This window comes from Sylvia atricapilla, chromosome Z, assembly GCF_009819655.1.
Source record: "Sylvia atricapilla isolate bSylAtr1 chromosome Z, bSylAtr1.pri, whole genome shotgun sequence".
Classification (NCBI taxonomy): Eukaryota; Metazoa; Chordata; class Aves; order Passeriformes; family Sylviidae; genus Sylvia; species Sylvia atricapilla.
The window spans coordinates 49,658,582-49,802,760 of record NC_089174.1 but is presented as its reverse complement, the minus strand read 5'-3'; the positions used below and the strand labels follow the sequence as shown (position 1 = coordinate 49,802,760).

The window sequence follows — 144,179 nt, the reverse complement described above, 5'->3', positions numbered from 1 at the left end:
AACAATTTTCAGGTTGCTAACACCAGGCATGAGAAGTAGCTGGTATTTCAATGTTTGCATATTGATGACAACCAAGCATAAGCCCCACAAGATCTCTGAGCCTGTGAATCCCTCTTCTTCTTGTCCCTAATTGCGCAAAGAGTTATACTAGACACTTAATTTTGAAAAAGCCTGCTTGTGTGTGAAAACTGTATTCTAAAGAGGATCACTGTTTTAAAAATGTGTTTTCTTTGGACATATGTACTTGGCTTGATTGCAACAGTTTTAGGCATGACTGGAGTGAAAATAGAGAATGATATAATGGCTTGAAAAGCATTTAAGAAAACAGAGCATTCAAAACAAATCAGTCTAAACTAACAAAAGGTGGGAAGGCTCTTGAGCCATTCAGGCACAGATTTTATCCTGATCTGAAAGATGGCTAAAGGGTTCCTCAGGTTCTGAATTTTTTCCATTTGTTTTATGGTGGACCTAATTAAAAGAAATCAGTGGCCTGTAGCTTAAACAACAGAAGATCAAACATATTTGAATAATTTTTGTTTAGCTCAGTCCTGCCTTGGTTTTCAATATAAATATCGAAATCCACATTCATGCGGATTGCCAACAGGAGCAAATGATATTCAGAACTTATCAGAAAAGCTTAGTTATTCTCAAACAAACAATACAAAACAACCCAACAAACACCCAACAGAGAGACATGTAAAATAAATAAAGTGCAAGGATCCTGATTTGCCAGTGTCACTGGCATCAGTTCCCAGGCTCAAGCAATACTCTTCTGCCTTTCCCCTTTCATCTGCTTTCCAAAGTAGACTGAAAATGCAATTGCCTAAGTCTTATTTTCTTTGGAAGCAAAGATAAAAAAGATTTCTCTCTGTGCAAAGTGGCTGGTAGATACATAACCACAATGGGAAATAAGCAAGCCAGCATCTGGGACAAGCTTTGTAGCATTTGACAGGGATGAAACTAGTGGAATTCTATAGATATTAGCCATTTGCAATTTTTTTCAGGTCATATGGTAACGTGGTGTAAATATCCATTAATTTTAACATAGCTGTTAATTTATGTTAATTTTAACAAATCTGTTTTATTTACAGTAATAGCTGGTCCAAGTATCAGAGTTTAGCAATGACCCTTTTCACTTATTTTTAAAAATTTCTGTGAGAAGATATTGAATAGAGCAAGTTTTCCAGTAAATTTTTAAAGGTCTTAAAAAAGGGTTAAATTTTCCAGTCAAATTCTAAAGCTTTTCCATATGGAGGCTAGCTGTTAAAGATCAAATCATAAAACAGTGTCAGCTTGGTTTTCAGAGATTTTTCCTCTCTAAATGAAAGTATGAAGCCAAGTCACAGACCAACAGATTTTTCTTTGTCTAGATTGTTTTCTATACCAAATGAACTAATTAGTAAAATATGGCCAAGGAAATTATTTGTACTCTCTTAATTTCTCATTGCAGAAGAACTGCACCAAATGATCTTATTAGAAATTCTGAGGCAAACCATCATTTCGATGCTTTCTCAATTTTCCTATTTGTTATGTTTTATTACTTAAAACGTACAAAGTATCTTCTATATACACAGTATTTCATTGGACAAGATTTAGTTAAGGACAAATATATTTTCATTGAAAATGGGTGGCTTGCTTAGTTAACATTTAAAAAAAAATTAGGTACATTTTGTAAAAGAATTGTCAAAAACTAGTGTCTCTTAACTTTTGCTTTTGAAAACCATAATTTTAAAGTCTCATAGATTTCAAAATAGTCTTATGAAGTAAAGAAAAAAATGGTTCTTGAAATCTGACTAGATGGGCTTGTTTGACATTTCTTGGAATGAACAGCTATTTGGCTGGCATATAGTTTTCTACTGTGTCCTTAAGACATACAGTATTTTAAATAGTTTCCACAGCTGAGGATTTAGGCAGGAGAAAAAAAGCTAAAATCTTGGAAAACAACAGGAAAACTAAGTTTATATGTTACTAATCTCTGAATCACTATTCATTTTCTCCAGTGAGAAAGCAGCTGCAAGTATATATTTCTATAAAAGAACACTAAATCCTATAGAATTATATAATACCACACATAAACAAGGGTATCAGTGATAAATTACTCTAGTACCTTTTCTTGTCACAGAAAAACGTGTGTGTAAAACCCAATCTTCAGTTGGATTTATTATTAAAGCTTAGTATGTTCCCACAAAACTTGAAAAGGTGGACAGTCTTCCCTTTCATGCACGAAAGCAAAGTGTGCATGTAACTGTGTCTTCTATTTCACAAACTTAAGCTGGAAAACACAACCTGTCTGCAATTTGGTTGTTCAGAATGTAAATAAACCCACTCAGGATGAACTCTTATTGTTGTAAGCTTTGAGGTTTTAAGCCACTTTTAGATTTGTGCAGGGCCTGAAACCTGCTTGGGCTGGCCAAACTACAAAAAATGTAACTGATAAATGAGGCAACCAAGATTTGCCAACTCCTAATTTAAGAAAAAGAACTTGGTTTACTGCATCACTCCTACTTTAGAGGCTCATTAAATGGATTTCTCTTCATTTATTATGTAAATATACTTCCCCACATTTTGGTTTTTTTTTAAATTTCACACAACACTGAATTATGGTTTATAAAAATTCTAATACTTCAAATGTTTTTTTCTCACTTGACCATCCACATAAATACAGCTTTTACACAGTAGTGTAAAATTGATACATTTCCCAGCTCATCTATACATACTGGCTAATAGGAACAGAATCCACTATTCAATGTAAAAACCACTGGTCACAAAGCAAACCTTTCTCTTTACTAATTAATGTGTTTTTTTTCTGGCTAGCACCAGTTAGCCTAATCATACACTAATATAAATTCCCACAACAAAATCCCTTTCTGCTCACCATCCCTGGAGTTTACTCCATCCAGAAAACCCCATGAAAGGTTCAGGAATATCTGAACTCTCAGAGTGACAGGTGAAGCTACTCTTGGGCACTACCTGGCTAACCCCAGCCAACAGGCTTTGTTAGCCACCCCCATGCCCACTGCACAGGTATATAATTTGGGCAAACAGAATCTCAGATACAACTGTAAGCAGCTCATGCCTGTCTTTTCAGAAATCTCCAGTCCCTAAAACTCCATCAGCACTATCAGGCCCAAGTGTGCTCTAGCAATTCCACACAGAAATTTCTCCTTGAGCAGCTTGTGGTCAGTAGGTCACATTTGTTTAGATTTTCATTCTCTTCTATTTTTTCTGAAAAGAGAAACCTCTTGTCCTCTTTCCCAGGTTCTAAAGCTCTCCACTAAATACTGAATGCTCCTGTATCTCTGCAGCCTTGAAGATAAGTGTAATATATCACTGGGATGTATTTTTTGTTCACCTCCCTCTACAACAACCAGCTTTTTGAAGTTGATGCAGCTCCTCATTTCCCCCTAGATGCTGTAAACATTTGATTAAATTTATTAACCAAATAACAAATTGACATGGGATTGTGCTTTTGGGGCATTGTTCTGGGTTGACCTGCCTCCTATCCCATATATCCCATATCCTGGATTACATTGTTGTGTCTGGCAGCTACCCCTCCCTCTCTGGCGGGGCCTGCTGTTTTTATGCTTTTGCTTTTGCTGCTGCTGTCGGCTTTTTCCGCTTCGGCTTTCTAGCTTGGCTGCCTTGCTTCGCTGCTGTTGTTTTTTCTGCTGCTTTCTTTCTCTTTTTCTCTTTTCCTCTCTCTCCCTCTCTCTCTCTCTCCTGCTGCCCCTGCCGCTGGCTTTTCGCTGCTTCTGTTTGGTTTTTTTCCCTTCCTTCCCCCCCCCGCCCCGCCGAAGGTTTGATCCTGCTCCGGACCTGACCTGACCTGAGAAGTTGGAGAAGTCCTGGGTCTGCAAGAGACGCGTCAGCACCCTCCTCATTCACAGTAACCCTTTTCCCACTTTCAGTGTTGGGGGGTGTTTTTTTTTAATTGTCAATAAACCAGTTCTTCCCCTTTTCCTCCAAGGTATTTTCCTTCCTGAACCCAGGGCTGGGGGGGGAAGGGGTGGTGGAGGTTTTGGTTTAGGGGACTCCTTTTGGAGGTTCTTCCCTAGTTTATTCCAAACCAGGACAGGCATCTACAGGATTAACTGTAAAAATGGGGTGGTGGAGATGGTGCTGGTGGGAACAGTGAAAGAAGGTGGCAATTTCCATCACATTTCATTTCAGTGATGAAACACGCATGATTAAGAGGACTCCTCAGAGTGACAGCACTCAAGCCCAGTGACAATGTTTTATTGAATAGACAGGCTACATTTCCTGTTACCTCCTGAAAGATGCCCAGAGCTGCCAATTGTCAAAAGAAATAAACTTCCCTCACCCCCAACCTTAAAGCAAACAAAAATCCTTTAATAATCTACCATCAAGGGGTGTCTTTCTCTCACATGCTTACTGTTTAATGAAGATTTGTGTGACAGTTGCTTTCCCTTCTCGATTGGGCAGCCATGAGTATGATTAGATATAATTTTCTAAGACCTGCCGTTCTCCCCCATGCTCTGATATGAAACAAGTAATGCCCTTCTGCTTTACATCTGACCTTGACAAGGGTGTTTCTCATTTCCTCTCCACTCTTCCCCTCCTAATCCTTCCTGAAAACATGTGCCTGCTGAATAAATCAGATCCAGTGCTTTTAATTGGCATCTTCCTGGTGTTTTTGCCTGTGGTTGATTTTATGGGAATAAGGCCCTTTTAAAGGGATAAGGGAGAAGATTTCCTCTTTGACAACATACCAGCCCTGATCTTTGCTCCTGTTACCCATTGCCATCTCCATGTATGCCTGGAGTGTGGGTGCTCTGCCTACTAGGACGGTGTGGTTTGATGAATGCCATGCTTCAAAGACATGTCAGCAAATCATGTCACCTTCTGCAGGGAGGTGCCTAAAAGGAGACGCAATCAGCCTGTTTAAGCGCTAATAACAAAGCCTTTTTTCTCACTTTTGAGGTAGGTCATCTTGGCCTGAAAGTGAGATATGAATGATCATTTATTCCTGGATGTCTTTCATTTATAAACTAGAATAGGTAAATGAGAAAAGAAAATGAGCACAGCCACAAGGAGAATTTAAGTAATTTCAACAATCAACAAACCACATTTGAGTCTGAAATAATGAACTTGCAGTCTAAGTATGCTACATCAGATTCCATTCTGAAAACAGAAATATGTTCCAAGACTTGTAGGCTACTGTTTAAAAGTTAAGCTCCCTGACCACATTCTCTTTTATTAATCAAATTTATTTTACACAATGACTGAAAACAGAAGATAAATCTTTCCCTTATCAAATGAAACTAATTTCAAATTTCAGAATTGCACTGGTTTTCAATAAAAGATGAAGAATTTTTAGATTTCTTTTTCTTTATTTGCATCACTGCCACAAACTAATACTGAAATCTACAGGAATAACTAAAAAAAATCACAAAATAGAAGTGTACTAGTTTTATAAATTACAGCTGCATGTTCACTTCTTGATTCTTGTTAAACTGCTCTCTTTATGAGACCTCCTCCAATAAAATGTCACTTGCAAGAAATGTGCACTGTTAAATGTCACATTAGCACCCCTTGACCTTCTTGTACTTTCAGGATGTGGCTGAATGCCTGCTATTAGAGGCAGCCTGCAGTGGGACACATTCAGGGCACAAGTAAAAGATCACTTTTGAGGACAATGAAGACATTAAATGGTTCACAGAATTTCACTTATGGTTTGAGAAGGAAAAGGAGCAGGATGGTCGTAATCCAGATAGCGTAGACAGCTCCTTTCCACAAAGGCACACTCCAGCACCAAGACTCTCTGTGCCAACAAGGAAAGCCAAGTCCTGCAGGACCAACAGAAAGGAAGAAAACATCATCAGTCAAAAGACCAGCGAAGCATTCAAATTACCACTCTCACTTAAAATATTTCCTTCAAAATGCTTTGATCGGACTTGTTTGTAAAAGATTTGTTCCAGAAAGTTTTGAACCACGGACTCCTTTGTAAAAGATTTGTTCCAGAAAGTTTTGAACCACGACAGAGGGCAGGAGGGTGTTAATGATCAGGCTTCTTCTATCAATGGAGACATTTACCTGAAAAATGCAACAGGGAAAGCAAGCATCACAATGCTTCGGCTTTTATTTACTTCAGCTGTATTGAGAGTGGAAAAAAGAAAAACAGATCCATCCCTTAATCAGAAAATCCTATGGCATTACAAAAGGATAAAAAACCTGACAGAATTCAACAGGCTAGTTTAACAAAAGGTTATTAGAGGGAATTCTGCACACTGGCTTAAGAGCTGGTTTCCTAACACTGTTGAAATTCCATTCTGCTGCAGTAATATCCACACACAGAAGAATATTCTTATGCTCTCTTATCAATTTCCACTGTTCTTTATTGGAAGAACACTAAATGAAAATAACACAGCAAAACTGCTTAGGGAAAACAGCCGGTTTTAATCACTCTTTCTCCTCATACCTCACCATATCACACAGAGAGAAAAGTAGCTTTCAGACAAATATGACATATTAAAGGGCCAGTATGCAGTTTTAAGACTCAGAGGCTAGGTTTTCAGGGATTTGGAGCTTATGGGGTGTGGGCCAAGGAGGAAAGAGAGAGATTGTCTTCCCTTAAATTTGGCATAATCACATGGAAAAGGTGGCACTGGACCAAAATTTCAGAGAATCCAAAAATTTCCTGCTGACTCCCCAGATCCTGCACCAAATAATAATGCACAGAACTTCGTGTTGGTTAGGTCATACAGACCAACAAAAGTTTGGGGATGCAGTCTCTCTGTCTTTGCCTCTTAAATATCAAATATTTACATTCAGTGTGGGCTGCTTAGGGCAGGGGCAAACTGCCACAGAGCTCCCACCTCAGGAACACACTCTGTGCCATTAGCAACCTGGCCTCCAGAAAAGGTGAACATCCTACGTACACTCACTTCATACACCAAATGAAATCAGGCCAGCATGTCAGCACGGCTTCCAGAAGATCTGCAGTCAGGACAAATCTGAACGGTGTCACCTGGCTGTACAAAGCACCCATACAAAGCCGCAAGGGCTTGTCCACTGTCCAATTGACAGAGACACCCCACATTTGCACATGGAGAAACATTTGATCAGAGTCATCCACCTACTAAAAAGAAAAAGTAAAATAAGAATGTGAATCAGAAAAGTTAGTCTGTGAATAGAGATTTTCATCATGCCTGCTTTTTGTTCACAAATAATTTTTCTTCTACTGCCATGAGCCAACAACAACAAAAAATGTGAACACCATCACAATTAGATTTAGGTATCTCTCTGTCCATTCTCAAGTTCTTAGAGTAAAGCCAGAATGAAAGAGCTGCAGCACTTCTCAGACTAGAAAGCTCTGGCTATAAGAATGTAATCTCTTTTATTTAGCAATACATTATCTCAACTACATCCTAGAAACAAATATGTAGATTTAATTCAGTAAAGAGCCTGTACTAAACTTTCATGATGCAAAAGTTTGAGTCCAGAAGTAATCACCATGCATCTTGTGAAAACAGGCCATAGACTCTTATTTTAGCATAGGGAGGAATGGCCCTTAAAATTCAATAATCAAAAACAAGCAGTGGAAGATTCCTCCCTAGGAAGACAATCAGCTTAGATCGATTTGCCACTTCTAAAAGTACCATCCATAATGATAACTCTAACACTGACTCTAGATAACTTAGTGCTTCCGAGTTTGGATGTTAAATTTGAAATATCAGAAGAGCAAACCCATTTTCTGGCTACCAGGAAAAAAAACCCAACAAATCCTGCCTCTCCCCTTCCCGCCCTCCCCCCCCCCCCCCCCCCCCCCCCCCCCCCACTATAGTACTTTGATATTTGGCCATTTACCTTTAGTTCTGAGGAAGCTACAGGTCTGCCACTAATGAGAAGAAGGAGGAACTGTGGTATCCTCTCCATGAATCTGTGAAATAAATTAACAGACTTCTACACTTTGTATTTGGAAATAAAAGGAAAAAATAATTTCACAAAAGTAAGACAAGCCACTTTCTGCATGCATAGTATCATACATACATCAATAAAGAAAGAACTTGAGGGAGGAAACAGTGTGAATATCAGATATGGGATCACATGCCCACCATGGGGCTGACTCCCTGTACAGATATGGCTAAGTTCTTTAATATTACATCATATGTAGTCAGGTTCTATTTTAATTGCGTGCACTTGTTCTTCATGATAAAAGTGCCTACTGGCAGGGACTTACCTGACACAGTAAGCCTTTAATAAGGAAAAAAAAAAAAAAAAAAAAAAAAAAAAAAAGAGAACAGAGAAAAAGCCAAAAAATGTTGGATTTGTAGGTCCTGCAGCTGCATAAACTTTAGTCAGTGAAGCCCTGTGAGTACTGCCTGTGCAGCACACTGACTGGTGTGCTCCAAATAAGATCACCATTCTCCTCCTGGAAGGGAGGATGCGGGTGAGCTGAGCCAGAGGGTGGACAGATGTGAGTCTGCAGTGGGGAGGGAGAAGAGGAGGGAGAGATGATATAGGCAAATGTGGACCATGCACAGAGCACTTGAAAACTGCACGTTAAGCTCTTCAACACCTTTTCTTTATCCCAGTACTTTCAGATTGGGAGGGCAATCCTCATTATAATGCTGGCAAATGAAGTTCTTTTTAAAGAAAAGCTGACCAGCTGGAAGTCTTAAAACATTGAGAGAGGAAAAAAAAAAAAAAAAAAAGAAAAAAAGAGCAAATCTAAAGTCTCTGGATTTCAACACAGACATGAATCTCATTTTCATGAGGAACAAATGCTATGCTGTCACAATCAGTGGGTCAAACCTCTCATGATTGACTTAAGTGGTGAACACTGTCAGAGTCTAAAACTTCAGGACAGAATAAAGGCCTGAATGTGGGTGAGATTCTGCTCCCTGAAAATAGAGATGTGGCTGCAGGAATTTGTCCCTCAGATCCTCGGGGGGCTCAGGAAGTAGAGTTGACCACAGACCAAATCACTTCTCCAGCTCACACACACACTATCATCAGCCTGTAAGACTGGGCAAGAATTAAAATCAGGCACTTTGAGGAATGAGAAAACCGTAGGATTATTGGATTCTTTCTCAAAACAGTATCTCTTTGGTCTGGGACCTTGCACAGACTCTACCAGACATATCCAAGCCACACAGCTTATGCAATGCTTTGAGACACCTTGCTTCCACTGGCAGTTTTCCTAACCTTAACCTCTCTTCATTCCTTAACCTAATGAATTTGCACTCTCAAGCATGAAGAATGCTGTAATGGAAATTTTATCCCATTTTGCAATGATGATGGATGCTTCCTTTTTTCATGGTAATCTCAGACTCTTTTCAAATCTGCAAAGCTTGTTTTCACAGCAATGCTTGCAGCAACACGATTCAAAGGCCAACTTCATGGTACTATTTCATACTTTCAGTTTATGTAATTTCATGCTTTTTCCACCCTTCAATTTGACTGACCCCAACATTATGAGATTATTTTAAGAGGACATTAGAATGATCTACTTTGCCCTGTACATTTTCATTCATCCTCTATAACACCCCCTTTTCCTCCCCTCTGACCTAAGAAGTTCATTCTTTTTTATCTTTTCATAAGGAACAGCTTGTTATCTTCAAAAATAAGCCATTGACTGTCAATACGAGGAGATGGAGAGGCATGGTAAGAACATATCATGAGGCTGAATGATATAATTACAATTACTTTCACTTCAATTTTCTGCCTCGTTCTCTATGTTTTTATCCCTAATGTTTCAATAAGATGCACTGTGCAGACCTTTTAGTCCCAGCTCTTCCTTTCTGATAATATGGAAAATGTTATAGTTTTGTTTGCTCAAATGCAATATAAATATTGCTTGGCTTCTGAGTGTGAAAATCTTGTCTTGAAGCACCAGAAGGTAGAAAAAGTTGTACTGTAGGGCAGAAATGTTTGCTGGTGTGTTAGAGTGGCCATGCATGCAAATCCTTTATTTCATCCACACACCAAGAGCTGTGCCTCACAGAGATGAAGCAGAACACTCATTATCTTCCAGGAAACTTCTGGAGAAGTCTCCTCAGCAATATAATCACTCTCTGGCATAATGCCATTTCAAGGCAACCTTTAAGACTGCAAATCCAGAGGCTAGCAGATTAGGCCACCTAAGGTGAAAAGACTTCCTAGAGTAGGTGGCTGAGGTGCAGCCTAGCATGCTGGTAAAAGCCTTCAGACTAAATGTCAGTGGCAACCTCTGACTTGAGGAACCTTCTCACACTGTCACCCAGAGTCTTTCCTCCTTTTCCATATTTTCTCTCTCAAAGTAATCTCTGCATACCTGTGTTACTCTTAGTAAAGGACTTGGGGCTTGGGGAAGTGCTCCCAGAAAAGCAGGGTGATTTTTTTTTGAAAAAAATCAAATTAACCATGATGTAACCCTGGAGTTCCTGGAGACTTTGCCTCTCACACAGCTGGTGGAGCACACAGCCACGAGATGCAGTTGTGGCTGAACCAGCAGTGGTCTGGTGTTCACACACTGCCTGCCACTGCTCTGTATGACCCCAGTGACTGATGGCATGAGGGAATGAAAAAATCCCAAGCCTTGGACACCACAAACAAAGAAAGACACAAACTTCACCACAATCCACTTGTGATCCCAGTAGAACTTCATGAATTGTTGGAAATTTAAAGGGCCTGCTTAGCATGTTGGTCACTACAAATCATTTACTTCAATGCAAATGTCACAGCAGCTTCATTGACAATAAATGATCATTCTGAATTTGCACTACAGAGACCAAGGACAGAATTTGTGAATTTTTCAAGTTTTCACTTAAAACTCTAGTTGCGACTTACAGAATGATCCATGCTAAGATGTAAAATATCAGAGCAAAATGTTTTTTTTTTCCTTTTTGCACTGTGCCAGCACTTACCGTTTTTATTTGTAGCTTCTTTTTTCTTTTTTTCTTTTTTTAAGGCTTTCTTTCCCCTGCAAACACCTGACGTAACTCAGCCCACAACACAGGGAATAAATGTAGCCATTATGGACATAGCATGCTGAACAGTGCTCACTTGCTCTAGTGCCATAAAGAAAACACAGTTACATTCATTCACAGAGAATGACCATATTCAAGTCACTCTCTATGCTACTATTTTTACTTCAACCCTATAGTTAGATTCTGTATTTTCAACAGTAGAAAAGAGACAAACTTTCTCACTGGAATCTGTTTCCTAGTCCTTGGGATCACATAAAATGAAGGTCATTGTCTAGCAATGGTTCAAGAGTAATAAAAAAACCCACAGGGTTAGAAATACTGCTTCGGTTTTACAGAAGGCTATTTGGTGCATTAGAGATGGACTATTTATGCAGCTAATTATTTTATAAAATTTTTTTGGTTTCCTACAAAATAGACAACTCCATTTATGAGAAAAATGCATTCCCACATGTTAGTTAATACAGGATGAGAGAACTACTAGTCTGCTACATTGGGCTCTTTGCATTTTGAAATCAGATGGGTCATGAGGTACCAGGGCAGCCCTGTCCTGCTTCACAGATTTCATGTTCACACAGACAGACCTGAATTAAAAGTGCAGGTCTGATAAAGCTAAAGAAAAGAAACTGCACAATCCTGCTTCAATGTTTTGTTTCTACCGCAGCTTTAGAAAGAATCAGGCTCATAACTCACGGTGCTGGTGTGATTTCATTGGGTTATATATTCATTAACTTATAACAAGCAATGATTGTGCAATGAATGAATGACAAAATATCAAGTGCCCCAAACTTGCTCTCAGGTGACACTAGTTAAATTTCTTTGTAGAACATTTTTTTTTCTATCTCAAGGCAATGTTAGCAAAACCTCAATTTATTCTTTTACTTGATTGCTAAATGTCATGCCTTCAATTTTTGGATGAGACCAGAAAGCTGTGGCACAGTTCAAGATGTTTGCAGTACAGTAGCCAGCTTTGGCACAAGGCCTCCCAAGGAAACACATTGGACTTCTAAAAAATACCTATTTATATTTCAACATGAAATGCAGAAATTAAGGAATCTCAGATCTCTGTCAGAAAACAATCCATTAAATTGACTTCCAAAAAACAGTGACTATTTCTACTTTGATGAACTCGAAGCTGTTGTCAGCCATTTGACAAGAACAAAACAATTTAAAAAGCAGAGCACTGTTTTGATGGTATATTAGGCAACATAGCATACTTCAGTAATGCATTTCTTAAACATATTTCAACATTTTACAGAAAGAAAACTGCTCTTTAGAAAAGCTAATCAGGAATGGCAAAAGTAAATTTTGAAAAATTGTGAAAAAATATATTATTTGTTCAAATATATAGTTTCAAATTGTACAATATTTATTTTTCACACTTTCCTTCCCTAATATTTATTCTAAATATGCTGTATCTTTATATGCATGATGAGAAATCAGATAGAACATGTGTTTGTAAAGATAGTATTTTTTGACTTTATAAAGGACCAGGAGAAGTAGCAAGAGTGGTGTAGAAATTGAAATAGACCTTTAGAAAGAACATGAAAATACCTCAGGTGCATGCTGTTTGTTAGCTAAGGGTTTAGATCTCTGAAGTCTGCCGCGTACTATCTCGCCTAGGAGTCAAAGAAAAACTCCTGTTGTTATATTCTTGCAGATTTAGGAAGTCTACTAAGTCAAACAATGAATGCTCTTTTAATAGTCACAAAACCACAACTGTTTCCTTGGTTTTATTCACCCCTTACAAATTAAAACTCTGATTTCATTGAAATTACAGAGCAGCTAAGATTTCATCCAGTATCCACACTGATCAGCAAGTTTAAAGGAAGTCCAGGATCCCCGGGGTTTTCAGTCTTACAGAAACATAAAAAAGTGAGTACCAAACTTGCTGCTTGCTTCCCAGACAGTCTGTGACCCCAGCAGTCTTCTGGCACCTTCTCACCCTGGCCCCCCAGCTGCTTTCACACCTGCCATACGGGCAAAATGGACACTTCTCCCACATGGAAAATCTGGCATGGCAGCACCGGCTTGTTCAGCAAATGCTAATATGTCCAAAGAACCGTAGAGTTGATTAACTCTGCGTAGATTTAAACAGGGTAGAATGCCACTGAATATGAACCTATTCAAAAGCTTTCACTTAAATGTATTTCACTTTATTAGAAGAAAATAAAGGGATGACCTATTTCCATTAAGTTTTCGAGGAATTATTTTTCCATTTATTTTTTTGTAAGAATTCAGAGAGGAAGAAAATTCCATGGAAGCTTTCCCAGATGAAAAAAACCATGGCAGATGAGGAAATGATAGTACTGGTTTGACATAATGGACTTCCTAGGAGGTTTTACATTACAGAGGAGAAAATATTTTCTAAACTTTTGGTGAACTTTGGGAGTATATTTGAAAATTTCTAGATACTAAGTAAAGAAAACTTGAAGAGCACACATACTAAGTCCTCAGTAAAAGAATGTAACATTTGGAAGAATGAAATTCTGGTACTTAAGTTTATTAATTAATAATGTGACTGTGTCACACAGCAAAAATAATCCTTGCTTTTCTTCTGTAACTATACTGCATAGTTTTCTTAAACTTCCTCTAAAGCAGCTACAAGTGCCAAGGACAGGATATGAGATGGGATGGCCCATTGGTCTGAATAATTTCTTTGAACCAATGCCAATCTCACAGTTTAGTCCCAGACAGCAAATACCACAGCCACTCAATCACTAGCCTTCTGTTGGAATGGAGGAGAGAATCAAAAGGGTAAAAGTAAGAAAACTTGTAGTTTGAGGTAAGTACAGCTTAAACAACAGCAGTAATAAAAAAAATTAAAAAAAAAAACCCAAAAACATAAAATCCAATAAAAACAAGCTATGCAAATAAAGGGGGAAAAAGCTTTACGTATACATTTAACAAAATCCACCTTGTCTGTTCGCACTAGGGGCTCTACTAGTCAGGCTGTCCCTGTCCAATCAAAACTTTAATATACTGTATTAGGGGATAATGTTCCTGCACTGGACATAAAAAAAAGCTGGAGGAATCAGTCTGCATTATTCTTGCCTCAGGCAAAGTCAGTTCCTTCTGTGATATTGCTTTTGTTCAAGGACTTAAATGACTGGGGTTTCCTATCTGGGCTTGCTGTGTGATCAGCGGGACTTACCCAACATAGCATCAGCTGAATGATGTATAGAGGAGACCCTTCCTTTGCTTGTGCAGCCCAGAACTGGCAATTGGGCTGCCAGGAGAAGCTTTGCTTCAGTGCCCATCACTTCCAGAGCAGCTTGAAGCCCTTTATAAGCTTCCAGTATCTCCTTTTCAGCTGAACTATAATGGGCCTCAGATCCTCTGTTTGCCCAGCTCCCAAGCCGTAAGGGTTGACCTTGAGTTTCCCCTGCTACTTTCTGTCAGAGGCTCCAGGAAAGACCATCCTCCCCAGCTGCAGTGTAAAACACATTACAGCTTATGATTAATGAACTATCACTCACTGAGTTTATTCAAATTCTTGATGTTCCTCAGAGCCCCATGTGAAAACTGATTTTCTCCCAGTTCCTTGATAGAGGGGGCCAAAACTCAGACTGTAATTTGGGGTGTGCACTCTTCAAAACCCCACAACACCTAAGAAAGCTTGTTTCCTTTTAGCTATTGGTCAAAACACTGCTATTATCTACTTTATCCCATCCATTGGGACATGACTTCCATGTTGCATCTTACTTCTAAAAACTGGATCTACTGCGTAGGTCCCTGGCTGTCACTTTTGTTTAGAGCAAAATCAGACCACTTTCTTCCCATTTTTCTTTTCCAAAACCTCACTTTTTGTGTTTCTCCATACAATGCTGTTAACAATATATTCCAGGTGTTCTGGAGCTTCACCCTGCTCCAGTACAATCTGGATCAGTCCACAGCAGATGGTGGGGCTGCCTTTCCACCCCTGGCACAGTCAGTTCCAGATCTACTGGACATTCTCCAAGTGAAAACAAACTATGGGCCTGCCCCCTGCTGCCAGAGGGATTGAGAAAAACACATCAGAAATGTCAGTGGTGGGACCACTTGGCTGCCTTTGACTTGTGCTCATATTGAAGCTCCAGAATGTTTGGTATGGCAGCACTCAGAGGTGGCATTAATTCAGGTTGTGATAATTTACTCAGTCTCCATCCCCATTAGACTTTTACACTTGCCATATGGGGCTGTTAAGGGGTAAGCAGATCCTGCTGATCACACCTTGGCTCTCCAGCCGGCAAATAACCTCATTACCCACCATGGCAGGCTCATTACCTACCATGCACCATTGTGGTAGTGATTGGCACCTGCTGTTCTTCAGCCTTCAGCAACCCCACAACAGAACATTCCACTGGGACACCAAGCAAGGTAGACAGATGCCTAATTTCCTCTGCGTCCAAGGCACCTACAACAAAGGCCAATTTATTATTTTTGGTCCTTGAAATTCCCTCTCCTGGGATGGTCTATGCAAAGGATGCCTCTAGGTCAGTGATAATGGGTTGCTTTTGCCACTGATTCCCGATCGAGCTGACTCCAGACTCCCATGAATCAGCTATTTGGATCCTCTTATCATTCCAGAAATACAAGTGGGCTCTGTCCCTGGATAACCTGATGGCAATTAGGGTACACTGTTCACTGCCCCAGTGTCTACCAAAGCTTTGTATTCCTGTGGGCTGCTGTGCCAGGCCATCAAATCCATACAGTCCAGTATACTTGGCTGTCCCTTTGCTCCACCTGGCTGAAGGCAAGGCACATCTAAATCCTGGCCATAGTATTCATTATTCGCATCTTGTAAATACAAATCAGAAGTCTTTCTTTATAAAGATCAGAAATAAGACCAGCCCTTCCTGTCTGTTTGGGAACTGCACACTAGAAACTAGAGCAGCAATTTTCCTTAAAGAACACTGTTTTGTGATTGCTTTTTTTCCCTGCAACTCATGTACCCACGCCTCTAGGGTCAGTAGATTTTTCGCTCTCTCTCATCATGACCATGCAAGCAAAACCATAGAGTGGCCCATGGTGTGTACCCACTGTACCTGTGGCAGTGCATTTTTATCTTTATCAGTTTTATGTTTGTGTTTATGACTTGTTTTTATAATGTTATATGTGAAATGCTTTGTTCCATGTACCTCCCATGTCCCTCCTCACTTAGTTCCACCCCTGTTGCAGTTATCTGTCTATCATGTGTCACATAAGCCCTGGTCCTGCTCATCACTCGAAGACCTCTCCCTGAGTCTGGAAGATTCCAGGGAGAGCGTTGAGTGATTGGGCAGGATCCAGTCCTCCCTCTCCTATTCTCTCCCTATGGTTGCTACACCTGTCCATTGCATTACGAGCCACACCCTTGTTGTACCCCATCGGTCCCTAGCTGAACCCTGCCCTGTGTTCCACCCCCCTTTAAAGTTACTGTATTGGAGCACTTGGGGTCTCTTCTGAGGCGGGTGCCCCAAGGTGAGGACTACACACCTGGAGAGCCAATAAACTTGTTGTGGTTTTGCCTCTCGAGAGTCCCTCCTTTCTTCTTCCTGCCATCATCACGCTTCGCTCCTGACCAGCCAAGACCCACTGGGAATACAGGCACCATCAGATGTACTCTCCCTTTTGAGCAGAGGAATGCTTACTCCTAATTCATAAGATACTGATCCCTACACATGGGGAGTACAACCTCATTAAACTGTGGGAATCCCTGGGACAGTTTCTCCACAGGCAGATGCAGGCCTGGAGGGAGGAACAGCGACTTTCTTTGTACTGACAGAGTTATCCAGCCAACTCAACCCACCTTTTGTCCCTCTATGTCTTTCCAAATCATTACTGCCAATGAGTCTGCATAGCACAGTGCTCCACTCCTTTAAAAATGTACACCACACAGGTACTGTACAGATCTTCATATGGATCTGTATGGATAATTGTTCATTGTCCAGGTCATCATAAATCACCTCCAGCACAGCTAATTCCCTCAGGTACTAAATACTGCTCTCAATGGTGGACCACTTCCTGGGCAACATATAATATCTTCCCTGATGGAAGACACCATGGCTTATTTAGAAGGACATGATATTAGAAGAAGAATCACTAGATATCCAGTGTTCCTCTTCAGGATAATCTTTGCATGCTCAGCTGAATTACATAGGCTTTGTAGGTATGCACTGCAGGAGACATAGAGGAAAGGAGCAATTTAGAGTTTTGTGGTTAAATATTTGGCAATCCATGTAGATCATGGTTAATATTTAAAGCCTAACCCAAACCACTATAGCAATTCTCTACTCATCAGACTGCAGAATTCCAGGTCAAATTACCTGAATGTGCTTAACTTTGAAGATATGAAGATAAGAGGGATAGCAACTGCAAGCTAGCTGAGAATAATGTGGTTCAGAAATATAGTGCTGGTAAAGTCCAACAACATTTTCAACCCCAAATTTTATTGCCTGAAGACATCCCTATTCCTTAACCAAAAACAACAACAACAACAACAACAACAACAACAACCCCCAAACCAAAACCAACAACAAAACAAACAAACAAAAACAAAACCAAAAACGATAGAGACATACACCAGTGGAGACTTCCATTTTATCAAAGCCTTGACTTTTTGTGAAGACACAGAAGTTTCAAGCATCAAAATCCCTGATAAGCAAATACCTAAGGACTTTTCTGGTCCAGAGACTAAATGAGATTTGAGACTTCCATTCAGTTCTTTTCTTATGGAGCATCACACATCAACAGTAATGGTACACATTACTCTGATATGAATCAAGAGATAACTTGGTTTGGAAGAATCTTCTGTCCAAAAACAAAACCCCATCACAAACTTTTTATACTACTTAATATTTAAGTAATGAGGAAGACTGTCTGGTTTCATTAATACTAGAATTGGCTCCAAATGGAAAATATACTTACAAGAACAAAGCAGATTCTTTTCTCTTACTTGGGTTGATTGTAAATTTTTATAAAGTATCCAAAAAGTGGACACAGACCAAAGTGGAGGAGTGCACATTTTTTGAGGGAAGACTCTGAGCTGGTATCCTGAGACCAGGAGCAGTCAGATGCCATGCAATCCTCTGTGAATCTGGGCAAGCTTATCAGAGCTTGCTCAGAGTAAACCTCTTGAGGGAGAAATAGGCCTAATACCAGAGAACCTCTGCCTGTTCCCGCATTTCCTTATGAGATAAAAAGAATACAAAATCAAAGAAAATGTTTACTAATGGGCCTGTAACTGTAATGAGCAATTCCCCATCCCTCATCTATGCTTATAAAAATAATAATAGTGAGCTACATTTTGCTTTGCATTTCTTTTCTAGAATAAAGCATCATTTTACATACCACAAAATTAGTCCTCTGACTACTTAGTGAGAAATCTGACTTTAAATTACATCTTCTTAACTATATTTCATTACCTTTGGCATTGAAACTGGCCATCTATGAGTAACACACCTTTCTGAGCAGATAATTTGGGATACAATGACTAAGTGGTTCCTGATGACTTCTTGGAAGCTGAGTTAGTGGAAAGCATGTTTATTTATAGGTTATTAGCAAATGAATTCTCAGAGAAGAGGAAGTACAGTGCTGAAGTGGTCTACCTTGTAAGGATGGTGTTGCTCTCTCTGATGTTCAAAGGCTCTGTATCTCATTCAAACTTTGCAGAGACTAACTTTTAATGAAAGAAAGAAAAACAACAACAACAAAAAAGACAAGCCATCCAGTAGTGATACTTCACTTGTTATGAAGAGCCAGATGCAACTCATTCTACCAGTAGTGACAGTATGCACTGTCCCTATGGTACAGGTAAACAGAGCAGGCAGCTCTTAAAACACTTTCTTCCTTCTCTGTGCCTTCTAGACTTCCTAAAACACACAGCAGTGCCAAGTTCATGGCCATGCAGTGCTGCAAGTGTTTGCATGGAGCCACCAAGAGAGATGTAGGCTAACAGCAGGGCTTTGAGATCTAGTTTCCAGCATTCCTGGAAATATACACTGGGTGCACTGTGTGTTGCCAAGTGGAGCCCAGTCAGCCTTGTCCAGACTCCTCTGTTTTCCAAGGAGTTGCATTTAGATGTTAAATTGTTTATACACCTTCTTGACAGATTCCACTCAGCATGTAGAGACTGAAATGTCTCTCCCGACTGTTTTGAAGGCAAATAGATAGGACTTCATGCTATTATTTAACATAGTAACTTCACTACACTGTTTTGCCAATTTATCCTTTACTTGTAAGGTTGCAGGTTCAGGAGCTGTCACCAAACACATACACAATGCATCCAAGATTAGATAATTGGCATGACATCTTCGAAATAGTGGGGAATAGAAAATTAGAAATATCTTTCTATTAAGTTGAGAAACAACTGAGTGCAACTCTGAAGTTGTTAAATTAACCTTTTAAAATACCATTTAATTATAGTTAAAAAAAACAACCGGCTGACTTGAAATAAGTAACTAGAACTTCTTCCTTCCTATTATTTAGGTGATTTCAAAAATATTTGTGCCTGCAGACTAAGGGTGTGGATGGTACTTCTCAAGTATTTCCGTAGGGAAGAAGTTTTGGAATTCTTATCTTGCCATTTAGGACCCCTCTCCCCTTTAGCTGAAAAGCAGATTTAAACAGGTGTTATTAAAAAAAATTGTAATTGAGACCTGAATTTTCTTGTAAGCCTTGATATCTAGTAGCCTACCTGTAAGGGACTTGATAAAAGACAATTCTAAATTCTATGTTAAAGATCTGGTGCAACTTTCTCCTTCCCTGACTTTTTAATTAGTTGTTGTAGGAATATATTATATCAGATATGGTGTTGTAGAGATGGTGCCACTGACATAGCAATGCAGCCAGTGTAAAGGCAGATGGGGCAGAGCCAGAACACAGATTGCAGTCACATCACCTCAGCAGTAGCTTTCACTTCAGGAATGAAGTTCTGGTTTTGGCTGTGATAGAGTTATTTTTTTCACAGTAGCTGGTATGGGACTATGTTTTGGATTTGTGCTGAAAACAGTGTTGATGATACAGAGATGTTTTTGTTATTGCTGAGCAGGACTCACAAAAATCCAAGGCCTTTGATGCCTCTTTTATCACCCTCCCAGCAAGTAGGCTGGAGGCACACAAGAAGTTGGGAGGCAACTATCTGGGACTGCTGACCCAAACAGACCCAAGGCATATCCTATACTCTCTGGCATCAGGGGCAGAAGAAGGACTGTGAAGATGTTTGGATGTTTGTCTGTCCAAGTAGTTTGTCTGTGTGATGAGGTTCTGCTCTCCTGGAGATGGCTAAACACCCATCTACTCATGGAAATCAATGAATTAACTCTTTGTTTTGCTTTGTTTGTGTGCACACCTTCTGCTTTCCCTATTAAACTCTGTTTTATTTAATCCCAAAAGTTTTCTCACTTTTTTTGATACCATTATCCTGCTGGTGCTGGAGTGAGCAAGTGGCTGTGTGGTACTTAGTTGCTGGCTGGGGTTAAATCATGACATCCCCCAAATCAGCTCTATTTAAAAAAAAAAAAAAAGGATGGTTGCCAACTTGTACACGTGGATGGGGCTTGCAATTGAACAGCTCATCCCTACCCAAGGGACTGCGATTGCATGTGGGCATTTGCATACATGTTGTTTGTGGCCATTCTGCAGGGATATCCTTGTCCATGGCCATTCTGCAGGAATATCCAGTACACCACCCTTTGTTAAGTGGGTGTCAGCACTTACTTGCCTCAGTAGATGAAGCTCTTGGAGGAAGATGTTTCACATGCAAATGTTTCAGGACCTGCATCTGTGTGTCTTTGATGGAGTACAAATCACTTGTTTTGCCCTTGACCATATTTGCACCTCTGTACTGCAGCCCTGAAAGCCCTACAAGGAGCTGTTTCTTGCAGTCTGAAGGGTTGCTCATGCATTAATCTCCTCGTGGGTGGTCTAGCACACACACAGGGAGTCTGCTGGGTATTTCATGGCTCCACCCATGCAGCGACCACAGCATTATTCAGCCTTAGGCTGGAGGGCAGATCACGGTGTCTGGTGTCAAAGGCCTTAAAATTTGGAACAAATCTTAAAAGAGTTTAGAGAACATTTCATATGCAATGTAAAACAGAGGCTAGGAAATAGAGAAAATTGTCTCAATTCAGGTATCTGGAACTTCTTAGTATGAAAGAAAAATAACTGAGTTACAGAAAAAAAAAGTGCTTCTCATTATGTGTCTACAAACCAGAGTTTTGCTGAAGAGTAGCCCCTCTTGCCTTTAAGAAATTTGTTTTTTCCTCAGAAGGCCTCTGACACCAAGCCCTAGTGCTTAAAGGGAGGGTTTATGTATGCACAGAAAGCTTTATAGCAATGCTCTGTGTTAAAATCCTTGCTTGCCTATGCAGCTAAGAGCTAGAATTTTTAATTCTTTTTTTATGGTTCCTAAGCTGATAACTTTTGCTTGAATTCATATGACATCTGCCATGATCTCTAACAAGTTTAATAGCTTGGTCACATTACGGAAACAAGTCACATTTAAAAGAGTGATGACATTTTGCTCTGACAGGTTAGAAGGGAATTTCTATGCTCATCTACTAAAGTCTTCTCCCAAATATTGCAATTTTCTTTCCTGTCCCCCAAAAGCAGATCATGTAAAGCCTATAATTTTTTTTCAAGTGCAAGTTCATTTATTTATTTATTTTCAGTAATACAAGTCAAAGATCTTCTAATTTCATATGTCATCAAAGCCAAAATGAGTGATTGAAGGGAAATCATCTGTTCTGATACAAGAAGGTAAGGAAGTAATGAGAACAAAGAAAAGCAGCATGGACAGGGCTTCAGCTCACACTCTGACTGACCTGCCTTTTGGACAGATACTGTAACCACAAAGAAAATTATAAGAGAGCAGCCTGAAGTTGTTTTATATGCTAGACAGTAGTAGTCAGTACCATGTAGATGGATGGATGGATGAAGGGAACTAGAGGGTAAGAGAAAATCTCCGAAGGGACAGCTTACATTTCTCACTGATCAAAACTGCAAACGTAGAATCATAGAATCACAGAATATGCTGAGTTGTGAGGGAACCATCAGGATGATTGAATCCAACTCATGGCTCTTTGCAGGACACCCCAAGAGTCAAACACTTTTTTGAATTCTATCAGGCTGGTGCTGTGACCACTTGCCTTGGGAGCCTGTTCCGGTGCCCAACCACCCTCTAGGTGAAGAACTTTTATCTGATACCCAACTTAAACCTCCCCTGACAAACTTCAGGCCATTCCCTCGGGTCCTGTCACTAGTTACCACAGAGGTCAGCATCTGACCCTCCTCTTCCCCTTCCCAAGGAAGGTGTAACTGCAGTGAAGTCTCCCCTCAGTCTCCTCTTCTCCAGGCTGAACAGACCAAGCAACCTCAGCCACTCCTCCTACAGCTTCACTTCCACACTCTTCACCATCCTTGAAGTCTGAATGTACACAATTGTTTGCTTATTGCTTCAGTTAGCTTTCCCATAAAAAGTATTGGATATTTTTTATCAGCTGTTTAAGAGCCACTAATCACTGCAAATTAAACAAAATGAGATGTTAATTATTAAAGTTGAAAGATGGAAGAGATCCATTAGGCTGTCTCAAATGGCCAGAGTTCATCCTTGCCAGTACACTTCCAGAACTGTCTCCAATACAGTTATAAATGACCAGACAATGAGAATATGTCTGTTCAGTAAGTCACTAACAAAATGCACAGACATAACACCAACAGCCACATAGATGCTGTGACAGCACAATATCAAGTAAGCTGACAAGTTGGAAGAAAACTATAATCGAAAAAGTGTCATCATTAGAGAGAGGGTGGGGCCCTTCTCAGGGCATGGGTGAGATGTAGGAAAGAGCCATTGCTTTGGCCTCTGTACAGTATGGCAAGAAACATTCTCACCTAATTTCTACTTCATTGATGCAGATAGCAATAAGAGTGATTAGAGATCATCAGAGTATTTCCCTTTCTGATTTTTCATCACTAGAATTTTTGTATTATCTGCATAGTGCACAGCTTGGCACCACAAGAGCTGTGGCTGATCATAGGAACACAAGCCTTAAGTTTAAAAAAGAATTGAAAGTGAAGCTTACTTGGAGGTTACCTTGTGTGGTGTGTAACAGTGCTGGATAGGTCAATGTATAGCTAATCCTTTTGTTTCTGGGAGATTAACAACCCATTGGTCAAAAGTTTCAGGGAAGGCAATTGTCCAGATTTTTTTCATAATGTTTGGACACAGAAAAATTTCTCTTTCAGTCTTCCTTTCAGTCTGTCTAAGGGGTGAACAATGGCAACATCGGTTTTGTCAGTAGAAACAACTGCAGCTTCAACAAGACCACATTCTCACATGAACTAGAAATTATTCAACAGCTTCAAGATGCTTCAGGATGCAATTATGTGCATTTTAGGTTTTTTTCCTGAGAATTTATGCTGCAAATCCTCACCTGCCAAAGGTAAATTGCATTCCTATTCCTTCCCAGGAGCAGTATGGCTGTCATCTTACCAGTAACAGGAAATTGTGGCAAGGCAGTAGGGAAGTCAGAATTTAGATGATTTTCTGTATCTAGATGGGCAAGTTACCAGCAGAGACAGTTAAACCCCCAAGAAGGTGGCTAACCCAGTCTTAAGGTACCAGCTAGAGAAAATGTAGCTCTCCATATGGTTGGCATTAGTCTCAAAAGAGAGTATTCAAAACTAAAACTTGCACTATCATTAAAAATGAAGACAAAGTAAAAGGATTGCTTCCTTCCTTTGCAGTTCTCTCATGGGAAACTCACTGAGTGGTGTATGCTGTAAAATAACCCAATGTACAGAGTTTATCTATCCAGCTGAAGATCCATTAATTTTACACTTAGCAACATTTCCTTTTGTGAACTTCTAGTGCACTCTCCCCACTTTTTTTCTATTTTTTTTTCTTCACAGTGGAGTTCATAGCTGATTGACCTGCATCATGGGATTGATTCAAGCTACAGGGCTCTTTATCCAGACACTCCGGAGCATGCAAAGCTCCTTGTCTTTATTTAATTTTGTTTTATTTCATTCCAACTCTTTATTCCTAATATAACTTTGAACTTGGGGGAGTTGGCGAGGAAGAGAAGAAAGTGTAGAGTTTTTGTCAATTCAATTAAGGTGATTCTTACAACCAAGACCCAGAACAGTGCTGCTCTGCATTACAGCCACACAGATTTCATTTGAAATTAAACACAGGACTAAAACTTGTCATGTAATTTTCAAATGAAAACCAGGTGTTTCCAAGTCAGAAGTGCCATGCAAACACTGTATCCTATTTTTTTTTAGAAAGGTTAAAAAGCTACAAACATCAGAAGAAAATTATCTTGCTCATCAGTCCTTGAAACAAAGAAAATAGAGAAATAAGGACCCTGGTTTTTATTCTTTGTAAATCAGGGTTTGCGAGTAATCTCTGTCTGCTTAAAAAATGGACATCCTTGCTACTTAGTATCATCCCATTCTGGGAAGTTTGTCTCAAATCTGATTTCAAGAAATAAATGGTTATAAAGCTCTTCAGGCCTAACAGTTTTTCAAGATGTTGCTCTGTTCAAGTACCATACATAGTGGATGCCTATGCAACTGAGAGTGTCACAAGCAAAATCCCCATATTCACTAGGAAGAAGACCGTCACTCTCTGAATAATATGAAAAAGTGATTTTCACTTACATCACTAGGTATCAGGCCTCTTTAACAAGGTCTAGGAAAATAGTTAAATAGCCACAGATCTTAGATGAAACTAAGAATATGTGTGTGGAATATAAAGACTGAATTCTGAAAATGAAATTGGGCTCTTAAGAGTAAACAGTGTCTCCCAAATATTGCAACATGACAATAAAATTGCTGTCTCCTCGATATTAAAGGGATATTTCTAGGAGCAAATATACTCCTGAATGGCAATAAACACTGGGTAATAAAGAGCACATTATGAAAGCAGTAAGATTAAATAACAAAGCAAAACAAGTTTAATGTCTTTAATAGACATTCTTTTGTGATCAAATTACTTGGAGGATCAGACTTCCATGACATTCTATACAGTGCTGATGTTTCAGTGTCCCAGATGACATACTCTGTCTGATACACTAGAAAGTATAATCTTTGATCCTCACAATTCATCTAGAAAATTCAACAGCAACAGAATATTCAACTAAAGCTGCATGGACATAAGTCCTTTAACATGAAACAGAAGAACAGGAAATGCTGAACAAAAGTTTAACCTGAGTACTTCTAGTCCCACAGGTTAGTGGTTACATTGTCCTCTGAATATAATTTTGTGGTGGTGTTTTTATTTTGGTTTTGTATTTTGAAGTCAACATTCAGTAAGTCAAAGGGCTTTCATTCATGGCAGTCTTAAACAAAACTGAACAATTATAAAAGCCAGGCTGGACCTGATCTAATGGGCAGCATCCCTGCCTATGGCCAGAGGGTTGAAACTAGATGATCTTTAAGGTCCTTGCCAACTCAGAGCATTCTATGTTTCTGTGATTAAAGGAAGTGGAATTATTCTGATTAGCAAGGGAACATTATCTTCAGCACTCAATGAGGTATCCTTACTTTTCACTGATGCTGATTTATTCAAATTACTCTCTTCTGAAGGACTGCAGCCACAGTTGGAAATACTGAAGATTGTTCTCCACAGCCCAGTCAGCTTTATTCAAAGGTGGATGAGAAACTGGCTAAATGGCTAAGGGATAATCACTGTGACATCATTCATAAAATAGTCATTTTTAAATAAGACAAAAGGGGCTGCTTGAAAGGAGAAAAATAATGGAACTTCCAACCAAGCAGAATGGGGGCTTCAATGCATTAAGAATTGCTAATTAGTACATTCCTATGCAATGCCACCAGAAATTGATTTCTCTTTGAACCTTCAAAGTAACTGATTCACTTAGGAAGTTGCTACATGACTTTTTAGAAACATTTTATTGTACAGAGACCTGGAAGATAAGGTAACAAGCCTATTTTTCTGAATAAGTAGGACACATTTTCAGAGAAAAAGTCATTATTCCTCCCAATTTGAAGTAATATTTTAATAGCAGGGAACAAAGACATACAAGTATTGCCCCATTTTATCAAATTATTTGTCCTTGTCTACACTAAATCTGGTATTTTTAAGGTCAGATGAGTATTTTCTGCACAGAAGGCAAACAAGCACTCTTCATAATGAATAATGCTTGCTATCACTGAAGGGCATTAAAAATATCTGTATTGATAAAGCACTCTTAAAGGAGAAAAAATACCTGCATTTTCCCTTTTTTCTTGGAAGAGGTTGCTATTGAATGTTATTCAGCCCCTAGCTTTACACGGTCATTAATATAAACATACAGAACTCCAGAATTTTCTAGTATTAATTTTGTTCTGTAATTATGGCCTTCTCCTCTGTAGCGTGGTGAAAAGACAAGGGGAAAGCAAATAAATGTTGGGATTGATCCTGCCTCATACAAAAAGTTAAAGACAGTGCACATTTGTCCCTGCATTGTTCCCCATTCTTCTCTAGTTTCAGATCCCTGTTCTCTCTTCTTTGACTAGATCCAGATTCCCCTCAAATAAATTTAGTTTCAGTCCTTTCTAAAAAATCTGCTTTTGTTCGCAAACAACTAATTTCTGAGCAAACATGTTGGATATTCCCCTAGAGCTGTATATGAATATTCCCAAGCTATATCCATGAAGAGAAGCATATGAAGAATGTGATTCCTGCAAAATGAAATGCATAACAAAATAAATTATTTTTATAACACTATCTTGGGCTGATTTCTGGATGAGTTAGCAGAAAATTGATTATAAGGTGAAGTGAAAGTGTTTCTAATCAGCATCAGTACTAACAACAGGTTGAATAAATTACGTACCTTGAGTAAATGTAGGTGATGTGACTCCCAATCTAGATCATAAGTGCATTATCACTTAAGCCATGTGGCACTTTTTGAGCCACACTTGAAATATTTTACTTAGGTGGTTTGAAGAATCTGCTTAAATCATCTTGGTTCTTTGCTGTGGTGGGTTGTTCAGACACATTTCCAGAAGAGCCCAGACATGTCTGTTTCCTTTAACAATTGTGGAGGCTTTACGGTTATTATGTGTTTTATTGCAGAAAAGTCTCTTTGTTTCTGTGCATCTCTGTGAGTGTCTAACTAACAACACCTAACTGCTTTAATAGGAAAACACCTCTGCCCTTATCAGTAGGGATTAGATTATATCAGCCACTAATGTTTCCCTTTTGCCACCTTAAGCCTATTTCTGTTGTTGACAAAAGCTATTTTTCTTTGTGCATCATGGATAAGCATCAGTCTATAACCATGTACTGCAGGTACCAGCAAACAATTATTCTTCATGCCACAAGATAAATGCCTAGCTTTTACAAGCAGTCTAATGACTAGAAACTCTGCAACAAAACCAAATAATAGATTTTTTAAATCTTAACTTTAATGCAGCCAGTTCTACTGGAGTGGAGACAGAGCTGTCATCTATATGGGTAATCGTAAATTTCAAGGATAACTTTATATATAATGTAAAAACATAATACATATTGGGACCAAACACATACACAGAAAGTCATCTAGTGTAAACCATGGTAGAAATACCAACTTCAATAGAGTGTTTTACTTTCATAATCTTCTGAACTGGTCCAACAGTGATGGTTTTAAACATAGGTACTGCAAAGTTCAGGTTAGGACTGATGGAAAATTCAAAGGGACCATGGCTCTACCCTATGATATGTAGATTTATCAGAGACCTGAGATAGAGGATGAATTTTGCAATCTGGCATCTCTTGCAGCCCCTAAGAGCTGAAAAAAGTGGTAAGCATTACTCTTCAGACATCTACCCTGTTTCCTGTTTATGTCCTGACTTTTCTTATCCTTTTATTTTCTCCCTGAGGCAAAAAGTAATCTTGTTTCTCATCAACAGCTAGCAAAGGTTTGTTCCTCTTGCTGAAAAGCTGTCAGCTGTTTCTGATTAAGAATGACTCTATCAGGTAATAAGACAAGCTTTCTGACTTGTATAAACTCTCAGAATAACCTTGCCAAGTAAAAAACCTGTATCACTCTAAGCCTATGAGAGTTTTCTCAGTTTTATTAGGGCCAAGACACAGTTGTAAATATCTGTTCTCCATATTTATCCCATAATTGAAAACTAATTTTTCTGTAAGCAGCTAAATTGATGTTTCTTTCCACAGGAGAGAAACAATCCATCCTATTTAAAATTGCATAACATCTTGTTGTTTGGACAACAAGGACAGCAGTGTTTGATGGTATTTTCAAGCATGTGTACTAAAAGAGGATCTTTGTCTGACTGGTAAGGAAAAAGTTCAATACAAAAGTCATGATATTCCATTAGCCAGAGCAGATTTGGAAAACTCACTTCGTAATTGAGTTATACTTCTTTAACAGTCAAAACAACATTTAACTAGCAGTCTCTGAGAACTCTTAAAGGATATATTCAAAGCTTTGTATGCCAAAATTTTAAAAATCTACTAAAATATTTACACCAGGGAGGATATTCTAAATTAGAACAGTAGATATGTAAAGATGAAGTAAAATGCAGAGAACTTTACAGCTGCTCAGTTTCTGGAAATAGGGAAAACCATAGCTAAAACAGTCTGGAAGAATTTACTGAAGAGGTGAAAACAAAAACAAAAACAACAAAAAAAATTTGATTTTTCTTTTCATACTAAGCAGTTTTGAAAATTATTTACTACATTACATTAACCACAGTATGTCTATTACTATTCTACTGTGAATGAGTAGAAATTTGCTCATTGGCCTCAAGGGATGAGAAACACTGTCATTCAGAGCCATATCAAAAAACAAGTCAGAGATATTTAAAAAAGCAATTAAATTACTTTTAGAAAAATAATAGAATGGAATGAAATTGAACACAATATAGTAGAACAGAATAATTACATCTCAAATAGAAGTAACGAAAATCATCCAGTCCAACTGCCTGACCCTTTCTGGGGTGACAAAAAGCTTAAGAGGGAGTTGTCTCAATATCTCAAACAGTGGCATTGAGCACTTCTCCAGGAAGCCCATTCCAGTATTTCACCCCCACTCTCTGTGAAGAAATGTTTTCTAATATCATATCTAAACCTCATCTGGTAAAGCTTTGAACCATTTCTATGCATTCTGTCACTAACTATCAGGTAAAAGAGCTCAGCACCTCCCTCTCTCCTTCGTCTCTTCAGGAAGCTGAAGAGACCAATGAGGTCACCCATTAGACCATTTTTTTCCAAACTTAGCAAAGCCAGAGCCTTTAGCTGCTCGTTATAGGTCACAAAATTTCAGTTCACATTTAGAGTAAGTTAGCTTACAATAAAATTCTTTTCCTAGGAAATCATATCACATTTTATAGAGTAAAATATATTATTAGTTCAGATTAGTTACTTGATACAAACTCCTCACTTCTGTAAGTAGCGAGTTTCCATTGAAGTCTTTCATGATGTAGAATTTTTTCAAGTAACTTGACTTCAGCCTTATGAGTCAGAAAGTCACCAATGAGACACCTTTCAAATTTCATGAGAAATACCTTGCTATGGAATCAAATGATAAATGAACTTTTAATTTTAGAATCATGCTGACGCAAATTATAAAGACTTGTCTTTTCCATAAACTTCCTCAGGACTGTTAATGAGGCTCAAGCATACTAATAACTACAGCATGGAAAATAAATCACATCTTTAAGGTGAAGAGTCCTCTGCTGGCCAGACAGCATGCAAGCATTCACATGCTGTGCTTTTGGCTCCAGCAGCCCCATTCACTGGCACTCAGTCGACATCAGTATCAGCAAAGACATGTTTAAAACCAGACAGGAGAAAAGCTGGACCACTTTGTTCTGCACGTTCAACAGGAAGTGCTCTATTTTCTCCTATGCGCTTGAAATAGCATTTCTCTGCTTCACCCTTTTCAAGAACACTAACACAAGAGAGATGACAACAGCATTTTCTGCAGCCTAACAGGACCCTACTGCCTAACAGCTGTGCCTGCTGGAAACCAAGATCCTGCAGGTTGAAGTTTTACTGCATAATTTTCTGACAGCACAGGATCATTCTAACCAGCCTATCTACAGAAACATCTGCAGGTTTTTTAGGTCACTTGTGACTGGAGGCCACAACAGGGTGCTTGTGAGCCATCAGTACATTTGATAAAGAGTTTGGAGAGCCAGTGATCTCATCCCTTCTCTGATAGCATCCACAGCCCACGGTGTGAAGTCTCTTTCTCAGAGTTATCTTTAAAGGCAGGATGGCACAGATCTGTCTGCCTCCAGCAGAGAAACAGCTGCACAGGTACTGGGTACATGGACTACTTACACGAGTTACTCTTCATGTGCAACTCTTCATTGCAGTTCCACGCATGGAACAATGAGGGGAGGAAAGGCAAGGCTGTTCTTCATTTGTCAGCCAAAAATGTGGACTTTTAGGAAAATTAAAAATATAACTTAGCTTTTCTAATGATACTTCCAGCATATGATGCTCTAAGGGAGAAAAAAAAAATAATGTTAAGCAAAAGAATCTGAGAAGATCTCCAGAAAATGAAAATCATGCAATGGTTTGGTGGAATCATGGCCTCAAGGATTGCTGAACAGACAGGCTCAGCCCAAGTTACCTCAGATCCTTAAACTCAAAACTGCATGCTGTTGTATGTCCATTTACAAGTCTGCCTACTTTTTCCTCACTTGGAATATTCTTTGTGTCACAAAGAGTACTTTTCCACAGCCTCAGTGCACATCAGTGCAAGAAAGAAAAACTATACAGACAACAGAAGAGTGGAAAAATGTGTTTGTCACCTCGTACTCTGTCATTACCCAGCTGAGACAGGAGAAACCCAGCACTGTCATATGGATGTGAGTTAAATGACATGGCTTTGCCTCTAATGTTTAGAAAGCAGGAGGGGCAGAAGCAGGTGAGAAAATCACAAAGGTCAAGAAATGGGATCCAAAAATAACTTTCTATGGGGAACGTCATCCACAGGGAACTCTATCATACATTTAGTATGATATTTATTATGGATATAAAGCATAGGATAAAGGAAAATCAATTGACAGCCCATGTGGCAAGCCTAATAAGTATTCAGACAGTTAAGTTTTAATAAAATCAAACAGGGTAATTCTCTAGATCTCACTTCACAGGCTTTAACTATATATTCTTTCAATGTTATCTTGCATAGTGTTGGAAGTATTTCTTTGAGTAGATATAAGCACCACCACATGATATTTGGCTCTCAATCAACATAAAACCTATTATGCAGAATGATTTGTCCTTAATAAGTCTATGATATAATGTTTGAATTTATGGTTTATGGAACACATGCCACTCTAGGCCATCGGAAGCATGAAAATTCTTTATGCCTTGTTCTCAATACTTTATTTTTTCTAAAATCTTATGATTGCCTGAGACACGAAGTGCTAGCAATTATACAAAATAGGATGCATATGTTCCATACCGTAAGATGAGGGAAAATCTTTGTGGCTCCAAGATAAACTGATGACAAGTCTGTGGGTTCCAAATGTAATGTACTATTTCATCCATCCAAGACTTTTTCCACCTGTTTATGAGTATCTTAAGGAAATGGGATCTCAAACAAGTAATTTCTCATCTAGTGAAGATACCCTAGAGATGTCATCTACCCAAACCCAGGTAATCACAAGGAACCTTGTGAGAAGAAGAAAGGCAGGAGGGAGAGAGCAGGAATGGAACTCTTATATATTTCTATTTGTCACAAGATCCTGACCTCCAATAGTCTCAGAAATGAAGTGCTGGATGTCTTATCATGTATATCCCTCTTAAATGCAATTTCCACAACATGTTGTACTGTCTCTCCTTGAGTCTTCAATTTCACTTTCACCTATTAAGACTTATCTTTTCTCCTTCAATCAGTTTCAATTTCTTCTCCTGACAAGTCAAAGTCATCCATCCTTCAAATCTCTTTATTCCTCATCAAATTGCAAAGATATTTTTTCTGTGAAGCTGGCCCATTCCACTCCAAAAAATCATAACATTAATTTTGCCTCTCTCCTGATATTTTCCAATAGTCTCTCTCACTCTTGACATATACAGAGATGTTTAGCTGCTATAGCCTTCGCATTCAAAGCATCCTCCTTCTCTTAACAACCTGGTCTCAATAGCAGGGTTAGAGCCAGAAGAAACTTCCTCATCATATCTTCCACAGGTCTAGCTGCAGTTGCAGTTGTTGGAGTCTGTTGAGGACAAAAGGATTAGTTTTGGCTAAAAGAATAGGATTAGAGCATGGACAAGCCCATTGGATTTCCTGTGACAAGGTTTCTCTTAGTTCTAAAGCCTTCTCTTCATAATGGGTAACTTCCTTCTCAAGGTCACAGCAGTGTTATATCAAGGCATATTTCTGGTTTTTAACACAGGATAATGTTAAGACAGGACTTGAAATTTCTCCTTTTCCAATTTCTCCTTTCATCCTTTTTTCAGGCTATGGCCTGTGCTAAGGCTGAGGCCAAAGAAACTTCCCTTTGGGAACAGGTCCAGTTCTCTCTTCTCCAGTACCCTGGACCAGGCTTCCTAACACATCCTTGTTCCCAAGCAAAATTTAAACTTGAAGTTTATCTCAGAGCATTGGACCAAGCTGTCAAACAAAGCTGGCTTCCAAATCCATGGTCCACCAGGAAAGAACACAAAGGAAATTTCACTAATGCAGGAGTCATATGAATTATGCCATGGGTACAAGGACTGAACAATCTTCTTTCTGAATATATTGGCCCCCAATATACTGTAGGCTATGAATACTTCTCAGTGTCTTGATTCTCTGCAAATGCAGAGATTACTGAGAAGGAGGCAAGATTAATGAGGCAAGCCAAGAGCTTTCCCAGATAATCACCCAACAAAGTCCTGCTGCTCTTTGGCCTTTAGGTGCCAGAAAACAAAATAACTGCAAGTTTCTCTCTAAGTCTGAATTTCTTGCTTTTTATCATTTGTAAAAAAGACCTTCAAGGTATATTTCTGAAATACTAGGAAAACAGGAAATTGTACAGTATAAATTGAAGAGATGAAAAGAAATGAAAATTATTATAACTATGAGACACTTCCAGAGCCCATGGATTACCAACAGAATAACCCATATTGGCTATTTTGGCTGAGACAATGGGAGTAGGCATTTTCAAAAAACGACACAGACTAAAGCATAAATATGTTTTAGCTAGGACAACTTTGATTTTACAATTACAATAGCTTGTGAGTTTTAAAAGACAAAAGGAAAATCCTTTAAAAACATTCCTTTCACATTTGAAAGAGCAAGCAGATTAGTTTTGAGAAATTTTGGGTTAATAAATTATACAGACAGCTCCATGCAAAACACTTGTGCTACTTAATAATCAAGGACTCAAAAGGATCAGAGTTGCTGTTTAACACATATTTGCAACAAATATCAGGGATAGAGGTTGAAGAAGTGGAAGAGAGACTGTCCATTAGGAACCTAATCCAACAGAAAAATCTAACATAAAAGTAGAACACAGTTGCCATATATTATATTAAAATGAACAGCCTATTCTTTCTTTCAGTTGACACACTTCCTTTACTTTTGTAAAGCAGATTAAAAAATAAAATGCTACTAAAAACTGAATCATCTGGTCTTTGCACTAACCAGAATGAATGTGTCTTCCAGAAAAAAGAACAGTTTGGGTCATCAATAACAATATTTAAAGGGTCAACATTTGCTTACTTTTCACCAAATCAGAATAATTACCTAATTTTTTTTTCCACTGTTATTTTTTCCCACTGTGTTTACTAGCATGGAAACAGAACACTGAATTTCTGTAAGAACTGGAATAGGTTCTGTTTGCCATTTATGTTGCTGCTATCTTCTTGCCTAATGGTCACAGGTTTGCTATTTCAAATGCTGGGTTGTTCTTTGGTCATAGTGCGAAGACTAACATTTGCATAATCTCCAGAAGACTTTCAGTATGACTTGTGCAAATGTACTTTTGGGCTGCTATTCCTCCACTTGTGCAGAAGGGAAAAAAAAGTTTTCATCTTCATTTCCTGTCTCACTGACTCAGTTTTGAAACCATGATTTTGTATTTGGACAACAATTTCTGCAGCTAGATTAAAGAATTCTTTTAGTTTCTGTAGACAGGAGATTAGGCTCTTAAAGCTGGTCTTTGGGTCCTTGCTGAGCCAGTTTATTCTCTGGTTCTCAATGTCACCCATAAGTTCAATTTTAAATGTCTTCTGGATACATTCCAGCATGAGGCCATGACTGGGGAATTAGGAATCACTATCCTGTAATAACTTGACCCTGCTGCTCCTTGCCTGGCAGTCCTGTGAGAGAAGCTGAAAATGAACCTAGATACTCCCTTCCTTATCCCACACAGCATGGGGCAGCAGCTGCTGGGTGAGTTATCTGTCATGCCTCTGACATAACATCCCAGCCCATGCCATGACAGTGGCATGCCAGAGCAGGAAGCAGGTGGTACATTTCTGCAGGATGCACTGGTGCCTTGGCAAGTGCACTGCAGACAGCAAGTCTGATCATCCCAAGCATGTGGCCACACTTTCAGGCCCCCCAACCATCACTTAAAGAGGCTGTGCTATTTCTGCAGGTGCTCCAGGGCAACAGCTTGGAGAACAAGTGTTCTGCCATATGGGGCCCTGGGCAGGGAGCCATTGCTGAAGATACGTTTGGCACGTAGGCCTACTCTTGGGGAAGAGATTAAAGAATTCTGCTATGAGAGGTGAGGAAGATGAGACACCTGCATGGGGTCTCATCCTGGAGATATCTCCTGGACACACTCAAGAACTGTCTGGATGCAATTTTGTGCAGTGTGCTGTAGGAAGACCTTGCTTGAGCAGGGAGGTTGGATGAGATGATCCATTGTGGCCCCTTTCCAACATGACCCATTCTGTGAGTTGGTAATTCTGTGATAGGCCAGTAGCAGCAGATTGCAAGTAAGTCTTGTTAATCGAATCTGATTTGCAGGATGAGGGGAGCAAAAGATGGGTACAGCACCAGAAACTGAATTATCATGAATGTGAGTCCGACAGCACATTATGCTTAAGAGGTGGCTGAAGGAGAGTAAAATGATTCAGTTCACACACTCAAAAGTCTGTGTTTTACCATCCCTGGGGGAGTCCACATGACCATGGTTTCTGTCCTCTCAGCTGTGTGCAAGAGGGCAGCAGAGGGGACTAGCAGGAAAATGTTTGTGACACAGCCATGATAGCAGACACATTTGAAAAATGGAGCTTAGGGGGGGCATGGAAATCATAAAATATAGTAAATAATAACCAGTTTGACCGTAAATTAAAAAAGAAAATGCAATTATTTCTTCATGAACACCTTTACAGTAACAGTAAAGGAGTAGTATCCTTAGATGTGTTTGAGTTACACTGTGCATTTGTCTCTCTGTCCTGCTGTACTGTGCACTGATTTCCTTCTACATATATAGGAACTTTCTTCCATAATGGCACAACTTAGTCCACAATGGGAACTGACTTCTTAAATTTTATCCAGAAATAAGACTGGAACTACATTCTAAATAGCAAACAATCACAGTGGAATTAGCTAAAATTTCTACATAGGAATGAGACTGCAAATACTTTTGAAAAAGAAGAATTAAGCAGAAGAGAAGAATAAATTAATGATTTGCACTTAGAATCAGAGAAGCCGTAGTTCTAAACCAAAATTCTCTTGAAAATTTAAGCTCCATACTGTTTAATTGTACTGCACGATACCCCAAAAGGAAACCAATCTTTATTATAAGCGCCATGTTTTATGGTGTTCTAGATATATTTACAGCATACATACTAAACTACTCTGCAGAAAAGACTGGCAATATTGGGGTTTGGCAAGAACAAGAAATTAGAAGTTATGTCTTTATTATTTTGAGCTTTTGAATGTTAATAAATAAGCTTCTCACATTCCTGGAGTCACTGAGTACATTAGTTACAGCTTGCTGTCTATAAGCTAAAAACCCTGCCACTGACCCCTTAAATTTGCTGGCACTAATTAAATTAATTCCTAACTGCCAATGCAGGTATACAGTTTCTGTAGGACTTCCTTGATTACCCAGCTTAACTGTTTTCATGAAAACTTCAGTGTGCTCAGCCTCAAGAACATGGTTAGGCAAGAATTCAGTGAAATAGTACCCAGAAGAACGACATTTAGACTATCTGTAAGACACAGAGCTATCTCATTGAATTCAGTCCCCTGGTTAATAAAGTAGTAGATCTCTTTCCCAGAAAGACTAATAGCATTTGGAAAAAAAACCCCAAAACCCCCCAAAAAACCCACTGAATACAGACATTGCAACCTTTCAATATTATTCTCAAGCCAAAGAGATTCTACCCATTTCATGTCACAGGAACTTTGTGGTACCATTTTACAGTCACTCTGTCAAGTGCTTTTAAAAACTCCAAGACTTTTTAACATTATGTAGTACAAGCATTGAATCAGTACAAGCTGTGGTAGATGAAGAAGAAACAAACAGTAGGCAAACAATGTAAGTCTGTCTCTCAAGTATCTCACAGCAGCCTGGATGCAGCCAGGAAAACTTTGGAAACTGACTGCTGAGGTGGCAGGAGATCAGCATGGCCATCCTGCTCTACCAGGCTGCAGGAATCCCCACTGCTGGGAGCATCATTATGGAGGGTGTACAGCAAGGCAAAGCAGTTCCTGAGGCATTAGCAGTCCTTTGGGATGCTAGTTAATAAGAATACACCTTAGAAAGAGTGTGATTGAAAAGGGGACCTCCTGATGACTCCAGATGTGCAAGTAAACATAATGAGTTTCCCTGCCCAGCATTACACAACCTTTTCAGATGCAAGGGACAAACCACTATTTAGACGAACTTGTGTCATTGCTAAGGGCAACTAGCAACAATTCAAATATAAGAGAAATGCAGTGAAATCATATTGACATATTAGAACAATACTGGCATCCAGTGGATTTTAAAAGATGCCATGCTTGGGGGGGGGTTATGATATTTTAGTTTATTTGTTTGATTGGTTTGGCACCTTCTGGTGTTGGTTGTTTTGGTTTTGGGGTGTTTTTTTTGTTTTTTTTTTTTTTTTTTTTCCTGCAAAGAAGCATTTCCTTTTGAGGCAGATGTTTGGCGCATTTCTCATATTTTGTCAACTATGACCTCAGTAAAAACTGTGATTTATTCCTAAAGAAAAATGGAGAATGTTTTGTTTCCACTCTTCCTAATTCAGTTTTTGCACTCCATAAAGTAATTTGTTGCAGCAAGAAATAAGAAGATACAGGAGCATTTCAGTCCTGTATCTTCCAGTCCTGTATCTACCAAGAGCAGAAGAGGCCTTCAAATCCTGCTGGTTCTGTCCAGGTTCCCATATTAGGATATCAGGGTTTCTGCAGTACACTCATTCATGTTACAGGAAGCAGTACAAAGCCTACCTCCCCTCAAATAAAGGAACAGCCAAAAGAATAATTAAATCAATAAGTTAATAAATTAATGAAATTAAATCTTATAAGGGGAACTATGAGGAGTGTGGGAGAAAGAGAAAGGAACAGGCATAGCCTAGTCTATGAAGGACTTAAAAGCAAAGAGTTGCAGTGTTAGGCAAGGAACACAGCTGGGCAAACTGTGGCTTTTCAGAGGAATCCAGGAGTCAGTAGAACAGTTCACGGATTAGAGACAAGAAAACACTCTTGGATAAATTTGCTAGCAACAGTAACTCTGAAAAAGAGCTTTCCTTTGGTCCATATCAAATGCAGGTTGAGCAGTCTTGGGCATACACACACACACTCACAGAAGACTGAACTCCCTCTGCTGTCTCTGCTGACACTCTGACCCAGGACTGTAGGAAAGCAGCTCATTCAAGAGGAAGCTTTTCTCTTTCTGGTATTGTGGGCAGCTGAAGCGAATGATCATTGGGTTTTGTGATAGGGACTTTTCCATCCAACCACAGCATCATCTTTTCGTTGCTACAGACCTGAGAAAGGCTTCACCAAGTAACATTGTAATTGCACAAGCTTCTGCAGACCCTTACTAGCACAACAAGTTTCTGCTGTAAATTTATTTTGGTTTATTTTTAACAATTTTGCCCCCAAATTCTGGCTTTTTAGGTATCTATCTCAAAGTAAACCTCCCAACAATGCACTGGTTTGAAATTCCAATCCCTCAATATATTCACAAATGTAAACACATATTCATTCAACTGGAATCCTTACTGAGGCAGAAATGCAATAAATTTCCATATCTCACTAAAAAGAAACACTGTACATTTCACTGATTTTCCTGTCTTTAACAACAGTTGTCAAATTCTGAAATACCTGTGTCTTACAGCAAACCAAAGTCAAATCAGAAGCAATTATCACTTTATTCTGCTTGGCAAAACAGTGTAAAACTGTATAATTCTGTTGGGTTAGAGAATGATAGAAGAGTACAGTTTACAAGATAAGGCTTATTAGAGCTTGAAAGATCCCCTTCTATCTACTCAGATGTTTTAAAAGCATTTGCACACTGGCTCACATTTGAGTCAGCTCAGTCATATATAGTGTTCCAATTTATTTCCATGAGAAAAAAATAAAAGAACCCCAGGTACATTGCAGGAAAAAAACTTACACTCAAACCTCTGTTTTGAGTGGTTTGAGTAGATTATGGACAGATCATAACACCCACTTCATCAATGAGTGTTTTATCTCTTCCTTTTCTATAGCTACAGGAGTCACACCTTCTGCAGACAGAGGTGAGTATTTATCTGGATAAACAACATAATTAAGTATTTTTTCCACATTTCACCAATTTTACCTGGATAAATAATATAATTAAGTATTTTTTCCACATTTCACCTATTTTCCAGATTATAAATTCTACTATAGTAAATACCATTCAAACATGAGACCAGATGTCTTCATGTTTACAACACCTTCTTTTGGCACAGCTTGCCAATACACAGTCATGGAAAATCTGATAAGGAATGCTTTAATGTAAGTGTACTCCGGTGTCTTTGTCAGCTCAGGCCATTGGAAACCTCATAGTTTTAAATTAGATACCCAAAGGTCCATTCTGCTCACTATATCCTAATAGACTGTCTAACTCACATGCTAATTTATATTCTGTCTCTCACTCCTTTTATACGATCACAGAATCAATCAAAAAAAGATCTCAGAGATCACTGAGTTCAGCTCTTAATCTAACCTTGCCATCTATGCCACTAAATCCCCAAGTGCCAAATCTACATGTCTGTTACATACTCCCAGGGATGGTCACTCAACCAATTCTCTATTCCAAGCCTGTTCCAATATTTGACCACACGTTCAGTGAAGAAACTTTCTCTAATATCCAACCTAAATCTCCCCTGATAAAGCCTGAGGCCATATCCTGTTGCCATGTCACTTGTTACCTGGGAGAAGAGGCTGATCCCCCACCTCATTACAATCTCCATTCAGGCAGTTGTAGACAGCTGTAAGGTTTCCCCGTGAGCCTCCTTTTCTCAGGCTCTCCATGACCAGCTCCCTCAGCTGATCCTTATCAAACTGTGCTCCAGACCTTTCACCAGCTCCACTGCCCTTATCTGGACTTGCTCAGTGATGTTCTTGTAGTGAAGGGCCGAGAACAGGACACAGAACTCAAGGCACGGGCCTCAACAGTGCTGAGTGTAGGACAATCAGTGAGCTGGTCCTGCTGGCTAAACTATCGCTGGTACAGGCCAGGATGCCACTGGCCTTCTTGGTCACCTGGGGCACATGGCTGGCTCTTGTTCAGCCACTGTTGACATTCCCAGGTGCTTTATCTCTGGGCTGATTTCCAGCCACATTCCTCCAATCTGCAGCTCTGCACGGGGTTGTTGTGATCCAAGTGCAGGACCTGGCACTTGGTCTTGTTGAACCTCATACAATTAGCCTTAGCCTATGGATCCCTTTGCAGAGCCTTCCTGTCTTCCAGCAGATGAGCCTGGTGTTATCTGCAAACTGACTGACAGCGCACTCGATGCCCTCATCCTGATCATTAATAAAGATATGCAACAGAACTGGACACAGTACTGACCCCTGGGGAACACAACCAGTGATTGCTCTACAACAGGATTTAACTCCATTCACCCCAACGGAGTTGTGGTGGGCTGGTTTTTTAACCAGTGCAGAGTGCACCTGTCCTAACCATGATCAGCCAGTTTCTCCAGAAGAATGCTGTGGTAGACAGTGTCAAAGGCTTTAATAAACAAAAAATGTACACAGCCTTTCTCTTATCCACTAAACAGGTCACTTTGTTACAGAAGGACATCAGATTTGTTGAGCAAGACCTGCCTTTCCTAAACCCATGCTGGTCCTGATGCCTCATTAGTCCTGCATGTGCCGTATGACAGCACTCATGTTGATCTCCTTCACAACCTTCCCCAGCACTGAGGTCAGGTTGACAGGCCTGTAGTTTTCCAGATCCTCCTTCCAAACCTTCTTCTGCAGATGAGCATCCCACTGGAAAACCTCTGGTTGTCCGGGATCTCCCTTGTTAGCCAGGACTGTTGGCAAATGATTGCAAGAGTCTTGGTGAACTCTTGTGCCAACTCCAACAGGAGAACCTAATTGTGTTAGTTTAAGCAGGTCTTTAACAAAATGGTTTAACTGCTACATTGCTTTCACTTTTGCAGGGAGACTGGGCTGACAGCAGCACAGGAAGAACAATAATATCTTCACTTGGGTAAAGGAAGAGCACTGCTAGAAACTTCTCAGAATCAGGCTGAGTGCAATTCTGGGTGACAAAGTGATATGACACTACAGCACGACCCTCACTAAATTCTACATTTCAGTCCTTCAGAGGTGAGAAGGAGCCTCAGCTCATGCTCAGCATGGGCTTTAATAAGGCTTCTAGTGTCCTGGAATCCTGGAGAGAAACCTTGAGGACCACTACTTCATTGCCTGATTAAGCAGGCATCTGCAGTTTTCACACCTTCCTATACAGTTATGCTTGGCTTCATTATCCTTCCTCACTTCCTCCAAATGAGTTTTGCAATGCATTTAAAATTACATAACACTGATAGGCAAAGAAAAATCCCTTATCTTAGAGGGAAAAGAAATATGAATGCATCTGGGAAAACTAAATTTTAAAGTGATGGGCTTGGTGCCTTAAGTGGATCTGATAATTATGAATGTAGAAGTTTGTTTCTTAGATCCAAACATTTAAATACAGTTTTGTCTTATACCCTTGTATATTTATTACAAAAGCTCAGAAAAGATATTTTGTTAGAAAGACCTGGGTTAGAAAAAGGGTTTTCAAGAAACCAGCTTTTTCAAGGGAACACATCTTACTTTAAGATTGGTTCAAGTGGTTAAACATGTTGCTAATAAAGCTGTAGTCGTGGGTTTGATCCCCGTATAGGCCATCCACTTAAGAGTTGAAGACTCTTTTGGGTCCCTCCCAACTCAGAATATTCCATGATTCCACTTTTGCCTCAGGAAATGGCCATTTCCCACTCAGATCTATCATTGGAAGAAATCCCTTTTATCCTTGCCTTCCTGGTAAAGGGTACAAAAAGGAAGGGCAAGCAATGGACCTACTGCAGAAGGATGGACATATAAAATTGTATGCACACATATGAAATACATATCATGTATAACAACACTTTGATGTGCATAAAAGTTCTACTTGCTGAGGCTCATACTACCAAACCTAACCCACCACTTAGTGTTACAGTTGTCAAGCTGCTCACACACTCACTGTATTTATCAGGTTTAGTTATGGGGATTTTTTAAAGCAGACTGGCATGTATGAATCAAACAACTGTTGAAATATAAGTCTCCATGAACACATGCGTACCTAATGCATGCAGTCTGAAAAAGCTTTTTGAACAGATTCAAAGCAGCATCTTAATTAGAGGTACTTTTGCCCTGTGACTCCAAGGGCAACACGCTGTGTCCTGCCTAGCACAGCAGGAACTGAAATCTGACATTATCTAACAGCTATTTACCAGCCCACATAAAATGAACTGACACGGTTAATTTGACCTACACAGACCTACAGTCAAGAAAATTGGAATATCTTTTACCCTTAAATACAGCACAAGTGACCAGCAAATGCTGTAATTCTGTTCTGGTGTGCAGTCATGGGTCAACATCTACCTAAAAAACGTATTTTAGTATTCTTCCGAACAATTTCTCCAATATGCTGTCCACTATCAATTTTCATATTTTTGAAAGTGAAGAATCAGTTCAGCTAAAGGAAATTTAGCTGAAATTCACATGTTCATGAATTACATTCTCAGAAGCTATAATCACATAGACACACTTAGAACTGCTGCACTTTATTCCACCATCATCTATTAAGATATAGAAATTATATTCTCTTTTCTCTAGTCAGACAGACTGCACATTCTCTGTATTTTAGGCATAGTAGCTGACTTCTAAGGAGAAGCCTGGTAATGTATGCAGTTCTTTATATTTTACATTCTTCTTCCATCTATAGTGACCAGGGTTAAGCAAAAGAGAATGAACATTATAAGACAAACAGTGAAATCTTTGCTTCCACCTGGCGTAGAAAATTTCTTAACTTTGTTTTCCTGGGATTCATACGGTTTATTTTAAAAGTGCAATAGAAGGAGCACTACGTGCTTCTGTACCTAAAATTACTCTTATTAGTCACATCTCTTCAGTTCTGTAACAACTAAGATTGTGTTGCAATAAAATTCAAGCAATGGTGAAGGTCTATAAAGTCAGAAACCATTTGTTGTGTGGATGGCTAATAGAAAAATGGCAGCTGCATTTCCATAGTTGCTGAGGTCTCTCTCCTTCTTTGATAATCATATGCTTCTCCAGGATTTACAGGGACTCTATACCAGTTACCAGCAAATAAAGAAAATACTGTTTTCTTGGTACTTCTCTGACCATAATTCTGTATTTCTCAGTGCGCAGATAATTAGCCTGTAACTTAAAAATTCCTATGAGTTTAAGCATATCTGTATAGTACTGAAAACAAAATATATGAATACGAAGATCGCGCACAACCACTAAAGTTAGGTTTGGTTAAATATTGTCCAGTTTTTTCCTCTGGAAAAACTCTGCAGTTCCATGTTGACTCCATTAATTACTTTCCATAGGTTTTACTTGTATCACACAACATCAGGAGATATCCAGCCATGATTTACAGGCTTCCAGGAGCTCTCCTGGCTGTCAAGACCTTTCAAAGATGATTGTGAGCAGTCACTGCTAGGTGTCCACCAGCTCTCTCAGTACTCATGGATGTATCCCATCAGGAGCCATGGACTTATATATGTCAAATTTACCTAGATATTCTCTAACCGAATTCTCCTTGACCAAGAGAAAATCTTCCTTCCAATACTTCTGTGCCCTCATCTCTTGGGTTGGAGATTCAGAAGGGCTGCTCTTGTCAGTGTAGACTGATGCAAAGATGGTGTTCAGTAACTCTGCCCTCTCTGCGTCATCTTGTTTAGTAACATGTCTGCCATTATCCTTTGTTTTCTTCTTGTTATTGATGTACTTGTACCATTCATTAAATTCCTTTTAAAACGTTATTCTGAGCTTCATTAACAGAACATTATATCTACCACACTTAGGGATGGTAAGGATTTTACATCCCCTGCATAGCAATTTGTCCTCACAAGAGCAACAGAGGAAAAAACCACCATCCCCTGTCTAGGCAAACCATATTCCCAAAGTGGTTTGGCTCACCAACAGGACAGCAATGGAACACCAAACCATGGCACATCCAGGGAAGTTTATGAATTGTCTTTGAGATACTTGCTTTACTGAGCAACTCTTCCTCTACTTTGGCACGTTTCTCTGGGAAAAGGCTGGGAAAAAAGACAGCTAAAGGAGTTTCTAATGGATGTTTTAGTAAAAGAATATGTATTCATAAAGGATAGAAGAAACTGATATTAATGTCATGTTGTGTTACTCCGTTCAGCAACACAATCTGGAACAAGTTACTGTATGTTTGGTGGTGGACCTATATTTGTCTCCAATGACATGTATGTTCCTTATTTAGTACTTTTTTTTTAAATTTAGTTTAGTCTACAGAAACTGCTGCAGTTTAGCTCTACAAAAATTCCATCAAAGAAGAGAACATCTCAACCACAGCCTCTGTTTTGAGTTTGTGAGTTTCTTGTTGTTGGGGTTGGGTTTTTTGTTTGGTTTCGTTGCTTTTTTGTCTGAGGAGCTTTTACTGGACAATAACCAGTTTGCATTTGGGTCACGCAAGTTCCCTCAGCTTGTCTTTCAACATAGTGAGCAAACAAGAAAAACTAAGGTGAGTTTTTCACTCTTTCATCAGACATGGCCTACAGGAGCTATCTGATTTGAGTACAAAGTTCTCATGGTGTGAATTATGCTGCAAATCACAAAGAAACTGAGGAAATCAGAGGTTTTGCAGTTAGTCCTGATCCCCTCCTCAGACCGCAAACAACGGGGATGGTCTGGTGGTTTCCCCGCGGACTGTGGAACTGGCCACTTTGGGCATGTTCCTGAGCACAGCTACCAGCCAAACCAGCTGCAAACTGAGCTCTGTGATTCCTTTAACTTCTTTGTAGCTCGCCCAGCCCTTTACAAACTGAGGCAATCAGCACTTCTCTGCTCTACATAGTGGGTAGAGAAGACGCCTCAGCAGCTGTTAGGACACGCTGATAAAAGTGGGAGAGCTAGACAAGGGACAGCTGCAGGCAAGGCAGCCTGACAGCTGGAGCTTCCCAGAAGGGCAAATGCTGCCCTGGCCAGGAGACCATCAGGAGGACGAGAGCGGAGTGCCTATTGTAGCGAACCCGCACCACCACCTCCCTCCAGCCCTGCCCCGCCCGCCGCCATTTTCCCGCGCCCCCTCGGGCCGCCATCTTGCCCCGGGGCGCGGCAGACGGTGCGCGGGCGAGGGGCGCCACCTGGCGGCGCGCGGAGGACAGCGAGCGCGGGGGGCGGCGCCGGCCGTGCGGCCGCGGACCGGCTGAGGGGCGGCGGCCCCGCTTCGGGCAGGGCGGGGCTGGGCGCCCCTGGGCCCGCGCCCCGCGGGATCGGCCCGCGCCCCGCGGGATCGGCCCGCGCCCCGCGGGATCGGCCCGCGCCCCGCGGTCCTCGAGCTCCAGGCGTGCAAACTGTTGGCGAGGCCGACAGTTCTGTGCTAAAAGCAAATCTGACTTCAGTAATAAATACAGCCGTATTGTTAATTGAAGTAGCTGCATATTAGTTTTTACTGAACTAAATTCAGTATCTGAAGGAAGAAAAAAGAAACATCGCCCATCATTTTAAGTGGTTTTTAGATGAAGTATTTTGTCACAAGTAGTGGGCTTTAGTTTGTACTTAGCAGACGGCTCTTGCAAACTTTTTTAAGAGCAATAACTCCCGAGGTCTGGGTCTCCTGTGAGACGTAGCTTCGGTCCTTTGGAGTATGTTAGCTGTCATTCTGTCAGAAAACAAATCCTGCTGAGGAAACCAAGAAACTAGTCCTGGAAATCAGGTGATTATTGCATGATTGGTAAATTCTTGTCAGACATTTCTAGATTTTTCGAATGTGGTCCTTATTCATTCCCTGGAAAGCCTGAAGTATACCAACTAGCAATTTCAACATTTTGCATATTTTTGAATATTTTTCCTTGTTACTTGTTTTCTGAAAAGTAAGAAAATCGGTCTGTTTTGTTTTACTTTGTCCGGAAACATAATTTGCCTTCTTAATTCTTTATTGTCAGTTTTTTAGTGGTGACACATCCTCTAATTTTGTTGGCTTGTGATGTGTTCTCTCTGGAAGAAAAAAGGCTGTGTGACATGCATTTCTTTCCCAGTTATTTAATCCCACATGCTACTGCATTTCTAAGCAGCCCAGTGCTCTTAAGAATCTGTGGGCTGTCAATAGTTATGAATAGCTAACATTTACATCATGGGTACTTTAAGGTACTCCTAATGCCAATCTCATGGGCATCACATTGAATAACGAAACAATGAATTATGAGAATTTTTTATACACTACAGAGGTGATGTATGTTTTTTATTAGATTTCTGTCATAAAAGTTCACAAGAGCTGCATTTACGGGAAGGAGCTGCATTTGTATTTCTGTTGGGTGATGTTTTTTGCTGTTTTAATCCTGAGATGTTTGCTGTCACCAAAATATGTTGGTTATGCTTACTGTTCCTTCTCCAGTATTTTGTATTTCTCAGTCCCTACAGAAGATGAGGGTTATTTCTAAGTTGGCTTGGTGTGGTTATGTGCAAATACCCCCCAATAGATGATTCTGTGTCCACTTTTACATATGCCCAATAGAACAATATAAAATTTATGTTATGACTCCTTGTTTACATTTTTAAATGGAACATTTTTTATCTCACTGTCTGCAATGGCATTATTGGCTGTTACTATTACAAACCTCCATGGGGAAATTTTAGTTCCTTGTGTTCTTCCCAATGAGTAAATACAAGCAATAAGGGACTACAATAAGGTGCTCAAATTCTAAGCATATAAGTGAGAGCTGGAAGTGCTGTTGATTCAGAATACCAGGAAAGTTAGTGGACTTCTGTTAATGAGAACAAAAGAGAAAATTTCCTGGTAATTTTCAAGTGCTCAGGCTATGCAAAATTCCAGTTTCAGCGCGAATGTCTTGCTGCCCAAGGACCGAATTAATGCTCTCACCAGGTCTCCTTGTGATCTGGTAAAGCAGGGAAGAGTGTTTGCTCTTAATTCAGCACTGCTCACGGTATGTAGTTTCTTCTTAAAAAGCAAGACCCAGAGTTGATATGAAATTACTAAGTAATACGACATCTGGAGCAAAAAAGGATTTGTGGAAAATATCTAGGGCTGCAGCTTAAGTTCTTCTAGGGAAAAAAAAAGTGTATTTTGCAGGTGCTAAAAACTGGCTTCTATAAAGGAGTAAAAATAGATAAGAACAGGTACTAACTGTTCTTATCTGATTAATAACTAACTGTTCTTAACTGATTAATACTCTAATTGGAAAAAGGAACATCTGATTTAAAATCAATATTGAGATCCCAGAAGTTGAAAGTTTTGCTAGAGAGTCTCGGTGATTTGAATTAATTTTTTAGAAAAGGAACAGAGGTGTTATACTCCATGCATTTAATGCCAACTTGCAGCATCTCTCTATAAACATGCATGCATTCACCTATAAGGAGTCCTATTTTTTAATGTTATTGTTTCTCTATAGCATGACCAATTCTTAATGTGTTGTTGCACATTTTTTCTAGAGAGTAAAATGCTAAGTCAAATACATAGTCATTTTTTACAATTCATGAGGATTTCTAACCTGAACATTTTCTTGCAAGACTTAGGTTGAATATTAAAGTTCTCATATGAGTTTTAAAAAAATTAGTATTCAAATACATTTTATAGTTATATCTCACCTTAGAACTGAGCAGCTAATACAGCTCAGTAGCAATCAAACTTTTGTAACCTATATTTTTCTTAATATCTAGTTTGTGATTTAATCATTACCCTGCAGTCTTTCTTCAAAAATAGGAAAGTTGAAGAGCAAAGTTCAGCAAATTGCACTAATACAAAGAGCAGGTCTAGGACAGAGTTGGACCTTTTTCTCTGGTGATCTGGCCTATAATATTTTATTAGTACTATGTTATCTGCATTTTCAAGTTGCAGAATGTCCTGGATGTAGCCCACCAGACCATTCAAAATCTGTACTTATAAAGGATACCAGTTTCCTTTACATTTTCACTGGCATCCGTGGAGCATTTTAGTTTCAGTCCCCTGAGTCAGTGGTAACAGCCATTGGATTTGTTATTTCCCACATCTTTGCCTCTTTTCCCCTGTGAGTTTTGGTTTGTTTACGTTTAAAGACTTCCCTTAGTTATAAACTGTGGCAGACTCCTCAACTGAGACTAGGATATGAAATTGTTAAACTTCAGTTTTTGAAATGGCAGGCCTAGGGATTGAAATACCAGGACCATTTAGTTACCAAAAAAAGGCAAGCCTACATGTATATGCAGATAAAACCTAGCTTCTTTCATAAGAGCTTTGAGGTTTACTTGTGGTAAATCAGCGGCAGACATTTAAAAGTCCTTATTTAAGGAACTATCATAAGTAAGTTTATGTTAAATGTCTGCATGAGTGCAATAAACTGCCTCCTTGGCATTGTTTCAGGAGGGATTTAGTAGAACTGTGCTACTATCACTGAACTGTGCTTATGGAGAGGTGTAACATGCCATAGCACTGTTTCAATAGCAGCCAAATTACTATCCTTTCCAAGTACTGTTGTTTTCTGTAATTAAATGTGATGAGTCTGAGCTGTTTGTTCTGGGTTTTTTTTTTTCCCTCTGGGACAAAGGGTTTAATCTGTTTGTTTTCACTCTGATGCTCTGGGATCTATCTTCAAAGCAAATAATAAAGGGTTACCACCTTCCTGCCTCATTTAGTTACTGAAATTGCCCTCATATTTTGATATATCCCAGCACTTCCTAGATCTCCCTTAAATTCACTTTCCATTAAAGAGAGAGTCAGACATATATCCTGTCCACTAGTCCCCATCTCCTAGAACTAATTTTTTTAATTTCTGCAGATAATAGCACTTTAGGTGCTGCTGACAATTTATTAAGAAGGTTAAATCTGTCTTTTTCTTCCTCTTTTTTTTTTCCCAACTAAATGAAACAGTTTAAGAAGATGTGAGTTAAATTCATGAGACCTGAGGCAAAAATTGAGGTGTTCTAAAAAATATTTTTTTAAAGAAAAGGCTTTTGAGTTAGAAAAATACTGGCAAGTAAATTTTAGGAGTACTTTTAATCACATTTTGAAAGAGAGTGAAAAAATTCTGACAAGAAAATTTAGTTAATCCTGGCAGTTCTGATAGGCTATATTTCTCCCATAATTTAGCAGAGTTATATAGTCCAAATACTAATAAAAACACAATTTAGAAAGTCATTAAGTATTTATAGTGCAATAGTGATGCATCTGGGACAACACTGAAAAAACCTTTTAGCTCATGGATTAGGAAACAATTCTGAAGCTAGATGCTTGAAATATTTTTTGTGCTTATAAAGTCTAGGGAAGGAGAAATTCAGATGATAGTTCTGAAGCCAGCACTAGCTCTAAAGGCTTGTGGGCCCACATGGGCCAAACAGAGGGGTATGCAAACTGAAATGTTTCATCATTCTGATTTGTCTGAATCCTATAATTCTATAATAATGCAAATTATTTTCTTATAATTTGTTCTTGATATAAATTTTCTTTCATTCAATACTGTGATGAAACCAGAATTGCAAAAATTGTTACTAAAGAATTCACCTTCTTGGTGATGTTTCTTTTGTATGCCTCTAACCATGAGTATTGTTACCTTTAACAAGTGAGATGGGATTTGCCACTAAGGCAGAACAGAGATTCTATAGCAACAGTAAATGAATGTCACATACACAGAATTATGTTTGTGATTCCTGCCATGCCACCGTTAAAGAAATTAAGGAAATGTATTCTTGAATTACCTAAAAGTACAAATAGAAGAGCAACATCTTTGCCAATAAATACACAAAACAGACTGCATTAAGAATGGTAACACTCTGGCTAAATAAGTTTTTGGAATCTCCAAAAATCCTTACAGAAAATGATAAAATTATGTCTGTAAAAATGTTGCTTTACCAGAATTTCCCACTATGATTAGTAATGGATGATCACTGTAATATTTATTCACAGTTTTGATTTTTTTCTAGTGTATCAGGTAGAAACTTGCATTGCTCTTTTGCATTGCATAAAACACAAATAATACAGCTTGCTTTATTTGTTTTGGCAGTTTGTGAGACTTCTGTTGTATCAACATGTGTCTTTTTTGCTTTTTCTTGAAGTTCTCAGACAAGACAATTCTTTCAGCAAAACTTTCATACTTTCTTTCTGTGAGTTCCCACTGGCAGCTCCTTGTGATGCTGAATCCTCTCTTCCTTCTGCCCAACTACTTAACTCTTTTCTATCACTCACACAACCACCTAACACTTCCTCCTCACAGCACAGCCAGCAAACTCCAAACAATCCTCCATCAGCTAACCCACTATTTTATAACCGCCATCCTTATCGGACATAGCTGTTAGGGCAAGGCTGTTTCCAGTTTTTGGCAATTACTGCAGCTGCAACTGGGGGGCAGGACTGCAAAAGGGGCAGGACTGCCTGCAGCACTATCTTTATCCATTCTCCCACAGTCACCATTTAAAATGGCATCCTTTTCTCACCAGCACAGAAGTCCTGGAGTACCCCTGGAGTGCCTGGTGCTCAGGCACCTTTCTCCTCTTAAATGCAGAATACATTAGTAGTATCAGTTGCATTTCAGGGTCCACCGAAATCAGTCCTTACAGCGCAGGTGTTTATTCGAAAAAAAAGAAAAATGAGAAAATCTTATGATCCCTGGGAAGCAAAACTTCAGGTGTTCAGAGAAGAGCAGTTTCATTCCTGATTTTCCCTGTATGGCATATCTAGTTCACCTGCCCTGTCTGTAGGTAGCTTGGTTCTTAATCCCCTGTTTGACAGTGGTAGGAGATTTATCCTGCTTCACATGTAGAAGGCTAAGATTTTGTGTATTGTTTTCCAAGTGTGTTACTTGCGTCTCTAAACTTCTCCATAAAGTATGGAGCAGTTTATGCAGCTTGCATGAGATATAAAGACTAATAAGATAGATTTTTCCTTCCAGCTGAAATACGGAGAACAAAATACATATAAGTTAAAGGTCATCTCCTCTTAATGGAGTAAGTACCTGGGGCATGAGGAGAAGATATGCCTCATCATTTTAATGACTAGCGGAAGAGTGATATTATGATCCAATACAACATTTGGTCATGGTCAAGCATTAACCAAAACTTATCAGAGGTAAAAAATTAAAGTGCCTATATCTATTTTACAAAAATACGTAAAACCACAGCCAGTCTGAAGCAGATACTTTGAAGCAGGGCTGTGATATGAAACTGGATATGAAACTAAATCAGTTACGATACTGTCCATTTAAAAATACTACTGAAACCACATATAATCCAAAGATAGTGATAGTGTCTGTGTTTCAAGTTAATGATGCATAGAATTCTGTCCTGTCTTGATAATTTCTACTGAAACAGAAAGGAATGAAAATATTTTCTTGTTTGTAAGAGTAGGTCCTTTAAAAAAATCCATATTTGCAATTAGAAATAGTTTGGCAAAAGATACTGTAAGAGAGTTATCCCTGTGAGGTTTTAAGCAAAGCATTTGCATTTTCCTTTCTGGCTAGAATTTTATTTTATTGTGTATTTAGTCCTGAACATTATTTTTATTTCTTTGATACTTCTAAATTTTTTCACTCCATCGTTATAGCTGAGGTATACTTGTTGAGCAAGGACAGAGTGCTTCATGAGGGAGGGAGATCCGGGCAGCAAGGCAGGCAGAGTACTGTCACCTCAAAGACAGCCAGGTCTACAATGCCGGGGAAGGGCAGTGATGACAGGCCTGTAGATAGTCCGGCCAAAAGCAGAGGTTAACAGATGAATATATAGTCATGAGATAAATCCAAGGTCAAGCCAGGAAGTCAAATCCATGTGGTCAAAGTCAGGATTTCGGTCAACAATTCCTGGCCAGGTGTGGGCATAGGTGCAATATAGCTCTGGCAGAAAACAAGTGTGAGAGCCCAGATCTAAAAGCAGATCTTGGAGAAAGATGAGGAGTCTCTGCAGGAGCTTCTTAAGCAGCCCTCCTGCATGTGGCTTCATGGCTGCAGATGTGCACTGTCCATGTTGTCCCTGACACCAGGCAGGTAGCTTCCAGGAGAGAAGGGCATGCTCAGGGAGCATAGCCGCTTATAACCCACGTCAGGATTGTGTTTCCTTCTTATTGCTTGCTTAACACATTATACATAAAAATGAGATTTTTTTTTTTCAGAACTAAGTATTAGATAGCCATGTGGAGATTCAGTGGGCATCTAGGCCTCTAGTTGCTATTTATGTCTTTGAGAATCTCCTTTTGGAATTTTAAAAACCAGGGAATTATTTTGTAAGAACTAAAATATAAAAGAAATGAGGGGTCTGAAAGAAATGTATAAGATGAGAAGATACAGTTCAACTCCTAACTAGTATTTGACAGAGCAGAGCACTGAAGTACTTTATGGTAGAATCATCTGACATATCATGCTTCTTGCCTACCAGACTGCCCTAGAAATCATTAAGAATTCCACTTTGGAGTGTACACTTTGAAGGGAGAGGGATATCAAAAACAGGAGAACAAGCAATTAGAAGTAGACCTAGAAAATATAAAATGGAAATAGTGGAAAATAAAAATCTTCTTCATAAATATGACTTCATATGCCCACATTTCTCCTTGCAGTAGATTGTCGAATTTTCCATTCTGGAATTAGTACATCATTGGGAAAAGCAAAGACGTGTGCCAGGGATTTCAGTTAAAGTGAGGCTGAGCCCTAAATCAGATGGTAGTGGACTGTGGCTATGAAGGATACCTTATTTTTTTCCCAACAGGTATGTTACATCAGGTATTTGAGTTTTAAATCAAACTAGTTTTCTTTCTGTCTCTTCCTTTCAGTCACCATTTGAACTACTATTTCTTGTGTCAAAGCTACAGTGCAAGTAGTAAATTGATCTCAGGGTGAGGAAGTTCCTGGCTGCCCAGTGTTTTCTGACAGAATAAAGACATGTCTGACTTCAGCAGCAAAAGTAGTGTATCCAAAGAACCAGAGAATCCTGAGTAGCAGAGAAATCTTTTCAGGTTCTGTAGCATACAAAAATCATCTTCTCCCAGCAGACTACTTCTGACAGCTAGTCAGTCACTGAACGTTCTACAAAATGGCATTATGCCAAACTGATTGATGTTAAAGACTGATGTTAAAGATTGATTTTTACTTTTCTCTGTAAGTGACATTTATTTTAATTACAGATTGAGAGTGCTTGCCTAGTAATGATCCCAGGCTGCATTTGCAATGACTTGTTTGCATACAAAGATCTGAGGACAGAGTGTTAATTCTACAGTTGAAATATCTGTTCTGATTTTATTTCTTTTTTTAAGTCTGCATTCATTTCTGTATTGTGTTACTGAAACTAGGGTGATCGTTTTTCCCTGTGAAGAAATGCAAGAATACATGTGTGTAAGGAATTTTGATACATAGTAACTGGCAGAAATCAGAGCGGTGGAGACTTTGAGTATATAAAAAGGACACAGAACAATCTGACTGTTCTTTGTGTTGCTGGAATAAGTATTGAACTGAAATTATAGCAAGATAGAAGCTGGTGGGGCTATAGAGAAACCCATCTATCAAGGAAGGGTAATCAAGCCTTGGATTATGCCGCAGAGGAAGGGACAGAGGCTCCATTTCCAAAGGTTATTAAAAACAGATTAGGCAAACATCTTTATAGCCTGGTATATGCAGAAATTAAATGACTTGAGGAGAGAGAATCTCTCTTTCTTTTGTAGATTGGTCCAAAGAGATGATAAATAAGGCTAAATGTTCCTTCAGTTAGGAGACACCCTGTCTCAGTGATCTCTCAGTGTCTCAGGAATTCCTGATCGTATGACACCCTGGAAACATGGAAGCAATTGTGACTTATGAGGGTGTCTTTCTGTGGGAGGAAAGGGCTATGTGCAATGTCCACAGATGTGCAGTGCTAATTGTAAATAAAAATGTGGGCTTTGGAAAATCATGGAAGTGTTCTAGAAACAAGAATGACTAATACAGTGAGAAGTGGGGAGGACAGGAAAAACTCATTAAGAGAAAAGGCAGATTTCATTTGAATGCCGCTGCTACCAGTGGAATGACCAATGTATCTTAGGACCATAATGCAGGCTAAGCAGAATTGTCCCTCAGCTGCCTGTAACTATTACCAGGGTCCTCCAGTAGTACTTACGAGCAGCCAGGGTTTCTGTTCTTAGGCACTGCAGACATCTGTAATGTTTCTGCCTGTGTGGGAGGACTGAAAGATGGGAGGAATTTGAGAACATCAGTAATATTCTGCATCAGTAATATTCTGAAAAACTCGAAATTATTCACGCTGAACTGGGACCCACTCTCCTTAAGCCTCCCAGGCAGTCACCTGACAAATTGAAATTCATTCTCACATTCTCAGACTTGCTGAATGTCCCTTGAATGACTAGAGCATTGACATGATATGTTACTATTAACACAAACACAAAGATTTGTTCAGGAAAATACCTTGTGCAGAAATCTTATTAAGTTTTGTACTTAGGCTAGGATTTTCTAGTTTAACCTGGATTACTTTAAAAATAAAATTCTTGGTGGCTTTTCTAGGAACTGAGTTAAATTTTTTCTTATCCTGTCTCTTTAGAGGCTTTCAGTTACATATGACATAAAATAACTAACATCACCAATATTTTGTCTTAATGAGATAATCACTGTTACCTGTTAATTTTCTACCTGTGGGTGTTTTCCTTGCAGAATTCTAGATTACTATTGTTCTACCTTCTCTTTAGAAGAAGAAAAATTATGTGTTGTTTTACGTGATGAAAATTCTAGAATGTTGCTTTTTTTTCCACAATAGCTCCTATACTGGTCATTCCTCTAAACAGAAAATAGTCTTATTCTTAAGGAAAAATGTTTCTTCTTCAAGTCTGTGATGTATCCTAGGTGACAGCCTTCATACAACCTGGAGGAACTATACAAGATACTTTTCATTTCAAGTTTTGATGGATTTTCTAACATTTTTGAAATAAGTATTTAGACATGTTTAGTGCCACAGATCAAACCCCAAAGTGCAGGAACAGCACAAGCCTTCCTATGATGCCTCATGAACTAGAGTGAACCTAAGGAATGCATCTATAAAAGCATAAATTTGTTCAGTGTTCCCAGTAACCGTAGAGCGCAGGGAAGACTACCTGGCACCTTCACTAATTAATACCGCTTGCTTTTTTGAGGTTTCTCTGAGTTTCTGAGGTATGTCCAACATTGTAGGTGGTCATCAGAATAAGCAGTTTGTTTGCTATAATTTTCAGTGGCTGTATTTACCTTTTTTACCTGTTTTGCTTTCATACCGCGTCCCTGTTCTGTTCCTTTGTGTATGTATGCAACATTTACTTTGGCTGTAAGTAAACTGTCATCAAAGTTTAATCACCTGACATAAACCTTTCAGATCCTTGAAAACCAATATATACTTCTTTTTTAATGTGTGATTATTATTTTTTTTAGCTTGAGACCTCTGTCATTGAAATTCTCTCAAACTTTTGGTATTTGGAAAAATTTATTAGAGCAATGAAGAGATACTGCAAAGTTAAATGATGGTGTGTGGAAGGCTCAGGATCTTGCTTACTGCTCTCCAGCATTTCTTCAGACTCACACTTCTGTTCAGATTTCCCAGCAGATTGTGGGCACTCAATACCTCTGAAGCTACTAATCTACTAGGAGACTTATTACAATGTTTAGTCTTTTAATTTAATTACCAGTAATTCTAGAGAAAATCAAGTGTTATTTTTTAAACCTGTTAATCCAGGCTCAGATGAGGTGTAAATCTCCCTGAACCATATGAGTTCACATGTCCGTTACTTGATAAAGTGTTTGAAACAAGAATGATGAGAAAAAAGAAAAAAAGGGTGGGAGGAAAAACCCCACAGAATCTTTTTCAGGTAATGCATAGTAATAACAATCATCATCATCATCATCATCATCATCATCATCATCATCATAGCAGTTGTAACCAGATCAGGCTTTTCATCCAGTTGTGCAGTTCATTTCATAAGCAACAGAAAGCTTGGAAGACCAGCACCATGGGGAGAGAACAAGGAGCCCATGCTGAAAGGCCTCTTTTGGCGTCTGTACTTTTTTGCTTCAATGTGGATTTACAAGACAAAAGTCAACACCCTTTGTCTGAAGGGCTGCATTACATTCGTCAGCAAAACCCTTTCTCTGCAGGCTGAAAATGCATGAACAAATGATTAGGGCAACCCAGTGAAGGTGTGATCACTTCCTGGGCTGTGGTACTCTCACCACATGCCAGAGCCCTGGGTATTTATTGTGGCTGCACAGTGCATCTCTGCTTTTGGGAAGGGGTAGAAGGGCACCACTGCTGCCTCTGAACTCCCTGGTGAGAACCTGAAATGGGACAGGTTCTCTGCTATGCTACCGCTCTGTGCTCCATTTGCGACAGTTTGTGCATCAAGAGAGGATGTTCCTTGCACCAGAGGAGGCTTTGCTTAAACCAGGCTGGGCATAGTGGGTGCATCCAGAGTAAGCTGTCTCCGTGAGCCAGGCCGAGCGCGGTGGGAGGCTGCCTGCCGTCGTGCTGCACGGGAGCCACCAGAGAGCAGTGTCAGAGTGCGGGCAGGGGTAGCTCTGCCGGTCCGACAAAGAAAGGCAACTCGGGCTCCGTGTCGTTTAAAATTATTTTGGAGCTGTCGCTGTAAAATGAGAATATGGATAATCTCATATCTCTGCAGTTGCTAGGAACCTGGAGCACTGAGCAGGATGCCAGCCCATGCACAGGATGAACATACTCTGCGTAAGTGGAGTTTTATATACTAAAACCTAAAGTTTTAGCTACTGATTTCACAAATCACATCCCAGTCCTCATGAATCTGATAAATGGTGTCTTTGGAATGCCATAATTCACAAATGTCAAGTAAGCCCTGGTAGCGGCTTTCAAGTTTTTGTTTGGGTTTTTTTGATTATTTTTGGATTTTGGGTTTGTTGTTTGTTTGTGATTTTAGAGGGGTTATTTATTTGGTTGGTTACTTGGCTGCTTGCTTGCTTTTAACTCAGTATCCTCATCTTGGTTCCAAGACAAGAGCCATATGGAAAATTTGAATGTCAGAAAAAATGAATATTTTCAAGGATATCTGAAGCTTTCATCTCACTAAGTTTTTGTTTTGACTTACTGCTGGAAATTGCTACCCTAAAATACTTGGAAGAACATAGGTGGCAACATTTGTTCAGCAATATTGTATCCATTTTTATTATTTGCTGCAAATATTACACATTTGTATTTAAGTTTTATGATTATTGAAACATTAGTAAGAATGCAATAAGAATAAGAATATCTAAATAAGAATAAATAAGAATAAATAAGAATAATAGTATCTAAAGTTTTCTTGCTTGAACTTTTGAAATATCTTTATTTTTCCTGTTTCTTTTATAGTAGAAATTATTATTGTGTTAATTACTGAAATGGAAATAATGTAGCTTAAGTAACCATATGAGTACAGACAACATAACAGAAATATATCTGTAAACATAAAGTGATTAGATAATTTAATTTCAGTCAGTAGAAATGACCTGGATTTTTTTTTTTTTTTTTTTTTTTTTGGGCATTAGGAGATTCTTTGACGAGAAGGAGCCAAAGAGCTCAGTGTTGCTGCACTAAGCAAGTCAAGCAGCAGTGCTAGACTGGGTCTGGCTGTGGTAATAAACTCATCCATGGTATGATAGAATGTTAAGATATTTATGCAAATTATGTAACTGCGTATAATTTAGGAACAGTAAAAGGAGTAGATGTAAAGCAAATATTATTAAGATGAGTACTTCACTATATTAAAATGTATTTCTCATTTCTTTTATATAGAGAGAGTTGTGGATACAGCTGAGCTGTCAATCCTTTCTTTTTATCAAGGTTTATATATTTATATTGCACTGGTTTTCTTTTTAAAATTTCCAGTGCTTCTCTGCTTAAATGCAGAGATGGTAATGTGCGTCTCAAGTGGCTGAAATACATGTCAAATCAGATAAAGTAACTGGGATTGATTGTTATATCAGACAATTGTCAGCCATTCCTGTCTGTTCATCTTCAGTCCAAGATTCCCAAGTACATGTGGCCATTCTCCAGGAATTCTGAATGAGGTAATAGACAAGTAGCTGTAAAGGTAATGTAAGATTTTTACAGTCCTTGAATCATGGTATCAGTGTCATCTGAATATTTGTCAGTCTAATTAAAGAATAGGATCAGTCTGGTAATCTTTTGGCTTCTGTAGTATCTAACAAGTTATAATCCTTAGCTTCCCTGCTAGCAAATTTCTTATCAAGCAAAGATATCCTAAAATGCAGGGCCAATAAAACCTCTCTGAGATGTTAATATGAGTGGGCTGTTGTAAATAGATAATTGTACCAAAAAAAAGGGGGGAAGGGGGGAAAAAGTGGCATGCTGAAATTATCTAAAAGACTTCCATGCAGTGAAACCTATCATTTGGGTGAAATCATCATAGTGAAGTACAAGAAGAAAAAACACCCATGAGGTTTAACATCTCACAACAAACATGAAATTTCAACCTAAAGTGTATTAGTTTATACACATAGCTCTTTGATGAGTGAAGCCAAACAGATTTTTTAATTAATCTGTGGCTCTTTCAAGATTATTTGGGCACATGTTGCAGTTTTTTCATGCTATTTTGATGCAAGAAATAGAGAAGTTCAAGCAGTTTTGATTAAGTTTCTTACTACCAGATTGGGTTGAGAGACAGAATTCAAGAGGCAGCATAGAGAAATATTCAGGAGAGCTGAATCACAACTGAAGATTAGTATTAGCAGGGCTTCAGCAAGCATCGATATTCATGGGCACATGTATGTCTTTATTGTACCAGCATGGCTACACAGAAGTCCGTTTTACCCCTGTATGTATCAGGACACTTGGGTAGAAGTTGTTCTACGCTTTCAGGGACTGAGAAATTGAAGTTGCAGAGCCTCATACAATTCAGTTCGGAAGGGAGCTCAGGAAGCTGGTCAGCTGCTCAGCCTTGCTGTTCATCTGATATTGGTAGCCTTTGCTTGCCTTGGTGTTTATACACTTCTTCTTTGGGCTCAGCTATGCCTCTGTGTTTATGTCCACAGCATCAATTCATCTGCCTAAGGGTCGGATGTTGCTCACATTTGACAAGGCACTGCAAGAAAATCCCCCCAGCTGATTTTCAAGTTTTAAGCAGTAAAGGGCACAAATTTCAAGAGGGTGGGGCTGCCCCTACAATAAGTGGGGACTTTTCGAAGGGTTTCCACAGAGTTGCAGACGGGTATTTCCACCTTGCACCATGAAGTGGAAGAGGAGGGAAGGAGGAGGCAGAACAGCTGCAGCAGCTGGAGTTGCCAGGATCAGCTTGCCTAGCAACCCCCTTCTTAGGCAAGGGCATCTAATTCAGAAGCAACAGCAACATCAGAAGCAGCCCTGAGACTTGGTGAGCTGGGTGCACATTAGGGAGCATGGGAGCTGTGAAATCACCAGCTGTAGAGCTACGAAGCCTCCTCAGTTTGTTGGTAGGTCTACCTAGATCTGCTTACTGTAGTTTATTCCTCTGATCTGTGCATACAGAAAGAACTGTATACAGCTTATTACAGTGAAACAACTATACTAGGCAGTTGTGGATTTTTATTTTAGTAGCGTAGGAACCAAGAGTAATGGAGGATATCTTGGAAAAATCAGTTGTATCATTCTATCTTATTCCATTCACATTGTGTTGTGATAAGCAATTGCATAATACAGTAGATTGTTATGCTTTAATAATATATAAGAAAACAATAGCAGATTGTATGAGTAGAAAATATTATCTTTTACTAGACATAGAATAAACCCAGAATGCATTATCATAGAGTATTCTGATTTGTTCATATACACCCTAAAGTGTATTTTTTAATAAATGACTAATACAATCTGTTATAATGTATTATATATACATATATGATGTATATTTTATTACTGTTGCAATACTGTGTGCTATTATGATGCTGTATTCTACCTATAATAGGCTAATGCTATCCTTATTTTATGTGGCATTATGTATATTAACATTTATATGGTTTAAGTTTCTCTTGTGTTAAAAGTATGACAAAAATTACTCATTCAAAGATTTTAAGTATAAAAGATTAAAAGAATCTGAGCAGTATGGAGTGGGGAGAGTGCCATTCTAAAAGCAGATAGATCTCTTTAAATAACCTGTCTCTTGGCATATGATCCTGGCCTTCATAAAGAACCATTTTGGAGGACAAAGGTTAGTTAAGTCCTCTAACTGTTTCAACTGTTTCATGCCAGTTTGTGGAGAGATCAAAATAACATACTAGTTGTGTTTGTATGGAACTATATATATATATTTTTTTTTTCCCTTTTCTCTCCAGAAATTGGAGAGGTCAAAATATGCCAGCCTATCTTACTGCATTTTGTTTGATTTTCATAGAGGGATTATAAACTTGGGACATAAACCCATCCTTTCCCTCTTCTCATACTCATTGTTTTTTGGGTTTTGTTCTGGCAGGTGTTACTAGTGGAGGGGTGGCATGACTTAGATAACAAAGACTATGACTGTTGGCCCCTGGAAAACCCAGATGAATATAACATGCTGGACTGTGGAGGTGAGTGAGTCATAAAGAAAGATGGTGTCTTACTTGGAAGATGGCTGAAACCCCAAACTGAAGTATTCATAATAATAGTTTACTTATGAGGGATATAACCTGTGGTGAAATGCACCTAAATCTCTCTTCCTAGAGAAGTAAGTGAAAGAAAAAAACTAAAAGATACTTCAGAGTAATTATTTGTCCAGTATATTTTTATTTCAACAGAAAAAGTAAGAACAGCTGTATCCATAAGCCCAGAGAGAAACTGAAAACATTTTCTTTTTCATTAGAAAACAAATTTGAACTTAATCCAGACAAAATATGAAGGCAGTGCTGTGTTGTAGCAAATATACTTGCTGAAACTTTACAATGTGATTTCGAAAGTGTACTGTACTTAATCAGTAAAACAGTAAGAAAAATCACTGATTCTATGTCATGCTTTTCCACATTGCTCAAAACTGTTCCATGAGTAGTTAGAAAACACCCTCAGACCTTTAACCACTTACTCCTGCCAGTTTCAAAAATTAATTTACATGATGAGATAAACAACAACAATAAAAGGATAATTTTGTATGTTGGTAATTAATTGGGATGAAAAAGTAATTAAGGAGCAACTGATACGTGGAAAAATCAATTTAAGTATAAGAAAAATTATCTTATACTCTAGGGTTTATAAAGCAGTAGAAGAGGTTTCTCAGAACGGTTGTGGTTTCTCCATTCCTGGGGATTTTCAAAACCTAACTAGACAAAGGCTAGAGAAACATCCTTGAGATGACCCTGCCTTGAGCAACACAAGCTTGTACCGAATATTTCTGTAGATGCTTTCCAAATTCAACTCCTCTGTGATCTTATGACTCTGTAACAAATAAATAACTGATAAAGGAACCCTTTGTTTATGTTTTAAAAAGGTAGGACCCAAGACAAGTCAATAGGGTTTTTAGAAAAAAACCAAGAACACCTCAGAAGGTGATTCTAATAAAGCACTTCAGGAAATATACTGCTGTGTCACACTCTTAACTCAGTGTTACGCTTAAACATTCTCCAATTAATTTTGTTGGAACAATGAAGTTCAAAGACTTTCGAGATAATTTAAACTAAGACTTTTATCCCTGTATGAATTTACTATTGGTTTAACATTGAAACAGCTATTTATCACTACAGATGCCTTGTTTAAAGCTGTTTTTACTAAGTACAAGGGAAACTAACATGATTAGGTTGCTTAATTAATGTATACCCTTTACAGTCAGTTTTAGAATGGACTTCAAGCTCTATCCTGCTTTTCTTTGTAGGTTTTCTTTGCCGTTTTTTGGGTATTGCTAGAAGCAAAGCAAAACACATACTGATGCCTCATTGCTGTGGAATTAACATAAGATCTTCAAAGATTTTATATGTGGGAGTAACTGTCACTGAAAGAAGAGTTGGGTTTACCTTTGTGAGACCTTGATAAGGAAGTAGAAAATAATTTAACTGAAATTTGTGCTGACCTTTTGTCTTCATTGTCACATATTCTTTGAAGCTCAACTCTCTTACCTTTTAGTAGAAGTCACACTATCAGTTTTTTGAAATCTTTGTATTATAGTTTTTCACTTAATGTTAGCAATTAGCAATTAAAAAGAGTTTTTACTTTTCAAGGGAGATAGAAAATAAAAAGTTCATTTTATAATTTGCCTAGTTAAATATGATAGTGAATTAGGGGGAAAATAGAGGTTTCAGTACAGTGCATGTGAAGAACATACTTGTTAAAGCAAGTATTAGTAGTAGAAGAGGTCATAACCAAACAAGAATAAAAAAAATGAGATCTCTTGTGAGGCAGATTTACCAGTCCTCTGCAGAAGGAATTTAATACTTCCTGAACAAACTGAGTTACACTGCTCCAGTATGTAAGTAATTTGATATGGTGCAAATTAAAACCTTCATCCAGCAATAGACAAAAAGTAGATGAGTGCAGTGGGAAGATTTTGATGGTGTTAAGTTTATGCATTTAAAGCTTTTCCCAACTTTTGTCTTACTTCATTCTCAGGCCCAGAGGAGGTAATATGGAGTCCCAGGGACAAGAGACATTATGAGGATAAATCATCTTTTCCAGTTAAAATTGTGAAAATGGAAAATGACAGATATCTGATAGCCCTCTTTCCACTGTCCTCTATTCTAGACGCCATATGGTTCTATCACATGAGAATGCGTTCTTAAATATGTAATTATTAGTATATATAATTTATGTTTCATGAGTTTAAGGGTTTTGACTGAATTTTGTGTGTGGTAGACTTGTCTGTTCCTCTTCCATAATAAGGTGTGTCTCAGTGAAAGCAGCTGAGAATTAAGGGCAATATTGTCTGAACAAAAGAAAAATCAAATATACCAGAACAAGCAGTAATGCCATATACTGGAAACAAAGTTGATTTACATAGAATGAGCAGATTTTTTGTTGCATTTCTCTAACTGCTTGATCTTTTCCGAGTGTCAGAATTCTTCAATTAATGTGCATTTGTGTTTACCAGTACAGCCACTAAAATACACAACTCTTTTTGGCTCATAAAAGTAACTGTAGAATACTCAGGAAATTACTCTCAGGGTTGTGGAGCACTGGAACAGGTTGCCCAGAGAAGCTGAAGATGGCCTGTCCCTGAAAATGTTCAAGGCCAGGTTTGATGGGGCATTAAACAACGTGGTCTACTGGAAGGCGTCCCAACCTATGGCAGAGGAGAAGAAACTAGATGATCTTTAAGGTGCCTTCCAACCCAAACCACTCTGTGATCCTGTGAATATATGAAAATCACTACACAAAAAGGTTTATGTTTGTATGTATCTTATGTAAATAAGTATAGCAAATATTCTGACCCATGATTGCACTGTTTCTAGGACTGGAGATGACATGGGTGCAAAGTCCTCCAGAAAAGGCTGTGAGTGGGAAATCTTTCAACGTGACCTATGCAGTCTTTGTTTCAGACACTTTTTATCAATATGCTGTGCAAAATGGAATCCTTTCCCACAGGTATTACTTCTTATAAAAATGCTGTCATAATCATGAGTATATGAGGATTACATGAGTATATGAGGTGTACATATTCAGTGGTATAATTGAAACAGAGGCTCTGGGGCTCTTCATTAATTTCTTCTGTCTTTTGTCATGTTTTATAGCTCTATTTTCCCTGCTATTTTTCCGTTTGCTCTCAGACCAGCCATTATGGCATGTTTGCCTGCTGGGTCAGAGACAGGGCACATCACTACTGTCACACTGCAGCTCTGAACATCACTTCTTGCCTTCTCTACACATTGAATTTATAGCTGAAGTTTAAACATGAGTCAGGGGCTTTTGTATCTTACATAATTTCAATAATAAATATAATTTAAGTGCACAACATGGATATGAAAAAGAGCTAGTCCAGCCCTGAATCATTTTAATTCAGTGGTCAACCTTGCTTGATTTATGTGGGATTAAAATCACTCCAAAAGCTTATATATCAGCTCACACACTCTTGGTGACTATGGACATCAGCAGTTAGAGAGTATGTCGGAGTGCAACTCCAAATTTATAGAACTGGATCTGTAAATCCATGGATAATCCACTCTGATTTCACATGTTTGTCTGTAAGTAGCAATTCTCCATCCCTGTATAGGAACACCTGGGACAGAGGGTGGAGCCCCACTTTCTGTGCTGTTGTAGAAGAGATATCTACAGAACATTTTCACATTGCACTGAATGTTCACATTGCAAAGTTCAATTTATAAAAGCTGTTATCCATAGTTATCTTATTTAGTATTGAAGGATGATCCATAATCTATCTGCAACCATAAGAAGTTATTTTTTTTTGTCATCTATGTATTATGTTTTAAAACTAATCAACATTTATCATGTTTTCTGAAATGTGTGGCTACTAATAGTTCTGAGAACCATTAAGCAGATTTTTTCACTGCTTGGCATGAATCTGATTTTTCTAGTGTTCCCTGGGATACCCACTCTCTCAAGTCAGTCAAGTCACTCTTTCCAAGTCAGAATTTGGAAAAATCATTTTCTTTACTTATATGTACCATAAACATAGAGACAGATAGCAAATGTTTTCAAAGAGAGATAAATCTATGCTGCAGTTTTTCAAAGGGATCAAATTTGCATCGCATCTTGACTAGATGGCTATCTGGTTGACACTAAAGGCTACAGTGGCTGACCCAAATATACCCAAGGGTGGTAAGTCAGTGTATGGGCAACAGTGTAATTGGGTGAAGTCATGATGAAGATATTGAATGAAAAGTACAGAAAAATGGATAAATTTTGAAACGGAGCCTTAAAGAAAAGTATGTGGTGGAATTAGACACCAACTTAAGTATTTTTCTTAACTTCCAGTATGAACTCAAAGGCTAATAAATTTTAATATTTTATCTGTTTAGATGTTTTGGAGATTGACATATTTGCTTATCTCATGTTTCAAATATGTTTATGCCCTTGTAAATCTGGTCATGACTACAATCTATGTTAATCTTATCCTCTGTGGTTTTGTTTATTTGTCATAATAAACACAGCCTTCTCATAATAAACAAATCCTACTGTTTTAGATCTACTCATTATTGGCTAATTCTTCCTTCATTAAGAACAAGCTAAAAATAACTCTTGTGTTCTGGAATTGTTTTATAAAGATCCAACACAAGTGCATAACATTTCAGCTTAACTGCAGTTGATTCTGGCTGTATCTGAGTAAATCATGTTTACAGAAAGCAATTTTATCTTACAACCAAATTTATTAGAGTGGTAACCACTGAAAGTGTAACTGAGGAAACAGTATTGCATCACATATTTTGAGGTGAATACATTCATCTTTCAGGAATAAGTTTTCAAAAGTTGTTTTGCAGAACAGTCTGTTCATAAAGTCTATTCTAAATTTGTGGTTTGAGGAATTGTATCTGGTATTATCACCCATTATACTTATTTTCGTCCATTGCACTTATTTTTCTTGACAGTTTAGACTGTGGAGCAAAACCTGGGGCTACATGGTCTGTATGAATTGCATGCATAGATTAAAGTTTGTGATTGAAACCATTGAGACTGGAAGTGGCTAGGGACACATATATCTGAGAGCGGCAGTAGAATAATAGTGACTTTGTCTGTGCCAGATGGGTAGTAACACCTGGTCAAGAAGTCAGGCTGGAAAGAGAAGTGGAGTACAGCACAGTGTCTGCTGGAAGTCCCTAGTGCATGGCAGTAGGCAGAGGTCCTACTGTTGACAACAATCTCCAGTGCTCTGAGAGCACTTAAACCAGAGGACAAATGAAAGAAGCAATTAAGCACTGTTTATTTGACTGCATATGTTTTTACTCCTAATTTCTCTGTGCAGGATAAAGAACAAGCTCTCATGTGTTTGTTGCAATTTTTGTAAATGAGGAATGGGGTGTAAAAGTTTTTCTCTCCTGCTTGGTTAGCAGTGCTGCTGCAGCAAAGGCATTCTGCGAGGAGCATGAATGTCCTGCCAGATGGAAAGATGCGAATGAGGACAACTGCTGTGTCTACCATGCCAACATTCATTCTTGTCCTTTGGCTTTCATGGTTAGTGTGATGGTGCAGTGTTATGTGCTCTGTTCATGCTACTGGACGAGGCATCACTGTTATAAGAAGGTTCAAGTTTGTGAAGTATTTCTGTGATTACAATTGGACCAAATTTATATAATTCACTATATATTCACAAATTATGGCTCACTAAAACCACTGTGGCAATATCTGTCAGTTTTTTAATTTATTTGCATTGGATGCTGAGGCTGCAAGGCAGTATTCAGAATCTCTCATTAGTAGGAGCAGTTTCATCTGTCTGAGTTTATCTGCCTTGGGCCAATGTACAGCCAACATAGAAAGAAAGATAGATCCCTGCATTCTAAAACGAGCAGGGTAAATGGTCAGTTGGAGGTATTCCAGTCTCTCTGTTTTACAGAGAGATAAATGCTTGGATTACTGGAGTTGAGGGGGGTGAGTATCACTGGCTGTGACTTGTAGAACTGAAGCCTATATACCTGTGTCCTGAGATGGAATGATTTTTCTTCATTGTATCACAGCAAAAAAAAAAAGGAATCCAAATACAGAATTACAAAATTTGTTCATGCAGTGAAGAAGGCAAGTTCCATTTTTAGCCTGTCTGCTTGGCATATCCCTCTTTGAATGACTACTGTAAGTTCTGATTCTAAAAATACAGGTTGGAACACCTTTATTTTTTTTATCTGTGTGGTAAGCCTTACCCTGCATAAGAACTTTCATGCAGCTCCCAGTTTTTCTAATTAATCTCCCTTCTGGAAATGTGACACATTCTTCGTGATCAAAGGTGGTGTAATAGGAAGCCTAGCCTACATATCTTGCAGCTGTTTCATATACCCTTCTGTGTGAAGGTCTAATGACTCCACAACAGCTCTAGTTTGCTTCTTAGCAGTCTGTTCTTAAGGACTTGATTTATTAATGGTTCCCTGAAAGCCTTAGCTGGCACCAGGACTTTGGGTTAAAAGATGAGTCCCTGCTGGAACCATCACATCAAATTTTTTATCTAGAACCAGTAAAAAACTTCAACATCCCACTGCTGTGGTGACTTCTCTATTATTTCTATTTTCACAATTAGTTCTGCTTGAAATTATGGTATGGAAATGGCACAAACATGCATCATTTGGTTTCTTCATAATTCTCTAAATGTTAGAATTTCTGCTTAAAGGAACTCTGATCCATTTGACTGTCATACAGTTGAATTTCGCTGCACAAGATTGAACATATACTTCAAAGTAAGTTTTTTTCATTGTTTGAGAGGAGTTTGGGGTTTCATTTTTAATTTTTTTCAATGTCATGTGTTCTAAAGCATTTTATTTAATGTGCTCCATTTCTTTTGACTTGGTCTGCTACTTACAGTCCTTTGAAAGAAGTGTCTGAAGAATTATCTGGAGTTGGGAGACCAGCTTAATTCTATGAAGTAACCAAAAAACTACAAGATCTTTGGACAGCCAAAATTAATCCACTTTGTTTGCAGTTGTAAGAGGTTTACATCTTAATAGCTTTATTGAGAAATAAACAGGCCTCTGTAAACAGGCCCTGAAGCAGTGCCTTCCTTCCTCATTAAAGAAAAAAAGAAAAAAGAAAAAAAAAGGAAAAAAAATAAAAAAAGCTGCTGCATCACATGTGACACTTCAGTAAAACCCCTTGATAAAAATATTAAAAGTGGAATATGTTTCTGGTTCTAGTGCAGCAAATAAAAAAAGTAAACCAGCTTCATAAAATCACTCATTCTGAGTACACAACTGAGACTCATGTTTTAAGAAATTACAATATATGTGAGATCTTAACTGGTTATAGGAACAATTGCTTCTCTGTTATTTTGTCACAGAACCACGTTGCCTGTGTTTTGGCATTTTGATAACTTTGGTTATGAAATAGAACTTTATTTGCTGTTAGAGAACATAAATAATTTTGAGAAAATAAAAGAGGAGGAGCTAAGACTTTCATTGTGTTCTGGTATACTGACATAACCAATATGTCTGCTAAAGGCTAAAGGAAGGATATGTGGTCCGTGGATCCCAGATGATGGTCAGATATTTACTCACACTTTGTCTACTGCTGGCAAAATGAGCCAAAGAAACTGGACTGCCAAGGTAAGGTATATTTATTACATAAAGGATTTTACCTGATTTGCTCTTTTTGGAGCTTACTTGCTAATAATTTAATGCAGTTCATTAATACATTCTCCATTTCATTTATATACATGTGTTATTACCTAAGTTATGCAAATAGCCGAGTACTATCACTTCCCACCTGACCTGACTTGGAAGTGTCACCTTTATACCTTAGGTAGATGATGGAAGGAATGGGGATAGGAGGAAAATGAATAGCATCATCTGTCCCTTTGAGGTCCACACTAACAATACATTTCACTTCTAACTGGACTGTGCTTCTGCCTGAAAGAAATAGCAGGAAAGCATACATGGCAGAACACACAAGGCTGATAGCCCTACCTGGTGAGAGGAAGACACACCAGGAAGGGAATCAGATCATTCTTTCTCACAAGACCTGACTCTCCTGATTTTGAAAAAAAATGTGCAAAATCTTCTGAAGGATACCACAATAAGTCAGTTTATGTTATGAAAGCCTACTACATGCAGGTGAAGTTTTGATGCTTGCTGGTTTGTTCACTTGTTTCTCAGGTTGTTTTAGTTCACTTGGGTGTGACTTCTCTCATCGCACACATCAGAGTTGGGAGAATCCAAGCTGCTCTGGAGGCAAAAACCACAGTCCTTCCTGCAGTAGGTATGATATAAAATAAAAATGTGAGGTGATTGCTTATTGACTGCAAATCTCAATTCTTTAATCATTCATGCATAGTTACCAAAAGCAAAAGCAATTCCTACCCCAGCCTACCTTTGAAAATACACAAATGTCTTCCTGCAAATCTTCTTCACATAACACTGAAGTCTGAAAAAGTGTTTGAGCTTCTGAGAGTTGTATTAATCTAGAGCAGTAGAAAGCCACTCTTGTCAAATAAGTGAAGTCAAATACCATGACCAATGGCTTCAGGTACTACAAAGCCTTTCAGCAGTTTATGGGAATGTAAGACTATTCCTCCAGCTTGTGTTCTGAGGATCCAGACACTTTTCCTCTGAAGGGGAGCAGACTAATCTTAAACATATTGGAAAGACAGAAACACATATTGATTCCCTTGTTCACATTAAAAATGGCTCCCAAGGGCATCGGTCTTTATTTTCTTTAGTATGCCTGTATGGAGGGAAGTAGAAATAACTGTAGCAATTCCCTTAGTGATGTAAAATTTTAAAAGTGGACTTGTTTAATGAGTTAAACACACAACCTCAAGAAAGTTGTTGGCTAAAACAAAAGTGTCGTCCCAATACTCTTGTTAGCTACTCTTCTGGAAGTGTGAGAATATATTTCCCAATGTTACAGAAAAAAGAAAAGAAAAAAACCACAAAGCAACTCCAGTGTGAATAGAAGTATTTATCTATAGAATTTTCTACTCATTTCAAAACAATTGCAGCTGAATTTTCCAGGAAACTTACAATATGTCAGAGAAGAAATTTAAAAAAATGTAGCTCTACTCGTGAGGCAGAAAGTGACTTCTGTTATTATCTTGGTATTTTATATAGGAATTAATGAGGCTGAAACAGAAATATTACTGAGCAGTGGATTTTTTAAAGATTTTTTATTTTAAAAAATTACATAATGATAGAATAATACCTTCAGCTCACCTCTCAAGTCTGAAGTACAGTATGATATTAGTTTAGTCACAGAGGTAAAATTGAAAGACCACTCAAGACATGGGAGAAAGACTTTTGTTATTTAAGACTATTGTTTTAAATTACATCTAATATTGCTGATAATTTATATAAGACCTTGGAGTAAAAGAAATTCTTCAAGTGTAGGTTGCAAGATTTCTGTCTGTCGTCTCCAGTGTCTCCTGCGGCTTCTGAAGAAGATCCCTGGTTTCTGGAGATCAAAAGCCCTGGATTAAATATAAAGAATGCAAAAGAAAATGCAGGCCGTGAAAACTTTGAGTTTCAGGAAAAAAAGTATGGGTAATGAGAAATAAAATAGTAATGAAATGATTTATACACAAAACATGTCAAAGGCTCAGATGTAATTAACATTTAACCTGATCAAAGAGAATCTGTATTACTTCAGAAATTTTTGTATTTTGATCGTATTTTAGGTTGCTGGGATGGTATCTGTGAATTCTTCAAAATTTATTCTTTCTGGGACTTTGAGGTTTCCCAGGTCAAGAATCAGATGTTTAAATCTGAATACAATCTTGTGGATGGACGAAACTGCCTTAAATTTTTCTGATGTGTGTTTTGTTTTCTAATCAGTCTGTGGAGATGGCTTTTGTGAGGAAGAAGAAGGCTGCTCTATCTGCCCAGCAGACTGTGGGGAATGCCCTCTTTCTGTTGTTGTTAGGATAGCAATTGCCTTACCAATATGTTTAGTTTGCACTGGCTTCATTTTGACAGTCGTGGTAAGTACCTGTTCTCTGCTGATTTATTTCCTTTCTCTTCCATGAATTTATTATGCAGAGTAGAGCTCTCTCTTAGTAGAGGGAGAGATTTTCTTCTGCCTGCAGCATCTATGTGCTATGGAAAAACAACTTTTAAAGCTTCTTTATGAGGGAAGTTAAATTATACTAGGAATTTTCATCCTTTAAGAGAGAACACTGACGCGGAATGTAACTGGGGAATGGGTTGATTACAGTAGAGGAAAAAAAGATTTTCCACAGCATTGGGGATTAGGGGATGCCAACAAAGTAAGAGGACTTCTCACTCACAATAAAACTCTGTTATGAAATTAATGGCTTCAAAACCATATGAAGGCCAGAATTATAAAAGATTTAAAAAAAAAATTAGGTAAATTCATTAAGGGACTAGTTCCACAAGAGGCTGTTAAATTTTAGAGTCTACATAGAACTTTAAAAGCAAAACATTCAAGTTGGGATATTCTCAAAAGAATCATGGGGAGAGAATGTTTTTTTTTGTTCTGTTTTTTTTGGTTGATTTTTTTTAATAAGTCTGTTTTCTTAGTGTAACAACCAGCTTGATTCAGTTCAAAGTGATTAATTTTGCATAATAGTTATAAATTATTATAGCAGACTCATGAAGGGAAAATAAAAAGGGAATAAGGAGAGAGGAGTGTATCGATATTGGAGAAGTAGTTTTGGGTGTCTTTGAATGAAAATGTCTGTATAAAGAGAGAATGATATTATGGCTTATTGCTTTAAAGTGCATTTGGGAAAGAGAATGTACATTCCTTATGTGTCTGCATCTTGAAAAAAATGCATTTGTGAGTTTCATGACAGAGGTTTAACAGGTGAATATGATAGTTGTAGAGTCATTGTATTGACTATGTTCAAAACAGGTAATTTGTTTAGACCTTGGCCTATATATCCTCTAAAACTATAAGCTCCTTCAGGGAGCTTATCTTCAGGGATTCTTTCTCTTTCTGTTTTACACTGTAGTTGCAGTGAGCATCTGAGGTAGGCAGCTGCACAGAGAGGGAAGGAGTAGGAGAAAGCTGATGGCACACAAATTGAGGTGCTAAGGGAGGGCTGAATCACATTATATTTTATATATATATATAATATATTCATATTATGTATTTATATGTAATATATTATATATATATTTATTGTATTATCTTTCTGTACCTCACTGTGTGAGTTTGTGAATTAGAAACAGAAGCATTGTTGAAAGCTATTTGAGCGTTCATATTCCACAAGGAAGTTGTGACAATGAGTTTAATAGCAACTGTCCAGTAAAACCTCATGATCTGAAAGAAATATGCTGTTGGACAGATGAGAAGTCAGACAGTCTTAGGTGACTGGCATTTCAGAAAGAGCAGTGGAGATTCTTGGCCTCACATACATTTATTTAAAGTTCTTGTAGCAAAATTATTCTGTTATTTCTGCTGTTTCTCTGTAGGTTTGGAGCCATTTGGGTTTTTTCTTCTTTCATTTCTGTAAGCCATATCCCTGCTAACTTCTTCAATAGCAGCATGGGTTTTTAAAGTTTTATTGGTTTTTACTGTAATAAGATAGGAAAGATTTTTTAATCTTATTCAGGAATTGATATAATGTAAAAGGAACTGGCTGGGAAATGAATGCGTTCTTTAATGCTTTGAGTAGTGGAAGGGATTCCCTTTGATATCAGTGTCACAGGAAGCAAGCCTAGTATTCATTTCTTGCTAATATGTCTTTGTACAGTCACACCTTTGCAAGATAAAATGTAGGTTTCTTTCCTCAGAAGCTTTTTGAAAAAAATGGGATGCCTTAATTTTGATTCAGTGAGCTCTATATTTGTCACAATTTCAACCAACATATCTACACAATCTCCACAAACTGTTCCTTGTCCCTTATCTGGGATTTTGTTACCTGTTGCAATGATTGCATCATTACTAATATTAAATTTGGCACTATAGAAAATGGTATAATGATGGTAGAATGCTGCTTTGATTTACCATTTTGGCATTGACTGCAGTCCTAACAACTGCATAATTTAATCTGTTGCTCCTTTGAAAGCATCCATTTACAATTCTACATGTTGGCTTTGTATGTCAGCTCTACTGAAAATCAGCTATGAGCTCAATGCCTTCTTTACAAAGTAGCCACAGAATCCCTACCTAATATTCTCTGTGATAGAGTATTTGACATAATATGGCCTAATTTGTAGGTCATGGGCTAAAAAAAATTTGTTCCAAGGTATAAGATATATTGTTCCTTATCTCGGGATTGGGAGGAAGTGTGTTCTTGTCATGTACTTAAACAACATAGGGCACTTCCATGAGATGAGATGCTGTAAACCCCTCATGTGATGTCCAGGCTGAAATGTAAATGCATAAATATGGATAATAATGGAGAGTTTGTAGACTATGCAGAACATGACATGGAATTAGTTCTGGAATACAGCGTGTACAATTTTTAATTTATTTATTAGATGCTGTTTTCTTCTAAGCTTGTTATTAATACTTTTTCTATTAATACTTTTGGTATAATAATGTTGCTGTAAGACTAGATGTTGATACTTCAGATGCTAGATGACACTTCAGATTTAATTTGGCTACTTTTAAATTTTCATATTTTATAAAAATAATCTCTGACTCAATTCCTTTAAAGACAGGAGGACTATATTAGGAATGAATATTTTTTTTTACTTTTGTAGTGGTTTCAATACCAGAAACAAAAGATGTTTTGGGATGAAAGCTGGATAATAGACTTCACCTGCATCAAAAAAGGTTAGTAACTTGTAATTTTGATACTGTGATCAGTTTCCTTATTAATTTTGAGAAATAATCTCTATTATATTGTTCTTATTTTCTTCATTTGCAAAAAATGAAGCTGTTTTTGAAAGACATATCTAACATTTCATCCCTGTAACCTCTGTGAGCTGCTCACTCCTATTTTTGTTAATAGTAATAATTTTTTGTCAAACCTTTAGAAGACTAGGTTATTTTAAATATTTTCTTTTTATTTATGTTGATTTTTAACTGACAAAGATAAGCCTACCCCAAAATAAACAGAAAAGCTCTGGAGTTGGACGAAACAAATTGCAATCGCTTCAGTGGATATATCTTTTTGTATAATTGATCTCACTAAGTTGCCCTGGAATTGCACAAATATATTGAGGGATAAAGCACTATCTTAATTTCTCTCAGTGTATGCTGCCTGTGGCAGACTTGCTACAAAAAGTAATTACTTTTGGCCAGAGGTTTGGAGAGGTTTTTCTCTATTTTATCTTCTGGTTATAAAATATGATTTAATTTGTTCTAATAAAACAAGCTGAAGAATAAATTCAGGTGATATTATAAGCTTTATTGTGCTGTACTTAAGATACATATAGATTATTTTCTTTGCTGTTCCTTGGTTTAGCATTCAGAAGGAAAACAATACCTAGATCCTCAGAAAGACTAGATCTGTAGAAGTCTGCTGTGCTGACTGTAGACACTCACATTTTCTGTCTCTGGGAGAAATTGCTTGGCAGATGTCTGCTTTGTCTTTGCTCTGTTGGGTTGCCAGTGTCAAGATGTTCTTGTGATAATATATAGTAGAGATACTTTCAGCCTTAGACTTGAACATTAATTTCTGTATACTTTTCATAATATATCCTTGTTTCTGTAAAGAAAAGATTTTGGCTTAGAAATTAGTTTGATTACAGGAACCAAAATGAATTTCAATCCAGATTTGTGCAAGTAGAAATGGAGAAAAGTGGTTTTCAATACAGCAAAAAGTAACATGAGCAAAGTTTTCAGCTGATAGTAAATTAGAAAATGCCATAAGCATCGCATGTGAGGGAAAGCAATAGAAAGAGACTGAGGAAAATTAGAAGCATGATAAAAAAATAACAGATTAGAATTATTTTGAAAAATCCAAGATGAAATATGTACCTTTCCTGGAAAAAAAGCCTGAAAATCAGCAACACTGTTTAAGAGTATTGCTCTAAGAGTGATGATTAACGTCTTAATGAGGACTGATTACATTTTAAGGTCACCGACAATATATCTTCTCTGGATAGAGTTGTTCAGAGCTGCCCACAGTAGCCTGAAATACACAGATATCTAAATGAAAACACATCAGCAGTGCTGTACCTGGGTATGAAAAACTAGACTTATTTTTTTAAGAGAACCTCTTTTTTTGGTGTATTGCTCCATATATAAAGATATAGATATATATGCAGTCTTATTCTCAAACTATCTCAGGGATATGTAGTGCATTTCTGGTGGAATGCTGTAGAAAGCTTCAAATGTCAATGCAATTTTGAACTGCATATGGATAATACTATGGTGTGGGAACATGGCAGTCCTGATTCAAGGTGAGATGTTGAACTTCCTTAGCAAGATATTTCTACCAAGGAGAGTTTACAGGTCTTAGCAATTCTGAGACTAATTGGCTAAATCTGGATTTTGATTGGAGAATATTGCATGATATGTAGCTCATTAAATTTGTTTTGAAGTCCATTTTTTTACTGCATGCTGGTAATCAGACATTAAAAAATGTACATTGAAAATCACTGGGACTTTTTTCCTCTCACTGTATGGTTGCTCCTCTCTGACTTCTCTCTGGTGTCAGAATCACTTCCCACATTCCTGTACTTTGCAGTCTTCTAGGAGCCCCAAATAGACTTGTTAAAGTATGGCACAGGGTTTACTCTCCTTCCCTTTGTCCTTAGCTTCTATGTAGCAGCAAGGGCTAATCATCTCACGTGCAGAGAAATGAAAATTGCATAAAATCCTGATGATTAGTGAAAAGTATCTCTGGCAATGAATCATCTTCGAAACTTTTTGACTTTTTAGGCAGCAGCCACATTCCAAGCAATGGCTTTCTCTCTTAAGTATTAACAAGACCAGATGAGATACAAAGATTTTGAGAATTCTCCTGTATTTGTTTGCCTCTGGAGTCTCCACCTGTGCATAAATAGGAACCTTTGTGTGCCTTCTCTCATCCCACATCCCATTTAGATTGTGTTATATGGACAGCAACAGGGAGCATGGTGAGTGCTCCCCCAGCACCCAGTGACTCCAATGTCAGCTGTGTTACTGCTCTGAGCTCCTGCACAGCAGCTGCCAACATATCCAGCAGGAAATACTTCACCCAGATTGGGAGATAGTAAGTCAATATGTTACTAATTTTTTGCAGTATCTACTATATTAGTTTCATCTTGATTTCTGGTTCTTGCCCCTTTATGTTGATAAGGCAGAGAAAAAGCTTGAATTTGGCTTGTTAGGCCAAATCTGGTAAGTTAAGATCATCATCTGACTTCTGTACTGCATATTGGCTGTGGAGTATTTTACATGCCAGGCTTCTGGTTTGATTATCATTTATCCTTTTCTCTAAGGGTCTTGTTAAAAGGTTGTTTGTTGGTACATAAGATGTCCTGCATCTGTTAATGAATGTATCTGAAATGTGTCCTTGCTGTTCAAATGTATCTGAAACCAAGACTTATAAAACCTTCTTTTCTAAAATGCAGGCAGACCAAACTAGGTTCTTTGCTTGTAGAAGGGCATCTTCTACAGTAGCACTTTATAAATCTTGTCCTTTAACTAGCTGATGTGACTCAAGATTCAGAGCATTTCTCTTCTGAATCAAATTATAAAGGTGCATATCATGTAACTATAAGGACAAAGGTTATAGATATATCCTGCCATCCAAAAAACAATTTTTCCCTTAGAAGTGATAAATTAAGGGGTAGGAGCAGAACATGTGCAAAGCTGGAAGTAGATAATTTGTATACCTGGGGAGGATCTGTGCTTCGCAGGATGAAGAAGCTTACTTGGGATCATTGGCTAGGGGACAAATTGCCTTCAGCACAGATTGTGAAAAACACAGCAAATTCATTGATGAAATATTGTGTTCAGCACTGATCTTTTTTGCTGCTTCTTTCTGAATGGTGACATTTTCATCATCATCATCTTTCTCAGATGACTCAAAGTCAAAAACATTTATCAAGGGTGAAAAATGTAAGAATGGAGCATTCAGTCTCATTGGTGAAACATCTACAACTGCTGTACTAGACACCCTATACTCTTTATTTATGTAGTGGTTATCACCTGCAGGTATCTCCACTGAATTCCTTTAGTCTAAAAAGGAAAATTACTTTGCTCACTGTCAGGCTCAACTTATTTTTTGCTGAGAATGCTCAACCCCATGAGAACGAAAGTATGTTAAATATCAGTGAAGGATCTGCAGAGCTGTAACCAGAAGTAATTGATACCTAGTAGGTGGCTGTATGTGTTTCTCTAGCTCTGACATTTCCTTTCCTGCTACTCTGTCATCAAACTGCCCCAAATTACTCTAATACTCTCAATTGAAATGTTGTCCACAGATAAAGATTGATTGAATATAATCACTAATGCTTCCTTCATCAAAAGAAACAGAGTCCAGTCCCTTGTCTTAGATTCAGATTTAATTTGAACTACATTTAATCTGAACCACATATGGGCATGCTTAAATTATCTGCCTCATCTCTAGAGAGATGAAGCTGTTCCCCACTACAAAATATATGCAGCCCATTTTTGTAGTATTGCTGGCTTCTGAAGTTGCCCTACAACTGTAAACAGCATTTCTTTCTGTTTCAGTGATGGCAGAACAGTGGCCATAAAGAAGATAATGAAGAAGGCATTCACGTTGTCTAAAATCATACGTAAAGAAGTAAAGCAAGTGAGGTAAGAAGTGAAATCTAAGAACTGTATGTTGTTCTATTTTTACACTAATTTTTAGGACTTAAATTTTTCCAAATGTGATTGTAAATTCATATTCCTCTTTCTTTCAGACTTCCCTTGAAAGAGAGCAAAGATCAAAATTTCCTTATGTCAGTTTTAATTTTTCTCTGCATTGTGAGACAAGGCACTTGGTTTTCCAGTTGCGCTACGAAACCAAGAGGGACATCTGTAAAAATTAGTTGTTCTGTGATTTTTATTGATTTTCACAGGGAACTTGACCATCCTAATCTCTGCAAATTCATTGGAGGTTGTGTAGAAGTTCCAAATGTTGCAATTGTCACAGAGTACTGCCCCAAAGGCAGCCTGAGTGATGTGCTCCTCAGTGAAGATATTCCTCTAAACTGGGGTTTCAGGTAAAAAAAAAAATCCAGCTTTTGAAAAGCTAAATGACACATATTGTGCTCTATTCTGTTTAGGACAAGATGTCAATTTTAGATAAAGTTCTTGTCTAGACAGGACTGTTCTATGATACAGAGGGAAGGAAGGAAAGGAAAGAAAGGAAGGAAAGAAAGAAAGGAAGGGAGGAAATTTGAGTATCCAGTCCAACTTGTCTTTCAGCTGTTTTGAGAAATTGTATATTTAGTTCTTGCAATGCTAAGCCAATGACTTTTCAACTCTTTCTCTAGTTATGCTGCAAAACTGTTTTAAAATAGTTTTTACCATATAACTTTAATTTGTTCCCTAGTATATTAGGTATCCCTATTTAACTAAAACCCACTGCATCATTGTTTGTGAAGATATATTGATGAAATTGTCAGCATACCTGCAAGTGGTTTTATTATTCTTACCAGGACAGGAAATGAGCTCATGTTGTCAGTGAAATTTTCACAAAAGCAGTGACATTGTTTTTAGAGATTGATCTTCTTGACATGTCCTTTCTGCTTCTGCTGTATGCTTGCCTTCAGCAAAGAAAAATGTTTTTCAGGAAGGAAATTCCAAATGAATTAAGGAATAAAATTGTTTCATTTGTAAATTTGTGAAAGTACTCCCAAGGATACAAAAGTACTAAAAATTTCTAGAAGAAACTTTACTGTCTTGGTCTGTGCGCTCAGGGAGATACAGGTTTTCAGTCACCTTAAGTGTTTTGGAAAAATGAGAATGGGGACACAAATTGAAAGCTATTGTTTCTGTAAACTTCAGCAGGCTTGAAGCCATTTTTGCATGAAAGTGGAAATACTGGCTCACTGATTTTTGACTTTCAGGTTTTCTTTTGCAACTGATATTGCTCAAGGAATGGCCTATCTCCACCACCACAAAATGTATCATGGACGGTTGAAGTCTAATAACTGTGTGATAGATGACCGATGGGTTTGTAAAATTGCAGGTAAAGAGAAGGCTAGAAAAAAATTTCAGAACTATCCAGCTAACCCCCTAATTATAGATTTCACACACAACACTCTTCCCAACTACTTTCATGTTGACATTTCATGTGCAATTGCTGACTGTACCAGAGTTGACTAGCAGTGCCTTGTGCTGAAGCAAGTTTCATTTGTGATATCAAGTCATTTAGTACGTGTCACAGATGCACACTTCAGATCCCACAAATGATTCAGTCTGTCCACATCTGAGCAGAAACTCAGCCTCATTCTCTATTTTGATAGAGAAATCTGAGGCATGGACAAGAGATACAGTAATGTAAAATAATGTATCTCTTTACAATCCTGTAAAGAGTAAAGACTGTGTGTAAAGATTGATCGGTAAGCGCAAGGTAGTTTAATGGAGAAAAGCAGACTCAACTCAGAGCTTTTAAGTCTCATTCACAGCATTGAATTGTATTCTCCCAGAGATGGAGCTGCAGGTCATGTCTACTCTTGGTACAGGGAGACAGCCTGTGGGAACAGGAAAACTACTGGAGAGTCTAGGTTAGTTTGCAGCTGCCAAAGGGAATTAAGGCAATGGTAATCTCTTCTACTTTTTTCCTAGAGTAGTAATCATACTTTCTAACCCACTGCCATCCTAAAAGCAGCAGCAGCAGATTTGTTTTTCAGTGGTACATCCTATGACTAAGGCTCCTACACAGGGCCAGACTTGCTTCTCCAACTCGTTCAGTATCCTTCTGCCTTCAGAACTGCCTGCTCTGCTTGGAGCCTGTTCTGGAGAAAACCATAGTTGGTTTACATCATAGACATAGTTGGATTACACCAGACATAGTTGGATTACATCAACTGCATCACCTTAGCACAGCTCCTTTCAATTAAATAGGATATCTGTGAAATCATTCAGCAGCTTCTGTTTTGATTCTGTTCTGTGTCAAACTAGTGTTTTAAAATCTTCATGGTTTTTCTGGGTACAATAATGTCAAACAAACCTCATAAACAACAAATGCGGTAGCTATTAAAAAATGGCCACCACATAAAGATTCAGTCCCTAGGAACATCTTAATTTGAGGTCACTCCAGATAAAACCAGATGTCTGCATCCAGCCTTCACATATACTCAAAAGAGCACTGTTTACGTAAGAAAGAAAAGTTGTTTTTTTCTCCTTCTTCCTGATTCTGAGTCATATGCTAAGAATTCCTTCTATATTAGGCTAGAAGTATAGATGGAAAGATGTTTCCCATCTATGCTGCCTTTGTTCTGATGCTAGTGGTGTTCAAGTAACACCCACCACCAGATTTTCAGTTGTTAGTCTGCCTAACTAGTAATTACTTGAGCAACCTGCCACCAAAGATAAGGATCAAGGGACAAAGTGGAACAAAAGCCTGTATTTACATGCTAACTCTTGCAGTGAAGTGAGACTATTATCTGAAAATAATTTGATAAAATCATAAAATAATTCTGATTGCAGTGGGTTACGTAGTTCAGTTTCCCTGCTGTCGTCCAGTCTTATCCAAATATTTGGTTTTCCAGATGCTACATTTGCAATACTTTAGGAGGGCAAGACCACCCAAACCCCACTATTTCAAGACTAAGATGTGTATTTAGAATACGGAAAATTAATTTCTTTAGATTAGCTGTATTACTGTCTACTACTCTACATGTTTCAGGGAAGTATCCGCTGAATAATTTGCTTCCTCTTTTCTTCCATTTTAGATTATGGCTTGCAGTCATTCAGAAAAGAAGATTCTCCTAATGGGTCAAGTTCATCCCAGCCACATTTGATACAGATTTACACAGCTCCTGAAATACGTACTCTTTCAGATGTTGAACCCAATTCTATGTCAGATGTCTACAGGTAGCTAAGTTTCCCTGATCTGGCTTTTAGTAATGCTGAGTATTCTTTAATGACAGTTAGGCTTGATGTAATTCTGTTGTCACTCCAGGTACATGTTAGATTGTATTTTAAAAAGGATTGGTCCTGGAATAGAGAACAGCATAGATATCACAGGATTTTCTCTTTCAAAGTAGATAACCAAATACTGAATTCACTGACATAATCTAAAAGCAGAGTTTGCCCAATGATTTATAAGGAGACACTTGACTGGTAAGATAGAAAGGCGTAAAGATCTACTATTATCTAATTATCTTTTTTTTCTGTTGTTTCTTATGAAAAGTAGATTATTTTCACCAATGGCAATACTTAAAAGTTAATAGCATCAGTATTCTAGAATGTCGTAAAGCACATATGCATCCTGTAATTCTATAATTGAATGTCAGTACAATTATTTGGGGGCATATTCATGGTGACAATATTTGGTTTACAGAGGAAAATAAAGAGAAGGAAAAAAAAATGGATGCACTAGCAAATAGCTCCATTCCTTTCATTTTGAAAGCCTTTTTAGATCACTTTCCAGTGGCTTTTCCTGCCAGTGGTGGATTGCTTCTATCCAACCACTTTTCAGATAAATGGGAACACAGTTGTAAACAAATGTCTGCATATGTACTTGAACATCATTAATTTTTTATCTATTCTGTCAGATTAACTGATCAGGAACTTGAAGTCTCAGTAGTATTTCTCCCCATAGGCTTCAATATGTCCTTAGAATTAGCTCCAGAATAGCTCAGCTAAGGCAGTTTGGGATTGCACTGATGTTTCTGGCTACTGTTCATTTGTCCTATGTTGGTCTGTCCTTTTTAACATGAAGTAGTCTTTTAAAGAACTGTGCTCCAACTAAATAATAATTTTAGGATTGCTTTATACATTGCAGTTTACCGTTTCCCTGAAGGCAAAATGCGCCCCAAAAAATGTTTCCTTGGCTTGTTGTTCTCACTTTGCTCCTATTCTGAATAGATATCATTATTTGACTTTGCAGGTAACTTCGCCTCCTGAAGGCATTCCTTGCCAAGGGTTCCCCTTTAAATAGTCCTAAGAACTGATTTGCTCATAGCATATATGTCTACAATGAATTTTTGGCAGATTCAGTGAATGTTTCCTGGATTTGTCTTGCTGTCCCACCCACATGTCTGCAAAATCCACATCTTCTTTTATGGCACTGCAGTTATTAATTTCTTGGTTGTAAAAAAGGGTAAAAGCAGTGAGAAAAGCCACCAAAAATGAAGAAGAGCAACATGCAGACAGGCAAGACAGAGAAGTACCCTGTACCATTGAAAGGGTTGTCTCCTTATCTACGCTGTTCTTTAGAATATGCACTTTAACAAATCTTGTGTTTGATGATATGAGCAGGAGGTAAGCTTTCCCAATACATGTGTTTGGCCTAACTGGCCAGGCAGCACTGATACAGTCTTGAAATCCTCCGTTTTTATCTCTGCAAAAAAATCCATTAATATTCCTGAAGGTAAGGCCCAAATAAAAGATTAGTAGAAACTGCAGGAGTGGGACTTGTAATTTAGTGTGCTCTTACAGATGAATCACTTGGTCTTAAAGTTCTCTAGGGAAAGTGTTGGTCAGATGGGAAAGCTAAAATGGAAATGAGAACGGGAACATGAACTCCTGTTTTGAGCTGAAGAGGCTGTTTCCAGTCACAGTTTCTCCTAGATTGGTTCTTCTTGATTTTAATTGTCACATGAATTTCACTATCCAGTGGATCACTAATGGATAGTGAATTTTATTGGGCAGTGTGACTAAAGATATATTAAATCAATACTGCTTTATCAGACTTACTATCATCTAATTGTTATCCTTGAAAATCTGTTTCAGCTTTACTGCCTCACCAGGATTGATTTTGCTTTCTCCTACCAAATCACCACAAAATTAATATAAAAATCTCATCAGATTAATTTCTAAATTATTCATCATGTTTTATATGCATTATTTTATTTTCCAATGGTGGTCCACAAGTGGGCTGAAAGATAGATAGACATATCCTGTTACCAACAGAATGTCTTACAGGACAGTGCAACCATTAGCAACACAACAGACTGAAAACCAATATTCTCCAAAAAAGTAAGTGTTACCGAGCTGAGAGGGATGCAGGAGTAAATTATTATACCATTTCATTATATTAAGAGGTAACCTTATCCAGCCTGTTGGCTGGAGTAGGTGCTTGGTTCTAAGAGATCATTATTCTGAAAGATCTCCAGTGAGTTCAGAAAAAGGACTAAATTCTCTATTTCTACTGTCTTTTTCCATTCTTCATCCTTGGTGAATGTATTTGATCTTTAGTTCAACTGAGGAATATAATGACCGCAAAAATATAATTCCAAAGGAGCAAACAGAAATGCTTCCTATAAAATATCTCCTCTGGACACACTGTGTCATCACAGACCTTATGGTGACTTTCTAGGACAGTGATCTTTTCAGTGGCAGAAAAAAATCCACTCCTCCTACTGGTGATTCTGATGAACCTGTTTGAATGGAGCAAAAATCAGACCTCTGTGTTTAACTGGTAGGAATCATGTACATAAACCTGCATATATCACCTCTGGATTCCATTAATTCTTACAGAAAAAAATTGCTTTGCTGTCCATCAGACTCAAACATCTCTAGGACCTATTATGATGGGAGGCAAGTGCTATGACACATTCCATCACAGAACTCTGAAAACACAAAGTAGCAACAAGTAGCAGGACCACTGCCCTCCTTCCTTTTGAGATACTGCAATTTCAGTCATAGAATGGGGAAGAATAAAAAATCATGAAAACAAGAAATCACTGACTCAGTTAACTGTTACTGCATTAAGATTTTTCTTCATTTTTATTCTGCAGTTATGCCATCATTTTACTAGAAATTGCCACAAGAAGTGACCCTCTGGCAGTGAGTAAAGATGAACTATCTGTAGAATTTTCATGACAACTTTGATTCTGTTTCTTCTGCAGACACAAACCAAACTTTGAGTTACTGCACCTTTGAGTTACTTTTTGAGCATGCATTTTCCTCATGATTTTATGGATGCCAGTTCGGTTTCTATGGAACATGCAGTCAGGGTTTCCACATAGATCTACCAGTTTTCCCTTTCAAAGCTTTGAAGAAGACCATACAATAAAAATAATGTAGCTCCAAAACTGCTTTTCAATTAATTTTGGGATGCTTAATGGCTAGGTGGATGCAGGGAGAATGTATGTATTAATATTTTCCTTTTTCTCCTGCTTCTTCTTTTTCTGTCATTTTACAGGCCCTTTAGTGGAATCTTGCAGTAATAAGAATAACCTAGGAAAGCAAATTAACTGCTCTCCATAAGGAAAATGTCTGTTTTGCGTGTGTCTTTTGATCATTGCTAAATGGCAGACACAAAAAGAATGTACCTTGAAATTGAAAACAGATGGTCTGGATATGTAACCATGTTCTCTCTGAAATAATTTGCTTAACGAGATTTGTAACATTGAAGACTTGAAACTACTATTTTTCCTGTTCTGACAGTTTGTGATAATAGACTAATACAGTCCTTAAAAGTTTCCCAATATCTTGCCAGGTATTAATTTTTTTCAAAAGTTGTTTATGCTGTATGAACACTGAGATTAAAGCCTGTCAGCCATGATAAAGCTTTTTGACAAGGTGACCCGTTTTAGACTGGGTTACATTTTTTTTTATCCTTTCTTTTCCCTTGTGCTCTTATGTAAAAAAAGCTGACTTCGAAGTGATAGTGAGGATGTTATAAAAGTGATGATGATAATAGTAATATATTTTCAGTGGTTGGCATGAGAACTACAACACTTGTTTCAATATTATTTAATCTCCTTTTCTCTAGAAAGATGATGTGCCTTCAGCTGAATATTCATGGTGCTCACCTTTGGCAGAATTAATTTCAGGAAAGGCTGACAATTCTTGCCCATGTCCCACAGATTATATAGAGGTGAGTAAAATACAATATTGTATACAAAAATAATTTATTGAAGTGAATTTACATCATGTCATAGAATTTTTACGGCAACTACCTTTGATAAATATAAATAACTTGGAAATCAAGAAATACACCTCAAACAAGGCAAAATGATAAAATTTAATATCCTTAATAAAAACCCTGTCATTGTGACAATTAAAGATTCAGTTGTCCCCCTCCAGTAGCCAGTGTAATAGATTATGTTTTTAATATTCAATCATTGACTTTTGTGCAATTTCATTTTGTTATAAAGTGTTGAATTCCATACATATTTCATGTTAGTAATATCTAGCTTACTGACAGAGAGCTTTCACATAATGAAGTCTGTCTTGAGCAAATTGTGAGTTTGGTTTATTTCTTACGTAACAAGTCTTTCTCTTCAGTAGCCTCAGTAAAGTACACCCCTTCCAATTTAATGAAATCAGAACAAGATGAGGACATCCGCTTTTCAGCTTAAGTGCTATATAATTCACCTTTGCTGGTTTGTATCAACATGAATGTAAAAAAACCCTCCTCAGCAGCGGTGGTTTTAAACAGAAGTTAACATTCTTAAGGGGTTCTTCAGCTCTTAATCTTTTGTGAAATTTATGTACAGACAACTCCTCTGAAAACAGTGTATGACTGCAACACTCCAGCATAACACTTACAGCACAAAACAAGAGCTTAGGCAGTGTTCACCAGAAGGAACATGCATATGTTACTCATGATTTCCCACAGCAGCATTTTCATGAACTGATAGCCTTCATTCAGCAAAAACCTGTAGAACTCCAGGGGCTTCAGTATAGCTCTGACAATTTTCCCCAGCTGCAGATAGAGCTTCACTCAAGCTCAAGAAAAGAGAAGTTTTAACGTGAAACATTGCTTGTGCCTGGAATAATAAAAGGCTGATTGCTTTTCTCACTCTCTTTCTCTTCTGCAGTTAATCGAAAGGTGCAGAAAAAATAATCCATCCCAAAGGCCTACATTTGAACAAGTCAAGAAGATGTTGTACAAGATGAATCCTGTTAGCCCTGTTGACATGATGATGACTCTGGTAAATTTAGCATTTTAACCCAATCCAAATCTGCTCACCTCAAATAACTTTCACCTCTGTCCTTAAGAGGGGTTTTTTTTGGGTTTTTTTTGTTTTTTTTAATCTTAAACACCTTGTTTGGTGAAAAAATCCAGAGTTATTTGTTCAGTTCTGTTGGGTTGACTGTAGATGCGCTTATGCTTGAAACCCAGCTTTCCTTCACATTCACTTTTTTTAACTTCTCAACTATTTCATGGCTGAATATGACAGCTGAAGGTCTTTTTTTGTCTGTCAGTGTTGTTTGCAAACTATATTCCCCCTTTCCCGTGGCTCAGGATATAGAATCCCTGCATGTTACAAATAGCATGTTTATAAATCATTTTGAGCAGAGTATCTCAAGCTGATCAGCACAGAGAAAAGATTCCTGCCTCCACAGACTATTGCCTCACACAGAGGAGGGATGCAAAAAGCAAAGCATAGACTAGCATAGCAAGATAGTTTATGAAAGAGCATTGTGAGCTTTTGATAAAAGATTAAGACTTAGAAACCTTTTGTTTTGTTAAGATTTTGTCTGTAGGTTGCTCTCTGCATTGGATTTGGCCCCTAAAGTTTGCATGAAATTTGAAAAGCCTGAAATTACCTTCTGCTGTCTTGTGTGTAAACAACAGCCTCAAGTCTAGATTCATAAACTGAAGGAGAAATCTGATCTTTGGATTTTGTGAAAAAGTGTCAGGTATCTTAGACCTGTGCCTTTTTTTAATCTCTTAAAGTTTTCAAAGCAGAATCATTCAAATGATAAAATCCTATCCAACTAGCTGTCTATTTCAGTAAGGAGATGAATTTTTGAAAAACCTTAGAAAATTTTCTGTTATTTAGATGGAGAAATATAACAAACATCTGGAGATACTGGTTTCTGAGAGAACCCAGGATTTAATGCATGAAAAACAGAAGACTGATCGTCTGTTGTATAGTAAGTTACAAAGAAAAAAATACTGGATTTTCTCAATTTTATTTCATCTGTCTAACTACAAACAAGAACCCTTTGATAGGTGATTATTTAATAGGTAACATTTAACTAGCAAAGAATGAACATACTTGTTTCTTGCAAAGCTGGAAAGATATTTAGCTACTTTCTGTATTTCCCCCCTAGAAATCAGTACACTCATCTGAGAGCTATGGACCAAAGTCCACAGCGCTCGGACTTTGCATAGGTGTGGCAGGCCTTTTATATACCTCTAAATGTTGTGGAATTGTAGTTGGTTACTTTTGATGGCAGTGTATGTTCCAGAATTCTGTAAGAAAAAAAGGAATAAAGAGATGGGAATAACGTATAGGAGAGGAAATAAACAAAGGGATGTGAAAGTGCAAGATAGGGGGAACAAAGATGATTAAAAAAAACAAAACAGGGAAGAGTTAGTAAACAAACCTATCACAGGTACAAAGCACTACCAAAGTGCTGACAAAGAAAGAATTAGTAAAATCCCAGATCACACCGTTGGAATCTAACCTTACCCTTTCATGGAATGTATAGATACTGGTTTGTTTGGCCTGAAAGTTATGGGCCATATGAAAAATCTGGATATGTTATAAGTGAGATTTATCATGAATGCTCACATTACAACAGAGTGCCAAAGTGCCAAGTGTATTTTCACCTTCTTAATACTTTGCATTTATGAACATTTTTTGTGCCTTTAAACCAACATGTTATGTTGAATGTGTTCTTTTATCGATGTAAAAAGATTACAGTGCTCTACTTTCTACAACAGGTATGTTACCGAAACAAGTAGCAGATGATCTCAGGCAGGGAAAACATGCACAGGCTCAAAGTTACTCAAGTGCCACCATCTTCTTCAGGTAAATAAAAAATGAAAGATAGGACTAGAACTGTCACCTACAGAAGAAACTTCTAGGCCTTGGGTGGAGGTGAAGCTCCTAACTGAGTACAGAATTTCTATCTAAACTGCCACCTATTGTAACAGATGGCTCTGCAAAAGAGGGGCCTTCAAAATTCTCACATGTCCCTACTTTTCATTATAATTACTTAAATAAAAATGGCATTACTCTGGAGCTCTAACAAACAACACCTCACTTTACATCTGTTACACATGCATGAATGTATGTTTCACAAGATAGGCTTAAGTAAATAATCCACCATTTAGCCTGTGTAAGGAAAATTTATTTATCCTTAGAGTTCACATGGATTTACAGTTTTAATTTTTTTTATGTGTGCAGGAAGCAACATATGAATGGCATGCCTTCACTTAGGAAGAATGAACAGATATCAAGGTCCCTTTTTTTCATTAATACAAAACTCAGAATTGAAGACTGCTTAGTCTGTTACAGATTAAAGTCTACCTGTAAAAATGCTTTACTGCATTGCTAAGCAAAAAGACTTGAGTTAGTCTGTCCTTTTAAAAGAAAGGAGTCTTTTGTAATTTTAAATAAATGAAGACAAAACTATCCAGTAGGAATCTTAGTGAAAGAATTATTGAAAAGAGAAGGTTGATATAATTGCACTGAGAAATTTTCACCATGTGTTTAAGATTACTAATCAGCCATGATTAGGACAGTGGATAATTATGCTCTTTCTGTTTTGTGTTAACAGTGACATTGTTGGCTTCACTGAGCTGTCCAGCAGCAGCACACCTTACCAAGTGGTGGATCTCTTGAACAAGCTTTATACCACTTTTGATGAAATCATAGATAACTATGATGTCTATAAGGTGGAGACTATAGGAGATGCCTGTAAGTTCCTTGAGCTGTGGGCAATGATGGGGCCTGGGGCATCAAGATAGAGACTCTCTGATGACAAGGAAGACCAGATAAAAGGGATTTGGAAAGCTTCTTTACTAGTGGGAAGACCAAATAAAACAATTAGGGGATGAGTCCTACCAGAGCCCTAACAAACTTTAGGAACTTCTTCCTGCATACCTTTAATCATTTGTACAATTGATAAGTGTTGTGAGTGGGACAAATTAATCAACTAAAATACTGCTGCTGTTTATTTGGTCCCTGTGACTATTGAGGACTTATTTTAAGTCTTGGCAGCAGATTAATCCCAGTTGGCAATTTCTGTATCACAGGAACACAAAACTAAAAAGTTTACATCTACATGGGATCATAGATGCCATACCCTAAGCTTTTTTATCTGTCTTTTTTGCAAAAGCCATAACAATCTTGTTTTTCTTAGTATACTGTAGGGACTTGACTGCATCTTCTCTTTGAGTTTGTAGGAAAATGGCTTTATATTTGCTACCATTGCAATTATAGCAATCTAACTATGATTAAAATTGAGTTCTGTAAAACCTCAGGAAATCTAACTGGGCTTTTGGATGAGACAGACAGAATTCCTATATGTTATGTGAGGGAAAAAAAAAAAAGCCCACTCTTTTTTCTCTGTGGAACTGTTGAACACATTCTTGAGCATAAAATTACTGAACAAATGCACTCCACAAATCCCTAAAAGACCATTTTCTTGCCCTACACAGTAACAGAATCAAAGAATCATAGAATATTCTAAGTAGCAAGGGATCCACAAAAAAAATCCACAAAAAGAAAAGGATCGCAGAGTCCAACTCCTGGATCTGCACAGGACCATCCTGAAGAGTGACACCATGTGCCATTATCCAGACTTCTTGAGCTCTGTCAGGCCTGGTGCTGTGACCATCACTTTCCTGGGGACCCTGTTCCAGTGCCCAACCACCCTCTGGGTGAAGAACCTTTTTCTGATATCCAGGCTAAACCACCCCTGACACAGGTTCAGGCCGTTCCCTTGGGTTCTGTCACTGTCACCACAGAGAAGACATCAGTGCCTGCCCCTCCTCTTCCCCTCACAAGGAAGGTGTAACTGCAGTGAGCTCTCCCCTCAGTCTCCTCCAGGCTGAACACACCAAGTGACCTCAGCCACTCCTCCCATGGCTTCCCCTCAGGGCCTTCACCATCCTCATGGCCCTCCTTTGGATACTCTCCAACAGCTCAATGTCTTTTTTGTGTTGTGGCAGCCAAAGCTGCCCCCAGCACTCGAGGTGAGGCCACCCCAGTGCAGAGCAGAGCAGGACAATCCCCTCCCTTGCCCAGCTGTGATGCTGTGCCTGATACACCCCAGGACACGGGGGTCCTTCTGGCTGCCAGGGCACTGCTGGCTCATGTTCAACTTCAATCAGGACCCTCATGTCCCTTTCCTGCACTCATTTCTGCTTTCCAGCCTCTCCTTTCCCAGTCTGTCTGTGCATCCAGCGTTGCCCCATCCCAGGTGCAGGATCTAACACTTTTCCTTCTATAACATGAAATTGGTGATTGCCCAGTCTTCTAGTTTCTCAAGGTCTCTTAGCAGTGCCTTTCTGCTTGTGAGGCAATTTAGTAGCATCAGCACACTCAGTAACCCTTCCAATCTATTCCAATCCATAAATGGTCCAAGCCATTTATGAAGGTGCTGAAGAGCACACGGCTGAGGATAGAGCCCCGTGGAACCCCCCTAGTGACAGGTCACCAGCCTGATGCCACCCCATCCACTGTAACCCTTTGTGCCTGACCCCTGAGCCAGCTGCTCACCCATCGCATCATGTGTTTCTCCATCTGCATGCCAGATAGTTTGTCCTGAAGGATCTTGGGAGAAGCAGTATCAAAAGCTTTACTGAAATCCAAAAAGATTACATCATCTTGCTTCCCTTGACCACCTGGGTGGGTTATTCTGTCATAAAAGGACAGGGCTTTCTGCTTATGAAGCCATGCTGGCTGTGACCTATGAATGTGCTGTGCTTCAGGTGTTTTTCATTACCTCCCAGAAAAATCTTCTCCAAAATTCTGCTGGGCCCTGGAGTGAAAGTGACAGGCCTGTAGTTTGCAGGGTCATCCCTCTTACCATTCTTGAAAATTTGGACAACATTATCCAGCTTCCAGTAGACTGAGGCCTCTCCAGATTTCCTTGATCATTCGAAAAGCGTTTTCAGAGATCTTACAATGACTTCACCAGTTCTTTGAGTACTATGGCATGAATCACATCATGTGCCATAGATTTACAGGGATCAAACTAGAGCAGCAAATGCCACATAAATTCAGGGTTTAGTGAGAATTTATCTTTCTCACAGTCATGGCTGTCCAGTTCAACACTCTGGCACCCCAAGAACCCATAAAGCATAGTGCAGGAAGCATAGGTCAATGCCTAGTTGGAGTCATTGCCTTTTTTAATAACATCTGCCCAATGACAAAAGGTACTGAACAGCCACATTTGCATGGCCTGTCCCAGTTAAGGCGTTCTCATTGGAGGGGAGGATAAAGAAACAAAGGATTGGAGGGAATAAATCTTACATAAAAATAAGAAAGAAATAGAACATTTTTCATAGCTAAGGTAGTTCCACACGTGAGCCATTGTCTGAGCCTTCATTTCTTTCTGGCACAAATGTGCCTTGGGAAATGATGGAATGGGGCTTCTTTCTTTTGTCAAATATTTTAATTTTTTTTTTTTATTGTAGGCAGCATACTTTAGTAAATGTATGTGTAATACCAAAGGCTAACACAGTTGCACTGTTGTGTTAAGATATGGTAGTGTCAGGAGTACCCAAGGAGAATGGGATCCTTCATGCTGGTGAGATCGCAAGCATGGCTTTAGATCTTCTGGATGTCTGCAAGACTTTTAAGATCCCACACAAGCCCAGTACCCTCCTAAAGATCAGAGCAGGAATACATTCAGGTATGTTGAGAAAGCTGCAAAATAGTCTTCCACTGCCCTTAAAAATGCATCTCTCTAATGGCCATCTCCTCTCCATTAAAAATAAAGTTGTTTTTTTTTTTTTTTAATATTCAATGGAACACAACATGGAGATCATCTCAACAGAATAATTTATTGGATACATGGGATATTGGTACCTCAGCTTTGAACACAACATTGGAAACATCCCACAGTCCCACTCCATGTCTTTGCTGATGTGAATTAGAAATGCCATTCTGTATCTGTTACTTTTCCTTATCTCTGTTCTGTTCTCAAAACGTGAGTTGTTTCTTGACACTCTGATCTAGCCTTCACTCTCAGAGTCCTAGCTCCCTGATTTAAACTGCAATTCCTTCTTGATAGACAGAGTGAGACATGTCCTATGCAGCCCAGCATCTGCCAACTAATCAGCATACACTGTCTTACCAAGAAAGCATATCTTCTATGTTTTAAATCACTTGTAAAACAGGGTTGTAACCTGTGTTAATCTGGTTAACAAATTAAATTTAAGGTAGCGTAGGAAGCAGTCATGAGGCTGTATGACTGATTATATGATTTATAATAATACATGAAATGACCTTTTTTTTTTCTCTTTTTTTAACAGGGGCAGTTGTAGCTGGAGTTGTTGGAACCAAAATGCCACGATACTGTTTATTTGGAGATACTGTGAACACAGCTTCCAGGATGGAATCTACCAGTGAAGGTAATGAGGAACAAACTGCAGGTGGGGTTTTAATCATCCCTGAATCAGTTCTTAAAAAATCTTAGGCTGAGTTTTGAGTCCTGACCTATTCAAATGATCCTGAATCCTGGAAAGAGGTTCTTGATTTCTGGGTCCAGTCTGCCTAGGAACAAATTATTTGAGTGATACTCTCTACAACCCTTTTTGTAATCAGATCCCCTTTTTTCCCAAGTCTCAGAAAGGGATTTTTATGGATTTGTAAAAAAAAGTAGGAATAAAACAAAATGAAAGACAAGTGGTTGTGCTTACTGTTTCTATTTGTTCCTGGCACCCAGCTGGATTTATGGTAAAAATATTTTCATTACTCCTCTTTTATTGCTGATAACTTTGTCTAACGGGGAAGACAGTAGGAGACCATGGGAGCTGTGTCTGTGTTTGACCAGTATAGAAGATTATGTATATCCTCTAGAAAAGAGTTTAAACAGAACTTTTGTGGAGGTATTCTCACCACTTCTTCCTTAGAGGTAATAGAGCTCCTCATTTACTTAGCAAGCTTTGTCTTTAGCCAGTATGAATATTTGAACCTCAGATTCTGAAATATTGTAGCTGATCTACAAAAACTGAAAGAAAAAAAAGAGCGATTCAATGTCACAGAACCCTAATGTCTTGTTTTTTTTCATTCATTAAACAGAGCTGAGTAGTTTTATGGCATTGTAAATGAACTAGGCACATACAAGATTCTTCAAGTTTCATGGTAAAAACTGATGCTTTCAATATCTATCATGATCCACTAAAAACAAGGCAGAAAAGCAGGGGAATGGTCCTAAATGATGAATTTGAAAGTTTTGAAAGGATTTGAGAATCACTAACATCCATTCCTTCTCACTATTTTTATTTTTCCAAAGCAAATTTTAACCTGGAAGGAACACATAAAACGTCATTTTCTTTCTATCAATCTTGCAGATAACTCCTTTCATGCTCCTTGTGTTATCTTATCTGAACTCCTTTAAAACTAATACCTTCAAAATCTGTTTCCATCATTCATAGGTTATCTTTTTTTTATTTATGCCAGTCTCTTTCTCAGATGGTGCACTGGTGCACAGATTTGCACTACAGATTTAGAAATAAAGACAGAGCATTTATCTTTCAAGCCTTTATTTTCCCTCCCTCTTTCTCTGGCCACATACTGAGGACCTCAAATTACTTTACCAATTTTTAACCCTAAGATTATTGCTTTAAAATAGATTAATTGCTAGCAATGTGCATTAAAAATGTATCACCTGGAATCCAAGTGCTAGTGTCTTGTTCTCAAGCAAGATGACAAACTGAAATATATTGTATCTACTGCAAAGAATATTTATGAGATATGTGTCTATATTTGTTGAAACATATATCTTCTGATCTACCAGCAGTGTTTTGAGACTCTAAAAAACATTTAAACAAATAAAAGTGGACATTATAGAAATTTCATTTTCTGATATAAGAAAAATCAGTTAGACAATCTTAGCCAATCCCACTATCATCTGGGATGTTTTTTTAAACAGAAGCATAAGGATTGGCTCTGTGTCACAGAATGTTAAGATGGAAAAAGCATTTTCTAAGTTTTTTTTTAAATTTCAGCAAAATTTTGCTTTCCAGCAAAAGTAGAATTTCTTCTGCCTGTCTTCCCTCTTAATACTTCCTCCATCATTTATAAAAGGCAAGACAGGTAAGATTTGCATTGTTTACATCAAGATAAAATTTCAACTAAAGAAAAATCGTGGAATTATGTTATTATCATCTCTTCCAGTTGTCTGAATTTACAGGTTTGGAGTCAGAGCAAGGATGGCTGCTTCTCTAATGTTTAGACTTTGCTGAAAACTAAATGTGCAAAGGAAGCATTGGCTCTTTATTGACCAGGAGGTAGAACTGTGTATGTTTTTTCTTCAGCAGATGAAAAGGATGCTTATCAGTAGCATAGATAGACAACTGTGAAGAGTACAAAAATACTATTTGATGCAGAAAGTGAAGGGTAGTGGTTTTTGACAGCCCCATATTTGTCCTGAGATGCTCTCAAAAAAGGGGCCAGGGTACTGGAGCTTGTGTGCAAAGCACACAATGTTTTGAATAACAAATAACAAGGAATGAAAGCAAAAACTTGAAAAAAAAAAACAACCCCTCAATGGGGAATTCATTAATGAGTCTTGAATTTTTTACACACTTTGGGAGATGAATCTGTCTTAGATACATAAATTGTTTGCTAATAAGATATTTATCTTTCTTTCCAGCTCTTAAAATACAGTGCAGTTCAAGTGCATACCAGCTGTTGGAACAGATTGGAGAGTATGTGTTAGTATGCCGTGGCAATTTAAAAGTCAAGGTGTGTATGCAGCATTTATACTCAGCTTTTCAGAGAGGAGAGTGTAAAAGTACTCTGGAGTCCCTGAATTTTAACCTGTGCAGTCCCCTATATCTTCTAGTCCTCTATATCTCACAGTGCTTTGGTTAGACTAATTCCCTTACCCAAAGACAGCAGGGTCAGGCTTTAAGCCAGGACCAATTCCATGGACTCATTCATGGAACAAACTTGGTAAGTCAGACATGAAGGACCTAGTCAAGCTTGGAAGTTCTTCATGGCACATTCACTGTCACAACTTCTTGAAACCAAAAAAGGTCCTTCAGAGACATCACAAATCATCATGTGAGTTTCACAGGAGAATTAACATACTTGTGGACCCAGTTTTGGATGGGACTTCAAAGGATTGTTTTAATTAATTCTACTGCTATTATCTTTTAAGGAAAGGTTTTATGCCTCATTTTTCCTCTGTGTAAAGTGGCTGACAGACACATATTTCTCCTTTTGGGATTTGTTTTGAGTTGTAGTAAGAAAATTATCTCATAAATGACATATAGTGTTTTAACCCCATGCCTAATATTCTTTCTTAGGGGAAAGGAGACATGGTCACATACTGGCTTGAAGGTAAGAAAGCCTCTGTCACCCAGAAGGCAGTCGTCAGCACTTCTGTGACTCCTCAAGATGCCAACAGAGTTTCATACAGTCCAATACCAGGTGTCCTTACCAGTGATCTTCTCTAAAATCCTGCTTCCTAGTTGCTCATTAACTCTAGTATCCTTTCTGCTTTCAGTCTGTTATGTCATCCTGCTGAATTAGAAGATTAGAAAAAGAGATAACATATTCCTTTGGCCTTGTGAATGTGTTAGCTCAGGCTTTATTTACAGGTGTTTCTCCCAACAGTGGCACTGAAAATACAAAAAAGGCAAAAACTCATCTTAAGGAATAATACATGGAAATTGCCCACCAGCTACCAGAGCAGAAGGTTGCTCCCAGTGTTAACTTCTTGATTTGGTTTTGATGGGAAATCCTCAGCCAGCAGCCACCAAGTCTTCAAAATCAGCTGGTTGGACATTCCAGCCCATGAGATACTCCCACAGGAAAGGAGGTAGTGTAGTGTTGCTGTTTAGTGGTATCATAAACCCTGTGGATGTGGTTGGTTTAGGGCTATGCTAGGGAAAAATGAGGTGTGTGCGGTGTGAAGAAGTAACTTCCATCAAAAGAGGAGGGTGAAGCAGAGAAATTATAGTGGATACAAACTGAAACAAGAATTTGTACTCCCATTTCATCTCCATTGTCTGGAGCATAGAAAGAAGGATTAAGAAGAAAGTCTGTTGTTTCCATACAGCCAATTCCTAATGACACCTGCCATCTTGTTGCAGAGACCTGAAAATCTTGGGAGAGAAATGCAAGACATTGTATGCTGTTGCTAAACAGGAAAAAGTTCACTACTGAGCTGCTCTTGTCTTTGGCTGCTCTGGGATTTCTCAGAAAAACAGCTCTTAACATAAGCTGATGTTATTGCTTTGACTAAAGTGGCAGTGACCCTACTATTCTGAAAAGCTGTCTGTCAGTGAAATCAGGCAGCCCTCTAAGTGAGTCACTGTGCAATTTAGGACACAGTTTAGGAAAGTTCATTCCTGAGCCAGCATTTCCTGTAAAGAGAGAACCATCGCTACAAGTAATCTCTAGATGAGCATGATTCTGTGAGCATTGCTGGTGTTGGCTTTCTTTAAAGACTTACTTTTCGGAGCTAGTCTATTTTGAAGAGTTTGGCCTGTTCCAGTTCAATTGAGCAACAGTCTAACAGAGTAAGTAAAACTGAGAGACAAAGGATATCAAAAGTAAAAGCATTTCTACCATAATGTGAACTAGACTGAATAAAGCTAATTGGGAGGAGATGAAAAGGAAGGACTTTGAGTGACACAGTACCAGTTACTCCTGCTTATTCTGCTCCCTTACCCTCTAGTCTGTCCTTGATCCTAGATAAAAGTGCAAGAACATGCATGTAGTTGCAATTTTTCTGCCATAAATTTGTGTAGTTTAACCAAGCAGCTGTTCATGTTCCTATGTAACAAGCATTGCTACAACTTTTAATTCCAAGTATGTGCTGTGTGATAGTGATAGGAGTGTCACACTACAGTTTTTCTTCAGCTTCTGTGAGAAGTAAATGCAGCTATAATGATAGATTTTTCAGGGATGCCTAACAGAGGTAGAAAGTTAAATATTTCCAAATTATGGGAGGTTTTTTTGGACTACACAGAAAAGATGTGTAAAATTGAGTGAAAGTATGCCTCTGAAGTCTGTGAAACTGTATCTGCAACTTGAATGGAACAAGGAACCCAGCAAGGGACACAGCCATAGCTGACTTTGGCACATGAGATTCCCAACATAAAGTCCAGCCAAATTTTTAAAATAAAAAAAAATTGTTTCAAATTTTTTCTAAGCTTAATAATTCTCTTTTTCTAAGCTTAATTTCTCTTTTTAAAAATTTCTTATTAGAAGGTGTGTTTCAGTCACTGTTTTTTTTAATTTTAGCAGAATAAACCTTTCATTTGCTAGTAGCCCAGAGGTATCCTCAAATACTGCCATTTCCTTTATCCGAATGCTATCTAAAAATTGTGCAAGTCTCTGGTCTCTTATAGTGCTTCATGATGTATTAGTTTACATTGTCTTAATGAGTTAGCATTTGTTTACATTTTTATTAAAAAGGTGCATGTCCTTCTCAAATGTGGATGTGAAAGCATATGCTTTGTCCATAGTGTTTCAGTTTTAACTCTTCTTCTTTATTTTACTGTTGTCTATAGAATTAAAAGATGTTTTTAAAGTGTCTTATGAGTTTAAAATCTTCTAAATAGAAATGTGATGAGTGACCAGCAGCAAGCTTACTGGATTGACAGCTTTAACCACTGACAAGTCCTTGGGTAGTGTTCAAGTTCTGCTGAAGACAGCAGAGACTTGCAGATTTCAGGAGGCTTAGAGTCTCGTGGTTTTCTATAAAAGTGATACAGCCTGAAGACTGCCTGGGTCAGCCTGTCTCAGTCTTATTGTTACTTCCTGATCCTCACCTCTAACAGAGCATCTCCAGAATGAGAACTATTTTCTGTGGACTGCTGAATCTGTCATATCTTTCCTGCAACTTCAAGCAGTAGTCCTTATTAATGTCAGTTTGTCTGAAGATTGTGATGATATGACTGAATACTGATGATATGATTATCTATCAGAAGATAGAAGTACAGTCCATGAATGTTACAGACACAATCAGAAGTGTTCTCAGTCAACTGACAAGTATTTTAAAATTAATCTCAGGCATTTTGACAGATGTAATCAATGACAATGGCCATATATTTGATGCAGGAAATCATTTACCAGCTGGCAAAGCCAAAGTATGATAACCAGCACAGTGCTCATCTGTGAGATGCTTTAAATCCACAGATACTCATGTACCGGCATTGGAGCTAGTCAGCTAATCTAGCAAGCATTCTTTTCTAAAATGGCACTATATACTAGATGTATGGGATGTGTTCTTCCTTTTCTTGATGATACTATCCATGCCAGAAAATGGGAAAGCAATTGCAATAATAGACCTGAAGAAGTGAAAGTGATACGTGCTTTATAGATCACTTCACACAGTGGCCATTCACTTTCCACAGTCATGCGAGATAATACAGAGATTATAAGACTCTGTTCATAATGTGGTGATTTTATGGAAAGATTGTGCATTCTGATTATTGCTTATTGCACCTCCATCCACCTGGCAGTGTGAATGCAGGCAGGAACATTAAAAAATCACACAACACAAAAACTGACTTATGAAAGTCTTTTATTAGTTTGATAAACCTTCACTACATTGTTTCAACTTGAATATTGAGGAACAGACTGAATAATCACAATATATTAAAAAATCACAACAAGTTAAGCCAAAAATTAATTAATGTATTTCCAAGTGTAAAACTTCCTAGATTTTATTCAAACCATGGGCACTGGAAAAGACTGTTTTGCCACAAAGAAGTTATTCTGTATCCCCTAGATTAGGTAGCAAATATATTTTACTTAGGTTGTTATTGGGGTGTGTGTGTGTGTGGTCTGGTTCTTTTTTTTTTTTTTTTTTTTTTTTTTTTTTTTTTTTTTTTTTTTTTTTCCCCCAAACAGAAAAGTATCTGTTTCCTTGTACAGCTAATTAGTCACATGAAATAAATTAATTTGTTTCAATAAAAGGCAAGTGAAATCAGGTGTTCTTTGCAAACAATGCAGGGGCATAAAATGATGCAGTGTCTCTTCAAGGTCAATGTCTAGTATGAGATTTCCCCAGCTTGTAGAACATCTCTTCCACCTACTCAGACTCCTGAAAATTACTAATAGCCCTTCCATCTGAATTGACCTCAAAAGTAGAAATCTTTGGTTTTTACTAGTGTCTTTCTGGGGCTGCCCTTTCAAACCTGTAAAAAGACAAGGCTATGCAAGATTATTCTGATAAAACTCCAGCTGAGTGCCATCTGCTTTTCAGCTAACGAGCACTTTGTCCTCCTAACTCCTCTCCCAATTCTTCCCTACTTCAGTCTAAAACATTGCACTGTACTTTTTTTAACATTCTAAATTGGAACTCAAAGATAAAATATTTTGCAATAAAATGTTCTCTACAAATAAAATATGCGAAAATTGCCTTTCCTCTTAATGTAAATTTTGGTTTAAATTTAAATGCACTTTTGGATGTAGAGATATAAAACAACCAGAGTCTGAAATGTGACAGAGTGGGTGTTTAGAAGTTGTTTGTGTGGGAACCCCTAATGATTCAAATCATCCAAAGAACTCCCATGAGTCTACATGACGTTATTTAATGTCCCATGGCATAGTAACCACAGTCCTCTGGTTCACACAGTGAAACAACCTACTCCACCTTCTTATTTGTACACCATCTTTCCACTGCATTTTGTCTTAAAACACATACGCAATTTTTTTTGGAACTAAATTCCTAAGACTGGGTTCAAAAGCTTTCATACGGCACTGAGTTTAACCTTGAAGCTCCACACGAAATGTTGAGTGTTATACCTTTGTGCAATTTGCCTTGGATTTCAACAGCAACAAAATAAGTACTTCCTACCAGTGAGTGCCAAATATGAAGCTAATGTAGGAGCACTCTTATGTTCATGACTGTGCACAATTGCTGATTATTACTGTATTTCATACTAAAATACAGTGGTGTGAAAGGAAGTGTTTTGATGAGATCTAAAATTAGATCCCCAGTACATGGTAATTTTTTCCCAGTAGTTCTTGTATCATGCCTTCAGGCAGCAAAACACTGTCCCTACTCGAGGAGTCATTTGGGTAAGATATAATACACACATGGAACAGTGTAGTAAACATATAGCTTTTGTGACCAGAATTCAACACAGTTAACCCGACAAAGTAAGAAAATGCTCTGTGCGATACCTTTTTGGTCTCTTGCTTTTATGAAGACTTCTTCAGTTCTACTCTCACTAGAACATGTGAGAATACAAAGCCAGATTTTCAAAGTGTTTAACCCTTTTTCACTCCCTAAGGAGTTTCAGCTTTGGGTTGAAAACATATGCTAGAGATGCATCTTTCAGAACTGACTAAAGGTTCTTGGCTTTTACCAACGGTTTGGGGAAATGCTGAATGCAAAACACTGGAAAAATTCAGATTTTGATCTGGGTTTCACAGGGGCCATACTGAAACACAGACATGGAATGTCTTAACTCTGTTGGAAGAACTGTGTGTTCTTAAAGACCCACAACAGAGTTGTTCTTAGAAGTTTTTTTTCTCCTAAAGAACAGAAGGAATTCTAAATTGCATCAATAGACATGAGGGAGAAAAGCTGGGTAAGGTGTTGGTAAAACAACTCTGAGAAGATCTCAAATTACTATTTTGCTATGATTGTGCATTCTGTTACCTGCCCTAGCAGACAAATGTATAGCATGTATACACACACCCTTCCAGGATGGAGTTTGTAAGTAAAAACATTAAGCAGAAACACTTCTGTGTATCTGACACAAGATTAATCCATGCAACTGTTCTGAACAAAAAATACACGAAGATTTAAAAACTAATGAAAGCTGAATCTCCATGTCTGGTAAAGACATAGAGGGTGTGGAATTCTAGCACTGATAGGACTGCTAAATTAAAGGCAATGCTTACCTATGAACGTTTACCAGGGTGCATGAAAAGTGACTTCTCAGTCCAGTCTCAGTGGTTTCCAGACATAAAAGAGTCCATACCACCAGAGAAGTAACAAGCCCTCTGACAGTTCTCCCTGTAGGGATTGCTTGTTAAGACTGGCTGCAAAGTGGAGACAGGCTCAGCATGAGCTGCTTTGCAGCTGATGCCCCATGTCTGTGTCAAGAGGACACCTCTTGCCTACATATTAGGAAACTCCTCTATAAGCTTTAATGCAATTTATATTGGAAGCATAGACAGAACCTTTCAAGAATCAGGAGTTAGTCATGGCTTTAACTGGCAACATGCTGAGAGTCAAGGTCCTGTGTGCTGATTGTGCTCTGCAAGTAAATAGGTTAATCCCTAAACACACATGAAAATCAGGTTGGCAGTGCTTAGTGGCCTAACACTCTACCTCTAATCTATGGCAAAATCCCAAGCTTGTACTGCAAGAACTGACAATATAATTGAATGTCTCAACATAATAGCTTAGATTGGATGGATGATGTAGTGTCAAATTCTACCACCCTGGCCAAACGCAGGAGCTCACTCCGTGAAGTCTGGTATGTAGCAGCAGAAATGGTGAGAGGGGGTCACAGTAGCTGCTGCTCTGGTAATTACAACATAAAAAATAGTTACTGGAGCTAGGACTACAAAGAGTTTGGATCAGAGGGGGAGGAACTGCCTCTGCAAGAGTATGAGTATTTCTGGAGAATGCAGATCAAGAATACGATTCCAGTCCAGAGGCACATTTACTCGGAGCGCACTCACCCTGAACACACTCACCTCTTGCTTATTCAGTTCCTGGCCAAAAGGACCAGCTATTGTTTTGCACTCAGGAGGGCAAAGTGCACACTGATTAAAACTTGAAATTGTCTGTTAAAGACTTTGCAATTATCAGCTTGTATGACTGTAAAAATGGTACTTCTGACAACAGAAATTTAAACAAAGCAACACAAAATTGCCCTTTTGTTGATCTGCACATCACATTGTCTCTTAAAAGAAGATAAGCTACACTGTAGCACTATGTTAAATGCTATTCCAAAATAAAGTTTGTAAATCTTAGGAAACTTCTCAGAATGTCCAAATTCTGTTTTCCATTAAACGATTTATACACCCAGCCACCCATACTTTAGGACCAAGCAATACGTGGTTCACAAGACATTTATCCCCAAAGATATTTATCCCCCAAACTGAGTTCCCTACAACTTCATGCATTATTTGGAATAGAGCATTGAGGAGAAAGTGGAACTTTGACCCGGAGGTTTTTTAAAGCAGCAAGAACAGAAAGAAGCTCTCACCTCTTGTCATGGCTTGGAGTCACACCCAAGCTGTGGTATCCTGAAGCCAAATTCAGACTAACAGCTGCCTCTGAAAAGCAGAGTGATTATTCCCGCTAATTCTAAGATCAGCACTGGTATCACAAGTTCCAGTGTCCACATGAGCTCAATCAAAATGAAGGCTCAGGTGCTCTCTGATCTGGGCATGCTATCTGCCTAAAATATTTGAAAATGCTGTCATGATGTCTGTGATCAAGTGTGCATTAGATTTCTACATGCAAAACTATAAAAAGGTCACTTTTATTAAAAAACCCCAAACCACCAGAACTACAAAACCCTCAAAACAACAAAAACAAACAAAAATCAAACCTTAACATCTAACTCTCCCAACAAACAAAAAAATCTACATTCCTTTCACGTTCAAATCTAAAAATTCATATTTTTAAAAGGCCAAATTAATAAATTTTTATTTAATTCTCTATTAAACTAGCAGGAAAAAAAAAAAAAAGGGAAAATTAAGGTTTCAGAACCAGTACTAATTTATTTCTCTAATCTCAAATTCTCACACATTCAATAAACAAATTTAGAGGACTATGGTATATTAGCCTAGAAATATTGCTTGAAGTTGTATTTTATTGTGAAATCTTAGCTGAATGAATGAATTTACATTGCCTGTAAATATCAAATTTTAAACACATTTTTAATACCTCTTTCTACATTTTTGGAGTTTTCATTCCCATTAAACTTTGCTTGAACACAAGCATTCTCTTGTTTTTATACTAAGAATGGAATAAAGCACGTTACTCAAATCTGCATGTCTGTATATCAAGTCATATATTTACTATTCCATTTGTCGCTAAAGTTTGCTGTGTTGTCTTGAAAAAGCCCATGTAACTTTTGACAGAGAACATCTAATCCTAGAGAAAATGGAAAAAAACCTTGACTGCTTCCTATAATACATTTGCAGAACTGTACAAATCTAGGTTCCCAGCAGGCTGGTGCCTTGCTCACTTATGCAAGGCAAGCAATTACTCACAACTGCTGTCAAAGGCAGCAGTCAGGACCTAGTAGTCTGTTTTCTCATGGTGAGTCTCATCTCCAGGGATGCTGAGATCCCCTGGGCACACAGTGAGACCCTCACCTGCTCTGCTTAGAACCAGAAAGCAAAAGACCCTATTTGTCATCATGTTCATTAGCAGTATTTCAGCTGTTGGCTTCAGAGGTCATGAAATAAGATTTCCTGATGCCATTAAAGACTTGCTCTGTACATTGCAGAATAAGGTCCTGCAGTGACTAAGTCTAAGCACGAGGCAAGCTGCAAACAACTGAGTGCTTTTATGTGGAAGTTGAGCATGTCAGGGAGAGGGTCTGTTTTTGTGGAATTCCTTTGCTCATTGGATAAAACCTGGGCTGCACAGAGTGCAGGTGTTCATTTATCACCACAATACTGTTGCTGCATGCCTGAAGAGCAGAGCTGCCTGTAACCACCTATTCAGAATTTTTGCATGACTTCAAAAAACTACCTAGTGTTTTTTAATTTATCCTAACAGTATCAGACGCCACATCAAAGCTTGGCCAAAGGGTTAATATCTTACTTGGTCTGAAAGATACCCAAGCTGGCCAGAAAATTGTTACCTTTCTCTGGAAACATCTTCAGACTGGTTGTCTGTTATGATTTGACATAAGTTCCTCAATAAACAAACAAATACACATATTTATATGTATAAAATTTACATTCACTTTCCAAACAACTCCATGGGCATGGAAGGTCTCATTTGAGTGCAAAATTCCTTTTAGTTTTCTACATAACATCTCAGGTTGCTACAAATAAAAGGCCATTTTTCTTATTTCCTACTCTAGTAACTCAGTACATTCCTCTGATACAACTTACGGTTGACAAAAACCAGCTAAGTAGGAACAGCTATTAAGACTTCCATCACACAGAAAGTTTTTGGCATTCTGGGAGTTTACTTATAGCAACTGGGGCTTTGTGAGATGCTAGTAAATTACTCTATGCTTTAGCAACCATTACCCTAAGACCAGAACAATTAGAGTAGCTGCTCAGCATGCACATTGTGTTGGTACCACATCTCTGTTACCTACACTGTAGAGGTCAGGTAAGATATTTATGCACAGCATGGAACATGCAACTTAGTGTTGGAAAGAATAGCCATGATTTGTATTTCAGTATGTAAACTGCAGGCTTGGAATTTGAATGGTTAATCTTCATTACTCATTTTACATTTTCTTGCTATGTATCCATAAGCTGTGAAAAAAACACCTGTCAGTCAGGTCCTCTCTTCCCTTCTCCCTGCAAAGCATGGCTTTGAGACCCTTGAGTGGACTGTCACCATGCGTCCCCCATACAGAAGTATCTGGCATTTTAGAAAAGGCACAAGAAAATGGCATTTTCAGAAGAGTCAGATCCCACTCTGAACGTTACTCACAGAAGTCTATTCCTGAAGCGATTTTTGAGGTACTGAAATATATTTTAAAGACCTGAGTTCACTGACATCTGCTCCTAGTCTCTGCAAGGACTGTGATGTGTTCATGTTGCATTATCCTTGTCAAGGATGCCTGTAAAATCCGAAAGTGTTAGAAACATTCCAGTGAACTCAAGATCAGTGGAAAATTAAACTAACACGTCTATGTTCATGCTGTTGATGATGTGTTAATCTTTGAAAACTCTCCTGAGACTATCTGGTTCCTAGGAGACTTTCAGAAGAGCCCATGGGGTCAGCACATCTATTCCTTGACACAAAGGAAAAAAATATCCTGCCAGGACAAAGGGAGACAAATGACTTCTACATTCCCTGACATCAGACAGCTATTGGAGTTCATGCTGACATCTCTCAATCCCCCCCAAAATGAAGTGACAGTATTTCAAAAACTTATTCAGCTGTAGAGCACCACATTCTTTCCTACAGACAGAGCCAGAGTTTCATTCAGCTCTTGATTTCAGCTGACAGCCACTGCTGCCTTCCAGTGTGCCTACAGGCTTGGGTACAATAAGCAGCAAGAAAACAGAAGGGAGGGAAAGGGAGAAAATAAAATTAAAATGTAATTTCTTCCTTTCCAAAAATGAAAATTTGAATTCTTTAACCTTTAAACATGCTCTTTTACTTACAGAAAGTGTACTTCAGGCACAAAAGGTTTGAGTATCAGTCACATACCACTTTAAAAATTGAAATAGTATCAGGATTGTCCCATGCAGTCAGCTATATTATCCCCTATCAAGAAGTTGAAGTTGCAGTTTCTGTATACATACATATATATAAAGTATGCATCTTTCACACAATGGTCTCCTGGTCTGAGTTGACTCCAGTGGGGTTTATGTAACAACAGTACCTGTCATAAGGGCTGTTATCTTTGTAGGAGCAGACAATTATACTATCTTTAGGGGCCACAAAAATGTTGTCTTCAATGTCAGGGCAAGGAGTGCTGTCCCTGCTGGGAGAAGAGCTCTTCTTCTCCAAGGCACTGTATGTGGAGCCATCTCCCACAAACACGTTCTCTGGCATCTCTGGGTAACAGCTCTCCAGGTATTTCAGCATCTCCTCCTGCTCCACCTTTCTGGTGAGGCTCTTGCACTCTCCCGTGGCCGCGGCGGTGGTGCTGGTGGTGCAGATGAACACGGTGTCCTCTCCCCTCAGCCCTCTCCTGTCCTTGCGGTAACCTTTCCTGGCCAACTCGTCGCAACTTCCCTTGCCAGACTCCAGGTCCGAGGGGGTCCTTAGCAGCTCCATGACATCCCGGTCCTTGATTTCCTTACAGCACGGACGCATGTTCTCGGGACATTTGGTGCAGCCGTCGGTCTTTCTGGTGAGGGCAATGGCGGCGATGCCCGGCAGGCAGATGGCCGGCCCGATGGCCAGCAGCGGAATGTCTCCCAGGGTCTCTCCCTTGATGCCAGACACGGTGAACATGAAGCCGAACACCAGAAAGACGCTGACCAGAGCAACCACCAGCCCCGTCCGAGGGTTGATGTCGTCGGGTCTGAGGGTCCTCGCCATCCAGCTGGTGCGCACGGGGACAGTTCCCACCACCGGAGCCCCCCTCGGGGCAGCGGACAGACGCTCCCCGGCAAGCCTCCGGAGTTTCCCCGACAGGGAGGCACGGAGGACCCCGACAGCCGGCAGCGCTCGGCTTCCCCTCGGCGGAGCCGCAGATGGAGGGCGGGCCGGGGCTGGGAGCTGTCCTGCCTCCTGCCTCCTCCCTCGCTCCCTCCCTCCCTCGCTCGCTCCCTCGCTCCCCGCAGCCGGTCGTAGCGGCTCCCCCGCCTGTCGCCCCGCCGCGCCCTCCCACGCCGGCGGCGGGCGCAGGGGGCTCGAACCCTGCCAAAGGCCGGGGGTGGAGGGACCGGGCGGCTTCCAGCAGCAGCGGCCAGGGAGACAGCTGCCGCGAGGGTTCACCTGCCCGGTCTCCGCCTCCTCCTCCTCGTCCTCACCCGGCCCCGCCGGAGCCCCGCACAGCCGTGAGTACGCGCTCCGCCCGGAGCGGGATACTGCGGGGCCGGCGCCGGGGCTCGGCGGAGCCGCCCCTACCTGATGGCCACCGCCGCTTGGCCGGCCGCTGCCGCAGCCCCGGACAGCCTTTCCCTCTCGGGCGGAGGGGAGCGGACCCTCGACGGGTGTCCTTCCTTGGGAAGCTGGCATGTGCATCCTCCGCACGGGTTCCCGCACCTAAAGCCTCTTCTTCGGTGAGGACGGGGCTTGCGAAGTAAATCCTGTCCCGGGCAGACAGCAGTCCTGCCCCGAGTCTTCTCCCGAGTTAGGCACCAGTGGAGAGCAAGGCTTCAGAAGATGCTCTGTGGCGGCTGGATTTCATCCTTAAGGTGGCCCTTAGGAATAAAGCCTCTCCTGATGTTATTCTCTTCCCAAGAATGAACACAGATGTTGAGGTTCCCTTGGTATCCATGGCCTGCCGACTGTGATGGTGACGTTCTGTCCCTGTGATTTGATGCACTTCGGTGATGGTAATTTGAAGTAAGCACCACGAGCTGAATGACTATTCAGAAAAGGACCTCAACTAGGTAGGAATGTGGAAAGGCAGCAGCATCTTCAGGCAGGTTGCCAGTGATACAGACTAAATGCTTTCACCTGGGGCAGAGATAGTGGGAGATAAAAAAGAGTGATACCAGAAAGCTTCCAAGAAAATTAAGGTAACAGAAAAGGACACTCTGAACTAAAATTGTGAAACCATGGTTTCTTTAAGTTTTCCCATTAACATGATTCATTTTCCTCATACTACAAACTTGGACAGCTAAGAAAAGCCGATTTAGAAAACACTCATATGCTTCTCAGGTCGTGAAAAGCATGGGTTTTATTTACCTGTTTACCCTCCCTACAGTACAACATCAACAGAGCACCTCTGTGTTGTAGATTTCTGACTTGCCTTGCAGAGAGCAAGTCCAAGAACATAATTTTGTAAGTGGGAACAACTCCTGCCTTACAGAACTCTTCATAAATGCGGTGTCAAGTTATAGTATTTACTGTTTCATTTGAAGGATGAGTAAATGGGGGTAGAAGTACACACTGGGGAGAGTTTTTAAGTCAGTGGCATTGGTCTGGGTATGAGATTAAAAGTTTGTAATGGACCATGATCATTGTTTCAACTTGTCCTCCAGAAAATTGTCCAGTAAAATTCACACTGAACCTCTCACCTGTTGCAGAGTGGGCTGAAACAGGAATATTTTGGACTCTGTTAGAAATACTTTCTTGGCTGAAAGATTTAAAGATCAAGACCTTCCAGCCAGCACAAGTTAACTTCTACTTTTGCCACTGTGCAGGATTTAGTAGTATGAGAAATGACAGTAGTATTCTCAGCTCCTGTTTTCCAGAGTGAATATTTGCTGTTTCTTTCCATTTGCTGTTATTCAGATACACAGCTTTTATGTCCTCACGTTGGAATGAATAATGCCTTTTTTTATCTATCAGCTAGATTCTGGATGAAAGGAAGTGATTAACCTCTAGCAAGCCTGTCCCACACAACTAAAATTTTGTAAAGTGCAAGTTATGAAGTTATGAGTATGTTGGTAACTAATATTATGAAAGCCACTGTTCCTGCTCCTAACCCTCCTTCACCTCCCTTAGTGCATTTGAATAGTCTTTCAAAAAATTGGAAATTGTTTTTTTGTTGAAAACAAATTATGATGCCTGGGAAAAGCAATTACCTGAAGCTATATTCATCAACAGTCCTTCAGAGATAGAAAAAGGACACAGAAATGTAAATATTAGTGGCATTAGTGGAGAGGAAAATTGCTGTAAGAGCTGAAGTACATGTCAGAATATCTAACAGGAGTAAAAATGGCCTTTCAAATTTAAGTGACAGGCTTACTGAGATGGAAGAGGGAACATCTACTTTGGAACACAAAGCTGTTAGTGGACAGAAAAACACAGACAATATCAGGACAAAGGTGGAACTAAATGTCTTCAATTTGTCCCTTTGTGAGTGATTTCAAGACAAGATTGTATGCTTCCAGCAGGAGGGGATAGAAAGGGAAAACAATCACCCAGTTCCAGGAAAGCATGCCACAATTGTTAAAATTGTCTTTCCAAGCTAGAAATCAAGAGATCAGCAAGTGCCACTTAACACAACTAAGCAACAATGCAAATGGTTGAATTTTCTATCCTGTTCATAACTAGAGGAAAAAAAACCCAAACATTACTTCTTTGAGGTGAAGTATGTTTCTTTCTGGTGTGGTACACAAAAATTAGGTACTCAACCACATTTTTACCTCAGTTTTCAATGACAATCTCTCTTTCCTGCTCTTCAGTGCAGGATGAGGACTGAAGGAAAAAAAGTGCTCTCTTACTGTAATAGATCAGATTTGTATAGATCAGATCACCTGAAGAACCTGAATGTGGGTGTGTCTGTGGGATCTGATGAGATGCTGTGCCAGTTTTGTCTGGGATAGACTTAATTTTCATTGCAGTGGCTAGTATGGGAATGTGTTTTGAGTTTATGCTGAACACAGAGATGTTTTTGTTATTGCTATGCAGAGCCAAGGGCGTCTCTGCTTTTTGTCCTGCCACAGTGGTGGGGAGTTTGGGGGTGCTTGGGAGGCTGGGAGGAGACACAGCTGGGACAGGTGATCCCAACTCACCAAAGGGACATTCCAGACCGTGTGACACCATGCTCAGTACATAAAGTGGGAGGAAGAAGGAGGAAAGGTGGGACATTTGGAATAATGATGTTTGTCTGCCCAAGTCACTGTTAGGTTTGATGGGCCCCTGCTCTCCTGGAGGTGGCTGAACACTTGGATGCTCATGAGAAACAGTGAATTAATTCCTTGCTTTTATTTTCTTGTCTACATGGACTTAGTGTCCCTATTAAACTGACTATATCTCACCCTGTGACTTTTCTACCCTTCACCCTTCTCATTCTCTCTCCAGTTCCAGTGGTGAAGGGGTGAGTGAGCAGTTGCTGGGGCTTAGCTGCTGGCTGGAGTTCTAGTGTGACAGATGCATCCCAGAGTCCCAAGGAAATTAGCTGACATAGCTGCCAAACCGTTCTCCATGGTATTTGAAAAATCCTAGCAGTCAGGTGAAGTCCTAAGTGACTGGAGGAGAAGAAATACCCACCTTTAAAAAAGGTATGAAAGAGAATTCTGGGAACCACTGATCTCTCAGCCTCCCTGTACTTTCCTATTACAAGCTACCCAATAGCTCTCTAAATTGCCTAGAGAAGGATTTGATCGGTGGATGAGGAATTGGTTGAACAGTCATACCCAGAGAGTAGTAGTCAACAACTCAATCTTCTCATGGAGATTGGTAAGAGATGGTGTCCCTCAGGGATCTGCTTTGGGACAAGTACTGTTTAATGTCTTCCCCAGTGATGGAGAACAGTTGGCAGGTTTTCAGCCAACCTACTTTGAGTGGTTTGAGTGGTGCTGTTGACACACCTATAGGTTGGGGTGCCTTGCAGAGGGACCTGGACGAGTTTGAGAAGTAAGCCCATAGGAATACCCTGAGTTTATCAAGACCAAGAACAAAGTGCTGCACCAGGGTTGGGGCAACCCCCATAATCAACTCAGGCTGTGAATGGACCGAGAGAAGCCCTGCTGAAAGACATAGGGGTGCTAGTGGATGAGAGGCTGGACATGACCCAGCCATGAGCACTCACAGCCCAGAAAGCCAAACGTGTCCTGGGCTGCATCTAAAGCAGTGTGGGCAGTAGGGGACGGAGGGGATTCTGCCCCTCTGCTCTGCTCTGCTGCGGTGAGACTCCACCTGGACCCTGCATCTGGCTTTGGGGTCCCAGCACAGGAAGGACATGGACCTGTTGGAGTGAGTAAAGAGTAGGGCCACCAAGATGATTAGATGTATGGAGCATCTTTCCTACTATGAAAGGCTAAGAGAATTGTTGAACCTCATGATATTCCCATGGGTCCACTTCTCCATCTCGCCCACATCCTTCTGAATGTCGTCCTGTCCTTCAGGACTGTCAATCACATCACTTACCTTGGTGTCATCTGCAAATTTGTGGAGGGTGCAGCAATACCCTTGTCTATGTCATTAATGAGATATTAAATAACACTGGTCCCAATACCAATCCCTGAGGGACATTCCTTGTCACTGATGTCCACTGAGACTCTGAGCCAGTGCCCTCTGGATGTGACAGTCTAACCAATTCCTTACCCATCTAAAAGTCCACTCATCATATCCATCTCTCTCCAATGTAAAAAGCAGGATGCTGTGAAGGACTATGTCAAAGGCTTTACAGAAAATAAATGACATTCACAGTCCTTTCCTTGTTACTGATGTAGTTACTGTATTCATTCTCTGTTTCCAGTCGCTGGGGATTTCTCTTGACTGCCATGCCTTTACAAATACCTTGGAGAGTGACTTAGCAACTACATTAGCCAATTCTCCCAGTACTTGCTGGGATGCATCTCATAGTGGATTCCATACATATATGTGTTCTGGTTCCTCAGATGATCAGGAACCTGATCTCTTAAGGAAGGAAGCACTTTTCTCATCCAGCCGCCACCTTGCTGTCCATCCACTCAAGAGGTGTGGGAAGAGAAAATTGACAATGAAAAAAAGTTGCTGAGTATCTCAGCCTTCTCTCATCCGCTGTTTCTGGTTTTCTAGTCGTGTCATCAGAGAAGTACATTTTCTTTGAACTTTCTTAATTACCATGGAGCAACCACAACAGCTATTTGGATAAGAAGCTTTGGATGTACTACATTCCTTTTGGTTTTTTATGTAGGTTTGAAGATAGAGATCAGAAAATGATGGACCAAGATGGATGTGGTGAAAAGGGTACCAGTTGAATGACAGGTAATTTTTCCTGCTACTTCTTTCTTAAACCCTTCTCTGAACCTGCTGTTTTGCAGATACAATTGTGTGCTTCAGTCAATGGCTTTTTGCAAGAACAAAGACTTTCTCTGACCAAGCAGTACTGCAAAATCCATGGAAAAGTGTGAGCATGCCATATTTTTTGAAGTTAAAAGATCTGGCAGATAGAGTTTTGAATTGACAGCTAGCTTATGTATAAGATCTCAGGCATATCATGCAAGAACTCCACAAGCCCTTAATAACATCATAGATAAAATTAGACTGTAAATTTCACCTTCCAAGCTCTGTGGCAATGCTAAAACTTGATACTGTTTTTGAGTATGGGATCATTTAAGTACTATCTATAATTTGGACATGGAACATGGAACTTGTTTTGCTAGCAAGTTCTGTGTGGATTGGGATACTCAAATTTCAAGCTTTTACACTAATGCACTTGTGCACATATTTGAGCCACCCTATTAGCTTGAGGAGACAGTCAGTCACTCTGCTGAGGTCACTGGTAGGCACTTCAAACCTGCTCAAGAGCTACTTCACAAAAGTCCTTCCTGTCTGCAGCAAGTACTCCTTGCTGAAAGTGGATGCTGAATGCGCAACATCCATCTCCAGGCCTTTCTGTACATTGTGTTTTCTTGGCAGCATATACAAAAGGAAATACTTGATAATTTCTTTGTAATGTGCAACTATGTGCTGTGATCCTCACATACCTCCATTAAAAGATTTTTTATTCCTCTAGTAGAAAATGCTTGTTGTTTACCCAGCATCACATACCATAATTACCTTAATTTATATTTCTTAGAGGGTCTGTGAAGCCACTTCTGATGCCTCTTCCATATGTCTGGATGGCTCTCAAAGGCCCAGGCAGTTCTCTGTGTCTTCATGTCCTCAAGCACAAGAAGTTCACCTGAGGGAGGATTTTTGGGCTCTGACTGTTCACTCAAGCCCCTGGGTCTTCCTCTTTGTAGACAATCATTTGTGCTTGACTGCTGCTTGCTGGCCAATTGGCCGGATGTGGAAGGACTCTGCTGATGAGAGCATCTGATCAATAAACAAGGGGCAAAAGAGAAATAACAGACGCCTGAAGGGCTTGTGTTTTGTCACTGAGCCATCACACCAGGAGTGGGATTCAGAAACCCTGGCAGTGAGTCATGCATCCGTCTTGAGGTGACCTCGGGGACTTGGCAGGATTGCTGTGGAAGAGGTACAGGCTGCTGCGTGAGTCACAGCATCAGGCAATAAATTAGCCAATATAATTCACTGGGAACTTTATCTATCTGCATCGCTCTGCCTGATATGCTCTTTCCCTTTGGGAATTTCTGATTAAATATACTTTATTTCTTCTATTGAAAATTGCTCACAAAACATGCAATAAACTCAGGGGAATCACCCACAAGTAGTGCATGTTATGCTCAATGGTGAATAATGGGTAGCTTGCTTTGTCCCAGAGAACTTAGCAAACACTTCTTTAAAGGGGGTCTGTAATTGAGTTGCTTGTCTATGGAGAAAGAGGAAGGAAAAACAGGTTGGCTTGACCTACCTCTGCAGGAGAAGCTAATAATTTTTGATAAGCTGGAACACTTTTAAGGCAGTTTTAAGCATAATCTTGACCATGTATTAGGGTATGCAATGACTAATTCTTTCTGTGAAGCTTGCTGACATCCTTTCTGTCTGTTTAGAAAAATTAAGTATAAAAGTAAGGGAACTGATCAAAAGGCTGTGCATGTTCCTTGAAGGCTCCGGAAGATTGGAACTTCCCTAGCCAATTAAACCTGAAGCAAATTTAATGGGGATGGATATCATCAAAGTTTATAGCTCATTTAAACCATGCAAATATATCTTTAGAAATATCATCCTATGCTCTGTATATGAAAGAAGAAATTAAATATTTGTCATAACGGTCCTGATTGCTTGACCCATGATTACTTCATGCCACATCGGCACCTTTGGTAAGACATAGCAGCTAATCCAGGAAAACATTTCCAGGCATACGAATGACAAGAAAACAATCAGAAGCAATCAGCATGGATTCACAAAGGAGGAAGTCATGCTTGATCATCCTGATAGCCTACAGTGAAAGAGCTGTCCTGCTGGATGAGGGGAGCATGGATACTGTCTACTTGGAGTTCAATAAGGCCTTTGACACTATCTCCCGTAAGATCTTCCTAGACAGGCAGTTGTTGTATGGCTTAGGTGAGCAAACAGTGAGCTGGACTGAAAACTGCTCAAAACTGCTGAAAACAGAAAATGGGCAGATCCAAATGCTGATGACCGCTGGCACAATATCTAGCTGGATGCTGGTGACTAGCAGTGTACCCCAGGGGTCAACACTGGGTCCTTCAACAGTCTTCATTAATAATCTGGATGATGAGGCAGAACGCACAATCAGAAATTTTTGAGAGAACATAAAACTAGGAGGAGAGTCATGTTGCCATCACAGGGACACCAACAGCCTTGAGAAATGGGCTGATAGGAACCTAATGAAATTCAGCAAGAGGAGATGCCAAATCCTGCACATGGGGAGAAAAAAATACGCTAGGTACTGCCCAGCTGGAAAGCAGCTTGATAGAATAGGACCTGAGGGTCCTGAGGGACACCAAACAATATAAGACAGCAGTGTACCTTTGTGGCAAAGAAGGAGAATGACGTCCTGGGCTGCATTAGAAAAGGTATTGCCAGACAGTTGGGAGGTGGTTCTGCTCCTTTATTCAGAGCTGGTGTGGATATTCCTAGAGTACTTTGTCCAGTTCTGTGCTCCTCAGTACAGTACAGCCTTGAACATATTGCAGAGAATCCATTCTTCAGTGGACACTTCAATGGAAGGGTCATTAGGATAACTGAGGGACTGGAGCACTTTTGCTGAGGGAACTGGGCCTGTTCAGCTTGAAGAGGAAAAGGCTCTGGTGCAATGAATAATGTCACTGAGTGCATGAAGGGAGGTCACAAAGAAGACACAGCAGAGCTCCTTCCAGTGGTGCCCAGTGACAGGAGCAGAGGCAGTGGGCACAAACTGAAACATGGGAGATTCTCTCTGACGAACTTCAGGATACGCTTTTCCATTGTGAGGATGACCAAACACTAGGGCAGGTTTCCCAGAGAGGTGGTGCAGTCTCCATCCGTGGAAATACTCAAAAGTCATCTGGACACAGTCCCAGGCAGCTTGCTGTAGATAACCCTGCTTGATTAGGGTGTTCTTCCAACATGCGCATTCCAGCATTCTGTGATTCTTTTATGGCAGAGACAATGATGGATGAGTGTGAACATGTGTGCATGCACAGACTGAGCATTCTCTCATCACTCTGTGCAGGGGCACTGGAGAGAGATAGCCAAAGTATTTTTTACTGGCGGGGATGCAAGCAGCTCTCTTTGAAGGGGTAAAATCTGCACAAAGGATTTGTGCACCAGGATTTCTTTGGGCAAAAATGTGCAATGGGGCACAAAGTGTGCATATAAGTCACAGGGCAGCTGTGTTCTTGAATAACATGAAATCTGTATTTTTTTTTCAGGAGTCAGCCTGTCTAATACCTGTCAAATGGTGATGGCTTCCCTAAACCATCTGTTCCAACAGATCATCAGCCATCACATTGCTGCAGGCACTAGGAGTAGCTTGCTGCAGTCCCATGATACCCCCTCACTCTCAGGCATTTCCCTGGCAGCCCCCCTTCTTGCTGCCTTTGGAAAATACCTGCTACCTCACCCTCTGCCACCCACCAAGGCAAGTATCTGAGAGGAGGCTTCTCAACCAATGCCATTCAGCAGCTGTGGGGCCACAGACACTCCCTGCAGATGTCTCACCTCAGCCCAGAGGTGCTGTTGGTGGCTGCTGTCAAGAGCTTTCAGGGCCTCTCTAAATACCAGGGGAGAGAGGTGAGCTCTGGCATAGGTATCTGCCAGCTCTGCTGTCCCAGAGATCCATACCTGGCAATAAATACAGCTGGCGATCAGACCAAAGCATGTATACACTGTGAATTTTCCTTTTTCTTTAAATTTGGCTTTTGGGTGCACCAGAGACCAAGATCAGGATGTGACAGAAGTCTGTCCAGGCTTTCTTCCAACACTGTGAACATGCTACGGAAGACTGCCTTCAATTCAAACAGTGTTTGAGTTTGTACCCACAGGTACCCTCCATGAGGATTTGTGAGGAAAAATATGCAGAATTGGTTGTTAAGAAGATCTTGTTTTCCTCCATGGACAGTGCAATGGATGGGTAGGAAGCGGTAGTAGTGGTAAGGCCTCTGTGATGGAGTGGAGAAAAATCAGATGTTTTGTTATCCAAAGAAAAATGCATGTGTATCACCATGGCGCTTGCATGCCACCACTGTCTAAAAATTAAGAACTAACTTGTGCAGACATCACTCATAAGAGTGGCTAAATGTGTACTTCATTAACCTTAGTGCCCTGCCAACTCATTAGGCAGCTTATGGGTCACTGATGGTGAGATGACAACCACCGTAACAAGAGTCATGGTACTGTACTGTGTCAGGGAGCAGTATTTAAAGGAAGGGTTGTGTGTTCCTTGTGCTGGGAGCACAGCTCTGTGAATGCTGTACGTATAGACCAGATACTGGTGCTTACTATATGAGGGGGTGTGTAACCACAAAGGTTGAAAGGCCGTGATGTGGGAGGAATTTGCCAGCATTACATGTATTTCAGCGTAGTAGGGTGTTCTTGTGTTTCAAAGGTATTTGATGCAGGGGTTTATTTTTTTTAATTATCCAGATTATTTAAGTTTTTATTGCTATATACTTGGAGTGCTTGCCACATTTAGAGTTGGCAAAAACCTTGCATACTGATATCAGGGGATATCAAATGGCTCCTAATTTGCGAGTTTGGGTGTTGATACATTGGTTTTCACTCCCCTTCCATTGGATGGAGCTGTGTCTCTGAAGAAAAGGGGAAAGATGCCGTAAAAACAGCTACAAATGTTGCAGAGGAGGAGCAGAGCATGAAAAGGTCTCCAGCCATCACACAAGAGTGAAGGATTGGTGCAAACCAAACCTTCAGCACAGGCTCAGAAGGGCCAGACCTGTTCCTCTACCCACCCTCATTTCCCCAGTGCAGGCCACTTGGGGCAGCTTCATTTGAGCAGGGACGTTCCTTACCACATCCCAGAGATAATAGATTAAGAGGGTGCCAGAGAATATTTACCCAGTGTGTTTACTATTGCTGGCCCTTTACAGCCCATCACCAGCCATTCCCTGGTTGAGGCTCTGTCTCTACATCCAGTATCAGGCATCAGTGTCCTATGTCCTCTGTCAAGGGATCTCCAGCCAACAAAGAAAGCCACATGGCAGGTTCCTTTTTTTTGCTCTGCAGGTTGCTGTGAAATACTGTCCAAAGCATTTGAAAAACTGTTTAAGCCACTTCCACCAAAGAATACATTTTTCATTGGCATGGTGGTAGGAAGGACATGAAATTTTGTGACTTTTTGCTCCTTCCTGCAAAGTGCAAGTGGTTCCTCAGACTCTGATGGCATTTTGGGTCGCCAGGGTGTGTGGGCACTGTCTCTTTAGCTGGCCTATTCCAGAAGCCCTGTGACAATAGGAAAGCTGTCAGAGGTCTAGCCCCAAGACCTGCAGGGGAAGAAGTGTGAACAGGAAGTGTGCTTCCTGTTTCCCTGACTGCTGCACCTGACACAGGATAAAGACCCTTGCATAAGCACATTCTTGGGGCCTCCAGGTGATTCCAAATGCCCTCCTCCCAAGACTAACTTTCATTTTCCATCCAGGAAGCAATGTTCAGCTGAAGCAATAGAATATGGGCATCAGAGATTCCTTGTCTAGACAGACAGCTTATCCCAGGCAGAGTTGCCCTGGCTTGGGTACACCCTCAACCCATCTCCCTGTGGAAAGTGAACACAGCAGAACCTTCCTCTACTGCTGTCATAGTCTCTGAAAAGGAGCAACCAGCCACTGGTGTGAATTGAATTGTACCTTGTGCTTTGACAGGAAGCTGAAATGTGGCAGGATGAGAAATTAATTAGCCTCATGCTGCTGCAAACCTTTCCAGTCCCAGCTGACAAGAGACTAATTAAGAACCTCCCTGTGGTATCTATTTTAGATAACCATTTACTTTGATACAATTTAACAAAAGCTTTTCTAATGGTTTATTTCACCGGCAACTTATTAGATTAATTTATGTGGCAAACAGCAGGAACTTGAGTAGACATTTTGAATTCCCAGCCACCAAAAGTTAAGACATTTTTGCCAAAGAGTGCAATAATTTTATCAAGGCAAAACACATGCTTCCTTCAGATGTTTTTTGTCATGTCATTTGTTTTCCAATGCTACCTCAATCTAAGTCCGATGTTACCTCAATCTAAGTTTTGAAAATTGGAAGTGTCCTTGTAGCTGCTGGTTCTTAGGAGCCCTTGTATGATTTGCACATCACAGTAATTTGCAGTGCTTGCAGACTGAGCATCAAGAGTGCTAAGTTCATCACGTTATCAGTGTTGTCTCTTTCAGCATCTCAGTGAGGAACCAAACTTCCTGCTAGCCCAACGGTCCCTGCATCTTATGACTATGGAAAATGCTGATAGATGCACAGAGCTCCAACTCTATGTGCTTTCACAGGATCTCCCACAAAGCCTAACAGAGTCAGAAAACAGTCCTACATCTCTCAAACAGCAGGCAGGAGTATCCTTCCTTTCTACCTTTACTTTCAAATGTGCAGCTTGACCCTACCTAACTGCCTAAATGCGGTTAGTCTTTAGGAACCTACAGGAGCGCCCCATGTAGTTTGGACCAAAGTAGGGACATGGGAGGAAACTTGGTTTTCTCCACACAATCTGTCCTAATGGGAAAACGCGTGGGAGGATTTTGCCTTCCCTTACTGTCTCTGCACTGCCTCGTGTTCACAAATTACAATTGCCAGTGTGAAATATTTGACTCCAAAATAAGAGTGAGTGGATGACAGCAGAGATGGCAGGTTGGACCTTACATAGTATACGACTGCAGAGCTTGGAAAGAAGACTGGGGCTCTGGCTGGGGAAAGAGAGCAAAGAACATGAGCTGAAAGGCCTTGCCAGGGGAATGGGGTGGTACCACAGGAGCAACTAATTTCTCTGTGTGATTTTCAACAGGATACAGTTTTCCACATGACTGAGATCAGGTTTTTCATTGTCACTAGAACTGGGAAGTTCTTTGAAATTAATAGTTGAACATCTAATATATTTTCTTTTCCCTGGGGGGATACAAACTAGCTTCCTATTTTCAAACACCATCAGAAACTTAGGTTAAAACCTCAGAGATTAATATTGCCTCCAACTTTGGTTGAAGTTGGCTTGTGGATTTGGATACGTAATTTCATTGGACAAATTGCTCAAACTGGGAATGCCTCCTTGTAAGTCATCTGCTCAGAGCTACCTGCTCTGGCACACAGATCATTACTGTTTGTTGATGAAGAGGAGTGTTTCCATGCTCTTCTTTCTAAAATGCTATCCAGAACCAAAGTCCCTATATTCTTGTCTAGGATAACACATAGAAAGTGAAAACTAAAAACATTGGTGGCCTTATCAGTTTGCATTTCTCAGCACCTAATTGTTTGTAATTCTTGCCTCACTCTCCCTTATTCCAAGAAACTCTATGTGACCAGAATTTGGAACATTTCCTCTGTTTCATGGCAACAGAGCTATGCTGTAGAGGCTCCACAAAGCCACACACATTATGATTTCTATCCCTTGTTGCAGGCTGGCCGTGTGTAAACACTTCCTTCGCAGTCCTGTCTGAGTCTTTTTGGATGCAAGCAGCTACAGCAAATATCAAGTGTGACTTCATTTGCTGTAGCTCTCTGCCCTCTGCCTCCTAATCCTTCAGGCTGTTGCTGCTCTCCCCCATGGCTGAATGCTGGGAGGCTGGTGACCCACTTTCTGAAACTGAAGGCTTCATGGAACATAGAGTACCTACAGTGCCCAGCAGCTCTGTTGAAGCTGAGTGCTGACAGCCAGAAGGCAGTGTAAGGACTGAATGCAATTGCCTCTGAAATGCACACTGTGCACTTCCCCCAGCAGATGCTTCTGCCGTAGCCGTGTGACAAACGTGCTCGAACTCACAGGGCCAGACTCCTCACAGGTGAATGAATACCTGCTCAGTGCTACCAGCTCATATTTCTTCCTGCCAAAAGCCTGCAAGGATCCTACTAAGCAGGGGGTTTCTAGAGCTTTTTTTTTTTTTTTTTTCTGAGGAGTAGTTTTATACAAGCAGCCTGTGTCACATTGACGGATTTTTTACTTCTTTTCTGGCTAGTCCTCTGGGCACTTCATGGTGGTTTCCTGAAGTCACTGGCACTGCTCTGCTGACTCCTACCTGGCATGCTACTCCCTTGCCTGAGCTCAGCCTGCCCGAAAAATACCTTTGTCTACCAGGGTACTCATGTCAACTGCTGGGTGCAACTGGATGAGCTGCAGTTTTCATTACTTTTGCAACTATAATTTTTTGTACTCTTTTATTTACTATTAAATATCTGTTTCCAAGAATATTGTGTGGTTTCTGAGGATACTGTGTGTAAGAGTCACATGTCCTTCATGCTTTGGTGTATTAACAGATGGGGTACTTGGGCATGTTGCAGTAACTGAGAGTTTGGCTTCTGAAGCTGACCTGATATCTGCGGATAATTTTCCAAAGCAGAAATTCTTTATGAGAACATGAGACTAAGGCAAGATCTTGTGGATGAGCTGCATCTGAACACCAAGTGACCACAACCCACTGTGCTAAATATTTCCTTGTCGAGGCTTGCTCAGCCCCAGCAGTAACACTGAACAGCACGTTGTACCTGATTGTGCAAATTTGATTTTCAGACTCTAACCAAATGTGTACCATTGATTCCTAGCTGCTCCCTTGCCCTGGGTCACAGGCATTGCACTTTGTTTCATCTACACTCATAGCTCCCTTCAGGGGCAAGGCTGTCCTCAGGGATTACATGGTCTCCTGTTAAACACACTAGGAGCAGCCCATGAAGTGTGGAGTCCTTGGACTTAAACTATAGAGTATGATCTTAAGTCTCTAGTAAGGACATTGGCATTCCTATTGTGAATTCCTGTTCTAAATCCCATCCTGTTCTTCCAAGGGGAGCCACCACGTGTCATGCTATCCCATGGCTTTTTGCAGGGTTGCTGTTTTCAGCAAATAAAGGTTCTAGTGGTGTTTGAACATTCATTCAGACCCTGTGTCCCTGTCAGGATCTTTTTCACATTTCCTATTTAGTTGCTACCTGCAGAACATATAATCAGAGGGACAAAGACTGGATAAAAATTCCTCAGCAACATTTATTCGACAGATTCATCCCCTGTGATCAAAGGCCCTGTCCTTATCCTTTTAAATTTAATGGGAATTTTACTAATAACCTCAGGAGACCAGGCTATCACTCTCCCTGATTAGTGGACCACTATAACATTGTAACTTCAGAAGAAATTCAATCCCTTCCCCTGCTCTTTGGGTGGGGGAACAAGGCATGTATTATACTTCCTCTTTGGATGATGCCTGTTCTCACAACTGGTAATCATCTGAGACAGGAGCTGGTGTCCTGTCAGAAGAGTGTGCTGTAGCAATTTCTCTCATCATCATATATCTAGCCCCAAGTTTGGAAAATGGCTCCTACTAGATGGGAGCTGAGCTAAGTTTACCTCTGTGGTTGCAGCTGTTCATTTCTGCAACCATTGGTGCTGGTGTTGAACTTCCACTACTTTTTATTCATTCCTAGAAGACTTGGTGGAGGGGTGTTGAGATAATTTCTCTGTTTTCCCCTGAAATTTTTATTCCTGGAGTGCATCTCAAATATCCCTAGAGAAAAGGAATTAAATTCAGCAGTATGACTGTGCTAGAAGAGCAAATGTTTTGCCGGTAGTAACTATTTCCTCCATCATGTTAGCATTGAATTTGTTTTGGTATTCCTGAAATGCTTTTAAGACTTCATTTCTTCTTTAGACAGAGCCAAAATGCTCCCTTGTGTGAAAGCTAGCCCTGGGAAGACAGTGCTAAGCCTCTTATGAGAGCAAAGCTGTGCCTGTGTTTAGACTTATTCCATCACCCTCTGTGGCATTTGAGCTGGTTCCACTTTTTATGCCTATCACTTTCTCATTTCCTTTGGCTACGATCCCTCTTTCTTTCTGCTGAAATGTTTGAGGGCAGGCAATTCCATGGCTGCCTGCAGATGAACCCAGATCAGCTTTCAGTACTGAGTTGTGTAACAGCTGCCCGCTGTCACTTCAGAGCCAGTTTTGGGACAGTGTCATCAGCTTTGTCAATCCATATGTCCCAGGGAGATTTTTACTGGATAAAAGCTTAAGTGCATATTAATTGGCTCAAATTCTTAAATGTAAATCTGAGACATTAAGTGTCAAATGAGATATCCAGCTTTCATTAACCAAACAAAACTGTCATTCATTGATATCAGTTATATGAATTCCACATATTCCACATATCCATAGGCACATGATATCTAAAAGATTGTCCTGTGCTCACCTGAGCCTGTATATCAATATGTGGGAATGAGCAAGAAAAAATTTTGTATTCTTTTTGCAAATTTTCCTCTTTTTTTTTCTTTATTTGTGTGTGTGTGTGTGTTTTGTTTTGTCAAATAAAGATTTTAATTGTAAGGTTTATGCTTGTCAAAAGCGTGTGACAAATGAGCCAGTATGAATAGTATCAGAGTTTTAGTTCCACAAAGCACGTGTAAAAAAATCCAGTGGAAGCTTACAAATATATATTGTAGCTTTCTAATAATAAAAATGTCCCACTTGCCTTAGATGTGGGACACTGTGTCCTGAAAGATGTCCTCTTGCTACTTGAACAGCAGAGCCTCCTCCAGTGAGAGCATGCCCTAAGTTGCTCTTTGCCATTGCATTCATTTCTGAACAAGAGGACAAGACCCCAGGGCTGGCCGGCCAGCTGCACACGAGCTGCATCAGATCCCAGGCGGCCTCTGGCAGGAGGTTCAGCACCAGCCTATCCTGTCAGAACATGCCAGGCAGCTGATTGACTCAAACAATGCATGGAGCTGAGACAGCTCCATAACTGAAGTACCATGGTCCAGGTGAGTGGTCTGCAGAGACAATATTACTGAAAAGTAAGCCTCAGGACTGAGTTTGGATTTATTTCCCTTTGTCTAAACACAAAGTCATGATCAGTTCAGCTTGCTTAACTTCCTCAGTTTGTATTAGTTAAATTACACACTAGTCTGATAGTGGCTTAACTTCTTATATTACCTTAATATTTCTTTAACTAACTCAATTTAAATAAGATACCAATCACATCTGGTGCAAAATTTGCTGAATGATAGAGAATTGTGGCTGCTCCAAAGCTGAAAGTCTGACATTAGGTCACTTCTCAATAGATTTCTGCTCATCCACAACATGACAGCTGCCTTCAGGGTGGCCAGAGGAATGAAAAAAAATAATAGAATGCTTATTTATTTTATTTTAAATAATTCTTTTGTTGTGAACAAACTAATAAGCACACCTTAGCCAGGCATGGAGAATTTTTAAATCAGTGTAAGGAGATCAGTTGCTCTGAGAGTCAATTGGTATATACTGATTTGCATTTTTCACTGATCAGACCTGCCTGCATGAGATAACCCCTTACAATTATCTTATATTTAAAAAATGTGCTTGACCAATTTCTTCACAGCACAGAATAGCTTTTAATAGGACCTATGAATCCAGCATTCTGTGTCCTTTTGAACAATGGATTTCACTATGGAGTGTCACATAGTAATTTTTCCAGGAATAACCTGGGATTTTTTTCAAGTTGGATAAATTCCAGCTCAAGTAATTTAACTCTGCCTTCCCCAATTCCCCCAAAGGTCCAATTAATTTAGTCATTCTTAGCACAGAACTGTTACACACTGCTTCTGTACATGGCTAGCCAGCTGTTGTACTTTGCCCCAAAGACAAACACATCTTAGTGGTGTGTGAGCTGATTCCCTCACACCACTCTGATGTTGTGTGCCTGAATGACTCCAATTCTCACAGTCCTCCAAGAAAAGCACACTGGTTACACACACTTTTATCATGGTCTTCTAGACCTGCTAATCTTGATCATCCTTCTTTGTCCTGCTGCGTAAATTCACCCTGGATCTTGAACTGTCATAGGTGGCGAGGGTCTCAGAGCAGGGGATGTGCCAGGTGCACTGGCAGGCTGTACTCATATAGCACATGTTGTCTTGAATACCTGAGAGGGCACCCCCACAGAGGTAATTAGTTACTTCCCCTTCCCTTCCCTTCCTTCCCTTCCCTTCCCTTCCCTTCCCTTCCTTCCCTTCCCTTCCCTTCCCTTCCCTTCCCTTCCCTTCCCTTCCCTTCCCTTCCCTTCCCTTCCCTTCCCTTCCCTTCCCTTCCCTTCCCTTCCCTTCCCTTCCCTTCCCTTCCCTTCCCTTCCCTTCCCTTCCCTTCCCTTCTTTCACCCTCCCTTCCCTCCCCTCCCCTAACCTTCCCTTCCTTTCCTTTGACTTGCTGTGCCTTGTCGTGCCGTGCCCTGCTGTGCCATGCGGTGCCCTGCCTTGCCTTGCCTTGCCTTGCCTTCCCTTCCCTTACTTTCCCTTCCTTTCCCTCACCTTCCCTTCCCTCCCCTCCGACTGCCTAACAGCCATGTGATACCTGTGCTGGCTGATGTCCATCTGTAGTGAAAGAAAAGTTTAAAATATCAGAGAGCAAGTGGAGATAGAAAACCCATAGCTGCAGTGGTGCCTGTTCTACTTTTTCTTTTGAATGTTTTTTACATCTGTTTTTTTGACCAGGTCTCAGTCTGATCCTTGCAACAGGAGCATGTTGCTTTGAGGCCCACTGGTTCCTAGCTCTAATGATCTGGTGTGACTCCTGTGGTTTGTAAAATCAGCTGCAGTGCTCATGTCTGACCCTTGTTGTCAGACTGAAGCCAGCTGTCACATCAGAGTCTCAGAGCTTCTAAATAGAGGGCTCCCCAGGCCTTTCCAGTTTCAGAAAACTTGCCCCATCATAATCACTGTGGTAGTGAAGATGTTTCAACACCAGGGTTGAAAGCAATGGCCTCTTGCTTCTGTAGTTCTGCTCAAAAGCAATGTGAGGCCCAAAGGTAAACCCTGGCTACGCTGTCTTCTTGGAGGGACCTCTGCACTGCTGGAGCAGCAGCTAAAAGCAGCAGGGCTACAATGAGAGAGGGTCTTACAAAAAGAAAGCTGAATATAACAAGGATCAGAACGGGGAAGTTTCTCTACCATGTTCTTTGCTCTTTGAACTTCAGGGATCCTTTTGGACATGCTGTGGGATTTTCTCTTGTGTCAACCCCCAGCATATTCATCCAGCCTTGCAAGATACAATAATAAGATAAATTTTTTTGTGGGGTTGCCATGAGATGGGATAATCCACACTCTGTCTCATATGCACCTGTGGATGCATTTACCTTCCAGCCCACAGGGGCTCAGTACAGCTTGCATTGCTTGAGGGATAGAATTTCAGCTGGCAGCTTCTGGGTCAGGCTAGCATTGGCAGGTGGAGTAGCTCTGGGAAGGAGGTTGTTTGTTCAGTGATGGGAATCCTATGTTAGTCTGTCTCTGATGTCCATCAAGGTTTCATTCAGTGCCAATTTACAGCTTCCTTCCTGCCTGGCTGTCAGGTGTAGCTGTCATCGTACCAGACCCCTCTTCCGACTGAGACATTGGCATCCTCTGACCATGACATGAAGCACGGGTTAAGGCTGCAAGAGGGGGGTGGCATGTGCCTGCCTTTATTGCACGTGCTAGTAGAGTCAGCCAGCTCACATTTCATCTTAGCTCTGTCTGGGGATGAAAACATTCAGTACAAATCCTTCCTGGGGAAAGGCTGTCATCTCTGAAACTTGACTTTCTCCAAGCCCATTGGCTTCCAACATGTGGCATGTTGGAAGAGAGCAAATAAAATAATTAGGAAAACAGGTTTCATTTCACATGTGTAATTGGGCAAATCGACATTCTCTAGAGTGGGATGGGGAAGAGAATTGAAGGATAAGAATGAAAAAACCCATGGTGAAAGGGACTAATTTGATTTTTATTTATGCCTCGACATACGTTACACCGAAGTGTCCTTTAGGGAGTGTACACGTGTTGGGAACCCTGTCCCGGGGAGACTTTTCTGGGCAGCCGATCAGGGCAGAGAAAGCTTCCACGGTCGAGCTGCGAGTGACTCCCACTTGCTGGTGGGGCAGATGCCCGGATGCCCAGGAAAAAACACCGGGAAATCGGGCCGGGAGAGGAGCCTGAACACAGAGAAGCGATTAGCTGCGACACGACCAATGCCATTTTGAATTTCTTGCAGGGATCAGAGGCTCGCCCGGAAGGTCGGCTTGGCCCTCCTCCCCGCCATCGCCTTTCGCTCCCTGCGCTCCCGCTTCCCTGTCCGCACCTGCCCTGCCGTGCTCCGCCGCTTCCCGCGGCAGCTGCTGCTTCCCAGCGCTGTGGCGTTTCCCTGCGCGGAGCGGGCGCTGCCGACACGGGCACACGCTGCTGCCGCCGCCTGGAAACCGCCCGGCCGCTGCCGAGAGCCGCGAAGGCGCTGCCCGGCTCCGGCTGCCCGGCTGGTGATAACCGGGCCTCTACAGCGGGAACCAGCTGTCCCTCTCCTCTGCTTCTTCCTCTGTCTCTCTTTTGCCCTCTCTGCTCGCTTTGCTGTCCTGCTTCGGGAGGAGCACCTACCCTTCTTTATCGATAAACAGTTCTCAGTTCCACAGTTCATTGCTGTGGTTGTGCTTCATTTTCGTCTGAGAAATCTATCAGTAAGAATCCTCTCCAACTCTCCTTTTTTACAGCAGGATGGGACATTCATGTACCCTATTTTCAGGGTCAGACTATAGGGATCATATTTACCCAAACACCATATGGGCTCATATTCTGATTTACAGTATGGCACACAAAAGGAATGCCAAGGTTTTGGCAATATGCAGAATTCAGCTGATCTCTCCATGGATGTAACCTGCTTCCAAGTGGATTTTTTATATCATTTGCATTCCAAAAATGCATGCATTATACATGAAATTTGCAACTGTATGTATTTGCTTATTATCGTCATTATTGGCTTGCAATGCAAGATGCAACCAAAAGTATGTATTCTATTGCCATCTGTTGAAACTGGTTGGGGAGGTGTTTATCTCTTCCAAGACCCATCCTCCCTCTGGGGGATATCTTCTGTTAATGGGCCGTTAAGACTTACTCCTTGACTGATACAATTACATCATACCTTTGTGTGGTGCTCCACACAAGGGGAGGAGCCAAAGATTCCTTCCTGGATAAAACCTGACAGTCAGAACACTAAGGCAGCCTGTTTCCACTGGATTCCGATAGGAAGACTGTGCTCATCCCACCACCACTGGACCTTCAGAGGAAAAGTACACCTTCTACAGGATACTTGCTTTCAACAGAACTACATCTGTCAATCCAGGAGGACTTAACAGGACTGCTACCAACATCCTGACCAACAGGGTGTCAGTTTGTATTCTGACTCTGTCAGTGTTTTCTATTTGTTTGCTTTTTTTGTACTACTACATTTTTATTTTTAATATTCCTAGTAAATAACTGTTATTCCTATTCCCATATCTTTGCTTGAAAGCCCATTAATTTCAAAATTATAATAATTTGGAGGGAGGGGGTTTGCATTCTCCATTTCAAGGGAAGCTCTGGCTTTCCCTGGCAGACACCTGTTTTCCTAAACCAAGACACATCTCATCACCTGTTACAAGAAGAAAGCCCATGACTCATAATCAACATACCCTGTGTTGGTAAAGCTGGGCTGTCTTCTCAACAGAGAGACATCGTTTTGGTGTTTCACCTCAAGAGAACTAAACTAAGCAATGTTAACATTTCAGTCCTTTTCCCCATTCCTGCGCTGATAGATGGCACCTGGTAGGAGTTGCCTATTCAAAATACACCAATTCAAAAGGTAGTTAATTATGCTAATATGTCTGGCTTTAAGGAATGCAACATTGGGCAGTAGCCTACAGATCTTATTTACTGCAACCAGAAGGGTTTTGTGTCAGAAAAGAATGGAGGGATTTAGTCTAGTGACAAAGATGTCAGCAATAAACCCCTCCTCAAATAACTGCAATTCATTAGGCTTGATCTCAGGTTTCAAGGAGGTATGACAGAACTGTTGTTGGAGCCATGTGTAAATATAACATGGAGATAGCCAAATTTTTGTGAGGGTGCAAAAGATAGCATACACTCCATGGAGTCTACAGTCTTATGCAGAACTTCTCCAAAAACAAGTGAAGGGAAATACAGTTGCTCCTGTTTCCCTGAGCAGAAGTGAGGAGATGAGCTGGTAAGGAAGTTGTCTGCGCTCACAGGCAAGGTGAGAGCTAGTCACTGACCACATTCCTCCTGTGATGATACAGCATCTCCCAAGCCAGACAGGGTTTTAATGAGCCTTTAAAAACACAGCTAACATACAATTTCTATTAAAGAAATTAATAGAAATTGTAATTCTGAAATTCTGAAATTAGAAATTCTGAAACTGTACTGAAATACAGACACAGCTGTGATGGGAAATGTGGACTGCAAATTAATGACAGTGGAGAACTGTAGAGATTAGCAGAAATTAAAACCTGAGGTTTCATAGTGCAATGCCCCAGATTAAAAGACAATGAGTCTGATATTAAAAAATCTGAACAAGATCGACAGGGAACAACACTGCTCTGAAGGGTAGGATAGGAAGGGAGACAGTTCCTCTGGGCAGGCAACGGCAAACTGCCCTCCTCAAGATGAAGTAAGTCAGCAGAGTGGGGTATTTTTTACCATCCCCATTGGTTTGTCCAGTAGAAGTGACCACATGGGGACATCAGCCACTCACAGATGATTGATTTGTATTTTTCCTGACAGCTTGTTTCTTTCTGAATGGTCCATTAATTTTGGCTTCCAGCAAAAAAATCCGGTATAAAATCAAACAACAACAACCAACCAAACTAGCGCAGGGAATTTTTATTTTGGATAAAAAGAAATCTTTTACTATAAATAGTACGACAGACCTACAAATTCGGAAAAAGCTTCCATTACTATTCCAGATATAATGGGATATATTAATATGTATTAGGAAAAGGTCTGTGTAAAAATATGTAATTTATTATGCTTTATAATGTGGTTGTATCTCATATCACTAACTTTACCTTTGAATGGATAATAAAGATAATTTGCAATTTCTTGAAATATTAAAATCTCAGAAAATCATGCTTAAGACAGGTTTCAGTAGACTAGAATAAACTGGCTGTGTTTTCTGTGGAAGATTCACCCACAGATAGTCTATGAGTAAGTCAATACCACTGTCAGTTTTTCTTAATTAGGAGGCCTTTGCCCATGAGGAAGAAAGAAACATAACTACATCTCAAAACTACTTTGCTCATGCTTCAGCCTGTTGTTGGCCAATTTATCTTTTTCAGCCACAGTTCTAAACAGCTTCTGGGAAAAGAGTTCATTTGAAGAGTACATACTTCTAGTTTTGGAAGCAATTGTAAAAATAGCTTGGTAGGATTTTTATTAATAAGCATATGTTCTTTTCTTGCTTCCTCAGAGTCAAGCATAACTCACCTATGGTTATTTTTTGCTATTTAAGTTAGATAATGAAACTCTAAGTGATGCTTTAGAAATCTTCTGTGCTGGTTTAAGTGGACAATGTCAGCTGCCACATAGAACTGAGTTACTATTAGTTTTAGGAAGCTGTGCCTGCAGCCTGCTGATAATTAACATTTTCACAGTCATATTTTTCACTAACAGAAATGCTTCTTTCCCTGCCATGTTGTGTGAAAAGCCCAAATTAAAAACAAAAAAAAAGATTGATGGTATGCATGTGAATGTAGAGAACTGTCCACACACCCCCATATGTCCCAGGGGGCAAAATGCAAAGTAGAGGCTTCTAAAACCACTTGCCCTATAGAAAACAAGGCCATATCCACCAAACTAAAGTTTGAGTCTCTTGACATAATCAGCTCAGCAGATGCAAAGTCATGCCTTTGAAAAAAAAAGTCAAAAAAAGCCTGTTTCTTCTTTTGCTACATTTATAAGTTTAAGGACAACTTAAATTGTACCACAAGTTGAAAACTGAAAACTCAAATTGAAGTCAGGTTTTTGCTAAGTTCATGCAATGTTCCTTTGAAAATATTAAAGTTAAATTTTGGAGTGCAAGTTAAGAAAGACAGAGGCAACACACTCTTACTCCACAGTGTAAAAATGGTACTTTAACTTTATTAAAAGCATTGAAAAAGGCTTTCAAACAGCATAAAGAACTAACACACAATTAAAAGCCAGGAGATAACACCTATTTTATATTCCATATTTACAAATCTGTAATTATTTTAAGGACTTGAATCTCTTCTCATGCTGCATGGAGAAGTTAAATTAGTTAGTATGAAACTGATTAGGCCAACATGTGAGAACCTAGACAGATACTGTGTCTTAACAGCCATCCAATAACTAGATGTCTAGCTTAAATTGGCCAACTATGTTTTCATCCTAGGCCATCGAGTTTTTGCTGAAAGACCAGTCTCTTGGTTTTCATCCATGGGCCAGATGAGCATGGCCCAATGAATTACTACTCAATGCTCTGTTCTCAAATTTCTTCCGAGTGTCTTAAGAATGTGAATCAGGCATAAATCACCAACCAATGCACTTATGACCTGCATGAGAGTACAGACATCTAAGGGTAAGGGCTGCAAGGGGTTTTGCTATACCAGAGCAAAACTAACTCAAAAATACATCAAGTGACTTCAGCTTAAACAGTTTAAGGTGTTTATATATCTAACCACTGCCTGAATTTAGGACATTATCTGTATTTTTTTGTTCCTGAAAGTGCCCAGCCTTTTGCCACATATGAAAGTTGTTTGTGACAGGCAAAGATCACAGACTTCTGGCATTGACTCAGTGTAGAGGTTTCCTCTTCTGAAGCAAAAGATTTTATCGAAAAGATTACCTGAATTAATGGATTTTTCGTAAGGGGTATATAGCAGAGAGATGCCACAGGGATGATGCATCCTCAAAGCCAGTGAAGTTCTCCTGAGCATCTCATCTGTTTGGTGCTCTTCATCTTTCCATGGCTTCCAAACTGTGCAAAACTAATCTAATTAACCTTAAACCACAGCTTTTATTAAACAGAATGAACAGAAAGAGAACAACATGGAATTAACCGTGCATGGAGTGAGAGTAGAGACATCTTCAGTGTTCATGTATAATGCCTTTTGATTTTCAGAAAACCATGTGGAATATGAGGTATAACCAGTAAGTTATCACTACAGCTGACCTTGTCTTGTTTCTGGTGCCTCACTGAAAGAGTTATGCATCAGTCACATACTTTATATCCTCCTATTGATTTTGAAAATAGCAACTTGAAACAACACTGTCTAAATGCTTCAAAATTACCAGGTGAGCTTCAGTGAAAAAGTTCCCAATTATGTACAGTGAGAACAAAGTAACAAAGGATCAAGAAGGTATTTTTTACCACTAACAAAGCCCAACATAATCCAACACTCTTCAGCTATCTATAGAAAAGTATATTATCAAAGATCCATTTTCTGGATAGTCTCAACTGACAGTGCAAAAATCAACACCCTTGCTTTTTTTTGCCCTTTCATCAGGGTCTTCTTATGTTACAGTAGGACTGTAAGTTGAACAGAAAGGCATATTGTTAACTTTTAAGTCTCATCTCATACTTCTTTCCCAATACTTCCCAAATCCTCCAGTGCACACAAGAAATTTTATGTTGGCTTTTTCTGTGTAAGGACAGAGCTAACATAAGAAGGAAACGTTAGGAATGGTTACCTGGGAGTGAAATGCATTTCCCACCTAACCATTCATAAGGGAAAGCTGGCATGTGAAGTATGTATCTAAATAAAATGTGTGAGGACACAGGAGTAAGGAAATAGGCAAATTTCATGTGAGATAAGATTTTCTGCTCTATTATTTCCCCCAGAGAAGATCAATACTGTAACAAACTTTGATTTTGTTTGTCCTGAACACGGGGCAGCATCCCCTAACATCCTCATGAATTAAAGAAGTAATACAATAATATTTAAGCAGCAGGTAGAACCACACCTCTGCCTTAGAAGAGATGCTTTCCAATGGCTTAGCCTTGCTTTCTAAGCTGATGTTCCAGGCTGCACTGTCTGCCAGACCAAGCAACTTGATTTCAAGCAATGAGATCCAGTCACGCAGTGAGGAGATTAACTCACATCCATTATAACACCTTTTGAGGCAACTCATTAAATCAGTCTGGCTGCGAAGTCCAGCACACCTGATGGCATTAATCTAATACCTCATCCTGGCCCCGAGGTTATCAGTGGACAGCTGTAATTACAATTGATTGAAAAGACACTTTCACAGAGGAGTTTCTGTTTCCTGTAATTCGGGCATTTCTGAATATTTTTACTGTGTTGCCCACTCCAGTCATTCCAATCTTATTATCTCCTGGCAGGCATATGCAGCTTTTTAGTAACTTGAAATCAAGTATGAAATTGGCAATATTCAGATGATAGGCAAGCTAAAAAGTTAAGCTCTAAAGACATGTCACGTGGTCTTTTAATGGCACTGTATCTATCTTCTACAACATCCGACATCCTCCCTGTATGTTGGAGAATGGGGTGAGAAGCTCCTGCTCGGTTCACTGTCACTCCAGCTGTGACACTGGACTGGTCGCTGTTTCTTGACATCTTCCTTTTTCTCTTCCTTGATGGACTCCTCAGAGTCAGAGGACAGCTCAACCACCTCTGGTGTCTTCTCAGCTAACGGCTTAACATACCCAACAATGACACAATTGTCTGAGGAAGAGCCACTGTCATTTGAGTCAGCATTAGCCTGTAACTCAGTTTGCAGTTTAGCTCTTCGACTCCCTGAAGCAGAGTCCTCATCAGAACTTTCGGATGACTCCAGAGGAGAAGCTATGGTTGCACGAACCTCTTCTGAAATGGAATAGGAAGGCCCTGGAGTTTCATCATCCCAGGGGGCCTGACCAAGACCAGGTACAGACAAACTATTATCTGGCCCTTGTGGGTACGCCCCATCTGGAGATATGGTAATAATGGATGAGTCCGAGTGGCTTCCTTCCTCGTATGACGGCGTAGGACAGTCATAATTGGCATGTTGATCATATGCTTCCAGGTTAAAAGGACAACGAGCAAAACTGATGAATTCATGCAGGAAGTGCTCTGTGCGATTCAGCAGAAAGGGCTTTAAATCATCAGCAAAGGCCTGACTTTCCAGATCGTACCTAGTTACGTTACTCATGATTATGTGCTGCACAATATTGATCAAAGATCCGTGGGCACCAAACAGAACTGTAAGTTCTCGCTTCAGCCAAGGAACCAACCGGTGAAGGCAGGCGGGGTTGCGGCGGAAGAACTCTGCCGAAATCTCCCGGTATCGGCCGCCGTCCTGAATGCTGCGGATACGCACGCCGGTGCGGTACAGAGCCCTGCGGAAGCTGATCATGTCCTCCTCCTGGATCTGCCGCAAAGATCTGCCCTCTGCGCTAGCCTTCCTCCTCGAGGCCAGCCTCCTGATCATCTGCTGGATCTCTCTGTGTCTGGGTCGCCTCGGCTCGCTTGACAACCCTTCAAACAACATCCCGTTATCTGGAGGGGACAGCATCCTTCGGGAAGGGGAACTGCGCATGCGGCGTTCCCTCGTTAAGGTAGTGCGGTAACGAAACCTCCGGCCATCGGGGCTGGCAAAAGAGCTGGTTTCTAAAGGGCTGAGTATGTACTCCTTAAAGTCATCTTCAGCACGAATCGTATGGAAAATGGAGAAAAAGGGTTGCTTGCAGAGCGGGCATTCTGCTTTGTTTTTTGACCACTCCTGGACACAGCGGAAGCAGAACCTATGCAAGCAGCGATCCAGATACGCAACATTGTCAAATCTGTCCAGGCAGATGGGGCATTTGGAGTCAGGAGATGCATCTGTTGGCAGCTTACTGGTGCTGGCTTTTGGCGAAAAATTGCTGTCTTCTGCAAACTCTCAGCTAACAGAAAGCACCTTGTACCTCCTACATTTTAGGGTTACCATTTGGCTAGTCGGGTCGTCCGTGCTGTAAAGTAACTTGGAGCATGAGTCACATCATGACCTGTGAAGGACGGGCTGAGTTTACTGAGATAAGGAGCTTTTCCAAGCAGATGCTCTGTGTGCATCTCCCGTCTCTGTTCTTGGCTCTTAGCCAAAGGGTACCCACAGGGTCCCCACTTTCAGTAGAGATTAGAGGGTTGCCCTTTTTTTTTTTTTCTTTCATTTAGTTCCCTGTAGCCTCAAGGACTGGTCCTAAGCAACCATCTCATCTTGATGTGAGCTGCAGGCAGGTGTCAGATGGCAGCATAGCTCACTAGTAGGTGAATGGGAATTGAGTCAGAAACTCAGAAAGCAAACGTTTAGCTTCCACAGCCACTTCTTTAAGCCACTCAGTTCTCACAATCTAGTGAACTGTTTTATTTTATAAAATAATCATGTTCTAAGAAAAAAAAAATCTGGTTTAAAAGAAAATATTATCATCCAAGCAAAATCACAGACTCAGTCTCCTGGAAACGAAAGGATATATACAGTCCAAACCAGCATCATCATAAAAAAAAACAAGTATGGATACCATGTAGACACTTACCAAAGGGACTGATTATTTGTGAAATTGAATGCTCCTCTTGAGGAGTTCTTGAGGAGTTCTCTGGGTAACAATTGGAAGGGAACATAGAAAGAAATTCAGCATGATCTTCAGACTTTTATTTCTGAACATGGAATAATATTTAATATTCCCTTGCACAGGCTTTCCTATGCAAAGCCTTCAAGCTCTAAAATGCGCTGCCTTCTACCAGCAAGTTGTACATCCTCCCGTCATTCCCCATGCTCCTGCAGGGATCCACCGGCCAAACAATGCCCACATTATCAACCCAACACCTTAAACATATTCAATGCCTGCCCCTTGGTTGGCTGATGGCAAACAAGCAAGTTAAACTGGAAAAGTCAAATGGAAATCACTGAACAGAGCGAGCCATGTTGCAGACACAAAGTAAAGCAAGCAGTGAGTTCTCAAGCTATGCAAAAACTGGGTCAAAAAGGGCTTGAAACAGAAGCTGTTAAGCAAAGGACGAAACCAAGGTTGTTATTTTAAAGACTATCCATGCGGTGATATTGTTTTGTGGCCAGGATCTCCTTTGCTTTTGGCTCTGCTCAAGACTGAAGGCAGTTTTGAACTGTAAGACAGCAGAGATTGTATAAAGCAGATTCAAGCTGCATTAGGAGTAGCAGCCATGTATAAAAGCAGGAAGGTGAGCAGGAAAAAGCAAAAACTATCCTGATAAAGGGAAGAAATTATATCACCTGCTTTCACAGACATGCAAGGACATGGTGTGAAATGTCAAACCTTCTGCACTAACTAATAGGTAAAACCATAGATACAGAACTTTTAACCTTGCAAGGATTTCATGCATATTGTCCTCTTAGGTCACAATGTCTAAGCTTTCAGCCTGTCCACACAATGATTAAACCTAATGCCACAAAAGAAGAGCAATAAAACCAGCAATGACTCCATCCTCCTCAGAGAAGGACAGTATGGAACCCCTGTAATACTGTTTGGTAGGCATTTCAGATCTTACAAAGGTGCTACTTTGTGATCCTGGGCAGCTTCTGGTCCTTCATTGCAATGTATTCAGAGCACACAGCACTGAGTGTAGAAACAGGGAACCTTGGAAAAAGAGATGCATGGCAGGTGTGAACACAACTAAGACAACGCATGCTTTCCCTGGTGGAATGAAGTCAGAAAAAGCATTCCAACCCAGGACTGCAGGAACTGGTGTAAGACAATAGCAGAATCCTGCACTGAAAAATTTACCTGGAAATTTGTACAGAAATAAAAAGGGCACAGTTTTATTAGAAGCCTTAGCCAGTTATCCCCAAATTATCTGTCCTTATGTCTTGGAAAAAAACAACCAACGCTTGTGAACAGGGACTGAAGTGACATCCTACTGTAACAGCAGCTTCTTATAAAGAGGATGAGCCAGGTTGAGTAGAGACTATAAGGGAAAGAATAACAAAGGTAATTCATATATCCTGTCTTGCATCTATGATAGCTGAGCCCTGTGCACAGGAAGGCTTCTGGGGCTCCCTCCTCTGCTTCTTGTATGCAGTGAAAATGCTGCTTTTGTTGTATGCCACATAATTATGCTGCAGCTGGAGAAAGAAAAAAAAATAAACCCTTTTTGTACTTGCCTATAAACAGTCCGGTCATGAAAGAAATAAATTGCAACACATTATGCGATCCTGCAACTCAAACTGCACCTCTCTGCAAGCATAGAGTATTCATAATAGGTAAGCAGCCAGATGCCCATTTAAAAAATTTTCTTTTTTAACTTAAATATACTTTAGACATTTAAGCAGCCAAAATGGAACAACATATTTTATAGCCTGGTTTTGGGACCCAGCATGCTCTGTAACCATGGGAAATTCTCAGTGTCAGGCTGATGCTGCAAGGCATGTACCGTACATTAAGTTATATAAACAACTTTCACTAGAGAATATATAAAATGTCGAAATCTGGTACTATGCCTTATGTATCTCTGTTTCAAGAGTTTAAAAGTTAAAAACTGCTGCAAAACTCCCATAGATTTTCAGTTATAAAGGTACAATCTACATGCTTTGAGCTTTAGATATTTGAGAAGCCTTTTAAAATGAAACTTCACAACATGAGAAGGTTTAAAGGTGTGATTTTTATTTAATTTATTTAATTTTAGACATACTGGAGTTTGGAAAGTTAGGTGTCCAGCTTGATTCCACAGTTTTAACACTTTTTTTTTTTTTTTTTTTTTTAATTCTATGATTGGTAAAATAACCAATCTTGATATATGGTAAATATAACTTATCTTGATGGTAAAATGGTAAAATAACTTATCTTGATATTCACAAAGAAGCAGTATACAGATATAAGCACATGTGCTTTCCTTTACCATGGACGTGATTAAACTGGCTGCCAGCAAAACAGTTACTAAATGCCGAGGTTTACAATCAGCCTGCAATGTAAAAATCTGCACCCCCTCCATCCAAATTTACATGGTATAGTACTGCATAAAAAGATATCATCATTGAGCAGAAAGCAACTACATGAAATAAATGCAGTGAATATTTGCTTATCCAGCCACTAAATAAGAAAAATGCATCCTATATTGAGTGAGAAAAAAAAAGGAGAGTACTTATTTTTAATATGATACAAACTATTATCCTACTCCTGCTTAAAAAGCCATGTGAACAAGTTGAAGTTACCGTGTGATGGAAGGAGAGCACAAGCACACTCATGCTGTGCCACATCATATTCATTGTGTTTTAAAGGCAAGTTAACTCATTTCATGCAGCACTTGTGAAAGCAGGAGAAAAAATAGATGAGGGTGGGGCAAGAAGAGAATTTGAATTATAGAAACAGAGCAAACTCCCATTCTCCAAGTTTCAAAGGCATCCTCATTTGTATATGCATATCTCAAAATTGAAAATGCAGGTTTATTTCTACCCTTTTAGATGTGATATTGTACAAATCTGTAATGGGCCCACAGTCGGAAGAGACACAGCCTGGAGTCCAAGCCATCTCTGAAGCACCAGCAGAATAAAACCTGTGCAAAGATACAGCAGCCAAGATCAGTACATAGCAGCAGGTCAGCCTCTCAGCTTGGTCTGAGGTGCCTGTACTTCAGAGACCATAAAAATAGAAAGTAGGAGGTTTGTAAGAAAGCACCAGCATTCTGCAGTGCTGCAGGTTAATGATATTCTGTTAAAGCCATATGGATCACTGTCATGCAGACACTAAGGAGGAAGGAGAAGGGGACAGGGCGATGAAGAAAACTGAGACGAGAGCGTGGGAAAGCTGAGGAAGAGAAGGAGGCTAGCTGCAGCTCCACCGGTCTCTGTAGCTATTGCACAGAGTCAGGAGGTCATCCTGAAAATGGCAATTTTATATGCCCACTCCCAAGGCCCAGGCAGAAACACTGGTTCCAGTGTCTGCTCCCCACAGGGATTCCCTATCTGGCACAAGGTAAACAGCAAATAAGGAACTGGCTGAGCATCCCATAATCCAATATAATATAATATAACGCCTCAGATATTCCTTTTGTGCCTGATGTCAGACCCTGGGTAATGCAGCATCAGCTCCTTATGGCCCTTCTCCTGGGCAGAGAAAGACCCTGCCTTTGCTGCCTGTGCTGGGATGGCTGCTATATGGGGAGGAAGCCAGCAGGCATAGCTTTGCAGCCCACCTTGAACCAGAGGTGTGTCCCTACAGAGGCACCAAGCTGGACAGCACTTCAGATGGGTTGCGGCACCCCTCTAAAAAGGCTTCAGGTTATCACAAAAACTTTGTCATCGTTTATGTTGGCATCTAAGAATATGAAGAGGAGGGTCTGTGTGGTGGTTTTGGCAATTATTTTCTTCAGAGTGGCAGCTATGGGGCTGGGTTTTGGATTTGTGATGAACACAGGGCTGACACAGAGGAGTGTTTTTGTTACTGCTGAGCAGTGCTTGCACAGGGCCAAGGCTTTGCTGCTCCTCACCTACCCCACCAATGAGGAGGCTGAGGAAAGGAGGCTGCACAAGGAATTGTGAGGGGACACAGCTGACCTCAGATGACCTATGGGATGTCCCAATCCCATACCTTATGATGCCATACGTAGCATATAAATCTGGAGGAAGAAGAAGGAAGAGGAGGAAGTTTGGAGTCATGGAATTTGTCTTCGCAAGCCATCCTTCCCATCTGTGAGGGGCTCTGCTCTCCTGAAGATGGGTGAACAGCTGCCTGCCTATGGGAAGCAATGAATGAATTCCTTGATTTCCTTTGCTTCTGTGGGCGACTTTTACTTCCCCTATTAAACTCTCTTTATCTCAATTCATGTGTCCCATCCTGCTGTAAAAAAGGAGAGTTGGAGAGGATTCTTACTGATAGATTTCTCAGACGAAAATGAAGCACAACCACAGCAATGAACTGTGGAACTGAGAACTGTTTATCGATAAAGAAGGGTAGGTGCTCCTCCCGAAGCAGGACAGCAAAGCGAGCAGAGAGGGCAAAAGAGAGACAGAGGAAGAAGCAGAGGAGAGGGACAGCTGGTTCCCGCTGTAGAGGCCCGGTTATCACCAGCCGGGCAGCCGGAGCCGGGCAGCGCCTTCGCGGCTCTCGGCAGCGGCCGGGCGGTTTCCAGGCGGCGGCAGCAGCGTGTGCCCGTGTCGGCAGCGCCCGCTCCGCGCAGGGAAACGCCACAGCGCTGGGAAGCAGCAGCTGCCGCGGGAAGCGGCGGAGCACGGCAGGGCAGGTGCGGACAGGGAAGCGGGAGCGCAGGGAGCGAAAGGCGATGGCGGGGAGGAGGGCCAAGCCGACCTTCCGGGCGAGCCTCTGATCCCTGCAAGAAATTCAAAATGGCATTGGTCGTGTCGCAGCTAATCGCGTCTCTGTGTTCAGGCTCCTCTCCCGGCCCGATTTCCCGGTGTTTTTTCCTGGGCATCCGGGCATCTGCCCCACCAGCAAGTGGGAGTCACTCGCAGCTCGACCGTGGAAGCTTTCTCTGCCCTGATCGGCTGCCCGGAAAAGTCTCCCCGGGACAGGGTTCCCAACACGTGTACACTCCCTAAAGGACACTTCGGTGTAACGTATGTCGAGGCATAAATAAAAATCAAATTGGTCCCTTTCGAATATATGAATTTATTATTTAGAAGGTACCATATAATGTTACTTAAATACCGAATAATGAACAGCACCCCGGAAGGATTTTAATATGATTCTTGTTTGTAGCTAAAACTGAATTAATTTGCTTTATATCCGGAACATGGAAATTCACATGCTTTTGTATGTGAATAGTCACCTTTAAATCATTGGGAACACAACTATCACAGCTGTGTGAAGTTTGATGTCAGACATGGATATGAAACCTACTGCAGATGTTTTAATAGAGCATGAGTTTTAAAATTGTATGCTTTTTTTTTACTTTGATATGATTATTTGCCCCAAGTCAGGTAACTTGTATGGAATTTGGATTTAATCTTCTAAAGAAAGGAAAAGAGGAAGGAATTGAAAAGGGGAGTGTGCTACAAATTTCTCTTTCTTGCAATATCCACGTCTACCTGCTGCAAAAGGTATTGTCCACCCACAGTTGCATCTGAAAAAATGACAACAGAGGACACAGCGTGTGTTTTCCTGTGTTTGAGAGCCTTTGTAGCAATGTGGAGTGACAGCAGGATGACTGGAACTGATGAAAATGGATAAGATATGATTATCAAGCTGCATAACCAGCAAATTATTTCACTTGTTTAGGTTTAATTTTTTTCCCTTTTAGGCTCTAATACTGGCACTCAGCTTTTGGGTCATGACAAAAACCAATATATTGTCTTAATTACAGTTGATAATTTTAATAATTTTGATTACTTTGCTGCTTGAATCAGCACAAGGATAAAGTCAAAATATCATTTACATCATTTGCAGTGAAGAACTATGAAACCACTCTACCAAAAAACAGTTTGTTGAGTAAATGTATGTTGTCTTAATGACTGTAATCAGTAAGACACATAGTGTGAATGAAGTCTTTATCTGCTGGCCATGTTGTGCTCTTAGCTGCTGCAATTATTTCAAAATTAGTGGAGGAAAATGCATTTTCCTCTTCCTTAGGGTGACTATTGTCCTTCTGTTCTTAGGTGTGATGTGTGCCACAGAGGAACGAACTAAAGGAACTTACTGTCTATGTGTTTCCATCTTACCAAGTCCAGAAATCACTTCTAGAGCAATCATGAACAGCCAAACATCTCTACTCAGTTAAAAGATTGTTATGACATTATTATTATTAGAAATCACTACAGCAACAACTTGCCAAATGAACCATTAAAAGCAAGCCAGGCTCACTGAACCACAGTAAAATCGATTAACGGCTGCTTGGGGCAACATATGGTCTTTGAAGGTCTTTATCTTTTCAACCATTTGTCTCTCAGTGTTTGTAGCAGAGCCCTCCACCACTCTTTCATTTGAATGTAAAGAGCCATTTCAAAACCTGTAACTTCAAGCTCATTTAGTGGTGTGTCACTGTTCATCTGGACCTCTACTAACATGCAGAAATATGAATTAAAGGCAAAGAACACCTTACTGTTAAGGAAAATGGTGCGTTCTTTCTGCTTTGGGAACTTCATTTCAGCTTTTTTTGCTGTTGCTTTGCCCTGTTCCCTGAGCACCCCTTTTGTGGTTGTTGTTCTTGAGGCTGAAGTTTCAGAGATGCTAAACCATTTTTTCTTCATATGACAAGAAAGGGAGGTGGAAACCCTATTTCTGTAAATGTACTTCCCAAAGTTCGAGCCCGCAGTGCAAGCCCTGAGCAGCAGCTTGCCTGTGCCTTAGAGCATGTGCCAACACTGCCGTCTAGCTTCCACAAAGGCTTTACACACTCTTGCTTCTGGGCTGCTTGCGTTCATGTGTTATCACAGCTTTGTCGTGCCTCTGTCACAGAGTCAAGGTCCTGTAGTATTGACTTCTGTTTGGAAACACAGAATCGTTTGAAATGGTCACAGCATGAGATGTGAGATGGTAGCAATAAACAGTAGAGGAGATCTGAAGTGGCAGTGCATCAAGAAAACTCACCGTCTGTGTTTGCAGACAGGGAAATGAAATCCATCTGTCCAAACTCTTAAAAGATATCTGGCAGCACAACAAGGCAGAAAAACCAATTCCATGTCTGCTCAGTATTTCTAATGACAAAGCATTTGAAATGTCATTGAACAGGGTCTCCTGACATATCACCCCCCTGATACGTTGTTTGGGCTCAGTGTTGAATCCTGCTTTCTTGTGTGTCTCTGTCCCTTATCCTTCTCTTCTCATAGCACAAATACATCTGTTTTACTCTTTTCCCAAACAAGTTGTAGCTTTTTCTTCTTGGTCTGTGGTGACCGAGGAGCTACTTGTCTGAAGTAGTCTGAAGTATTGCGTTTAGGTTTTATACGCATCTTTCTTCTGGTCATCTTGGGATTTTAGACATTTGTATGGTTTCCACTTACCATGAACTTGCCTTTGTTTACCAAAATCTGTATTTATGCAGCCTGTAGGTTACAGATGGTATTATATAAATAAGATAATGAAAGCACATAGCTTCTTTTAAGGAGGCAGAAGGCTCTATTCGGACTCTAGTTTGAAATTGCACAGTTCCTTCATTTTCAAACAGCATGTAATGAAGGAATGAAGCAATTATGTTCGAGCTTTCTGGGTGGTGTAACTTGTGAGAAAATGATTATCATCATATATTAAAGTGATTTAAATCTGTATTTAGCCCAGAGTGACCTGACTAATGATTTTGTTTCTTCTTTTTGCTTGTTTTCAATAGCCTTTGTTAAATAATTCAGCTACAACATTAATCAGACAATCATCAGGGCTGGAAAAGACCTTCAAGATCATCAAATGCCACTTTTGATCCACCACCAGCCTAGCATTTAGACCATTACTCTAATTGTTATATCCAGTCATTTCTTGTACACTTCCAGGGATGGTGACTTCGCCACTTCCATGAGTAGCGTGTTCCAATGCCTGACCATCTTTTCAGTGAAGAAATCCACGCTGATGTCCAACATGGAAAACCCTGGCACAACTTGAGGCTATGTTCTCTCCTCCTGTCAGTATCAGCCTGGGAAAACAGGCTGATCCCCACTTTCAGGCAGTGGTAGAGATTAATAAGGTCACCCCTGAGTCTCCTTTTCTGCAGGCTAAACAACCCCAGCTCCCTCAGCCTCTCCTATAGAACTAACTCTGTGCACTCTCCACCAGTTCTGTTGCCTTTCTCTGGACACACTTCAGCACTTCAGCGTATTTCTTGTAGTGAGGGGCCCAGAACTGGACACAGGACTCGAGGTGTGGATTTGCCAAGTACAGGGGGATGGTCACTGTCCTGGTCCTGCTGGCTACACTATTGCTGGTACTGGCCAGGATGCCACTGGCCTTCTTGGACATATGGCTGGCTCTTGTTCAGCCACCGTTGACATTCCCAGCTGCTTTACCTCTGGGCTGACTTCCAGCCCCTCCTTCCTCAACCTGCAGCTCTGCACAGGACTGTTGTGATCCAAATGCAGGACCTGGCACTTGGCCTTGTTGAACCTCACACAACTGGCCTTGGCCCATGAATCCAGGCTGTTCAGAGTTTTCCTGCTCTCTACCAGATCAGCTTGGTGTCATTTGCGAAGTGACTGATGGTGGACTTGATCCCATCATACAGATCATCAGTGAAGATATTAAACAACTGGCCTCAGCACAGACCCCTGAGGGACACCACTGGTGACTGTCCCCAGCTGGATGCAGCACCATTCCCCACCACTCTCTGGGCTCGGCCATGCAGCCAGTTCTGAACCCAGCAAAGAGTGCTCCTGTCCAAGCCGTGGGCTGCCAGCTTTTCCAGGAGTGTGCTGTGGGAGACAGTGTCAAAGGCCCTGCTGAAGTCCAGGCAGACAACATCCACAGCCTTTCCCTCATGTCCTAGATGGGTCACTTTGTCACAGGAGATTAGGTTGATCAAGTTAAGACTTGCTTTTCCTAAACTCATGCTGGCTGGGCCTGATCATGCTGGCTTGTTCTGTACATGCCATGGGAACACACTCAAGAAAATCTGTTCCATAACTTCCATTGGCACCAGATTTAGCTATCCTTACATAATCTCAACAACCTTATGATTAACATGTATCCATGGGTACTGCTTCATATTAATGAGATAAGGTTGTATTTGAAGGAGAATCTTTTGTGTCCATAAAAGCAGCTGTTAAGTGTGGCTGCATACCTAGGTGAATCAACTAATCATTTCATTAAACGAAAGTCCTCTTAGCTATGCTAATCAAAAGCATACTGATCAGTTTTTCCAAACAAACCCCCTGAAACCTAAACAAACAAACCACTTCAAGACTAATAAACCAGTCTTGCTCTGATATATAAGCTATGCTTTATTAAAAAGGATTAAAAAGAAAAAAAAGATCTGAGGGAGATTTCAACAGCATTATGCATATATTCCTTTAGCCATCATCTCTGGTGGTGTCATCTGAATAGTTAATGCTGCCTAAACACAGTTATTTGCTGTATCATTTTGCATGTGACAGAAGACACAGGCTTTCAACTTTAAACTGCATCTTCTTGGGTGAGGAGAAGATAGTGGATACTGAACAATGACACAAAGCTCTTCCTATTAAATCCCAGAAGCAGGCTGAGAGGTTTCTATGGGCTTCTTGACTTCTATGAGCAAGCACATGAGCAGAAGCTGAACAAAGAGTTTGAAAAAGAAGGAGAGGTGGAATATATAACACTGTCAGTGAGCAGCTTCATAGACAGCTTTTGCAGAGAGAAGTAGATCAGTGTATCAAAAAATGAGACCACTAGCTTTAAAACTTCATACATGTGGTTTAAGCTCAGCAGGCCACAAGTACTATGCAGCTGCTTGCTCTCTTCCCCTCCAGCAGGATCAGGGAGAAAATCGGAAGAGTAGAAGTAAAAACTATATGGGCTGATATAATAACAGCTTAATAGGCAAAGCAAAAGACACACATACAAGCAAAACAACACAAGTAAAACAAAACAAAGAAGTCCTTCGCCACTTCCCATAGGCAGGCAGGTGTTCAGCTGTCTCCAAGAAAGCATGGTTCCATTACGCATTACAGTGACTTCAGAAGACAAATACTCTCCCCCTTGAGTCTTTCTTCTTCACCCAGCTTTATATATTGAGCATGACGCCAGAGGGTGTGGGATACCTCTTGCCTACTGAGGCCAGTAGTGGCAGTGTCTCATCTTTTCCCAGCTCCTTGTGCATCCCCAGCCTCCTCCCTGGGGATGTGGGTGAGGAGCAACAAAGGCCTTGGCTCTATGGAAACCCTGCTCAGCAACAACAGAAAGTGCTTTATATTATCATCACTCTTTTAAGTACAAATCCAAAACACAGCCCCATACTAGCCACTGTGAAGAAAACTACTCCAGTTAAACCCAGTACATTCTTTACTCCTCAGTTCATACAATTTGTCATGCTGTAGTCAGTCCTACATGATTTAATAGAATCTCATTGACACCCCCCATCCCCTCTCCATCCTTTGATATAATACACAGAAATCATTCCCTTAGTCTATGGACACTCCCTCCAAAAGCCCATCAAATGTCAATATATGTCCATAGAACATCAACTGAATTAATTTCAGGGCCCATGAGCTGGGGCTGTTCTGCCTGTCACTCATAGGATAGGACATGAGAGGTGATGTGGTACTAGAGCCAGCTCAAGTCAAGTCACTGCTGCATTTGCACTGTTTATTGTAAGACTTGTCCTCCATTGGTTTATGTTGTTCCTATTACAGTAATTCCTGTAAGATAAATTCTTATAACACTTTAAAGGCACATCTGTGATTATCTCCATGCCTGGGTATTTTGTGCCAGATTGAAGGGTTTGATAGATAACTCCTCACCTTGCTTCTAATCTGACTAGCAACAAGGAGCTCCTGCTATAGCAATTACAGGGTCCATCACAGATCTCCATGGGATGCAGAAGGACAGTCTGCCTGACACGGCTTCACCATGGGCTGCAGAGGAATCTCTGCTTCATCACCTGGACCACCTCCTGCCCCTCCTTCTTTTTCAGGAAAAGGACTTCTCACACTCTTCCCCGGTACTGAGGACTCATCCACAGGTCACAGTCCCTGTAACTCAAGGTCATACTGGAATGCCAACCTGTCTGGTACAGCAGCAGACAGCTGCAACGCCCTGGCCACCTGCCAGCCCAGGCCCATTGTGGCTGTTATCAAGACATTCCCAGCCACAGCAGAGTGAGTTGATAAGAAGCACAGCTCTACAGCTAACAGCCACCAGCAAGCATTGGATTGCAATACACAGTCAGGCAAATGAGCCCCGTGGGCA

General features: G+C 39.9%; 3 protein-coding genes and 1 long non-coding RNA gene across 4 annotated transcripts; 1 reads left to right on the top strand and 3 right to left on the bottom strand.

Annotated features, from left to right (window-relative positions):
- Positions 1-6,399: 6,399 nt before the first annotated feature.
- LOC136373993 (uncharacterized) lies at positions 6,400-8,048 on the bottom strand. Its single transcript, XR_010745782.1, has 3 exons — positions 8,011-8,048; positions 7,828-7,900; positions 6,400-7,099 (listed from the first exon to the last, which is right to left on the bottom strand). It is a non-coding gene; the product is annotated as an uncharacterized lncRNA (long non-coding RNA).
- Positions 8,049-58,881: 50,833 nt separating this feature from the next.
- LOC136374264 (atrial natriuretic peptide receptor 2-like) lies at positions 58,882-94,355 on the top strand. The gene is made up of 23 exons (XM_066339566.1): positions 58,882-58,935; positions 59,928-60,024; positions 62,866-62,998; positions 65,416-65,539; positions 67,504-67,608; positions 68,158-68,260; positions 69,832-69,977; positions 72,670-72,742; positions 74,963-75,110; positions 76,580-76,666; positions 76,933-77,076; positions 77,926-78,047; positions 79,756-79,897; positions 82,768-82,813; positions 83,748-83,852; positions 84,799-84,912; positions 85,768-85,861; positions 86,658-86,745; positions 87,497-87,636; positions 90,428-90,580; positions 91,203-91,301; positions 93,548-93,639; positions 94,206-94,355. The coding sequence occupies exons 1-23, from the start codon at positions 58,882-58,884 to the stop codon at positions 94,353-94,355; spliced, it is 2,559 nt and encodes an 852-aa protein (XP_066195663.1).
- A 10,001-nt stretch (positions 94,356-104,356) lies between these two features.
- Positions 104,357-105,079, bottom strand: TMEM215 (transmembrane protein 215). Its single transcript, XM_066339414.1, has one exon. It carries the CDS (start codon positions 105,077-105,079, stop codon positions 104,357-104,359), a length of 723 nt encoding a protein of 240 aa, XP_066195511.1.
- Positions 105,080-130,873: 25,794 nt separating this feature from the next.
- LOC136374263 (E3 ubiquitin-protein ligase Topors-like) lies at positions 130,874-133,143 on the bottom strand. Its single transcript, XM_066339565.1, has 2 exons — positions 133,129-133,143; positions 130,874-132,289 (listed from the first exon to the last, which is right to left on the bottom strand). Exons 1-2 carry the CDS (start codon positions 133,141-133,143, stop codon positions 130,874-130,876), a joined length of 1,431 nt encoding a protein of 476 aa, XP_066195662.1.
- Between the last annotated feature and the right edge of the window lie 11,036 nt (positions 133,144-144,179).

What these genes read in the sequence shown, in the direction of transcription:
- LOC136374264 (XM_066339566.1), top strand. Translation starts at nt 58,882, where the DNA reads ATGGGAGCTGTGAAATCACCAGCTGTAGAGCTACGAAGCCTCCTCAGT. An exon ending in TTCACCCAGATTGGGAGATA is followed by an intron (nt 75,111 to 76,579) that starts GTAAGTCAATAT and finishes TTTCTGTTTCAG; the next exon opens with TGATGGCAGAACAGTGGCCA. An exon ending in TCTATGTCAGATGTCTACAG is followed by an intron (nt 79,898 to 82,767) that starts GTAGCTAAGTTT and finishes TTTATTCTGCAG; the next exon opens with TTATGCCATCATTTTACTAG.
- TMEM215 (XM_066339414.1), bottom strand. Translation starts at nt 105,079, where the DNA reads ATGGCGAGGACCCTCAGACCCGACGACATCAACCCTCGGACGGGGCTG.